The 144179-nt window shown below is 38.6% G+C and overlaps 11 protein-coding genes and 4 long non-coding RNA genes across 21 annotated transcripts in view; 8 read left to right on the top strand and 7 right to left on the bottom strand.

The window, feature by feature from the left end:
• The first annotated feature begins 5266 nt into the window (after positions 1-5266).
• Positions 5267-6607, top strand: LOC122756830 (protein krasavietz-like). The gene has a single exon (XM_044007430.1). It carries the CDS (start codon positions 5267-5269, stop codon positions 6605-6607), a length of 1341 nt encoding a protein of 446 aa, XP_043863365.1.
• Positions 6608-17875: 11268 nt separating this feature from the next.
• On the bottom strand, positions 17876-26919 carry LOC26527432. The gene is made up of 3 exons (XR_006358042.1): positions 23609-26919; positions 18277-23546; positions 17876-18215 (listed from the first exon to the last, which is right to left on the bottom strand). It is a non-coding gene; the product is annotated as an uncharacterized LOC26527432 (long non-coding RNA).
• A 6691-nt stretch (positions 26920-33610) lies between these two features.
• On the bottom strand, positions 33611-53029 carry LOC26527128. The gene is made up of 3 exons (XR_001448963.3): positions 52793-53029; positions 52188-52443; positions 33611-33662 (listed from the first exon to the last, which is right to left on the bottom strand). It is a non-coding gene; the product is annotated as an uncharacterized LOC26527128 (long non-coding RNA).
• Positions 53030-53888: 859 nt separating this feature from the next.
• On the bottom strand, positions 53889-58310 carry LOC6585318 (atypical kinase COQ8B, mitochondrial). Its single transcript, XM_015160859.3, has 4 exons — positions 58201-58310; positions 57258-58139; positions 55669-56488; positions 53889-54613 (listed from the first exon to the last, which is right to left on the bottom strand). Exons 2-4 carry the CDS (start codon positions 57961-57963, stop codon positions 54061-54063), a joined length of 2079 nt encoding a protein of 692 aa, XP_015016345.1. The 5' UTR covers positions 57964-58139; positions 58201-58310; the 3' UTR covers positions 53889-54060.
• Positions 58311-58731: 421 nt separating this feature from the next.
• Positions 58732-61735, top strand: LOC6585319 (asparagine synthetase domain-containing protein CG17486). Its single transcript, XM_002010916.4, has 2 exons — positions 58732-59170; positions 59231-61735. Exons 1-2 carry the CDS (start codon positions 58800-58802, stop codon positions 60585-60587), a joined length of 1728 nt encoding a protein of 575 aa, XP_002010952.2. The 5' UTR covers positions 58732-58799; the 3' UTR covers positions 60588-61735.
• Positions 61736-62018: 283 nt separating this feature from the next.
• Positions 62019-63601, bottom strand: LOC6585320 (FAD synthase). Its single transcript, XM_044011444.1, has 4 exons — positions 63466-63601; positions 63159-63211; positions 62478-63099; positions 62019-62393 (listed from the first exon to the last, which is right to left on the bottom strand). The coding sequence occupies exons 3-4, from the start codon at positions 63093-63095 to the stop codon at positions 62097-62099; spliced, it is 915 nt and encodes a 304-aa protein (XP_043867379.1). The 5' UTR covers positions 63096-63099; positions 63159-63211; positions 63466-63601; the 3' UTR covers positions 62019-62096.
• Positions 63602-64142: 541 nt separating this feature from the next.
• LOC6585321 (ras guanine nucleotide exchange factor P) lies at positions 64143-67314 on the bottom strand. The gene is made up of 2 exons (XM_002010918.4): positions 66814-67314; positions 64143-65244 (listed from the first exon to the last, which is right to left on the bottom strand). The coding sequence occupies exons 1-2, from the start codon at positions 66965-66967 to the stop codon at positions 64178-64180; spliced, it is 1221 nt and encodes a 406-aa protein (XP_002010954.1). The 5' UTR covers positions 66968-67314; the 3' UTR covers positions 64143-64177.
• A 588-nt stretch (positions 67315-67902) lies between these two features.
• Positions 67903-68646, top strand: LOC6585322 (probable 39S ribosomal protein L49, mitochondrial). The gene is made up of 2 exons (XM_002010919.4): positions 67903-68069; positions 68135-68646. Exons 1-2 carry the CDS (start codon positions 68013-68015, stop codon positions 68615-68617), a joined length of 540 nt encoding a protein of 179 aa, XP_002010955.1. The 5' UTR covers positions 67903-68012; the 3' UTR covers positions 68618-68646.
• Positions 68647-68741: 95 nt separating this feature from the next.
• On the bottom strand, positions 68742-70733 carry LOC6585323 (breast cancer metastasis-suppressor 1-like protein-A). Its single transcript, XM_002010920.4, has 3 exons — positions 70305-70733; positions 69981-70225; positions 68742-69911 (listed from the first exon to the last, which is right to left on the bottom strand). Exons 1-3 carry the CDS (start codon positions 70498-70500, stop codon positions 69570-69572), a joined length of 783 nt encoding a protein of 260 aa, XP_002010956.1. The 5' UTR covers positions 70501-70733; the 3' UTR covers positions 68742-69569.
• Positions 70734-70973: 240 nt separating this feature from the next.
• LOC6585325 (protein YIPF1) lies at positions 70974-72779 on the top strand. The gene is made up of 4 exons (XM_002010921.4): positions 70974-71625; positions 71701-71907; positions 72026-72118; positions 72178-72779. The coding sequence occupies exons 1-4, from the start codon at positions 71125-71127 to the stop codon at positions 72472-72474; spliced, it is 1098 nt and encodes a 365-aa protein (XP_002010957.1). The 5' UTR covers positions 70974-71124; the 3' UTR covers positions 72475-72779.
• An 8153-nt stretch (positions 72780-80932) lies between these two features.
• LOC116804579 lies at positions 80933-83010 on the top strand. Its single transcript, XR_004364576.2, has 2 exons — positions 80933-81218; positions 82043-83010. It is a non-coding gene; the product is annotated as an uncharacterized LOC116804579 (long non-coding RNA).
• A 478-nt stretch (positions 83011-83488) lies between these two features.
• On the top strand, positions 83489-107389 carry LOC122757866. 2 transcript variants are annotated; one of them, XR_006358039.1, is made up of 2 exons: positions 83489-83771; positions 107329-107389. It is a non-coding gene; the product is annotated as an uncharacterized LOC122757866 (long non-coding RNA). The 2 variants fall into 2 exon arrangements; XR_006358038.1 differs by lacking the exon at positions 83489-83771 and adding an exon at positions 103206-103774.
• Positions 107390-107876: 487 nt separating this feature from the next.
• On the top strand, positions 107877-112835 carry LOC6585326 (ELAV-like protein 2). Of its 4 annotated transcripts, none has more exons than XM_015160861.3 (6): positions 107877-108675; positions 108999-109043; positions 109124-109381; positions 109470-109713; positions 110192-110236; positions 112269-112835. In XM_015160861.3, exons 1-6 carry the CDS (start codon positions 108486-108488, stop codon positions 112591-112593), a joined length of 1107 nt encoding a protein of 368 aa, XP_015016347.2. In that variant the 5' UTR covers positions 107877-108485; the 3' UTR covers positions 112594-112835. The 4 variants fall into 4 exon arrangements, with proteins under 4 accessions (XP_015016347.2, XP_015016346.2, XP_002010958.1 ...); XM_015160860.3 differs by having other exon boundaries at positions 107877-108684; XM_002010922.4 differs by lacking the exon at positions 110192-110236 and having other exon boundaries at positions 107879-108675.
• Positions 112836-119039: 6204 nt separating this feature from the next.
• Positions 119040-144179, bottom strand: part of LOC6585327 (calcitonin gene-related peptide type 1 receptor) — a 26600-nt gene continuing 1460 nt past the window's right edge. For 2 of the 3 annotated variants that reach the window (XM_015160863.3, XM_032732839.2), the window contains 9 exons: positions 124871-125038; positions 123626-123953; positions 122748-122838; positions 122596-122687; positions 122403-122529; positions 122236-122337; positions 120362-120480; positions 120120-120193; positions 119040-120056 (listed from right to left, as the gene is read on the bottom strand). In XM_015160863.3, the coding sequence (XP_015016349.1) occupies positions 119677-120056; positions 120120-120193; positions 120362-120480; positions 122236-122337; positions 122403-122529; positions 122596-122687; positions 122748-122838; positions 123626-123953; positions 124871-125038 (1481 nt within the window). In that variant the 3' untranslated portion in view covers positions 119040-119676. Of the gene's footprint in view, positions 120057-120119; positions 120194-120361; positions 120481-122235; positions 122338-122402; positions 122530-122595; positions 122688-122747; positions 122839-123625; positions 123954-124870; positions 125039-133751; positions 133988-144179 lie in introns of those variants that run through there. The other variant, XM_015160864.3, reaches the window with a different exon arrangement.
• On the top strand, positions 136695-138237 carry LOC116804578 (alpha-amylase-like). Its single transcript, XM_044009712.1, has 2 exons — positions 136695-137667; positions 137954-138237. Exons 1-2 carry the CDS (start codon positions 136741-136743, stop codon positions 138107-138109), a joined length of 1083 nt encoding a protein of 360 aa, XP_043865647.1. The 5' UTR covers positions 136695-136740; the 3' UTR covers positions 138110-138237.

Below are 144179 nucleotides of genomic sequence, written 5' to 3'. Positions count from 1 at the left end.
GTTGAGCAAACAGGCAGAGCGACAAAATGCACACTTAAATTTTATGGACGAATTGCAGCAAATGGAGCATTGTGCCGCATGCCCCAAAAGCCGCTGTCCATGATGATGACGATGATGGCGCTGATGATGACGCTGATGATAATGATGAAACGGTACAAGCCAACGTCCTGACCCTCACCACTTGATGCTCATTACAGTCAATTGAAGTTAATGCAGCTGCCAGCTGTTTTGTCCCGTTTTCCTTTGTGGCCGCCTTCTGTTTTTCTCTTCTTCTTCTTTTTTTTTTTTTTTGCTTTTTTGGCTTTTTGTCTATCTGCCCGCTTATTCGCCTCTGCGTTTTCCACTTTACTTTTCAGCGTGCCAAAAAAAAAGGTAAGACACAACAAGTGACAAACATGAAAGTCGGCGACAGAATACTCGTTCAGCTAACTGAGATATTAATGGGTCTATCCAGAACCCATTTTCAATTTCGAAAACTATAAAATGTTTTCAAGCTAGAGTCAAAAATTGATGCTGAACTGCCTCTATTCATAGAGTCATAGAGGAACTCAATAGAATATGCATATGTAATGATATAGCTATAGAAATGCAACAGATGTGGCAGGAGTTTAGATATATGCCACATTTGAAGTGCTTAAAATTAAAAGAATTTATTATGCAATCCATATAGTAATTCTGGATTGACAAACCTTAGATTACTTTCAAGTACTTTCAAATGGGAATGATTAAAAAAAAAACAACATTTTTTTTTACTTTTTCTGATATATTTTTAGTATCATTTAATCAGCGTCTAGCCACTACTTTCATGAGATTTCAATAAACTTCTCATTGCCTCGCGGTTTCAGTTATTCACTTGAACGATTCCTTTCAAGCATTCGGTGAACATGCAATAATAAATGATCTTCCTATAAATGATTCAATATATACTATATGAATAGAACATCAATATAGATCGATTACAACATTCATACAACATTTCACTTGCAAAACCAATATACTCTTCATGCAACACCCTGAACGGGCATAAAAAGTATGGAGAGCGAAAAACGGAATGAACATTTTTGCGCAGCCTGTCATTATGGCAATTTAATCGAGCGGAATTAAAGTGCTTAAACATCATAAACAAGATTTAATGTGACAAAAAAGCAAATCACAGCGAGACAAAACCGGCAAAGCACTGAGGGGTCAAGGGTCGGAGGGTGCTGGTGTGTGGGGGTGGGGGCGTGGCTGACTGGTTGACGGGGCCAACATAAATGTCAAATGGCATTTGGCTAAAGATGACAGCAAAATCCTTTTTTGTCTCATAGCCCAGCACCCCCCACACAAAAAAAAAAAAAAAAAAAAAAACACCAAAAAACCCACGAAAAACAAAAACAGAAAAACAGAAGCAGAAAAAGAAATTCATGAAATAGAAGAGGAATATCATAAAAACAAAAATCTAACAACTGCGCTTGTCCACGGACGGCGGAACGGGGCGGCGGACGATGGGCGCTGGGTGGTGGGTGGTGGGTGGTGGGCGTGCTCGGTCTTGCGAGTGGGCGTGTCATGAAAAATCGCGCTCTAGTTACATCTTCAAGCGTTTCATTTGGATTATGGAAACGTTTACATGACAACGGCGGTTGCAACCGGATCCAGCCTAATTTTTAGCCCAAGCCAACGGACGTGAGTGTGTGTGCTATGTATGTGTGTGTGTGTGTGTGTGTGTACGGGTACATGTGTCAATGGTTTTGCGTGTCTGTGTGAGTATCTATATAGAATACTCCCAACTACCTGGCGTAATTGTTGTTGTTGACGTTTGGATACCCTGTAATGAGAATTGTTGACAGAACGGCATATGGACCTAAGCAAATGTCATATAACAAATGGATACTGTAATATCTAATGTATAAGTTAGCATGAAAACTATTGAGCTCATTTAGTGAATCGAAAATTCCATCACAGCTATATGAACCAGTGAACTGATTCCGTGAACAATTCAAGAAGAAGCCAAGAATTTTTAAAGTATTACGGCTTAGGGTATCTCATAGTCGAGCAGCCTCGACTAGAGCTTTCTTGCTTGTTTTTTATATGTTTCGGGAACGACACCTTACGGCTTATCTAAATATTTGAGCTGCTGCCGCCTCCAATGTCAATAAAACGGACACAAAACTGTAAGCCGAGCTAGAGTTTAGGGGGAGCGAAAAACGAAAAAAAAAAAAAAGAAAAAGAAAAGGATGCTACAGCATAGAGAGCTGGTCTATGGCTGCTGTACAGCAGCAACTGTTTCAAGTACTTCAAGTGGGCGCATTAACAAGTTCCATTTAAATTCTTATTTATAAACTGGTTTTTACAACGAAAAGGGTCAAGCGGGTCAAGAGAGAGAGGCGGAAAAATAAACGAAATATATATAATATAAAATATATATAATGAACATTTGGTTAAAATTAGGTTCATCTAGAATCGAATTAATTGATTGAACTAGTTTAAGGCAAAGATCAACATCTGACTCAACTATATATAAAAATCTAATTATCTATAAATCAATCAATCATTCACGCACACTTCGCATTCAATCAATCAATCGTTCATCGATCATCGCACAATGTGAATTTATTTATTGTTGTTTTTTTTTTTTCATAATTGGGGCAAAGCGCAACAAATCAAACACTTGAGCTTCTATCAAGGTGTTGCCCCATCAATAAGTGTCTCCGTCTACCAAACACTTCATCAAAGCTCTTATCATAGCATGTATATAATACAAAATTAAAGTCGAAAAACAAAGAAAATCAAAATACAGAAACTTCTGTAACTTCGTTCTGTAAATGAACGATTTATGAATACTCCTTAAATCGATAAATATTTATGACCTTATTTATGAACTTGAAAATTATATAGATTTTCATAAACTTCCATTTTACATTAAAATATAATACTAATATAGTTTAGTGCGACTTCGTGGAAATGGAGAGAGGTATGGATACACTTAAATATAGTCTTATGCATGCTTTGTAGAGGTCTATAGATCTTCTGAACAGACAGATAGACAAGACTAGATTGCCTCAGCTATAAGCCTGGATCCCGAAGATATATGCTTAATCTATTCAACTGCCCCTCATACGCTTGAAGGCAACCAATATTCCAAGCTTTTACAAATTTCCAATGGATTCTAGGGTATAAAAATGCACGTACATATGTCTTATCTCTAAGCGGAATTTGTTGGATCAATCAAAGCGTAACGATAAAAAAAAACATCAATTTAAATCGGAATATACTTTTGAAAAAGTTTCGTCCATACTAATTAAAGTTGAGTTGGGCAATGATAATATGAAAATCGAATAGCCAGTGTTGTATAATTCTATGTTGTTGAGTACCGTATGGTCAACAATAGTGCTGTACAATGCCAAGCAGTCTCAATTGGCCCCACTTGGCGTTGGAAATGACTCAGTGAACTGAGCTGCAATTTAGCAAATATCTCTGTCTACGTCAGTATTAAGCATAAGAGCCGTTAATTGCGAGCAGAGTGTTGGCAAATGCCAAAGGCATCGTAATTACTATTTCTGCAAATAAAAACAACATAAGCTGATAAATCATATTGAGAGCAAATCAATTTCAGATGCCACGTAATCGCATATAGCTCAATTAGTTGGTCAATTGGCTCGATGTTGATTTAACATAAATCGCTAGCTCAATATGCAAGAGGAATTTCCATTCAATGCACACACACACACACACACGCATACACACACACATGCTCTCTCTCTCTCGCTCTCTAACTCCAGCATTGTGTTTCTGTCTCTGTTGCTCAGCTATTTACATCTGATTGATATAAATGAATGTTGGGAAGTGCGTGGGGCAGGAAGCGAAATGCCTTGAGGGCATCCAGCAGCGCGCAGACTAAAGCTAGCTGGCATTAGATGCCAAGCCAAAGTAGAATAGCGAATAAAGACATCTACATGACAACAATGTTGTCACTCACACAGACACACACACACACACACACACACACACAGATATATAGGCAAGCTTGGTATGTGTGTTTGGTATTTGCCTTTGCGCTGCTGACAGCGTCTAAGCGGCCATTTCATCATGTCTACTTTACAACACCGACAGAGAGAGAGGCAGAGAGAGAGAGAGAGAGGACAGAGACACCCGCATACACTATGTTATGCATGATATGACAAATGAAATATGAGAGTAACTTCACCTAAACAAACAAAATGACGGCTAGCATATTTATCAATAGAAAGGGGCTTAACAATGAATAGAAAGAGGAAGAGGAAGTGGAAGAAAGAGATGCAAAAAGAGTGTGAGAATGAGGAAGAGCATAATTACTAGCATGAGAAACATACGCGGAAGCAGAAGGAGCAGCCAATAAAAGCTTTGTCTGTATTTACCCCCCTGCTAGATTGATTGATTGAGCTTTTGATTGACGATCAAATTTAAATATCCAGACTGATCGAACTATTATTGCCGATCAGATGAACACATCAATCAATTTCGAAACTTCATTTATCTAATTATAAAGCAATTGATTGACTGGGTAACTGATTGACAATTGATAAGTAGTGATAGGAAAAAAAAAATACATACAAAAAGGATAATCAATCGGAGTTCAACTAAGAGGAAACCGAGCTGCTGTAGGGAGCATGCAGCTATATTTGTATCGCCTGATTGATCGATTGACTGATTTACCTACTGTTTAATAACAGTTAACAATTAATCTTAAATTGTTTCTACATTAAATATACTCTATTGAACCAACATATTTTTAGATCCTCTCAATGTCCTTGCGCTCTCACTTCTTTCCTTCTCCCTTGGGTTCAGATTGTAGAAAAAAAATAAAAAATTTGTAAACAGCATCGATTTGTGAGCTTCGTAGCAGGCTGGGAAAAAGGTTCTATGCTAAATCATAATTTTTTTTAGTTTGTGCAAGATTTCAAATTAATGTAGAAAAAAAAAAAAAAAAAAACCAAAAAAAAATCAGTTTTCGCTGATTTCTCCAAATCCAAACCAAAACAGTAGAAACCAAACAACAGTACAGAAAATACAACTCGACCCCAACCCCAAGAAACCCGTGAAATTTCATTTGAGCCAAGATAGACACGACTTTCGGATGATTTCTTTGATATGACTATAGATAACAGACAGAACAAAAAGAATCATTTAAGCGGCACAAGCGACAGATCAAAGAAAAGGTACGCGGAGCGAAAGTAAGAGATAATTGTGCAAGCGAACGAGAGAAGAGTGAGAGAGAAAAGAGGACACTGAAAGAGACAGAAAGAGTGAGATGGCATCGAAATATATATTGCCCTGCTTTCGTCTGAAGACAGGCAATCGCGTGAAGAAGGAAAAGGATAACGAATGCTTGAGCTATCGCAACGAGCTGGTCGAGGCACTGGATCGAGCCAAAGGCAAACTGGAAGCCACTTGGAAGGCGCTCGACCCTATTGTGAGCAAGCCGGAATACCAAAACTACGGCGAGCAGCTGTTCGATGTGCTCTACACGGGCGGCCTGCTTGCAGCCGATGGGAAATTGTCAACACGCGGCGATCTGAAGCTGAGGACGAGCTACTGCGTGTTCAAGACCCACGACGAACTGAACGCGCTGCGCATCTATGAGCAGCTGGTGATGCGTTTGAGGCGACGCCACAAGCACCTGGACGCGGTCTTCGAGGAGCATGCCCAGCGATATATCCGCCAGCTGGCGAAGTTTGATATGGGCGCCCGGCGACGTCTCGCCCTGCTGATGGCATTGTACTTGATCGACGGCCAATTGAATCCACGTTCGCTGCTGGAGCTGGGCACGGACCAGGCGAACATCGACGACGGCCTGGCCATGGAGTTTATGCTGCTCATCTGCGGCGCACTGAAAAGTGAGCGGGGCTCCAGTTTCATGCTGCAAGTGCTCAAGAAGTCCGGGCTGGAGCACAAAATCATCAGCTTTATGCCGCCAATGCTGCGCAGCGATTTGTATTTCCGGCAGGTGTATCAGGAGAGCGATTTAAATGAGGTGATCGAGCTGCATGAGGAGCGCGCCGGCCTGGCGTTGCGGCAACAATTGAAGCAGCGTTTGCTCGATGATTTTCGCGAAAAGCTGCCCCAACTGGAGATTGTAATGAATGTGCGGCAATTTCAACGGGAACGGCATATGTCCGATTCGGAAATCATCGGCATTGTCTGGCAGACAATCAACGAAACGAACGCTAATATGAAAACCCATAGCAGTGCGTCGCCGGAGCAGGCGCTGCGTAAACTACAAATCTATGCACCACTGCTGAATGCCCTCTGCAGCACGGATAGCGCTCAGATAGCGTTGCTGATGCGCCTGCAGGAATGGTGCTACGAGCATCATTCGCTATTCAAGTCATTCGAACGGCTGGCCGTCCACCTGTATCGGGCCGGTGTCCTCAATGAGGATGCCATTGTGCGCTGGTATGAGGTCGATCATATCGATAAGGGCAAGGTGGCATTTCTTAAGCAAATGCATCGATTTGTCCGCTGGCTGCATAGCGATACCGATGCGAATGCCCGTGTCGATTACAATAGTTTTATGATACATCGCCAGCCTGTTGAGCCCATCTATAGCGATGCCGTATCGACCAAACTCAAATTCGCCAAGTATGCCTAGACAGATATACGTATTTCTATATATATATATACATATATATGTATATATATCTATACCTATATCTTTTCTATATCCATATTTCTGCACATATATATATATTTATATATATATATGCATATCTATAGATATATATATATATATGTATGCATATATGTGTATATGTATATATATATGCATATCCAACTTGCCCTGGATAGTTTTGCCGTGATTTCTCTCCTACCTTCGTCACTACTCTTACCAAATAAATTGCACTTTTACCCGCACTATGTATTCGCGTAAGGTCGTATCCACAGATTCTATTGTAGCATTTGGCAACAAGAAATATTAAAACAATAGCATTGCCAAAAAAAAAATATAAACAAATAATATTAACAACAACAACCCTGAATAACAACAACAAACCATTAAAGCCAGAATCACAAATTTCAATCAAAGCTCTTTTAATTCTCCATTGAAAAACTTGAAACCTGGACTAATATTTAACATCTCCTTCAGGCGCACTCACTCACCCACTCGCCCACTTAAGCGCTCTATTTTCTTTTTTCAAATTAAGCAAATAACCATTTCTAAGATTACAAACTGTTTTTGAAGATAAAGGCAGCACTAAACAAAGGAAGTTCGGATTACACAAGCTAATACACTATGCACCCCCATCGAAAGTAGAGGTAGACTCAATTGTTTGAAGAGTATGTAACAGGTGGACGACGACAGATGGCGATGCCATTAAGCAGACTTTAAGAGGTAGATTAGAGTGAGAAATAGAAGAAAGAGGGGGAAATAGAGAGAGAGAATGAGAGAAAGAGAGAAAAGGAGAGAAAGAGAGAGAGTAAGAATGAGAGTAGGAAAACTGAGATTTAGAGAAGAGTGGTGAGATATAAGGAAACGGGAAAGAGAAAAAAGAGAAAGTGAGAGGAAGAGATAAAACAGAAAGAAAGGGAAAGGGAAAGAGAAAGAGAAAGAAAAAGACAAAGATAACGAGATGGGGAGTGAGCTAGGGGGAGAAACAGAGAAACAGTGAAAGGAAAAGTAGAGACAAAAGAGGAGGAATGTAAGAGAGAGATAAAGAGAAAAAAAGATAGATAGAGTGAAAGAGAAAAGACTGAAAAAGGGGCAGAAAATAGAAAAAGAATAAGAGAAAGAGATGCAGAGGAGCAAGAAAAAAGTGTGATACGAGAGAGACAGAGAGAGATATACATACATACATCAGATGAAAAGAAGTAGCAATAGCAATAGTCTACTTAATATATGATCACAATACGATCTCAAATAGAACGAGAGAGAGAGAGAGAGAGAGAGAGAGATCTCAAATAGAAAGAGAGAGAGAGAGATATCTCAGATAGAGAGCGAAAGCGATATACATTGTATACAATACTTCGAGCTTCGTCTGCTTGTCTGCATGCATATACTGAGCTCTTAGTCACTACAAGAACTAGAGAAGAAAGAATCGATAAGAATCGATATTCAAATTAGCTTCGTTGAAGGGAACTTGAAGCTAACGATAAGAAAGGAAACACTTATCAGTCTTAATATTTGAGCCTGACATAAGGCCATATTTGCCTATATCTAATTGGAATTATGTGTTGTAGTGTATTCTCTAGTCGGCTATGTCTTACCCACGCTCAGTGCATTTGCAGCATCAAGCTGCAGGCTAGTTACTACCAGTTTCTGATATCCTTTTTCCATTTACACAATCGCTGCGTGGGCTTAAAACGTAATTTTTCTTAATATTAATTTCGGATTTTCTTTCGCGTCGACTGCAGTTGATGTCGAGTGACCTTTTGGTCTTGAGCACGAAACCAAAAGAAGATTCCTTTGAGTAAACGCTAAAGAGCTGCACGCGCTACAGGCGCTGCGCAGTGTAATACAGGATAAAATATTGCAAGTGCCACGCCTCAGGGGAATAATGGGAGGGAGGGGCTCGAGGCGCCTCGATTTACTGCCCAGCGCGCACTTTTTGATTGTCGCTGGAAAAGCTTCCAACTTAAATGGCGATTTAATTGAATCAGTTGGCGGAAATTATTGAATTTTACATGAGTGCATATGCGTTTTAATTGAAACCCGATGCCACAAACTAAAAGCGGCATGAAACAATACTGAAACGAAGAGTTATATGAGTTGGAAATACTCTGCAGATACACGTATATACATATCTGCAGACATATGTACAACTTGTAGGAGATCTATAGAAAAAGAATTGTTATTCAAATATGAAACGATTTTCCCCATAAAAAAGTTAGCAATCCAACAAGCTAGAAAGGAACTGATTACATCTATATTACTACATAAGCTCTACAGATATATATTACATAATTTACTAGCTTAAGTTGCTAAATTTGCTTTTCAGTTTAGCTACTGTATTTAGTTGTAATGCAGTGTTGCAAAATCAATCATCAATCATCAATCATGCCACAGATTGTCGATCATTTGGGTTGCCGCACGTGCCTAAGCCAGAAGCTGACCAATGGCAACACCATCTGTCCTTGCATCTCCACCGGGAGCTGCACCTGCCTCTGTGGCTGGCTTTGCCCCGCCCATAAAGTACAAGGCAAGTGAAATGAAAATGTTTCGTCGACGCAAGCTCAGCGATTAAATTGAAGCCGACAACACAAACAATTTTCAAGAGCGGTAAGAGTAGTCACGACTGTAGACATACCCTCTCTCGTATTCATTGTGTATCAATCTCTGTCCCTGCCACAATCCCTTCTGTCTATCTATATCTCTATGTATCGCCTCTTTCTCCCTTTCTGTCGTTTCTTATGTATCTATTGGTATATCCATCTGCCTCTCAATCCCTCTGAGTCTTCCTATTGAATCTCTTTCTCTCTCTTCTCTTCTAATCTCTCCAAGTTTGCATCTTTCTATCCTCTCTCTATCTCTCACTTATCTCTCTCTCTCTCTCTCTCTCGTCTCTCTCACTATCTCTTTTTCTCTCTTTCTATTGAATCTCTTTCTCTTTCTCTTTCTCTTTCTCTTTCTCTTTCTCTTTCTCTTTCTCTTTCTCTTTCTCTTTCTCTTTCTCTTTCTCTTTCTCTTTCTCTTTCTCTTTCTCTTTCTCTTTCTCTTTCTCTTTCTCTCTCTCTCTCTCTCTCGCATCTCTCTGTCTCTCGTCTCTCTCTTTCGTTCTCTCTCTCTCTCTCGTTCTCTCTCTCTATTTCTCTCTTTCGTTCTCTCTTGCATCCCATCGCAATTGCTTTCACCTAATTTCTTTACCCACATCTATTTCTGTATCATTTTCTTAAACGTTTACCTAGGCTCCGTTGGCCTTTTGCTCATTTCGCTATTAAGAAACGCTTACAAACAACATCTGAATAGACATGCTGCACTACAGCCCACTGCACCGCAGCCCACCGCACTCCCGCCCCCACCAGCATTTCGCTAGTAGCTCGGCAAATATTATAGGAAAAATGATTGCGCTCCTTGCACTAAGCCATTGCCAACATAAGCTGCAGCCAACAGCAGCAACAACAAACTTGGCTGAAAGGCAGCAAAGACAACAACCAGGACGACCTCCAATTAGAAATGGTTTTGCTATTTGGTCGCGTGCATATGCTTCCCTCGCTCTCTCACTCTCACTCCCTCTCTCTCGCCCCTCGTGCTCCCTTGCTCAGTGTGTGCGTGTGTGTGCTTATGCTTGTGTGAAATTTAGCGCGCAATACTGCCACACACACTCACACACACACACACACACACATATACACCAGCACACACCCAAGCACCGATTTATGCCCCACAGGCAGCAAGGAGCAGCAACAGTTTCACCTTTACGCCATATTTATGTTTGACACCGCAACACACACACTCACATATATATATACACAAACACATTCCCCTTCCCTTACTCTCTCTCTCTCCTCTCTTAGTCTTGCGATTCAGTCGCAACCTTTGCTCACGGTGACGTTGCTTTTGACCTAGTAAAATGCAACAGCTTTAAAGTCAAAGTGCGATGTTTGTTGCCTTTGGTGGCTGGTGTAATTGTTGCCATTATTACTATAACCATTACTATTACTATTATTATTACTATTATAATAGTAACCATTATTATTATTATTAGTTTTGAAGCTGGCGCTCTGGAATCATAAACAATTGACATACATTCATTCATAATTACTTATGCAGACACACAGGAAAAGAAAGTGTGTCAATTGCACTTGCAAATTGTATCCATAGCAAGGCAATGATCAGCTCAAAGATACCCTGTAAGCAGCCAAGATTATTCAGCATAAATATTGCACGGCTTAGCTTTTGTCTCTATTACCCAAACGTGATGGCAATTAAGGCATTAAATTTTATTTTTTAAGAGTGATCAACTAAAGATAAGCAAAGATCATCAGCTATAGCCTAATTACTACTGCTCATTCAATTTTATTTTCTGTAATCTGTTTTATAATCAAACGCTAATGAGATTAACGGCAATTGAGATACAGTTACCCACAAAGTGAGCAACTAGAACATACCCTATAAGCAATACTGACTCTTCTGCTATGTACTACACCGACCGACTTAAAGATACCCTATAAGCTGTATATCACTAACCGGCTATTCCAAGTGGAGTAACTTAACTGAGTACCTAGCAGAGACATTTAGCAAATGAGTAGTCAACTGAGAGATACCCTGTAAATATAATCTAACTTCCCCAAAGGCATACAGTCCCGACTATAATGTCTATATTATGTGCCTATATGCTTATCTTAATGACATTGTCTGAGGCTAAAGCATAAAATACTTGAGTGATTCAAAGTCGGAGAGTCTAGAGCTCTTATCGTCATATGATAATGGAATATTGAATTCCAGTAGCCATAAAAAAGCCCTGGTCTATGTGGTCGACCATATATGAATTTTAATCAATCAACAATAACCGAGGCGAGTAAACATTGTATATTTATAGTAACTTTATAGATCTTAAGCTTTGCTATAGGATTACAAACAATTTTCATTCAATTAATCGAAAGTTTTTACCATTTCCATGAAATTTATTGAAAACGTTAGCACGCTTCAGCTTTTAATATATCTCTTTCTTTAGTATGATAAATAGATTCTAAACAAATATAGATATCGAACTACTTATAATCGAACTCTTTGAATATTTCTCTTCGTTATCTTGGCATTAAAGATTTCGCAATTTGCTCTGCTTTGCGACTGTGAAACAATGCAGCTCTTAATGATAAAGTTAATTTGTTGTGCCTGGCTCTGACAGCAAACGCAGCGCCCAACTGGGTGGCACAACCACAACTTGGCAGCACGTGGGCACCGCCTGCGCACCACCTGGGCAGCACCTGGACAGCACCTGAGCACCACTAACTAACTATTTAAGCACCGACTGTTGCCAGAAGTACATGCAAATTTTAAAAATGCATTAAATTAGAGTGTTTGACGGCATACAAAGGATAGGTAGAGGTCTAGGGTTCTTAAGAGACAACACACACTCACCCACACACACACACACATATATACACATCTGTATATACATATGTATATTTGAAAGCGAAAGCATTTAGACATGGAAATGAAAGTGCTGGGCCACACGTTTTGGCTTTTATTGTTGCTGCCAGTGATTCAGTGAGGCTACTAAACAGAAGACCAGCAGAGTCTGCCAGTTGAATAATGCATGGATTAGTGACCCACCAACAGCTATGCATGTATGTATGTGTGGGTGTGTGTGTGTATCTTTATGTGTGTGTGTGGGTAACCAAATGCAATGAACTTTCAACCAAAAATAAAACTCCCTATACGAATAGAAAACAAACTCAAATAGCATTACATATCCAATCTATTTTATACATGTCTTTTATTCTACTCAATTGCGTTTTTAGGCTTAGATATATATAAGTATATGTACATATTTTTATATAAATATATTAACAAGAACTGGGCTAGGAGTATACATATATGAAGCTTATATATTTTTCGACAACAAAATTCAATTTCATATTCCATCTTCAATCTTCCATCCTCCATCATTCTTCTTCCTCTTCCATCTTCCATTTTTCATTTTCCATTTTCGGTCTTTAATTTTCCATTTTCCATCTTCCATTTTCAATCTTCGATCATCAATCTTTAATCTTATATCTTCCATCTTCAATCTTTAATCTGCCAACTTCCATCTTCAATCTTCGATCATCAATCTTTAATCTTATATCTTCCACCTTCCACATTCCATCCTCCATCCTCCATCTTCCATCTTCCATGTTCCATCATCCACCCTTCATCCTCCATCTGTCATCTTCCACCTTTTCACGTCTATCTTCATCTTCATCTTCATCATTCATCATCATCATCGTGTAGGTTAAGGTATCATCTAGTCGTGCACTACCAAACACAAGCAATATTTACTTGCTCAACACGCTGAGTACAAATGTTTGATATGCTGTTTACACTCTGCTTCAAAGGCCAAATAAATACTAAGCAGTTTCATTCTCAGATGCTTCAATGTCAAATTTAAGCTTTTGAAATAGATTACGATATGAAGTATAAATTTGACCAAGAGAAGTCAACAAAGAATTTACTTTGCTTTGTTTTGTTGACTTCTTCATACATAATATATAGCTTTATCTATTTCAAAATATTTAAATTCGGGATGATTTACTCTGCTGCCGCCCATCTAAAAGAGTCGAATTTTAGCAGTTGGTAAATAGAAATAAAATTGTCTGAATTATTATTATTATCATTATCATTATTATTATTAGCTGCTTTATGCTATTTATACGGCAAAAGTTGAAAGTTGGGCAAAGTTTTAATTAAGATTTTGTGTCTTCGTGTGCTTCAATTGATGAGTTCTGAAAATTCAAACGAAAACGAAATCAATTGAAGCCTCTGAGCCATGGCCAAAAAGGACAGGGCCAATTAAGTTGAACACAAAGGGAATGCAGGCAGCAACAACAAATGAACGAAATGTCCCGAAAAAGGATATTCAAGGAGCCATAAAATGGGGTCTCACAACACTGCAGAGGGGGCATGGCAAATGTGCATTAGATCTCAAACCTGAAAAGAGGAACGGAAACGGGAACGGGAACGAGTATGGGAACGGGAAGGAAAATGAGGGGCGTTGGGTCAGCGGGCGCTTCTAGAGCAATTGCATAGCGCTTTGGCATTGTCATATTTTGTGCACTGCACTGATTTGGTTTATCGGTGAAAATGAATTGAAATAGTAGGTGAGCCCAGCTGCCTACAAATCCAGCACACACACAGACGACCGAGAAAGAGAGAGAGAGAGAGAGAGAGGAGAGTGGGAGAGCTATAGGAACAGAAGCTAACCAAACAAAAGTCCAAGCAAATCGAGTCCAATATTTTTGGTATTTTTTCATTCTCTTTCCACATCTCTCTCTCTACCTCTCTCCTCTTCTCCGCTGATGCTGACTTATTGATTATAAGACAACAGATACCCATGCTTTACGTTCCCACACACACACACACTCCCTCTCTCTCTCTCTCTCTCTCTCTCTGTCTCTGTCTCTCTCGCTTTCCTTCTCTCTCTCTCTCACACATACACACACAAATGCAATTTTACAATGTTAACTCTTTTCTTGCAGTGCTGCCGTTGTCTCCCGACTGAGGCTTACCATTCACAATCAGAAGCATGCAAAAAACGGTAATTGAAATGTCGTGTGGCATGCGGCATGTGGTATGCGGCCTGTCGCCTTTAAGTACCCGCAACAAAGTATTTGTCAATCGAAGTTAACAAAAACAACAAATGCACTGCAGCCATTGCAATTCAAAACTCGAACAGTGCAAAGATAAAGGTCCACCTTTATATTGAGTGGAAAAAAGTGAGAGATGAGAGAGAAGGAGACTCATATATTAAATATTATATTGGTAGCTCAAATAAAATTGAAAAATGTCTAAATGCCCTGTAAGACAACTATTTTCGATAACGATAATTTATCGATAAAATGTCAAAATGACTCATTGGATTTGGCAATCCAATGCAGCCAGAACAAAGAAATAAATCTCACAAACGGCACAGCTAAGTTTACTCAGTTATTGCTTTTATATGGTCACCCTAAACTTAATTGTGCTAGGTTTTCAGCTGTCCACTCTAAAACTATTTTAAAAATCTGTACATTGATGCTTTTTATGTTTCATTTCCAACTATTCCTTTGCCATTTCATTTATATTAATATATATATATATATATATTTATTTTGTATATTCAACGAATTGAAGACCTCCTTTAATAACCTAAGAACTTCCATATAAAACTCTTTAAGCTCGAAGCTTTGTTTGCTCACAGCAAAACAATTTTACAGGGCATTAAGATAAACGTCAACAAAACGAAGGCGAACCAAATGCAAAACGTGACTTTGCCAACAGCCGTCGACTGAGCCGGACTTTAAAGCTGTTTCATCCACAGATTGACGGACTGGCAGACTGTCTGATTGAGTGCTTGATATTTGGTAAATTTGTAAATTTGTTTATACCGGAGCGCGACAAAAGTCAACAAGACAAAGTTCTTTAAACATCAATAAGCGCCGCGCCATCAGGAAGCGCAGTCAGGGGAACTGTAAATATTTTTTGATTTCATCAATATATGTACGAACATACATACATATATATTGAAAGAGCTCCATGGCTGAGGCCCTGTCAGCACCTTATTTGCATATTTGGTTAATTGAAATTGATTTTGGTGGCGTACGCAGAAAAAAAAAACGGAAATGTGCTGCTGGTCATGCGGAAGTGCGGCACAGCGGAATGAAACAGATAGCCAAAAATAGAGTTACCTGGCGCAGATTTGCATATTCTCTCCGAAGTCATCTGATGCAATATTAAAGGCAAGTGGAACAGTAGACGGCAACAAGCTGCAGCTGATACACTAGCCTTAAGGCTTGATATTCTTCTGTCACAATGGAATGAAACCGTCAAATGATTTTTGACTGCAGAGAGTACAATCAGTACAATCAGAATGAAACAGATAGCTCAGAGGACAGTCACCTTGCGGTGGCTAACCTATTCCATAGTAGGCAGGCATTTTGTATATTTGGCTAACTGGAGACAACGAAAAACCAATGTTGCCGAATGAATGACGGAATGAAACAGACAGCTGATTGTGATAGCAGAAAGTACAGTCACCTCAAATGCGGTTGCACTCATAAAAATCAATTTCAATTTGGAAAATAGCGAACATTATTGTGCAGCACATGGAATGGAGGCGGGGCGACTCTAGCCGAGGACGGAGGGACGGAACGTGGGTGCAAAGAGGGAGGCATGGCCTTTGAGGTTTCAAACTTGGAACGAAACGAAAAGAGACTGGCAAAACAACTTGCAACATTACCACAAAAGCCGACCCCGAATGATGTTGCTGTTGTCGCTACTTGTTGTGCATAGTCAACCGAGTCGCCTGGGCAGAGGGTTAGGGGCGTGGTCTGGGTGGTGGAGCCAAAGCCACCGCAAGAACCGCTCGCCAAGCGCACTCAGCGAACTGCGGCCTGACCTGCTTACTGCTTGGGAGAGCTCAACTCTAGAGTGCTAGATGAGGCAGGTTCCATGGAGTGAGGCCAGGCGAGGCGGGCGGGGGCTGGCTGCTGAAGTTAGAGGCAGTTGCACGGGACAATGTGGCAAAGAGTTAGTGTTTGAGTATTTTGTGTTTGCGTGCAACATGCACACACTCTGACGGGCTGCTTAGATGGTAGGGTTGGGAGTTGGGTTGGGGCTGGCGTTGTGTTGCCTGTGACGTCAATGCACGCACGCACGCAGCAAATGGTTGACAAGAATGCAGCAGACAGAGAGACAGACTGACCGACTGACACGCGGCATGAGGAGCTAAAGGGGGCGTGACAACAAACTATAGCACAACTTTACCGCAATGCAATGACAAATGATTAATCGCAAGCACTGAAACAAACAAGTAAGAAGGCTCTAGTCGAGACTGCTCGACTAGGAGATACCCTCCAAGCTGATATTCTTATCATTCTGCATTCATCATATGTATACACACAGTAAATCTGAAGTCTCCAGGTCAAATAGTATTCCAATGAGGCTCAAAAAGCAAAATCAATTTTTCGATTATTCTCGATAAAAAAGTTATCGGATGGTTTATCGAAACAAAAATAAGACAAACTCGTTCTGCGTATGGTATATACGAGTATGCATGCCAAATTTCAGCTCTCTAGCTGAATACAGACGGACGGACAGACGGACAGAGCTATATCGACTCAGCTCGTCGCCCTGATCAAGAATATATATACTTTTTGGGGTCTGCCACGCCTCCTTCTGCCCGGTACATACTTTTTCACAAAACCATTATACCCTGATTTCCCATTGAAAATGGGTTCAGGGTATGAAAAGGAAAAAGAAAACAAAAACAGAAGCATATCAATAGGAGCGCCACAGTAAGAGATGATCGACTAGAAAATGCCATAATTTCTTGAGCATTAATTCAAGATTTGGGCATTTTTTAACCAACAAACATATGTAGATACAATAGTCTTTTTAAATGCAGCTTAGTGTGTCCTCTGATAAAATCTTCTACCACCATCTGGCTACGCTTTCACTATACACTTAAAATGAGTCTAGGGTATCGAAACAAATGTGAAAGCAAATGCCTAAAGTCGATACATATCCGACCATTGGGAAAGTTGCAGGGTTAACTAACAGTATCACTTGAAAAATGCGTAAAGAATTACAAACAAACACATAGCTAGATCATAATATTTCAACAGAAAATCTTTATTCATACAAAGGAATGCAAAGTAAAAATTCCAATGCTTTCAAATCTGAATATGGCAAGGATGATGCTGAGCTCCAATGAGTCCAGACCAAAATTCAGAATCCAACTGAATCCAGAAATATACAGGCGAATCAAGATCAGTCCAGGTGAGTCCTAATTGGTCTAGATAACTTCCGCTAAACCCAGCTGAGGTTCGAAAAGTCCCATTGAGACTCAATGAATCCCAATGAGTCTGATGAGGAAGCACAGGCCAGTGACCACTGACGATACCAAAACATCGTCAAAAAGTTGCACCGAAATTCACTTCTCGATTTATTTGATTGTTCAAACATGAACATACATAATAATAAAAATAGAGACAGTACTCGAATAACCTGCGCGTTATCCGACACAAAGTAATAAATATGTCATCCCTTAGTTGCAGCGACCAATGCAGCGTCTAATATATGTAAATGTAACGTGAGCCTGGGCCCAAAGATTCAAAAAAAAGGGACACTTAAGTAAACATCTGGGCACTTGTTTGTGTGAGAAAATGCACCCTTCCAGTGACTGGAAGTAGTTTTAAGAGTCTCTGTTAGGTATATAAGAACTAGGATTTTAAGCAATAAAGAGTTCAGTTAAGATCTTGAATTCGGCAAATGTGGAGTGTTTTTCATTTTAACGCTCTAACATTGATCGAGAAAACTCCATCATAGTCATTATTGCAGCAATAGAATATTCATGATCTCTCGAGCCCAGTCCCATGCCTCGCCGCTCAACTTAATTGAAGAAACTCCATCATACTTGCAGAAACAGAATACCTTTGGTCTTTCGAGTCCAGTCTCATCATTTTGAACGCCAGTCTCATCATATCGAATGCCCCCGTGATCTAGTAGTGGTAGAAATTCCATTATACTTGCAGAAATACTTTTGATCTCTAGAGTCCAATGTCCTCTTTTTGAATACAAGCTATAAATTGAATCACATATAGTATCTTTAGTATCTTTATGGTCAATAATGTAAAACTTACTCCACTCTCCGAGCTACTTGAATGAAGAAACACCATCAAATTTGCAGAAACACAATTTTCTAAGTATTATCTTGATCTCTCTAGTCCAGTCTTATATTGAATGCCCCCGCGATATACTTGAGTGAAGAATCACCATCATACTGTCAGACACAGAATACTTTTGATCTTTCGAGTCCAGTCTTCTCGCCACATTAAATATGGATTTTGCAAAGTTGCCATTTTTATGATATCTTGAGTTCAGTTTCATAATACTAAATACCTCCACGATCTAATTGAATGAAGAAAGACCATAAAACAAGCAGACATAAAATACTTTTGATCTTCCGAGTCCAATCTTCTCATCATATTAAATATTGAATTTGCAGAGTTGCAATTTTGATGACATCTTGAGTCCAATCTTCTCATCATATTGCGGAGGTACCGCGATCTACTTGATTGAAGAAACACCACCAAATATGATCTATCGAGTCCAGTCCTCTCATCATATCTCATGTTGAATTTGCAGAAACACAATTTTCCTGATGCCTCGGGTTCAGTCTAATCATATTGAATGTCCGCGAACTACTTGACTGAAGAACCACCATCATACTGTCAGAAACAGAATACTTTTGATCTTTCGAGTCCAATCTTCTCTCATCATGTTGAATATTAAATTTGCAGAATTGCAATTTTGATGACATCTTAAGTCCAGTCCTCTCATCATATTGATATCTTAAGTCCAGTCTCGTAATATTGAATACCCCCGCGAACTACTTGATTGAAGAACCACCATCATACTGTCAGAAACAAAATACTTTCGATATATCGAGTCCAGTGTTCTCATCATATCTCATGTTAAATTTGCAGAAACACAATTTTCTTGATATCTCGAGTCCAGTCGCATCATATTATATACCTCCGCTATATACTTAAAGAAACTCCGTCATACTTGCAAATACACAATTTTCCTGATACCTCGAGTGCAGTCACATCATATCGAATACCTCCGCGAGCTACTTGATTGAAGAACGACCATCATACTGGCAGAAACAGAATACTTTTTATCTCTCGAGTCTAATCTCATCATAATGAATACCTCCTCTAATCTTCTCATCATATTGAATACCTCCGCTATATACTTAATCAAAGAAACTCCATCATACTTGCAAATACACAATTTTCCTGATACCTCGAGTGCAGTCTCATCATATCGAATACCTCCGCGATCTACTTGATTGAAGAAACACCATCATATTTGATCTATCGAGTTCAGTCCTCTCGCCACATTAAATATGGATTTTCCAGAGTTGCCATTTTCATGATATCTTGAGTTCAGTCTCATTATTAAATACCTCCGCGATTTTCTTGATTGAAGAACCACCATCATACTGTCAGAAACAGAATACTTTTGATCTTTCGAGCCCAATCTCATCATATTGAAAATCTCGGCGATCTACTTGATTGAAGAAACACCATCTGATTTGTAGAAAGACAATTTTCTTGATATCTTGAGTCCAGTCGCATCATAGTAAATGCCTCCGCGAGCTAATTGATTGAAGAACGATCATCAAACTGGCAGAAACAGAATACTTTTGATCTTTCGAGTCCAATCTTCTCATCATATTGAATATTTCCACTAATCTTCTCATAATATTGAATACCTCCGCGAACTACTTGATTGAAGAACTACCATCATACTGTCAGAAACAAAATACTTTTTATCTCTCGAGTCTAATCTCATCATAATGAATACCTCCTCTAATCTTCTCATCATATTGAATACCTATATACCGCTATATACTTAATCAAAGAAACTCCATCATACTTGCAAATACACAATTTTCCTGATACCTCGAGAGCAGTCTCATCATATCGAATACCTCCGCGATCTACTTGATTGAAGAAACACCATCATACTGTCAGAAACAAAATACTTTCGATCTATCGAGTCCAGTGTTCTCATCATATCTCATGTTGAATTTGCAGAAACACAATTTTCTTGATATCTCGAGTCCAGTCGCATCATATTATATACCTCCGCTATATACTTAATTAAAGAAACTCCGTCATACTTGCAAATACACAATTTTCCTGATACCTCGAGTGCAGTCACATCATATCGAATACCTCCGCGAGCTACTTGATTGAAGAACGACCATCATACTGGCAGAAACAGAATACTTTTTATCTCTCGAGTCTAATCTCATCATAATGAATACCTCCTCTAATCTTCTCATCATATTGAATACCTCCGCTATATACTTAATCAAAGAAACTCCATCATACTTGCAAATACACAATTTTCCTGATACCTCGAGTGCAGTCTCATCATATCGAATACCTCCGCGATCTACTTGATTGAAGAAACACCATCATATTTGATCTATCGAGTTCAGTCCTCTCGCCACATTAAATATGGATTTTCCAGAGTTGCCATTTTCATGATATCTTGAGTTCAGTCTCATTATTAAATACCTCCGCGATTTTCTTGATTGAAGAACCACCATCATACTGTCAGAAACAGAATACTTTTGATCTTTCGAGCCCAATCTCATCATATTGAAAATCTCGGCGATCTACTTGATTGAAGAAACACCATCTGATTTGTAGAAAGACAATTTTCTTGATATCTTGAGTCCAGTCGCATCATAGTAAATGCCTCCGCGAGCTAATTGATTGAAGAACGATCATCAAACTGGCAGAAACAGAATACTTTTGATCTTTCGAGTCCAATCTTCTCATCATATTGAATATTTCCACTAATCTTCTCATAATATTGAATACCTCCGCGAACTACTTGATTGAAGAACCACCATCATACTGTCAGAAACAAAATACTTTCGATCTATCGAGTCCAGTGTTCTCATCATATCTCATGTTGAATTTGCAGAAACACAATTTTCTTGATATCTCGAGTCCAGTCGCATCATATTATATACCTCCGCTATATACCTAAAGAAACTCCGTCATACTTGCAAATACACAATTTTCCTGATACCTCGAGTGCAGTCACATCATATCGAATACCTCCGCGAGCTACTTGATTGAAGAACGACCATCATACTGGCAGAAACAGAATACTTTTTATCTCTCGAGTCTAATCTCATCATAATGAATACCTCCTCTAATCTTCTCATCATATTGAATACCTCCGCTATATACTTAATCAAAGAAACTCCATCATACTTGCAAATACACAATTTTCCTGATACCTCGAGTGCAGTCTCATCATATCGAATACCTCCGCGATCTACTTGATTGAAGAAACACCATCATATTTGATCTATCGAGTTCAGTCCTCTCGCCACATTAAATATGGATTTTCCAGAGTTGCCATTTTCATGATATCTTGAGTTCAGTCTCATTATTAAATACCTCCGCGATTTTCTTGATTGAAGAACCACCATCATACTGTCAGAAACAGAATACTTTTGATCTTTCGAGCCCAATCTCATCATATTGAAAATCTCGGCGATCTACTTGATTGAAGAAACACCATCTGATTTGTAGAAAGACAATTTTCTTGATATCTTGAGTCCAGTCGCATCATATTAAACACCTCCGTTATATACTTAATTTAAAGAAACTCCATCATACTTGCAAATACACAATTTTCCTAATACCTCGAGTGCAGTCACATCATATCGAATACCTCCGCGATCTACTTGATTGAAGAAACACCATCATATTTGATCTATCGAGTCCAGTCTTCTCGACACATTAAATATGGATTTTGCAAGGTTGCCATTTTCATGATATCTTGAGTTCAGTCTCATAATATTAAATGCCTCCGCGATCTTCTTGATTGAAGAACCACCATCATATTGTCAGAAACAGAATACTTTTGATCTTTCGAGTCCAATCATATTGAATATCTCGGCGGTCTACTTGATTGAAGAAACACCATCTGATTTGTAGAAAGACAATTTTCTTGATATCTTGAGTCCAGTCGCATCATAGTAAATGCCTCCGCGAGCTACTTGATTGAAGAACCACCATCATACTGTCAGAAACAATACTTTTGATCTTTCGAATCCAGTTTTCTCATCATATTGAATATTGAATTTGCAGAATTGCACTTTTTATGATATCTTGAGTGCAGTCTTCTCATCATATATATATCTTTAGTCCAGTCTCATAATATTAAATATCTCCGCGATATACTTTTTTCAGAAACACAATTTTCCCGATACCTCGAGTGCAGTCTCATCATATCGAATACCTCCCTCATCTACTTGATTGAAGAACCACCATCATACGGGCAGAAACAGAATACTTTTTATCTCTCGAGTCTAATCTTCTCATCATATCGAATACCTCCGCAATCTACTTTATAGAAGCAGTACCATCATATTTGATCTATCGAGTCCAGTCTTCTCGCCACATTAAATATGGATTTTGCAGGGTTGCCATTTTCATGATATCTTGAGTTCAGTCTCATAATATTAAATACCTCCGCGATCTACTTGATTTAAGAACGACCATCTTATGTTCAGAAACACCATTTTTTCGATACCTCGAGTGCAGTCTCATCATATCGAATACTTCCATGATATACTTGATTGAAGAACCATCATCATACTGTCAGAAACAGAATACTTTTGATCTATCAAGTCCATTCTCATCATATTGAATATCTCGGCGATCTACTTGATTGAAGAAACATCGTCTGATTTGTAGAAAGATAATTTTCTTGATATCTTGAGCTCAGTCTAATAATACTAAATGCATCCGCGATCTACTTGATTAAAGAACGACCATCAAACTGGCAGAAACAGAATACTTTTGATCTTTCAAGTCTAATCTTCTCATCATATTGAATATTTCCACTAATCCTCTCATCATATCTAATACTTTCGCGAACTACTTGATTGAAGAACGTCCATCAAACTAGCGGGAACAAAATATTTTTTATATTTCGAGTCCAGTCTTCTCATCATATTGAACACCTCTGCGATCTACTTGATCTACATACTATTTGCAGAATCGCAATTTTCTTTATCTCTCACTCGACTCCATTCCCATCATATTGGATCTAACCGCGATCTACTTGATTGAAAAAACTTTTCATACTCTTAGAATCCAGTTTCACCAGTACTGATTGTGAATCGCATATTCTTCCAAAGAAAACTGAATTTTTTTTCCGTCAATTTTGTTAGAATATTACTCTCCAACGATCTCCAGTCCTTCTCGCAAGGGTATTGCAATACATATCGTTGATATATTCAGCAAAGTCAATCACTTTAAGTTCGTGTCATACAATTCCATCCACAGACACATTTTTTGCAGCCCTTGCCGATAAAAAGAACAAAACATCATCTTGAATTGCTTTTGAAGCTTAAAATACACTTACCTTCAACAATAATTCAAATTTCTTCATCGTCAATAATCCTCAGCTCAGTCCACTCCCTGATCGACTTAATTGAAGAAACTCCATCATAACCATACTTGCAGAAATAGAATACTTTTGATCTCTTTTCTTTGGTCAAAATTTTACCTTCCAAATAATGATATCCAATCCTACTTAGAATTTTCAAAAGATAATCGCAAAACATTTAGCATATATATATTAAAGGGGACATCACATCATCATGTCCCCGCAATTTCTTAGATCCTTTAGAAGAATGAGATCAATTTCATCAAAAATAGAAAACAATATACATTTAGCTTTGCTTTTAAGCGTGAAAGCTAATTGAGTTCTAATCAATAGGCTCGGAAATGAATGTCAGAATCAAAGAACAATAATAATTCGTTTGAGGTTTATAGAAAACGAATGCTCGTAATTAATTAAATTCAGTTGAGGCTTAGAGAAACACGAAATAGCGTTATCTCTATTCACATTGACATCTGGGCCAGGAGCTTTGTTCGACTAATGCGCCTTTATACGCCCATTGATCAATGCGTTATCATTGGCACCATAACTGTTTTGAATACAGCCCATTGGATGGCTTTTGCCAATATAGAATACGTACGTAAGAGACTAAAGCTGACAGTGACACCAATGAATAATGAGCAATGAATTATGTAAATAAGAAATATGTTTATTTAGCGCACTGTTCAATTCATCACTAAAAGTCAGACAAAGATATATCTCTCTTTCTAATTAGCCATGCCACACACTAGCGGCGTACACTTATTCTCTCATACTTATTTTTAGAAAATGTTCCAGTAATATCTAAATACAATTGAAAAGGCTACATAACCTGATTAACCATTTTCCATGGGTCAAGAGTACACAACGAAATAAGCCAACTTCAGGAGTCTCCACATTTCCTATATCCTAAACCCACAGACCTTCACTGATCAGTATCAGATTCCGTTGTCATTCTTGATGAAGAGAATGCACGCTGCTACGACTCTTTCAATACGATACAAAGACCTACGCAATTCTCGAATAAAATAGATATATGATGCAGGTAAGGAAAATGACCAGAGAAATATCTATATAGAGTAGGAAGCACCGTTCACCGCTGTTTCAACGAATCCTGAAACTGATACCAAACTTGCAGCAGGAAAATTCTACTAGCCCAAAATCTCCTTATCAGACGCTCATTGCCCGATTAATAATATATCACACTTAATTAGATTAAGGTAATATGTAAGAATTAGGAATAGAAGACATCGCTTTATCGGGCGACAATATCATAACTGACGAATCATACCAACATCGTTTGCAGGTGTTGTAAAATATGACAAAAACATGATAAGGAATCCCCACATAGGCTTCATAGCTATTATGTTAAAAGTAGGATAAAAAGATATCGCTTGAACCACACTTTACATCAAACCAAAAAAATATTCTCAGCAGTCCACGTGACTTGGAAATATACTAGAAATAGGAATAGGAATGGAAGACGTCGAAACTACGGACGACAACTACGGCATTACATTAGGGTTATATGTAAGAATTAGGAATAGAAGACATCGCTTTATCGGGCGACAACATCACGACTGACGAATCATACCAACATCGTTTGCAGGTGTTGTAAAATATGACAAAACATGATAAAGAATCCCCACTTAGGCTTCAAAAACACTTTACATCAAACCGAAAAAATATTCATTAAAAAAAAAAAACAGCTACAAAGCACGTTACTTGAAAAAAAAACACAGCTATTATGTTAAAAGTAGGATAAAAAGATATCGCTTGAACCACACTTTACATCAAACCAAAAAAATATTCTCAGCAGTCCACGTGACTTGGAAATATACTAGAAATAGGAATAGGAATGGAAGACGTCGAAACTACGGACGACAACTACGGCATTACATTAAGGTAATATGTAAGAATTAGGAATAGAAGACATCGCTTTATCGGGCGACAATATCATAACTGACGAATCATACCAACATCGTTTGCAGGTGTTGTAAAATATGACAAAACATGATAAGGAATCCCCACTTAGGCTTCATAGCTATTATGTTAAAAGTAGGATAAAAAGATATCGCTTGAACCACACTTTACATCAAACCAAAATAAATATTCTCAGCAGTCCACGTGACTTGGAAATATACTAGAAATAGGAATAGGAATGGAAGACGTCGAAACTACGGACGACAACCAAGGCATTACATTAAGGCATATGTAAGAATTAGGAATAGAAGACATCGCTTTATCGGGCGACAACATCACGACTGACGAATCATACCAACATCGTTTGCAGGTGTTGTAAAATATGACAAAACATGTTATCAAATCCCCACTTAGGCTTCACAGCTATTATGTTAAAAGTAGGATAAAAATATATCGCTTGAACCACACTTCTCAGCAGTCCACGTGACTTGGAAATATACTAGAAATAGGAATAGGAATGGAAGACGTCGAAACTACGGACGACAACTACGGCATTTCATTAAGGTAATATGTAAGAATTAGGAATAGAAGACATCGCTTTATCGGGCGACAATATCATAACTGACGAATCATACCAACATCGTTTGCAGGTGTTGTAAAATATGACAAAACATGATAAGGAATCCCCACTTAGGCTTCATAGCTATTATGTTAAAAGTAGGATAAAAAGATATCGCTTGAACCACACTTTACATCAAACCAAAAAAATATTCTCAGCAGTCCACGTGACTTGGAAATATACTAGAAATAGGAATAGGAATGGAAGACGTCGAAACTACGGACGACAACTACGGCATTACATTAGGGTTATATGTAAGAATTAGGAATAGAAGACATCGCTTTATCGGGCGACAACATCACGACTGACGAATCATACCAACATCATTTGCAGGTGTTGTAAAATATGACAAAACATGATAAGGAATCCCCACTTAGGCTTCAAAAACACTTTACATCAAACCGAAAAAATATTCATTAAAAAAAAAAACAGCTACAAAGCACGTTACTTGAAAAAAAAAAAACACAGCTATTATGTTAAAAGTAGGATAAAAAGATATCGGTTGAACCACACTTTACATCAAACCAAAAAAATATTCTCAGCAGTCCATGTGACTTGGAAATATACAAGAAATAGGAATAGGAATGGATGACGTCGAAACTACGGACGACAACCAAGGCATTACATTAAGGCATATGTAAGAATTAGGAATAGAAGACATCGCCTTATTGGGCGACAACATCATAACTGACGAATCATACCAACATCGTTTGCAGGTGTTGTAAAATATGACAAAACATGATATTAAATCCCCACTTAGGCGTTAAAACAGTTTACATCAAACGAAAAAAAAACACAGCTATTATGTTAAAAGTAGGATAAAAAGATATCGCTTGAACCACACTTTACATCAAACCAAAATAAATATTCTCAGCAGTCCACGTGACTTGGAAATATACTAGAAATAGGAATAGGAATGGAAGACGTCGAATTTACGGACGACAACCAAGGCATTACATTAGGGTAATATGTAAGAATTAGGAATAGAAGACATCGCTTTATCGGGCGACAACATCATAACTGACGAATCATACCAACATCGTTTGCAGGTGTTGTAAAATATGACAAAACATGATAAGGAATCCCCACTTAGGCTTCAAAAACACTTTACATCAAACCGAAAAAATATTCTTTAAAAAAAGCACGTTACTTGAAAAAAAAAAAAAAAAGCTATTATGTTAAAAGTAGGATAAAAGGATATCGCTTGAACCACACTTTACATCAAACCAAAAAAATATTCTCAGCAGTCCACGTGACTTGGAAATATACAAGAAATAGGATTAGGAATGGAAGACGTCGAATTTACGGACGACAACTAAGGCATTACATTAGGGTAATATGTAAGAATTAGGAATAGAAGACGTTGCTTTATCGGGCGACAATATCATAACGGACGAATCATACCAACATCGTTTGCAGGAGCAACACAGCGTCTCTAATCACTAGTACTCTAGTGTGGGAGCGCTTAGCTGGCGCCGAGCAGGGACCCATATTCTTCACAGTTTTAAAGTGAAAAGGTGACGTGTCAATAATTCAAAAAAATTAACCTATGTCATATTCACATCAACTATTAAAAAAAAATTTAATTTACAACTCTGTGAGAACATGACTAACGTTGTTATCTCCATAGGAAACGGGCACTCAATTTTAATTCAAGCTCAAGCCGTACCAATTTAAAATTATGGATCTCATCCTGTCAAGTTTGTAAAATGCAAAAACATGGTAGACATCCAAATAAGCCACTTCTATAACCTACACTGATACCAACATATCCATGCGAAGGAATACACGTGGATATCTTCACATTACAAGAAACACAACTCTTAAGTTGTATCGATAAAATTTTAAAATTTACAAACTTTCTCCCACACCATCTAGATCTGCGATACATTTACGCAGCAAGTTATCTGAAGTGCTTCATTAATTCACAGTCCCCAAAATTATAAATAGAGATAGAGAAGAAGGTCGTCTAATATCCCAGCTGTACTATAATATACTATACTCCAACACAAAAAAGTGAAGTTAATGGAAGCGATTCCATTCAACCTTTTTAGATAAATTTAGGTGCTTAAGACAGACATAAACTATCAAATAAGAAAAAATAAAAATACACTACACCTATACACTTCAATGAAGAAGACGAAGAATATACCAAAACTAGCGCACAGTAAGACTAAGACAAAAGAAGATTAGTAAAGAAAACCGCAACGAGACAATCAAAACACAAACCTGCAAAACTTTTCATAAATCACACGTAAGATAATAGCAAATTGTATCCAAAATGTAAAAAAAAAAACAAGAAGGAAGAAAAGAGAGAAAATGCTTATTAAAGCATTTTGTCTCAAGGTTGCAATTTCTCCACAATTATATCGTAATAAAAATAAAAATACCTATTTTAGCTTCCCCAAATAACAGCACACCCACAGCGTTTTTCACGTGGTATAACCTTCCTATAGTCTTCCGAACATTCATGGCAATGGGGATTTCCGAGATGCCAGAGTGAATGAAATAAATGCGCTTGCAACGTTGGATGAATCGTCACAATCACAAAGGAATACCCAATGCATGGAATGGAATGCCTTGAATTAACTTGAAGGTGGATTAATGTCTCTCTTTATGTTAATTTCTGGAATTATAGTCCTGGACACTGGAACTATCGAAGACCTTGAAAATTGGACTATCTTGAGGACAAATATCATTATAATGGACAAATGCATTGTGGCGCATTGAAGTTTGCTGGTGAAACGCCCGGTTTGTGCTGCCTTAGTGGTAAAGTGACATTGCCATAAGTGGTCCCGCCACCAGAGCCATTGCGTTCCCTGCTTTATGGCGAAACACTAGAATCACGACATTTTCTAGCGAACACTCAAAAATACAATGCCTGTTTCCAAATGACTTCATTTGGGGCGGAGACGGATATAATCCGACATTTAAGGTAATTTACGTTAAAAATTTTATTTTCTATGATTGTAAAAAAAAAATTTGGAATAATGTAGTTTGTTAGATTTCTGTAAAAAGTGTTTGTAAATCTAACTATAACTATGGCTTTGAATTTAAAGATTCAAGGCCAGATTTGCCATCGCATTGGATCATTGCAACCTATTGAAGATGCACAGCACAAATTCTTGCAAATATACTTCATGGGCAATATGGAAGAACAACTTGACCGGCGTCAAGAAATCAACACAGCTATGAAAAGAGCAATTCTCCAAGATTTGCAGCAAATGCTTCATGAACATCATGCATTGGTCAAGCTGTTCAAGACTGCTTTAGAGCGCATGCCAAGTGATGACTATAAAGTAGTAATCAGAGCAGATAAAAGACCAGCTGGAGCACATGAACGCACATTTAATGCTCCAACAATCGATGAAGTGGCAATCCTGATTGTTGGTGAAAGCTTGGAAGCACGCGATATTGTGCTTACACGACGCAGTACTGGGCAACTACAAAGAATATCTGAAACGCACCGTTCATATGACGCTTTACAATACCCGCTGATGTTTTGGCAAGGAGACGATGGATATCACGCAGGCAATCAGTTCAAACCAATGTACAACTGTTGAATCCTAAGCAGAGGGAAATCTATGATACACTGATTAATGCAATTGATGATGGAAATGGTGGCTTATTTTTTTTTTGGATGCCCCCGGTGGAACTGGGAAAACATTTCTCAAGTCATTGATTTTGGCAACTGTATGTGCGAGATCGGAAATTGCGGTAGCAATTGCTTCTTCTGGAATAGCGGCCACATTGTTAAACGGATGCCGTACGGCTCACTCAGCTTTAAAATTACCATTAAATCTTCAAGCTACTGAACAACCGACATGTAACATTTCAAAACACTCCGCAATGGCCAAAGTTTTAGTAGCATCAAAAATTATCATATGGGACGAATGCACAATGGCGCACAAACGCGCATTGGAAGCACTAGACCGAACATTAAAAGATCTGCGCAATGACTCGAGATGTTTTGGTGGTTCAATGATTTTATTATCTGGCGATTTCCGACAAACACTACCAGTAATTCCAAGATCTACTGCTGCCGACGAAATAAACGCTTGCCTCAAAGCAGCAAATCTGTGGCGATATGTAACCAAACTTCAACTGTCTGTAAATATGAGAGTTGCATTGTTGAACGATCTATCTGCTGATGATTTCTCGAAGCAATTGCTGAATATCGGTAATGGCCGTATTCCTGTTGACGAATCGAGTGGCTTGATTTCATTTCCTCAACATTTTTGCAATTTCGTCTCATCAAAAGATGAGCTTATCAACAAAGTATTTCCGAATATCATTGCCTTCCACAAAAATACTAAATGGTTAAGTGAGCGAGCAATTTTGGCGGCTAAAAATAAAGATGTGGATGACCTTAATTTTATAATTCAAAATAAAATCGTTGGTACTCTGTATTCATTCAAATCTATCGACTGTGTAACAAACGAAGATGAAGCCACTAATTATCCAACTGAATTTTTGAACTCCTTGGATGTGCCTGGTTTACCACCGCACAATTTACAACTGAAGGTTGGCTCGGTAGTTATCATGCTTAGAAATTTAAACCAACCAAAACTGTGCAATGGAACGCGTTTGGTGATAAGGAAACTGATGAGCAATGTGATTCACGCGTCGATACTCACAGGAAAATTTAAAGATGAGGACGTTCTTATTCCTAGGATTCCGATGATCCCAACAGATATGCCCTTTGAGTTTAAACGAATTCAATTCCCGATTCGTCTTGCTTTCGCCATGACGATCAACAAATTACAGGGCCAATCTTTGACTATTTGTGGCTTCAATCTAGAAAATGCGTGTTTTTCTCATGGTCAATTGTACGTGGCATGCTCACGTGTTGGCAAACCATCCGCATTATTTGTTCTTGCACCTGACTAAAAAACGAAGAATGTCGTTTACTACAAGGTGCTTGAATGAAAATCCGATTAATAAATTAATCAGAGTGTATCCCAACCTGAGCAACATAGCTTTCAACAATTTTTTACCTAGAAATAATGGATAGGGCAATGCAACGTTTGCCAGGCCAGCTAGTTTACTATATTATACAGTAGTATAGCAGTAAATAAATAAATATAGTCAGTCAGTCAGTCAGTCAGTTTACGGCACAGCCTCAAGCGGACCTGACTGTTCAGAAAAAGAAAACCAGTAGAACTGATATGGCTCAGTTTATATTCCGACGAGAGATTTTAGACCTATTGTTACTAAATTATATAAAATGTATTACTTCATTGAATACAAAGGTATTCACAAGAACCCAACACAGCGTCCCTTCATTAGTACTCTAGTGTGGGAGCGCTTAACTTATATCTTCAAAAATAGGATTCGAAGACATCACTTTTCGGGCGACAACCGTCGCAATGAGATAAGTGCAATACAAAACAATGCGTCTCAAATATCTTCTCCGCCAAACATCTCTAAATAGGAGTTTAGATACTCTCTGTTCACTATAAACCACATATTAATACACTTACCTCAAACAGTAGTGAACATTTCTTGATTGTCTATAATCGCCACTCACCGATCTACTTTATTGAAGAAACTTCAGCACAACCAATCTTGCATGAATAGAATACTTCTGATTTCTTGACTCCAATCTTACTTGACTTGGATCTTGACTTCTGATCTCACTCCAAACAATGGTCCACATCATAATTCGGGCGACAGCCATCCCAACACTCAGACCGCATACTCAGAGAGAGTATGTACGCTTTCGAGCCTCTGAGTATACTCTATACTCAGGAAAATGCAGCTAAATACGCTGCAGCTCACCAACAAAAAAATACAAAATCAAAAACAAAAAACTCAGTAGCTCAGTAGCCTTGACAACAGTGATAAATAAACAAATGTAGTCAGTCAGTCTACGGCACAGCCTCGAGCAGACCTGACTATTCAACAAAAAAAAAAAAAAAAAAGACTATTCAAAAAAAAAAAAATTTTTTTTCCAAATCAAAAAGAAAAATAATTCAAATCAAAAATCTGCAAAAATTCAAAAAAAACAAAAGATTAAAACCTGACTGTTCAAAAAATAAATAAAAAATTCAAAATTCGAAATTAAAAAAAAAAAGTTAATTATTAAAAAGTGTATTTTTGGCTTTTTATACTTTTAAACTTTATAAATATTTCAAATTTCAAATCAAAAATCTGCAAAAATTTAAAAAAAAAAATCTAAAGATTAAAACCTGACTAATCAAAAATAAATAAAAAATTCAAAATTCGAAATTTAAAAAAAAAAAAGTTAATTATTAAAAAGTGTATTTTTGGCTTTTTATATTTTTGGACTTTTAAACTTTATAAATAATAAAATTGTGCGCGTGCGTACAAAAGCTAAATATCTCGAATGTTCAGGTATTTGTTTGTCTCAAACATAAATTTGTGTAAATTATTTGTTTTATATATATAGAGACTGTTAGGCGGTACGAAGTTCGCCGGGACAACTAGTTTTTCAATAAAAAAAAAAAAAAAAATGAAAAAAGGAAGTCTGAGCTCAACGAGAGCCCGAAGGAAACTGAAAGCTTATGGCTTATGTTGGCTACCTCTAGTCGATTCTTACGGAACAGGGTCGCAATGACGATAGGAGATTTTAGAGATGTGCCCCACTATGATAATTTTTTATCGATAGATGTTACTCAGAGACAGTGCAGCATTCGTTGCATATTTACGCCTTCGAGCCTCTGAGTATACTCTATACTCAGGGAAATGCAGCTAAGTACGCTACAGCTCACCAAGTTAAAAAAAAAAAAAACAAAATACAACAAAAATTTTCCAAAACAGGCCATAAAAAAAAAAAAAATATATATATCCAAAAATATATAAAAAAAAAAAATATGAGAAAAAATTGTTCCAATGCAGGCCACACATATAAAAAAAATCAACCAAAAAAAATTTTCCAAAACAGGCCATAAAAAAAAAAAAAAAAAAAAAAAAAAAAAAATATATCCAAAAATATATACAAAAAAAAAAAAAAAAAAAAAAAAACAAAAGAATGTCTGAGCTCAACGAGAGCCCGAAGGAAACTGAATGCTTATGGCTTATGTTGGCCACCTAGTCGATTCTTACGGAACAGGGTCGCAATGACGATAGGAGATTTTAGAGATGTGCCCCCTATGATAATTTTTTATCGATAGATGTTAGCAGGAGTTAACAGAAAAAGGGTTAGCTGAAAGGTGGAATCGTTACACCGAGTTTTGATGACTAGGAATTAATTGTCATTAGATAATGCTGCTAAGCCGAATAATTCAGTGATATTAATATTTCAAAAAAATTGTAACAACAGTGAATTGAACAGCTAGACACCAGTCTTTGTCCGTAATATTTAAATCGAGTGGCAAGAATTGCATATGTGTTAACTTAAGCTAACAGCTCACATATTTTGCAAGAAAAAATCTGAGGAAATACTTTGAACTATTTATAAATATATAAATATGTTTACGGTACCTTTTTTCCAATTCAAAATCTAATTGTTTCTCCAGTTCATACTGCAAGCTGAAAAAAAAAGAGGAGAAATGAAAATCATTGTTAAAACACATTTGTATTATTGCATATCGTGAAATCACATCGATTTGCTTATGCTAATATCTTAATTATTACGCCCTAATTGCGACCAATCAATTTTTATACTCATTCACGAATCTGAAGCTTAATGCAATGACCGTCTTGCTATCCATCTGTCCGCTATGGAAGCTACAGATTTAAAATTTTAAACATACATACATACACCTTCAAATAATAAGGTGTTAAGATTTTTCCAGTATGAATTCAGTGCAAAGGACTGGCAATTTTGAATACCCGCGTTGACAACTCAAATTGAAAAATTTATGGTGAATCTATGCTCAGTGGAGCAAATAGGGCAGAGCTGTATCTTTTACAGTTTCGGAAGTAGAAATTTTCACGACTAAATTACTGTTCACATCCCCTATTGATAAGTGAATATTCTGCAGTCGGTAATGTCCAGTTGAAACATCCTTATTCATTTTCAATAAATATATATTGGTTTTCAAAATTTAATAGAACATAATTTAAATGCAGGCTCCCGCATTCACAAATAAAACAAACAAAAAAAAAAAAAAAAAAAAATTCAATGAAATATAAAAAGATACAGGAGCTGTCGAGCTTAATTGACTGCTTCATACCCGTTCAATACCGAATATGAGCTACATTTATTAAAGACCATATTCGCCTGACCCATCTGGCAGCCTTATATCTTCTGACAGAGATGCCAGATCGCTCATTGAAATGCCGCGTTGGAAGCTTCAGTACGAGCAGATTCTTACCATGTATCAGTAAGGCTGATGGCAGAGTGGCCGCGATAAGCGATGAGCGAGAAAGCTCTGCATGATACATGTCAGACATGCTTGATACATGTCAGAGTGCAAGCGAAGCGAGAAGAGAGCCAAAGCGAAATGTAAAGCGAGTTGCGAGAAAGCGATTCTGAATCGTATTGAGACGTCGCCAATGACATTCCAAAATCGGTCAACTTTGGAACAAATTCAGCATGTCCGATGAGGCTAATTTCTTATTGAATGGGTCGGTAAATAAGCAAAATTGCCGTATTTATGCAAATGAAAATCCTCACGTAATTCAAAAGGTTCCTCTTTACAATAACGAAATCACTATTTGGTGCGGCGTTAGCGCGAAAACTATTATTGGGTCGTTTTTCTTCGAAAATGAAGATGGCCAAGCTGCTGCCGTCAATCAGGAGCGTTATCGCGATATGATAGCAACTTTTGTTATGCCAGTTATTCGTCGAAAGCGTGTGAGGAGGTTCTGGTTTCGACAAGACGGCGCTCCACAGCACACAGCTCTCATCCCAATCGATTTTTTAAAGAAATTCTCTTCTCGTCAAAATAAAAAAGCTGTGTTTAATTTTGATATAAATAAATAAAAGACAGGAGTCAGTCGAATATGGACAACCCTGTATATATAACAATATTATTTTATAGGATTAGACAGGTATATGAATAGGAATTTTAGAGGAATTGTCAAAGTTTGAGATATAGATGTAGCCACGCCCCTCGTTTGCATATTCACTTGATCATCGATATATGTATTATTTTATTTATTTTATTTCATGTTTATATGTTATACATCTTATCTGATCTTAAAACACATATACTCTCTTGTTCACGTGTGCCGAACGAGTAAAAAAAACGTAGAGCCGGCAGCGTAATTAAAAATTGTTATCAATTTCAATGGCTAATTGTGGTGTATTTGTAACGGCCTTTGTATGCGTATGTGTAACTGTTTGTATAAAGTTGTGTGAGTTCAGCGACTGGTCAACTCTTTGTATACAGATGCATAGATTACAAAGCAAGCTGCCCAAATACCAAATGCGAGCACGGACTACAGACAACAGACTATAGAACAGATACAGGTATAGGTAAAAGTACTGGCACAGGCACAAAGGTACACTTATAGTGGACAGGTTATTAGATAGGAATTTAAATTAAATAAAAGCAAAGCAAGTGAAAAGAGAGCATCAAAAAACTTTACAATTGGATACCCTGTAAAATTGAGCTTTAAATTAGCGTAAACAAATTTGTGTTAAAAAGGATAACCTAATGCAAATGACCAAATTGTAACAGACAGAAGGGGCTGAGCCGCTGATGCCTTCAAATTTGACTTTCCCCTTGACTAACGCGAAAATATTTCAAAATATCAATACATTTATTTTGTTTCTGTATACAAAATATATAACCAAGCGAAAAGCACAAATTTTGAATTTGGTGAAAACGAATTATTCTGGCTTTAAAAATGGAACATCCAAATCTAAAACATCAAATATGGCATACGAATAAAAAGCACTATGATAGTTTTGAATACCGAATACTGGAGTTAAGCGGTCTTTATCAAATAAATAAAACATACTTATTCTTTTTATTTTTTCTTTTTTTTGGGACAAGTTATAAATTTACTGTAGGAAAAAAGTAAAAAAAAAAAAAATCGAAAAATATTGATATATCGATATTTTTAATGTTGCATATCAAATATGATATTGATATTTTTCAAAACTTAAAATATCATCGATACGATAATCTAAAAATATTCACAGACCCTATTAGATATACAAAACTGTATTTCTAGGCGAAAATGTCGCCAAATGTATACAAAAAACAATATACCCTTTAACTTACGTGAAAGAACTAATAAAATTTTGGTAAATATCAAAATTTGTGACGCATAAGCCATGTGAACACATGTTTGGCGAACAATAAAGCATAGTAGGCATATAGTTGGATGAGTGTGTGTTTGTCTGGGTGTATGTATGTGACTTCATATTCAATTGTTGTTGACTGTTGCAAACTGTTAGCATAGAGTGAAGATGCAGGCATATATACATACGGACAATAAACACATACATATATGAATATATATGTATATTCATATTCAATCTACTGTCGGGTTAATACCGCCCATTTCTACCCTTGAACACCTCTACCAGCCCAAACTAATATACCCAGGATAATGGTAGACATTACAACAACTTTCCGAGTTTTTTAGATAACGTTTTCTTTTTCAGTTAAAGTTTTTCGCCTGAATATATTGAAGAACTACAATTCCGAAAATCCCATTACTTCTTCACTTTCGAGCATTTATATTGTTTACTGTATTTATTTCAAATAAACTTTTTCTCCAGAAATCCAATTCTTGTTGATTGAAAGTTAGTTCAATTTCAATCAACGGGAATTGAATTTGAGTTTGGACCTTGTGTTATAAAATTAGACTTCAGTATTTTACGTAATAGTTGTGTAAGTGTATTTAGTTAGTTTAGTCTTAAGTTGGCTATGCATTTTCTGCTCGCAGCATAACTTTCATAATTAATTTATCGGACAAATTAAGTTGTCGCTTGTCCTAGCGGCTGACACATGAGCCTATTATAACGCAGACGCAAACTGCACCCACATGAAGCCCTATTAATATACGTAAGTGTATTAGGCTAGGGCGGGAAAAGTTAGAGAAAACTCCATTAGCTGATGTGCTTGGCTTTAGACAGCAAAATCCAAGTTTAAATTCAGTCATTCAGTTTATGCCGAGCTTCTTGGTTATTAAACAAGAAGGCTCTAGTTGAGACTGCTCGACTAGGAGATACCCTGGACCCTCCAAGCTTTCAAAACGTGTTCATAATGTTCAAGTGTATGTGAACAAGTATCTAGTACTAATTGGCGGCAAAGGGGGTATCCAAAATTTGTAAATTACAAAATCTCCACATCTAATAGTATTCAAATTGGGCTGAAAAAACTTAATAAATTTATCGATTATCCTCGATAAAAAGATATCGAATGAGAATTTCAGCTATATAGATCTTATAACTTCTAAGATCTAGGTGTTCATACGGACGGACGGACAGACGGACAAGACGATATCGACTCAGCTCGTCGCCCTGATCAAGAATAAATATACTTTAGGGATCTGCCACGCCTCCTTCTGCCTATTACATACTTTTAACAAAACATTTTCAATGGGTTCAGGGTATAACAATGCGTCTCAAATATTTTCTCCGCCAAACATCTTTAAATTGGAGTTTAGATACTCTCTATTCACTATAAACCACATATTAATACACTTACCTCAAACAGTAGTGAACATTTCTTGATTGTCTATAATCGCCATTCACCGATCTACTTTATTGAAGAAACTTCATTACAGCCAATCTTGCATAAATAGAATACTTCTGATTTCTTGACTGCAATCAAACTTGACTTTTTGATTTCTGATCTCACTCGAAACAATGGTCCATGTCATAATTCGGTTTTTTCGGGCGACAGCAATCCCAACACTCGGACCGCATACTCAGAGAGACTGATTCGTTGAATATGTACGCTTTCCTCTGAGTATACTCTATACTCAGGCAAATGCAGCTAAATACGCTGCAGCTCACCAACAAAAAAATACAAAATAAAAAAAAATATCCAAAATAGGCCATACAAAAAAAAAAAAAAAAAAAATTGTATATGTATATCCAAAAAACATATTCAAAAATAAAATTTTTGCATATAAAAAAAAAAAAAAGAGAAAAAATTCCAAAATAGGCCATACAAAAAAAAATGGGAACTTTTCAATTCAATAAGACTAAAAAAAAAAAAAAAAAAAAAAGAGGTCTGAGCTCAACGAGAGCCCGAAGGAAACTGAATGCTTATGTCTTATGTTGGCTACCTAGTCGATTCTTACGGAACAGGGTCGCAATGACGATAGGAGATTCTAGAGGTGTGCCCCACTATGATAATTTTTTATCGATAGATATTACTCAGAGACAGTGCAGCATTCGTTGCATATGCACGCCTTCGAGCCTCTGAGTATACTCTATACTCAGGGAAATGCAGCTAAATACGCCGCAGCTAAAAAAAAAAAAAAAAAAATAAATAAAAAACCAAAAAAAATTGTTTCAAAATAGGCCATACAAAATATAAAAAAATTTATGTATATGTATATCCAACAACGATATAAAAAAAAAAAAATTGTTGCAAAACAGGCCATATTAAAAAAAAAAAAAAAAAAAACTATATATATCCAAAACAAATATAAAAAAAAAAAAATCCAAAACAGGCCATACAAAAAAAAGTAACTAACACACTTCAACAAATTTTTCAATAAAAAAAAAAAAAAAAAAGAAAAAGGAAGTCTGAGCTCAACGAGAGCCCGAAGGAAACTGAATGCTTATGGCTTATGTTCGCTACCTAGTCGATTCTTACGGAACAGAGTCGCAATGACGATAGGAGATTTTAGAGATGTGCCCCACTTTGATCATTTTTTATCGGTAGATGTTGCTCAGAGACAGTGCAGCATTTGTTGCATATGTACGCCTTCGAGCCTCTAAGTATACTCTATACTCAGTAATATGCAGCTAAATACGCTGCAGCTCACCAACAAAAAAATACAAAATCAAAAAAAAAAAATTGTTCCAAAATAGGCCATACAAAAAAAAAAAAAAATATATATATATATATATATATATATATATATATATATATATATATATATATATATATGTGTATATGTGTATCCAAAAACATATACAAAAAAAAATTTCCAAAATAGACCATACAAAATAATAATAAAAAAAAAAAAAAAAACAATATATATATACAAAAAAATATAAGAAAAATTTTTCCAACGCATATGAAAAAAATCCAAAACAGGCCATCCAAAAAAAAAGGAACTTTAACACACTTCAACAAATTTTGCAATGAAAAAAAAAAGAAAAAAACGGAAGTCTGAGCTCAACGAGAGCCCGAATGAAACTGAATGCTTATGGCTTATGTTGGCTACCTAGTCGATTCTTACGGAACAGGGTCGCAATGACGGTAGGAGATTTTAGAGCTGTGTCCCACTATGATAATTTTTTATCGATAGATGTTAGGAGGAGTTAACAGAAAAATTAACACCTCAGCAAGTGTAAGCTGAAAGATTGGATTGTAACATCGAGTTTAGATGACTAGGAATTAATTGGCATTAGATAATGCTGCTGAGCCGAATAATTCAATGATATCAGTATTTCAATAAAAAATCGTAAAAAAATAGACAATGTGTAATTTATAAAGCTTTACAGTGAACTGAACAGCTGAACAACAGTTTTTGTCCGAAATATTTGAATCGAGTGGAAAGAATTGCATATCTGTTACTGTTAATGCCAGATCCCATTAAAAATAATTGCTCTTGCCACACCATACCATGTTATGCTATTAACAGCATTCTGTTAATAACACAACCCCAACACCAGTTCTCCTACTGGTTTGCGGTACTTAGCGCCCCCGCGCCTCCGCTCCACTTGTCGCTTTCCTCTCCTGGTAATGACACTTAAGTACACATCTATTACACATATTTCATATGGACGCACAGCTTTCATCCCACAAAGACGAGGAAACTACAACCTGGTCTTTTTATTACTCGGCGACGCCACCACTCCAACAGTTACCTTAAGCTAACAGCTCACATATTTTGTAGGTTTAAAAGTGTTCAAGTTAGGCTGAAAAAACAAAATCAATTTTTCGATAATTCTCGATAAAAAAGTTATCGGACAAGTTATCGAAAAAATATGATAAGCTTCGTATAGTATACAAGAGTCCACATGCAAAATTTCAGCTGTCTAGCTCTTATAACTATTGAGATCTAGGCATTCATACGGACGGACAGACGGACAAGGTTATATCGATTCAGCTCGTCACGCTGAAAAATATACCATATACTTTATGGGGTCTCCGATGATTCCTTCTGCCTGTTACATACTTTTCATTTTCAATGGGTTCAGGGTATGACAAGTAAGGGTGTTCGCGTTAGCACTAACCGACTAAGACATACCAGGTAACTCTTCTAACTTCCTATCTACATAATGTTGTTTTTAAGGGAATAATGATAAGGACAATGACAGACAATGATTGTTTATAAATGAAATTCCGTGACTTGAGCTTGAGTTCTCTGCAAATGCCCTTAAATAACTTGACGTGAATACGCATAATACCAAGGCAAAGAGAGCCTATGTAAGGCCTAGGTAGGTTCAGCTGCTTTGAGCACAAAATCGAATCGATTTGAACCCAATACCAAATATTTTAAAACCAAAAAGCAAATCTTGTCCCGTTCATTTGCGATTCATGTCGCGTCTGAATGTTTTTTGCTTGCTTGTCTTTGGCATTTTTGACTTGATCCAAAATAGTTCGATGTTAAAGGTGTTAAATGACGACCACAACAAAATCGCAAATGAATAATACAAATTTACAAATTGGTTCAGGTTTACGGTTACTCAATTTGTAGGCCAAACATTTCAAATAGGCGGGGGAACTGAAGGCAAGCAAATTTAGATGAACTGTCATCTTCTGGAATATTGAGTTGCATACATAAATTTATATTTTTATGGATAATATCTAGAAGTTGACCTGAGTCCCTGGGCCTGCCGCATTTTGTGATAAAAAGTTTCGTGCACAAATTGAAATTTTTCTTTTTACTTCTTTTTTTTTTTTTTTTTTTTTTTGGCAGTTCATCGAAGCGTTACTATAATCACTTTTTTGCATGCAGACACACCCACCAACACGCATACACATTGCCACACACTTGCGTGGAGCTTTACCAGTTTCGCAGTTGGAGTTGTACTTTGTACTCATGTCTGGAATTTCCAATTCTTAGTTAACAAATCAACCTACTTGTCCTCTCTTGCATTTTTGCTTCGAGCTCTTCTCCCCGTTCCCCCTAGTACACCACCCCCCCTTCTCTGCTTTTCACTCCTCTAGTCCTACTGCTCTTCTGCTTTCCTTCCATTCTCTCTTCCCCCTTCTTCTCTGCTTACGCTCCATCCTCTTTTTCCGCCTGTGTCATCACTCTCTTTCGCCCCTTTTCTACTTCTCGCTCTTCCCTCCCCCTTATCAACGACCTCTGCCTGCACTAGCTGTGTGTCTCCTTCCCTATCTCAACTGTCGCCTGTCGCCTGTCACCTATATCGTCTACATCCACCCACCCTTGTTCTCTCCTCTTCATCTTCATTTTACCTTTCTTCCCTCATCTACTTCCTCTTTCTTTTCTCCGTTTCCTCCACTCCCAAGTTCCCTTTCCACCGTTTTTCAATTTTATATTACTCTCTTTATCAATCTTTAAAACAATTTAACAAGTCACATTTTCTTTATCGCCTTTATAATTTCCCAACATTTTTCAATCCATTCTCATCTGACACATAGATCTATTATCAATAGCACTTCAGCATTATCATACCATTTTTTCTGTTTCAATGCATGAATCGTCTGTCTTATTTACTTAGCACAATGCCATATAGGTATTACAATAATTCTCTCTCTTTACACACATTCCAACCGAGAGACGATTCTCTATAGCTCTTATCAAGCTTGCATTACGTAGCTTTGATAGGGCACATATGCCCTATAAAATGAACCAACGATGCGGCCGTAATCAAAACTCAAAGTCACCAAAAGGCAAACTCCACCAACCCCTCTCCCTTAACTCAGCCACGCCCACAGTCTACCAGCCATCCCTCTGACTTCAGCAATTTCCAGTTCCGAATCTATGAAACGCCGCTGCAATTAAATTTTTTGCTCAATTTTTTCTATATATCGATATGTATATATATATAAATATATACTATATACCATATAAGTATTGGGGGTATACTCGTACTTTCGTTAATTACGTTGCCCAAGCACTTGACCATATAATCGATGTATAATGAAAATGCGTTGCTTGCATCTTATCATTTCTTTTGCGTTTTATTATTTTTCCTTATTTGTTGTTGATTTTTTGTAAATTTTTTGTTGGGGACACAAAAATAGCAACTCACAAGAGAACGAGAGAGAGACAGGGAGAGAGTGAGAGAACCGGTTGTAAAAACTTGGCTGTGGGCAAGGCAGGGAAAATATACATATATCGCCATCTACATATATATATATAAATATATAGATATATAAATATATATATTATGAACTATGCGACAACAGGTCCAACATTGTTGCGATTTTAACAACAAAAAGTGGTTTGCTCCAGTCCCCAACTTTGGCAATGTCCGCTCTTTGCCCCGCTTAAGGTCGTCTGTAGAACGGAACCCGGAGCCAACGAATGAGATGCGCAAGAATAATAATGAGAAAACCAGCCGAGCAACGTTCTCGATATATCGCAAATGATTATTACGCACCAGCATGATCATCATCATCATGATTGCCGGCAAACATCGATGACGCCGGCCCAGGAATGTGCCAAGCCACCCACCTTCTCCCCCTCACCCACTCCCTCTGTCTCTCTCTCTCTCTCTCTCACTCTCTCGCGGCAGAAACAGCAGGCGAAACAAGTTTCGCTCAGTGAGCTGCGATCTACGAGCCGCATCGCATATACTGTCAAGATCGTTCATAAACAGACCAAAGATCGAATCGGATGGTATGGTCTGGTCTGGTATTATAAACGGGGCTGCCGCGAGGGGCCGGGACAACAGGCGGAAGACAGGTGCAACGCATTGCACATGCAACAACTGCCAACTGGCAACAACTGCCAACTGGCTTACAGGTTGTTCGCTTGCTCAGTACATGCTGTGCCAAAAGGTACCGAAGATCAGGTTTCTGTTTAGGGATTATCATGGAATATCACGTGCAGAGTGTAACCAACTATTTAACACATAACGCGCATTCAACATGAAATTAAAAAACTAATTCCAAAATTTGATAACAAACTATCCAATAAGTGAGTGAGATGTACTAGGTGGAACAGAATAAGCTTAAAGATCTGTTAAAATAAGCAAAGCTAATAGCTATAGAGATCAGATCTTAATCCTCAGTTGATTCCATATATTTTAATAAAGAACAAACTTGACTTTCTGTCAAGATTAGCCATTGATTCCAGAACAAGTTTAAAGATGAGTTTAGATCAGTGAAACGACAAAAATTAGAAGATCAGAATTATAGTTTAAATAAAAAGGTGCGAATTCAAATTACGCTAAGTCAATGATCTTAAACTGATTTCAAACAGATAAACAGATAAACAAATCAAATTAAAAACAAAACAAAAAATCATATAATATCTGTTAAGATCAGCTCTTAATAAAGAACATATTAGGATCTAGACAGAAATTCAGCTGTATGTATATAGCCCAAGCATATGGGGCACTATCTAAACATACTATATTCATATACATACATATATACTCTAAATATACTATAGATTTATTTGTTTAAAAGATGGAATCAGCTGATTCAGATTATTTCCGAATAATATGCTGTAAAATCCCTTGGAGTCATTTAAATTAGTCTTGAATATATTTAGATCAGTTTGGTTACATATACAACTATATGAATGTTGATAAACAATTTCAATATGAATACGTAGAGTACATGGTATGCTAATACAATCCGATTCGTAGATACATATATGTACATATATGACTAGCGACGTGCGTAAATGAAAATCGAAATTAAAAATCTCTCGAGTCGATTTGCTGCTGCTAAGCAGAAAAAACGCCCGCACAATGCGCTTTCAGTGCTTAAGTGTTATATTGTTTAAACAATTTTTGTAGTTAAAAAAACATTAACCAACAGCAACAACAACAACAAAAACAGCTAAATACCAGACCTCCAATAATTTGAATAAAAAAAAAAAAAAAAAACCCGAAGAGCTAAATTCAATACAAAGTAAAAACATCAGAATATGAAGAAGAAGAATCAGCAGCAGCGCAGACGTTTACACAAACAATTTATCGTTCTTATTAGTATTGCTAAGTAAAATATCGACAATTTTCATGTTTGCCTAGCTGCCCATTAAAGCTGATCGATAGCTAGGGTATATTGACGATAGTTAGGCATATTGTCTGTAAACAATCTTAATCAGCTCTTTTTCTTTTCTGTTTTCTTTGCCGATCAGATCATATCCCTTGTATTCTATGGGGTATAACCGAACTATTTCACTGCTTAGTCGCTACCATTCTCCCCCGTGTTTTATTCTCTCTCGTTCTCTCTCACAATAAATATTCTGTGTCTCTCCCTCTCTTTTTGTGGAGTTTCTCAGATTCATTTAGATCAATTGATATTTATTTAGGAAATATACCCCATCGAAGCACCTTCTATAAACTTTCTCCCTCTCTATGTTTCTCTTTCTCCATCTCTGTGTACTCTTTCATTATCCCTTGACTTCCATTCTCATTACCTCATCCTCCTACTCCCCCTTTCCCCTTTAATTCCATCTCCCTTTCTGTCTCTCAACATCCCGCCTTTAGATCTGTTCTCATCTCTTTACAGGGTATACCCTAGCTGTTCACTCCCTCTCCCAATCTCTTTCACTCTCCCTGATGGCGCAACACAAATATGAAATGTGTATTTACTATTTCGTATAGCAATCGCCAAAACCAATTCTAATGCCAATTTCGACTGCACATTGCCCACATTTTTTGCGCTGATTCAGAGATTGGGGATTGTGTAACTTTGTGCGTGCTACCGCGGTTTTGTTAGACCCTTATTAAATTTGACTTGCGCTATCCATGCTACGCATATGAGTCAATTTCTCAATTACCTTATCGCTAATAGTACTTCTTATATCGCCGGCTTATATATGAGTACTACAATACCAATTATCATTTGATAAGCGAACAAAACCTTTGTTAGTTTCGATGACAACATTTTTTTTTCTTGCATTTTGTTTATATATATAATTATATACTTCTATATTATGAAATCAGACTAAATTCTTTTGGTGTTTCTTTTTAGTAAAGTCATTTCTTACATATATTTTTTTCTCTTTTTATCCTCTCTACTCTAAAAACCTTATTCAAAGCCGAAATGGGACAAGACTACATTATCTGTACAGATACGGAAAATTTTTAAGTAGGGCATATTTACAGGCGTGACTGAGCCGATAAAGTCTATATACTACATTCTTGATCAGCAGAGATTTATATCAAGCTGCTCGCTTGATTTTCTCTCTATAGGAGGTTGAGATTGACTCTATTAAGCAATCACGTAGCTCAAATACATTTTAGATAGATGCAAATTCATTTCAGATAAGATGTTATGGTATCGTGTCTAGCCTAGACAGAAGCTGCAATTTATCCAACACCAAGTAAGACTCAGGAAAAAGTTCGGGGTACCCGTAAAAGTCTTTACTTTTTAGGATACCAGCTTGTGCATAAATCATTATTCAATATGTATAGAATGAAGCTAAAATATATCCCACAAAAACTTAAACTGAAGAAGTCCGGGTAACTTCAATTCGTGTATTATTCAGCATGTAATCAACAGCTGTAAGCCTCAAGAAGTTCTAGTATCGTCTAGTCATTTACCGACGACAAGTTTTCATATTCTGGTTTTCTCTCTAGTAGAGGTCTAGAAACTTGTTGCTATATCATTGCATTTCTATACATATCAGTTCACTATATCATTATTTTTCGAGTACTACCTAATCTAGAACATAACTAATTCAATATAGTATCACAATTACAACTCTCCAACTATTTTCTGGTAGTTAATTTTGCTTAATATCTGGTGGGACTCGCGACAGCCGTTGTTTCGCTCTATAATTGTTTTTAATATCTCTCAGCTTAATGTCTAGTTAGCAATTTTCCAATGGAAGGAAGAAGAAGAAGAAAGAAACAAGAGTTGGCCATTGCTCGTGCCACTATAATTTATGATTGGAAAAACTATCCGGCATTTCCTTCGATGCATTCGTTGGCTATATATTTTTTTTTCTACTTTTTGCATATTCATGAGGCATGGCAATAGATTCCAAACTTGCTTATAAATGAGATACACACACACACGTATACACACACATGCGCGCACACACACATTGACTGTTGCTGTTGTTTGTAATTTTAATAACACTTAACAAACGCCTTGGACTTGGCATGAAAATTGTTGATAAATTATGTATTTAATAGTTGTTGCCCCTCCTCCTACTTCTGCTGCTTCTTCTTCGTCATCTACTCTTCATTGTTGTTGTTGTTGTTGTAGTTTGGCTGGCGCCAAAGACATAATTTTTAATTACTTTTGATCGTCGAGTTCTCAGCATAACTAGAAAAACTCGAATTTTCCGACCAACGTAAAAAGTTGCAATGGAAACTTTTCGTATTGATATTAACCGAAAAGGAAAATGCTAAGGAATATATTGAAATGCTGATGGAAAATTATGAGGAAAAGCAACAAGCATGTGATAGACTAAAAGCTACCCTGTATGAAATCAAAGGACAGAGAAATGCAAGGAAATTTTTAAAAACATATGAATACAAACAAGCAGCTGATAGACTAACAGATACCCTCTTTACAACTAACACAACACAATTAAACCAAAAGTTTGTAAAATTTCTGACAATAATTGGAGAAAAACAATTGTGTGACAGACTAATAGATACCCTATTTGAATGCATCAATAAAATACAGAAGTGCAAAGCTAACATGAAATAAATCGATGGAAATGTTGAAGAAAGCATCGATGGAAAAGTTCTAGCAGATAAAAAAGCTACCCAGCTAGACGATTGCTAGACATCCAGGGTATTAATATTCAAATTCTCAGTAATAAAAGTGGATTTTAGTTTTGTTGTTGTACTACTTTTTTCGCACAAGTAAAAAGTCAGGCGACGTATTTTAATTTTAATCATGATTCAAGGATTTGATTCAATTGCGTGCACAATCAAAATTTGGATAAACGACAAGTCAAGTCAAGTCAAGTCAAGTCGAGTTGAGTTGAGTCGAGTCGACCCGAGTCGAGCTCAGCCCTTAGCCAGCTGGGAGCGGTATTCGTATACGTTATTTTCTTCTTAGCAGTTCTGCGTGTGTGTGTGTGGGGGTGTGAGGTATGTGGGACCGGGGGGTATACTCTATTACTCTATCATTATCTAATAGCTGCGCAAAACGAATTCAACTGCGAGTTGTTGAACTGTGCCTTCAACTACGAGTGAAGGCCTCCCGGCTCGACACTTTATCGCGCGTATCGTGCATAAACTCGCCAAGTCGTCGATTTGTACATATGTATGCATACATACATATATATATCTACATGTGTATATCAAGTCAAGAGAGCTACAGCTACACACATATACTTAAATATGTGAATGTGTTTACGTTTGTCTGTGCTTAAATCAAGTAAACGTGTCAATCACAAAACGTCTTAGAAGTGTCAACAGCGCAACCAGCGAGAGAATCACACAAGAAACAATAAAACGATAATAATATGTTAGCTTGTAATAATAATAATAATAATACGAATCAGCGACAACAACGACAACAGCGGCAGCAATAACAACAACAACGATAATCAGTTAGATAAACATCTTGGATAGATAGTCACGAAGCGGGAATGCCCTTAGAATTGAGCAATGATAACATAAGTAAAGAAGACTGCGAGGGAAATGGGATGAGAGAAAAAGAGAGGACAGTAAAAAATGAAGGCAGGCAATAAATAAAGACAGAGAGAGCGAAAGAGAGAGAGACCTAAGGAGAGAGAAAGAAAAAGAGAGAGAAGGAGAGAGAGATGGATGAATAGATAGAGGGAATGGGGAAGAAAAAGTGAATGCCAGGGAGAAATGGAGAAAGGAGAGTAAAAAATGTAGAGAAAAGAGAGAGAGAGAGAGAGCGATAATGACAGATACAGCGAGAGAAAGATAAATCCAGAGTAGCAAGAATATATAGAAATATTCAAATATCAAAATGAGAAGCGACGAGACGAGAGATAGAGAGAGAAAGCTATAGCTTATAAAGAGAAACGGAAACGGAAAACAAAAATCAAGTTCTCTATAAGATAGCAATAGGCGGTAAAAGTGAGTGAGAATGAACAGATGGGATTAACTATACAAATTAATATACATATGAGTTTACCAATTATTTTTCGGATTTAAGCGTGAATTTAATATTTTCGTAAGTGTATCTTTCTTAAAATCTTAAAATTTTTATAACCACACGAAACGCATTTTTAGATCACATTAAGGACAATTAAAAATTTTCTGAAAATCTATAACTTCCACAACATTATGCAATTTCTTCTGAAATTGTAAGTTGAGATCCCAACTCAAGAATGAATGAATTCAAGTTTTATAATAAATCTTGTGCTTTCACTGAACTACCCAAATACAATTCAAGGGTGCTAGTATTCAGTATGCATTATCTACATATCTATATATATTCATATAATTATACTTTGTTTTTTCAATTATAAGAATAATAGTCACTAGTATGCTATTTACGCGCAAGCGAATCGTAATTGAAGAATTTAATCGTCATATTTGCCAATGACAGCTGCTGAGTTCATTTTAGATGGGACGCCACTCCATCTATATACATATATTTACATTGAAAATGGTTACTCAAAAGGTGTAGTATACCAGAGTTAACAAAGGCGGAAAAAACTGTATATTCCTACACGAAGAGATAATGTACTGAAACGATACAGATATATCCGTCCGTCCGTCCCTCTGTCCGCTCGTTCTGCTGTCTGTACTTTCGTCTGTTTATTCGATCCATCAGTCTATTAGTTAGCCTTTCTTACAGTCAGTCTGAGCATTTGGCAGATGAGTTGGGAGAATCTACATCCGATTGTCTGTCCGCCCGTCGATCTATATATCCGTTTGTCTTTACGTCTAGCTGTTCATCTGTTTGTTCGTCTGTTTATCCATCATTTCATTATGCCATCATTCGACATTCCATCCATTCGTTTAGTGCTCATTCAATATCATATTCCGTTTTCCTTTCAGGCTGGGTATTTGCTACTCGTGCACATCTAACTGGAGGCACTCTTAATTGATTTTTTTGCTGTCTGTTTCTTTTTGGAAATTTTTTTTTGCTCTGGGGGCCGATGCTGACAGAAACGAGTAAGAAGAACTACTATTTGGTGTCTGAGTGTACTCACGAATACTTTTTGAATACTTTTGGCGCTTGGCACGTGGGTGGCCGGCAAATGCGGAAGCGGCACTTGAGATGCTACACAAATGACAGACAGAAAGACAGACAGAGACAGAGGCAGAGGCAGTGGATCACCCTCTGCCCCTGTCTGCCTCTGGGTAAGCGTGAGAGATACTGTATATCTGTTAACTTATAGTTCTATATGTACATATCTTGTATCTCATAAGCATATTCGCAACGCTTTTAATGTTGATTATCATCATCAAGTGGGTGTTTCTACATGAATGAAAATATTTAAATGGCAGCGCAAAAGGCGCACTAAATCTCAGCATTCGCATCTGTATCTATGTATCTGTGAGATACACAGATGTCTATCTATATATGTATCTGTACATTTATATATCTGTATCTTTGTTGCTTTGTCGCTGTATGCGAGCAATCGAATCAAGAGACAAACTGGGTAATTGGTTCATTATATTGTAGAAGCCAACGACATCCGCTCGTTAATGTAAATTACACAATAATTTAATATTATTATTTTTGTCGATTTTATTGTTTTTTTTTTTTTTTTTTTTTTTTTTTCTTTTCTTTTTTTGGCTTCATTGCCAATTTGCTGTCTTTACATATGCAAATGATAAACATCGCACAACATTGGGCTCATTTTTCGCCATCCAAAAGAGAACAAAATTTGCCAACTTAGAGTTTGGTTAACTTTTTAAGTTTTTCTTTTGAGAATTGCACTTTCCAACACCGTTTCCAACGCCGTTTTATTTCATACTAGTTTAAGTTGTTACATGAACTCAACTTAATTACCTATTATTATTTCGAGCACAAAAAAAAAAAAAAAAAAAGGAAAACTCATTTAAGTTAAAGCACTTCGAATTCCACAAATAATACGTTGTTTTTTTTGTAGGATGAGTTACAACTAGGAATATATGATTAACTATATTAGTTATCACTTGCAGTTGTTTATTCACAATAGCGATGGCTCGATTTGCAACGCCCATAGTGGGCGGATCGGGAAAATCTTGACATGTTATAAATATATTTAAATATTTTATTGTTTGTATTAAGAGTTCCTACATTTATCTTAAATTTAGATTATAGGTAAGTTAAATTTACATCACTCCAAATTTTATGTACAATCACAAGAGTTAAAGATAATTATTATTTAGGAATTTCCATGATGAGCATGAGATTAGCCATGATCTGATCTCTACTCTATAGTTAAAATATCGAACTATGCGAGTATTTACTGTATTCTAAATTTAATATTAGAAATAAAAATAAAAACAAAAACAAAACAACAATTCGTAGCTTCTATGCAAAAAATAAAAATCCAATTTCGAGAAGAAAAAAAAATTAAGAATGAAATTGAAGAGAATAAATAAATTAAACGAATTCTTGTCGCATGCTCTTAAGAACACAGCGAGCAGATAAAGAGCGATGCAGAGCGAAAGAGAGAGAAAGAGCGAGAGAGGGAGCGGGAGAGTGAGAGAGCTGCTGATAATGCGAGCGGCAACAACAAAATGTGAAATACAATGGGAATTATCAGTGGACGGCGTGATATGATTATCAAAAGGTTTCTTCTCTTCGGATTGTTGTTGTTGCTGTAGCCGCTGGCAACGGCATTTCTCAATACACATGCTACATATGTAAAGCAGTTTATTTGCCTCACACACACATACACGAAGACACATACATACATACGTATAAATATATAACATATAATAAATATACTCTACATATGTATGTATGTATGTACAAATTATTTTCGACGTGCTTTGATAGTCCAGTAGAATAAATAAATGCAAAAAAAAAATAAAATAAACAAATATTATATAAAAATAAAAAAGAAAAACAAATATGAATACAAAATAAATAAACATTGTTCTAAATGTTGCTAAGGAAAATGTCACGTTTTAATACAGTTCACACTATGAAAAGCTTGAAGCACCACAACGTAGGTAGGTGACAAAGATGAACTAGCAAATACCCTGTAAAATGTTTAAAATGCAAATATAATCAGCTACAAAACTTGCAAAATTTAAGTGAACTTAGTTTTTAACAGGTAAATAACTCAATGAAACAGTATAAATAAAATAAATAATATTTAAAATATACATATAAGATAAATTATAAGTACATACACGCTTTACTAATATTTATTAATAATGTTCTTTTTCTACAGGGTATTTTTAAGTAAGAGTGAAACCAATGAACAGAAAAAAAAAGGACTATAACTGTAACTATTAAAATATTACTGTTGTAAATATTACAGTTGTAGGTATAAACGTATGTATGCGCATGTGTGCATATGCACATGCATGTGTGTGCTTTAGCACAGTCACAATATTAGCTAGCTTAAAACTAAGCTAAACTAATTGCTTGAAGAGCAACAAAACAAAAATATTAGTCAGGGCAATTGAGCTCGCTCGTTGGCTAACTGCATTCACAATTTGCAGATGCAACAAGCTGGCAGCAAACCAAATAGACGGAACAGTAATAAAACCATGAAGGAAAGAAGGAAAACAAAACAAAACAAAAACACTTTCATTGATAAAACAAAAAATAAAAATAAAAAAAAAACTAAACAGCAGCAGCGTATAAAGATCAACGGCTGCTGCTGCTGCTATTGCACTTTGTCTTGCGGCTTTCGTTTTACACTCTCCCTCTCGCACACACACACGCACACACTTGTGCATATACTTACATTTGTTTGTCCAAAGTAGCTGGCAACAACAACAACTCTGGCATCAATCAGCCGCAAAGCCTCGTCGTCGACAATTGAGACTAACCAACATTAAACTGTAACTTCCTCACACGCACGTACACACATACACACACATTGACAGAGACACATTCGCACACATGCAAACACTTTTTTTTATATATAAATATATATATATATATATTTTATTTTTTATTTTTACATGACGTGTTGTAAATTTTTGCACTAATTTAGTTGGCTTTTGGTGAACAGGTTCACACAACAAAAAAAAAAAAAAAAAAAAAAAAATAAACAAAAATCAAATTATTTACGAGAAAAGGATATTTGTAACTGTAAACACATTGGAATTGAGTTGCGCGCGCGCATTTTAAGTCGCATCAGCACCAACAGCAACAACAACAACAACAGGCGGCAACATATATTGAATTAAACAAAAACATATATGAATGTATATATACATATATTTTAAGTAAATAAAGAGCGCACAAATTAAATTTAATAAAATACACGTAGACACACAGACAGAGCCATGTATATGCATATGTACATAAGGCGCTGTCTTTTGTTGTTATTATTATTATTATTACTATAGTTGCTGTTGCTGTTGTTGTTGCTAGTGTCGCTACTGCGGCGACTACTACTTCGCCGATCGCACACCGCATGAGACGCACGAAGTGCACGACGAACGATCTGACACGCACGAAATGCAAAAACGCACTGAAAATGATATTTAAAAGAGAGTAGCGACATATTATTATTTACGAATGCTCCACGCAGATATGGTCAGATATGTCAGGCGAATTCCATTGGAAATGCTTAATGCGCCTTTTGCTGCAGTCATATAATGGCGTGTTTTCCATATTAAATCCAATTGTATAGTTGAATAACAAATTGTAAAGGCAAAAACCAAACCGTATGAAATCAATTCAAATTATAATCAAAATAACGCAAATACTCTAATTGGCACTGTTGTGCTCAATGGGAGCTGTTAAAAGTGTTGTACCAGCATGATACTTGATCGTTTCGTATGTTATCAAAGATCACAGTTCAAGTACAAGTGCTTTATACCGGCGTGATACTTCATGTTTTATTTATTGCGCCACTGTTAATAACAGCGAACGTGGATGCGTTGACATACCAGAATGTTAAACGCGTTGCCGTTAATTTCTATTAGCTTTGATCTTTATTTTTAATGCGAGTTAGCTAAGAAGCTTGAATTTAGAGGATCTAATACCTTTGGTTCCACTGTCTTATAGTAAAATGAACAGCCGCTTGCAAGTGTCGCTCAAAAAGCCCAACAGGCTGCAATTAATACCGTCGTTTTTTTAAGCTGACTCCTTTTAAACTTACCGCGCTGTTGGCAAAAATAGATTCAGTTCAATGGTTCAATCTGCTATCTGTAAAGTAGCTCAATTTGCAGTTATGTTAATATGAACAGCTGCACAAAACAATTTATTTTTACAACGATTTATGTAATAAAATTAAATATTATTGATTATTTTAGTATCAATTAATTTAATACTCAAAACATATATTTTCTAATGGGTATTAAACAGTATTAACCTTTTTTTTATTTATACATATATTACAGAAAAAACAGTTACTCGCTTATGGGTTTACTGATTCCGTTTTACAAATGAACTACAGAATATTTTGCCGTTAGATTAATAGGAAAAAGGAAAATTGAGCTTTTGTTATTTATTCCGCAACCTTTCTAAAACTATAAAGTTAACTGTTTGCTAATCAATTACATTTCGTTTTCCCTTTAGTGGCCAGTAACAGAGACTATGAGCATTTTGTTTACATGCCAAACACACGACAAAAAAAAAAATATTAAAAGAAAACAAGTCCTGGCTTAATCCTTAAACTTGCCCAGTATAATGTCCTTGTAGAAGGGCACACAGTTCATGCGGACATTGAGACGAGCGCAGAGCAAAAAGATGCCCGACAGCTTGCGATGGATCGAGTAGATCTCCTCCGGCGGCGGGCAGAGGCGATGCGCCACCATCGTTGGCACCAGAGCGGCCAATCTCTCCGTCGTGTTCTGCTTGCCGAAGTCAAAGTCGCCGTCGTAGCGAAAGATCTCGCCGAGGATCATCACCGCATCGACATGCGCCTGCTCCATTTGCTTCGTCTCGTAGCCGGTGAGAAAACCCATCTTGCGCGACATCTCGAGGACGCCGCTGCGATTGTTCTGCGCCGCACTGATGATCACCTGGCGATAGTTCCGGATGAACTCGTGTTTGTAGAAGCGCGTCGAACCAAAGTCGATCAGCATCAAGCGTCGACTGTTCACATCGTACAGGAAATTCGACCAGTTCGGATCCGTTTGCATGCATTCGATCTCGAAAAGCTCGCGCAGGCAGAGCTTTAGTACCGAGGCGGCGATGTGAGCGCGATGATCATAGCTGGATAGAGGATTAATAGAGAAAACGAGAGTTTAAATAGAGTTTTGAGAGAGAAAAGTGAACTTAAATTGGGTTGAAGGAGCAAAGAGTAAAGCTAAACCGGACTAAAAATGCAAATTATTAAGGTCAAATATGGGTTAGGAAGAAAAAGTGAGGTTAAATTAGAATGAGATATTAATAGACTCAAAAAATAGGCAGGGATTACGAAAATTAGGGCTAACGAACAATAAAGTGAGGTTAAACAGAATTAAGATTAAGAATGAATAATTAAAGTGGGTTTCGGGACAAACAGGTTGGTTAAATAGTCACGAGGGCGAAACCTTAAAAGTTGGCAAAAGACAAAAGTAAGCCCAAATGCATTTACAGGATAAGGTGAATACCAGTTCCGCGATAATAATTCTTTTATCTGGAACTAGTGGAAAATAACATATGAACCAGTTCAAAAAATTGTGTCGCATAGCGAATCATGTAGGTAACAAAAATATTGAACTGAGAACTAGATGCATAGCAGTTCGCGGAGAGCCGGTTGAAAACTGTAAATGTAAAATGAACCAGCTACATGTGCATCTGTCTTTGTCTAATCAATGACATCAGCTTAAAGGAATTGAATTGAACAGCGAATAATATTGACGTAATGGATATTGAGACTTTACTGGAGTCAGTGAGGTACATGAACTTTCAAATGAACCATTGCAATATTTAGACTCAAAAGTAAACCAGTGGAGAAGTAGAGCTTATCTTGTCTGATCAATTGCATTGCCTAAGGTATATGAATACAGTTGAAATACATTATTATTCACTCGGAACTAGCTAACAATAAGCCAGTCCGTGTCTAATCAATGGCAGGAATGGATAGACAGGAGATTTTCGTTCGGAACTAGTAAATAATGAACCAGTTGTTTGCCTACTTAATAGTATTATCTGAGAGAAATGCATAACTACGACTGTCTCTCCAAAATTACACTTTTGGAACTAGTGAACTACTGGTTCACGACTGCAACTCAAGAGAGATTAGTATTTACTAATAATAGATCCGCCTCTAATCCAGCACTCACCTGAGCTCAAAGCACTTGTCGAGTGGCACTCCCGGAACCAGTTCCGTGGTGAGCACACTGGCGGTGGTCAGTTCACGCACCACCTTGGGCACATAATACTCCTTGTAGGGCGATATCATCTGGCGGAACTTCTCCGTATATTCCGCCTCGCGTGCATAGTCCACCTCCCATTGGAGCTCGCGCTTGGCCACACGCACCACATTGTCGATGAAGAAGCCCTGGGGGAAGACGTCCCAGACCTTGAGCATGCCAACGAGATTGTCGATGTCGCTCTCGATGCTCTGGGCAACGCCGGGATATTGGATTTTGATGGCCACCTCCATGCCGTCCAGCAGCGTGGCCCGATGCACCTGCCCGATGGAAGCTGCCGCGAACGGCTTGTCGTCGAAGGTGCGCAAACGCTTCCGCCAGTCGGGCCCCAGTTGGGTGGTCATCACGCGCTCCACCTGCCAGTCGGGCATATAGTCGGCCGCCTGCCGGACACGCTCGAACGCCTTGGCCAGCTGCGGCGAGACCACGTTCGTGTCCTGTATGCTGAGGATTTGGCCGATCTTCAGTGCTGCACCGCGCACCTTGCACAGCGTGTCCACAATTCTCTCCGCGTTCGCCGGACTGAGCAGGGCGTCGCGCATGTTCGTCGATCCGCCCAGGCCGAGGGCGCCCTTGGTCAGCTCATTGATGGTGCCCAGGCCCAAGCCGGCGAACAGGCCGCCAAACGAGGCCATCCGTCCCAGGCGCGACGCCGGCACCCGCCTCTGCTTGGCCACCTTGCTCAGCTCCGGCAGCGTCGATTCCTTGGCCGGCGGAGCAGCTGCAGCAGCTAGAAATGTGCAACATGTCAGATGTAAAGCATGTCGCGAAAGAAATGGAAATTTCGCTCGAATCGATTTCATTTTGAGTGGAAAAACAAATGGAACTGACAGTCAAACTAGTCGAAAATCTGAAAGCTAGGCCAGGCTAGAGTTGTAAGTGTGCACAATTTCGTATCGAGTCGATAACATATGAAATTGAAATGCGAACTATGGGAATTGAGGTATGAAATTGGGGTGGAAATGAAAGTGAAACACGTGGAATGTGAAACATAATAACTGCAGTCCATAAGAATTGCAACTGAAGTGTGACACATTTGAAATTGAAACACGAAAAACAAACTTAGTCACAGAAACGATTGGAAAGTGATTGCATACAGCGAGTTTTAAGGGAAACATGTGGAATCGGAACACAAGCAATGCATATGAAGCAGTATAAATGAAATGTGAGCAGAGGCAATGCATATGAAGGCTAACTCAAAATAGAATTGGAATTAGGGCAGTGCTGATTCGCATTAAATTTAGATTCGCTCAGCATGCAACGAAATGGAATTGGAGAAATGAAATTTTCATAAAAATTAGTCTCTAGGAGTGAGAGTGAGATTTTAGGGGAACAAATGGAAATGGCACACCGGCTATGCATATGAGCATTCACTCCAAATGAGTTTCTCGCTTGTAAGTCAGATTTTAGGGAAGCAAATGAAATTGGAACGCCGGATGCAGATTCACTCAAAATGGAATTGAAACAAAGGAAATATGGAAACCGTTCCGCATGCCTACCCTTATTTCCAGGTGTTTCGGCCGCAGAAACCGTCGAGCTGCCGGCCACAAATCGCATCAGATTGTCCACATATTCGGTGTCCTTGGCCAAGATGCCGTCGCCGCCAACGGGCTCAGGTGGGATAGGTGTTGCCTTGTGCTGGGCTGCCTTCGGATCGGGTGTGGGCAGCTGCTTGGTCTGCGTGTTGGGCGTGCGCAGGCTGACGTTGCGGTTCATGTTGCGCTTGGAGAGGATCTCCTCGAATTCGAGCAGCGTTATGGACGAGATATCCACGGTGGATGCGTCGGCACCATCCAGGTGGCTGCGGCTCGACCGCTGGCCCTGACCGCCGGCCGTGCTGCCAGCTGTCGCCTCACCAGCTGCACCGCTGCCCGAGCCACTCGGCTGCCAATTGAGGCGCTGTAACGTGCTTAGGTCGCACGGCAATTTGGTCTCCAGCAGCTGGCACAGGCCGTGAGCGACAACGTAGCCTCGTTCGCCGGTCTCCTGGATCAGTTCTTGAGCCTTGCGCAGTCGGTCGCTCGGATGTTCGCTGGCCTCACGCAACGCGTCCACCGTCTGACTCACGTTCACTGAGATCAGTTCGCGCACACTCGAGTTGCTCCACAGATGCTTAGTCAGCGACAGATGCTCGCGTCCGCACGCCTCCGCAACTATTTGCAGACCGCGCAGTACGCCCAGCACGTCTTGCGCCGACCGTGTCATCTCGTTTGACCACTTCACAAACGAGTGGGCGATCGATTGTTGCTGTTGTTGTCGCTTTTGTTGTTTGTTTTGTTTATTCGCTCTTGTTGCCGGTCGTTGATGGCGCTGGCGTCGGGCTTCTGCAACTTGTGGTGCTCTACGGCATCTGTGTGCGTTGGCACGGACGAAAGTTGTGTCTAAAATGGAAAAACGTCGTATGTAATTCAGTTACGTAAACGTAAATAAATAAACTTGCACGATTGTTGCGAAATTCAAAATCAGCTGTTGGCCAAATATGTTTAACTCGTTCAATTGCACATGGGTCATGGCAGTGTTGGCAAAAGCGTAAAAGTTTTAACAGTTCTGTTAATGCATGTACAGTTTGATAAGCTTAATTTTAATTAGAAGGCTTTTTCATAATTTCTTATATAATTTATAGCAATAAAAAAAAAAACTCGAAAATTTAAATAAATAACATGCTTATTTTAGTTATGAAAATGTTTGTAAATTATGGTTGCCAAATTTTGAAATCAGCTGTTGCCCAAAAAAGTTCACAGAAGCTCACAAGAGAACTGTTTCATTGCAGTGCTGGCAAAAGCTAACAGAATTCTGTTCTGTAAACACTAACGGCTGATTAAATATTTTATTTTCTTTTATTCCGATTCTTATTGGCTATATGCGCTACTTCTAATATTTTTAATAATTTACAAAATTATATTCATGCAGGCTGTAAATTAAATGATTAACAAGACTTTTAAATTTATTTTGTACTCAAAATGGTGCTGTTAAGCACAAATCACTCAATTGAGCTGGTTCGCAAGCACATGCTAATTACAATGTTTACAATTTGAATTGAAATGTGCGGCATTTTTTGTGCAATTGGGCAAAATAATGACGTTAGTTGCCATTTACATAGCGCTTTGGAAGAGCTACTACACAATCGTGGGCCGGACGTCCAGGATAAACTCATAGTTGACAATGTGCTGCTGGCCGGCAACGTGCTATGGCAACAAGGCGCTGCGCCGCAAAAGCAGCCGCTAGTCGAGAACGATTTGGTGTTGCTTTTCAATGGCGATCTCTACAATTTGGATGAAAAGAAACTGGAGAGCGAGGCGGACAGCGCCTGGCTGATAAAAGAGCTGAACAAATGCAACATGAACGAGGATGAGCAGCTGCTGGCGCTGCTGCGGCAGCTGGAAGGACCATACTGCCTGATACTGTACAACAGGTGAGTATGACACTATAACATACCCTGTACAGGGCTATAATAATAAAGCTATACTGGCAGACGTGAGAAGGCGCTATACTTTTGCCGCGATGCCCTGGGCCGCAATTCGCTCATCATTGAACGCCACCCGAACAATTGCCTGAAACTGATGAGCACCTCGTGCCCCGTGCTGGAGCACATGGCCACAGCTGCACTGGAGCTGCCACCGCTCGGTCTGTACAAGCTGCGATTGGCGCAGCTCAACGAGTGTTGCCTGTATCCCTGGCAACCGCTGAACGAGCAGACGCAGCAACAGCTCTCCACCTTGGAGACGGCCATGGAGTGGAGCATGCGGCTGGGGCAGACCATTGCGCCGTCTTGGCTGCTGGACAAGTCGCTGCAGGTGAGCAGCTATGATCTGTATACGTTAGCAGCGGGTGACATCCCCTTGGAGCTGCTCCACGAGCGACTGCTGGGAAATGAAGCCGTGCAGCAGGCGTTGAGCAAACTGGACGAGCTGCTCCAACGGTCGGTGGCTGCGCGCGTGCTGCACACGGCACCCGTTTGCCGACTGTGTAGCGGCAGTGGCAGTGGCAGGTGCCTGCATGCCAAGATCTGCATCCTTTTCTCGGGCGGCATAGACTGCAGCATTCTAGCCGTACTCGCCGACAGATATGTGCCCCCCTCGGAGCCCATCGAGCTCATCAATGTGGCGTTCGAGCGCGTGGCCGGCGCTGCGGATCAGAGCTGGAGCGTGCCGGATCGCCAAACATCGCTGCAATCGCTGCTCGAGCTGCAGCGCCTCTGCCCGCAGCGCAGCTGGCAGCTGCTGCAGGTGAACGTCAGTCGAGAGCAGCTGCAGCAACAGCTCGCGGCGCACATCCGCCAGCTCATCTATCCGCTGCGAACGGTGCTGGACGAGTCCCTGGGCAGCGCCTTTTGGTTTGCTGCCGCCGCAGCCGACTCGACCGCGCGCGTAGCGCTCCTGGGCAGCGGCGCCGACGAGCTCTTTGGAGGCTACACGAGGCATCGCAATGCCTGGCGTCGCGCTGGGCCCAGCGCCGCGGCGCGAGAGCTGGCGCTGCGCCAGGAACTGGAGATGGACTGGCAGCGCATACCCGCACGCAATCTGGCGCGTGACGATCGTATCATCGCCGACTGCGGCAAGACGGCGCGAGCGCCCTTCATCGAGGAGCATCTGGCGCAGTTCGTGCGCTCGCTGGCGCCGCAGCAGCGCTGCTGTTACGCCCTGCCCGAGGGCGTCGGCGATAAGCTGCTGCTGCGCCTCTATGGCCACCGCCTGGGACTGCGCGATGCGACGCTGCTGAAGAAGCGCGCCATCCAGTTCGGATCCCGCATCGCCGACAAGAAGCAGCAAGCGACGCAGATTTCCGAATATCTACGATTCGACTCACTCCAGCCGAATGGAGTACAGTGAACTCTCGCTACAGCCGAAAAGATGACATTTTGTGAACACTGTATAACAGTTTGCACTCATCTAGTTATAGCTGAGATCTAACAAATTGTATAATTGATCTGGTCTACAAGTTGTATAACAGTTTGCACTCATCTAGTTATAGCTGAGATATAACAAATTGTATAATTGATCTGGCCTACAAGTTGTATAACAGTTTGCACTCATCTAGTTATAGCTGAGATCAAACAAATTGTATAATTGATCTGGTCTACAAGTTGTATAACAGTTTGTGCAAAATTTAAACTATGGAGTCTATATGAAATTGTATAACAAATTGAGAATAACTTCTGTACAATTAGCTGTGGTATACATGTATTTATAGACTGTGTATAAATATTGTATAACTGTAAGTTGGAAAAAACTGTTTTATAAGCTTGTATAGCACTAAGAAAAAAACTGGTATATAAACATTAAGTTAAATTATAGCTGTAACATAGTTGTAGTATGACAGTTATGACAGTTAAAGCTTCGAAACATCTAAGAAAAAAATTTTATGTAAGCTTGTGTAGCACTAGAAAACAAACTGTCATATAAACTTAAGTTAAACTACAGCTGAAACTTAGTTATAATATGACAGTTAATGTGTCAAAATATCTATCTATAAGTGAAGCTTGTTAGAGATTGTATAACAGATGGAACATGGCTATATATCATTGTATAACAGACTAGCCATAACTCTGAGAACAGTTGAAGCACATTCTTTCATTTTGTATAACAGTTAAAGTACTTCTGCTTGTAAAATATTGTATAACAGATTGACCATGATTTAGACTGTACTACAGGTGGGCCAGTTAATATATTCTTAGACTTTGTAGAACAGCTGTTATAAAATGTGTGCTACACATGATTCATATTTTATTTCCATTATTTTTTCAATTAAAAAACATAGAACTGTATTTGCTATTTACAAACGTTAAGAGCACTTAGCATAAAACTAGCTGTAAGCATTGGACATGCATGTTAACTTAAGCTGCCGTTAAATGTTAAGCGACTGTAAAGCTGAGACAGCAGACTTTACGGTGCAAGCAAAACCTATACTTTGAAATACAAACATAAATACATATAGATAACTAACTCGCATATGTATATGTATGTATGTATATATCTGACTCGACTTGCAATTTATAATTTTAGAGAAGAAAATCAACAGCTGCAACAAAAAAGTTACACGAACTGAAATGAATGCCAATTATAAAGCTTAAGGTAAAGCTGATATATGAATATATATATGCATACGTGATATATATCATACAAATGAGAACTGATATATATACATATGCACGTATATATATATATATATTGAGTACGTTCCGCTTTGTATACAAATTTATGTCTGTACATAATTCTTTCAACTAAAAAAAAAAAAATGTAAAAAAGGATAAGATATATATATATATAAATCAATATATATATATAGTAGTTATTTACAATACAATTGCACTATGATTAGCCAGTTTTAGCTTTTTGCGACTATTTGGAACTGTGTCGTCCCGCCCGTTCCATTGTGGGATCGGCCAGCTCCCAGGCGGGCCGATAGCAGGGCGTGGCAGCCTCTGCTCCGGCCGCCGCTGCAGCCGTCGCACACTCGGCGCAGAGCAAATGCGGATTGGGAAAGGTGTTGGACTTGTAGCCAATCGACGTGTAGCCCCGCGCATAGAGACTGCAGTAGGGCACCTTGTACATGTGGATGTAGTGCCAGATGTCGTGGTAGCTCCATTCCAGCAGCGGATTCAGTCGCATCATGTCCGGCCAGTCGCTGTCCGTTTTCTGCAACAAATCGAGTTGCAATTAGAATGACGAATGGAAAGGGAATGGAGATGGGACCACTCCTGGCGGCAGGCGGAGCTTTACCTGCATCGCTTTCAGCTTGTCGCAATAGGGATCCGTATTGCGGCTGCCCACAAAGACGGCCTTGATGAGCGGCATGTCGTGGGTCATCTGGGTGAGCGCCACCTTCAGCGAGTCCTTGTACTTGATGAGCTTCACCTTGTAGCGCCTCACGCAGTGCTGGACAAAGTCATCGATCTCCTCGAACGAATCGTCCGACTCAATATAGAGCATCGGTATCTGGCCGCTGTCGATGTTCCGCTGGGCGCAGTAGCCCATCAGCAGATCGAGCAGCACTGTGCAGTCCTTGCCGCCATTGAAGCAGAATATCAACTGAGCGATCTTGTACTGCATCAGCGTCTGGTCGAAGAAGTCGTACGCCGTGCGGACGCGACGCTTGATGTGGTCCCGGGTGGCGTCTGTGATGGCTACGGGGCAGGTGGCATCGGCATCAGTGTGATTGTCGTCTCCATCATTGCTATGGCAATTGGACATAATGCTCTTGCCACCGATACCGTTGCTGTTACCGTTACTGTTGCTGTTACCGTTACAATTGCTGCGAATCTTCTTCTTCTTGCTGAATGCTGTGGACTTTGTTAGCGTGGTCTGCTGTGTCTGTGTCTGAATGCAGCATTTATGCATTTTGCTGTCGTATTATCAAGAATTAATAAGTTGCGCCTGCAGCTGCTTCACTCCTTCTCTCACTCTCTCTCTCTTTCTCTCTCACGCTCGTGTGGCAAGCTGTGGGCTCTGGCAACCTGAATAGAATGCACCGTTACATTGACAATTTCATACAACAATTAACTTTCTCCAAAAATCAATGTGACTCCATGTGTGTGTGTGTGTGTGTGTGTGTACGGCGTTGCTTTTATATAAGAATTATCAACATTTAACAATAGCTTTTTGTAGACTTTGCGTTATCTGCACAGCAAATTACATCACATGAACACGTTACACGCACACACGTGAGCCACACAAACATACACACACAGCCGCGTGCTGAGCTACCTACGTTAATTCAAATGAGGAATGTTAGTTAGGTCTGCACGTTACTAATATGCCATTAATGTTAACATTGCGCTTTTTTGTTTTAATCTCAAATAATTGCTGGGACAGTGCTGCCACAGCGCCAAGGAACAACATAGCAGCTGTTGCGCGGTCCGAACAGTCTGGCAGCGCTGCTGCGGTGTAGTGCTGTAAAATAAGACAAATAATTTTATTTGAATTTGCTTAGTTTATTTTTGTGAAATTTAATTTTGCAAACATATATGTATATATTTTCCTATTCATATTTACTTTTTGTGTGTTTATTTTATTTTTCTAGCAGTCTGGCAACGTACAGATGTGCGCCAAAAATTTAAATTTGATTTTGCTGTTTACTTGTTGCTTCACTTTTTGTTTGTGCTGCTGACCGTCTGGCAGCACTCAGCACCGCAGCGTAGTGCTGCAAAATGCGACTAAAATTTAAATTTGAATTTGTTTTGATCTTTGTGAAAAGCGTTTTATTTTGCATTACATGACATTTTCTTCTTATATTCTGTTTTACATTTAACAAATATGTGTGTATGTGAGTGTTTTTGTGTATGTGTAACTTTAACAAAAAAAAAAAAAAAACAATACAAATTCATTTAATTGCTATTATATTTAACAAATGGGCACTGTCGGTTGTTATATTTATTTTCTGTTTTTGTTTGTTTGTCTATTCTTTTTTTTTTTTTTTTTTGCTATACATCCAAATTATCCAGCACATTGTCAATGAGCCCTACGACCTTTTGCCTAAATCGACGATTCTGTTTGCCGCTCATTTCTTTCAGATATGGATGCAGGCTGATTAAAAACGAATAATCGGCGTCGGGCTGAGCGAGCGTCAGGCCAGGTGTTGGCGCTGCCGACGCCGGCGCTGACGCAGCAGCGGGCGCAGGTGTGCTTGCACCTGGTGGCGTTGCTGTCAGATTATTGCAATTGCTGCTGCTGTTGTTGTTGTTGTTGTTGCTGTTGGTGTTGCCGGTGTTGCTGTTGTAGTGCAACTGGTTGGCGCTGCCTTTGAGCCACTCGGCCATCGTCCAGTCCATGTTGTTGCGCAGCGCCGCCGCCATCGAAACGGGCAACGTGACGAGCGAATGCTGTGCACCCACAGCAGCAGCGACAATCTTATCTGTGCTCTGCGGCTGGTGCTGCTGGTGCTCCACTTTGATGGCCTGCAGTCGCAGGGGCGAGAGAGCTGCTGCTGCCTCCTGCGGGTGGTGGTCGTCCTGCTCGTCGTGTGACTCTGCCGCCTCCTCCTCCTCATCCTCGTGGCTGCCATTGCTGTCTTTGGTGTCCTCCTCCTGCTGATGATGGCGTTGCTGCTCCCGTTCCCGTTCTCGCTCCAGCTCCTGCAGCTCTTGTTGATGCAATTGATGCTGCTGCTGCTGCTGCTGTTGCTGTTGTTGCTGCTGGTGATGATGCTGCTCCAGGAGTCGCATGTGGCCGATGCGCGTCAGATATGTGGCCGCCGCTGCCGCCGTTGTCGCCGAGGTGCTCGGCTTGCGCAGCACCATGCCGCCGCTCGGGCTCGAGCTCGAGTTCGAATTCGCATTGAGATTCGAGCTGGGATTGGGATTGGGATTGGGCGGCTGGCCGAGTGGCAGCTGCTTGTGACAGGCGCGCGACTTTGTGTAGGGTATCAGAAACTGCAGATACTTGGACAGGTAGTACTTGCGCTTGCCGCGACCCGTCTGGGTGCGCGCCAGCTTCAGGGATCGCAGGAAGCTACTCCGAATGGTGCGCCAACGCTCACGCGAATTCCGAACTGAAATTGAGATGATTCGAAGAGAAATATTAAATTTGGATATTAGAGATTCGGCAGGGGGACTTGAGTGGGTACTGAATTTTGGAATAAAAAGAAGTTTAGGAGTAATGATTTTATATTAATATAATAACTAATATTGGAAATTCAATGAGGAGAGGAATTCTTGGGTTTTCGGAGTGACGGAAGAGATTCGGAATAAGATGTCAAGGAGTAGAAATGTAGGAAGTATTCGGAGTCAGAGGAAAGTAGAATGGAATATAAAGTCCTTGAGCAGAGTTCACTGTATTTCGAGCATTCGGAACAAAAGGTATGATTATTCGGAGTGTTCGGAACGAAAGGAAGGAATATTCCGAATACTCTACTATCTATTCATTTGCAGCACATCCTTCCCAATAAGGAATAATAATAATAGCAAATGCGTAAGGCAATTCAGATTCGATATACTCTATATACGCAAAGGCAACAGGCGATAACATATCTATCTGAAATGTTTAAGCTATAGCAAATATAATCAATAAACATAGCACTAAATAATCTGTATGAAGTAATTTGGCTGTGAATATGCGCTTAAAAAAATTGTGCTTCAGACAAATAGCTTCGCCATTAAAATTTACTTAGAATTCAATTACAGCAAAAATTTAATGTCAGACTTAACGTCAAGCGCCTCCTCTCATGCCAGCCCTAACCTAATTTTGTTGTCAAATCCTTTAGCAGAACAGAATTAATGCCAGTGCTGCATAACGTATGCATGCGCATGTGTGTATGTTTGTGTGTGTGTGTGTGTTTGTGTGTGCATCAACCGCTGAGCGGAACTTTTAAGTGGAACCAAATTCAACTTATGAAAATGAACATTTAATTGGCCAATCAAAAAAGCTCATAACCCAGTTCAGTTCAGCTCGAAGCGGCTCGACTTGGCTCAGTGTGCTGCTGCCAAGGAGAATGTGCAGTGCTGCACAATGCAAGAGGCGGTCGGCGATCTGTGGTCGGCAACAAGTGTTGGCAAATGCCGACAAGTAACTGAGAAACATGCATACATACAAACATGCGTATGTATGTAAATTCATGCAGGGTATTTCCACTGCGCTGCAGTTGCTGAACTTTTTTAATTTCATGCCAAAAGCAGCTGCAGCAGCAGCAGCAGCAATAGCAATAGCAAAAACAACAACAACAAAGCTAATTGCATGCAAACGCCGCGCGCAGCTATTGCTGTGTGTGACACAGTGACACACCTACACACACACACACACACACACATACACACGCATGCATGCTAAGAGGCATTTAAAGCATTAAGTGCAAGCGAGTTGGCACGACTACAAATTGCGATTGCATTGAACACACACACACACACACGCAGGCAAAAAGCTTGCATCATAGGCGCGCGCGCCAGCACACACACACACACACACGCGCGTACAGCAAATGAGCACGCAATTGCAAAAAAAAAGCAGAAATAAACGAATATGGAAATGGAAATCTACAAGTGCAATAGAAGAAATGAAAAGTTTTGCCTGCTGCACACACACACACGCACGTTGTCTGTCTATGTGTGTGTGTAATTATATGCACCTGTGTCCTTTATTTCATTGGCCACATGTTGCCAGGCCTTTTGCACCTCCTCCTTTTTGCTGTAGCCCGGATGTGTGTAGTTCCAGAGGCAAGGCTGATTCTCGACCAGCTGCACGAATTTCACATTGAAGACGGGATCATCCTTGCGAGCCATGCTCCTAGCGCTTTGCAACACTGACACACTGCACCGTTACAATGGCAGCCAAACACATTACAGTCAAAGGAAATGGCAGCAGCAAGGAATGAGAAAAAAAAGAACGAAAAACAAAAACAAACACTCGAATTTGCGCGCGCTCGCTGACTGCCTCTGTTTCGCTCACGCTCTCTCTCTTTCTACCTTTCCCTCGGTCTTGCTCCCGCTTAATAAGCAGCTGCGAATGCAACAAACGGTATCAAACTAATCTGTGCGTCTGTCAAATTTAGTTTTGCTTTTTAGCTGTGTGTTGGGGCAAACACAGCAACAACTTGTCGCAACGAAAGCGCCGAGAAAACTGAAAACTGAAACTGAGCGCAAAAAAAAGCTAACAAATAAAAGCTGCAACGTAAACAATGCCAAAACGGTTTTGCGGCAGCGGCTGCGGCTGCTGCTGCTGCTGCTGCTGCTAGAATCAACATCAAATGCAGCAAAAAACTGCAACAACAACAACAAGTAAAGGCAAAGCAGCTGCAGCGCTAATGATTAAAATAAGCTTGTGTTTGTGTGTGTGTCTGTGTGTGTGTTTGCTTGCAAAAGCTTTAGCTCTAACGATGACGTCGCTGGCGGCATTTGTTGCACACAAACACATGCACACACACACACTAACGGATATCTCTAAGTGCATTTACATATTTACAAAAGGCGCCAACAGCTAGATGTTGCGCTTTACAACACTAAAAGTGGGCTAGCAAGTGTGCCGGCTGCAGTTCCGCAACTAGTTCCAGTCAGAGCATATGTAATGCCATTTGCTTTTATAATTTATTGATATTATGCACAATGGTTAGCTTAACTAATTAGAGAATATTTTAATATATAGCAAATTGAATTGACCGCTTGGCGCATTGGCAAAAACTGCCACTTTTCAGCACTCAGCGTGCGCAGTGGCAACGCTGCTGATCACTGGTTCCGCCAGCTAGTTCCGCACAGCGCATATGTAACACAATTTGTGGCTGTTGTTTTCATTTTGTTTTTCTTCACTAAAATCAGCTAGAAATAATAATAAATGGCAGCCAACGCCAAAGCCATCGTTAACACGCCGCTGCTGCAGGGACTGAAACAGGTGAGTGACTCGCCCACCTGCCTGCCACCGTTGCTAATTGACCAATGTCAAATGCTCTCTTGCAGCTGGTGCGCTCGCTGCACACGGACTGCGCTCGCCTGTCCAGCTTTCGCTCGTCCAGGGAGGTGCAGCCACTCGAACAGTACCCCGAGGTGGAGGTGCTGCACAATCCGCCCGAATGGAAGTACGTGGAGCGCCTGCTGCCGCCTCGCACCGTGCCCCAGCCCGTCGCAAAGCCAGCCTATCCGTCTGGCTGGAAGCCACAGACGGCGACTGGCCAGGAGAGCGGCTACTTTGTGGCGCGCACCAAGAACCACATGGTGCCCGTCTATCTGAATACGCGCTTTCGCGGCCAGCGCCGCCTCACCATCGTGCGACTCATCCAGGGCGATATCTGGGCCCTTGAGCGGGATCTGCGCCAGGTCGTGGAACAGTCTAGAAACGGCAAGCTCTGCGCCACCCGGGTCAACGAGCTGAGCGGCCAAATTCACATCCATGGCGACTATGTGGATCTGCTGCGGGAGCATCTCAAGAGCAAGGGATTCTAATTTTGTTGCAATAAACAGTTAAATGTTAAGATTTTCCGTGTTTGTTCTGAATGTAATCAATCTAAAGCAAGATCTATTCAAAGGAATCCTAGTCCGAACCCAAAGACCAATAAGTACACTTCGATTTTCACCCATTTTTCACAACTTCAAGCGAGTTCTTTATGGATTCTCTGCTTCCGATAAACATATTATATTATAAACTAGTTTTATATTTAGAGTTTCATGTAAATTTCCACAACATTCAGTGAATTTGATTTCACTCCAGTGGATTTCTTATAGATCTATGTACATGTATGTGGGGAAATTGTTGCACAGGATCTCACGGTGTTTCCTTAACTAGACACAATACAACAAATTTGGCGGATTCGAACTTGCAACATTTTTCTATGAAGTGTTTCGATTTCCACTCATTATCCGCTCAAGTGCGTGATTTCTTAACTACATTATATCAATATCTAGCTTAGGCAAAATGTTTGCTTTGCTTTTATGGTAATGAGAAAAAAAATTGACTTTATTTAATGTACAGATCTGAGATATACATATATATATGTAAATGTGGAGATGTGATATCAGCACAGGAGAAGGAGCGCAGGCAACTATATATAGCTATATATACAATATGATATATGTACATATATATATATCATGTGTAATGCAAGATTTATACTAGAATTTGGACAATAGACTAAAGTATAGGATTGCATTTGCTTGAGGGTTGACATTTGTTGCTGTTTTTCCTTTTCCTTAAAGTTATATACTAAAAAAAAAACAATAAAAAAAAGAGTAGTGTCAAGCATAGAGGCTCACACGTGCGTGCATGATTATTACAAACATAATCATCGTGTAACAGATGTAACTAGTGGACATTCCGGTTAGTAGCCGATGCTACCTTTCGCTGCCGTCAGGTGAGCTTCTTGCTGCGCGCCTGGCCGTAGGCAGCCGAACGCCACCGTTATCCATTCGCACCGGCCATCGCCGTCGGCGTCAGCGGCATGCCGACCAGATTGGGCGTCGACGCCGCCGTCACATTGCCAGCGGCTGTGGATGAGCGCTTCAGTGCTTTACGTATTATCGTCCAGTCCTCCATAATGTCCTCCTCGCGCAGCATGTAGACCACATACGGTCCGGTGACCGTGACGGCCTTCTTGCGTCCTGGTCCGCGCACCTTGCTCTGGCGCTTATCGTTGCCCCAATCGTCCCAGGAGATGTCCACATTGTGGCGATCCTCTTCGAGGCGGCGTATGCGCTCCATTAGATCCTCGCGCAGACTATCTATGGCCATTTGTTTCTCGCTCTGCACGCAAGGAAAGCCGAATCTCTGTTTAGCAAATCAATTCGTTACGAGAAATTTCAGTTCACTCACCTCGTAGTGTTGGGTGGCTGCCTGCTCCTCGGACAGATATTTGTGCTCGATATTCTGCAGGCGAAACTTGCGCAGCACGTCGGCCACTTCGATGCGTGTTTGATAGACTTTGTCCAGTTCCTTCTGGGGCTGGACAAATTCCTCGGATCGACCGGAGCGCACATCCGCCAGCTGCCGCTCGATGTGATTGATGCGTTCGCAGTAATACTGTTCGCGCAGCTGACTAAACTGTCGGTCTAAGCTGGCTGTAAGACATATGTATAATACATATATTATATATCAGTTAGTAAGAACTTTATTAAATTGGCGCCAAATTGTACATACCCAAATCTTCGATGTGTTCTGCGCGTCGCAGTTCGATTTCGGTAGCATCCATTTCGGAGGAATCATCGGAATCGCACTCATTGGCCTCCTCCTCCTCCTCGTCGGAGGTGTCGTGCGCCTGGCTGGAGTTCGAGCGCTCCGACTCAGCGCCAGAGACGTCGCCCTCCGCATCGGATTCGCCATTTTTTACAGGCATTTGGGGGGGAGGGGCAGAGATAACTGCTATCCGAGCGCGCTATACGTTTGTTTTGTGTTTCTTGTGTGTAGGTATGTGTGTGTATAATAAACAAGCACTGCACTCACTGAAGCAACTCAACTAAATTGTATATTCTTCAAGAAATTATTTCATTCAACGAATTTTATAGAAATTTTTGTAGCTAGCGAACATTGTTTTGTACTGCAGCTGCAAAAAGTGTTGGCTGACGACACAAGGCCTGACAGTGTTGCACAGCGCAAGGCAATCGATTGCTTTCGATATATCGTTGTATATTCAAACTATTTATGCGCACTTATTAAATGTGTATATAATATTAATAAATTCACTAAAAATATTTGAATTTATGTGAGCACAATGTGATATTTCAATTATTTAGTGTAGAAAACTCCACAAAATATATACAAACGTCAATTGCCAAGTATTTACAAAATACGGTCACACGCAGGCGCCAGATCAACAGCTGACGTATGAGTGTGAGGCGAGAGAAAAAAATAGACGAATAAACGAACGAGAAAAACAAATATAGGCGCTGTCGATAAATACGTGTAATTTTTAAATAAGAAGCGTGTTCAAATTATTCCACATATTTTATATTAGCGAGCCATGGAAACGCCGACTGCTGACGATTTGCTACAGTTTCGCGACTACAGCGCAACTAACAGCGGCACACCAGCGCAAATCAATGTCAATTCGCCAACGCATGCAGCTGGAGGTGGCGCAGGTGGAGCGGGTGGTGCCGGAGGCGGCGCTGCCAATTATAACAATGGACAGCGTCAGCGTGGTGATCCATTGTCCGACTTGATATACGATATGAGCAATTCAGCACAAAATATTATTGGAGGTGGCGGTGGTGGAGGCGGCGCCGGCGGTGCTGGCAACGATGGAGGCTCAGCCGATGGTGGCGTTGCTGGAGCCGGTGGAAGTGCTCGTCTCTCATTTCTAACCATCGAGTACTATCAGCAATTCTTCAATGTCGATACTTACATGGTGCTAGAGCGCATTGCCAACTCCATGATACCCAAGCGCGCCTCGGCCAACTATTTGCGCATGAACATTGGCGAAAATCCAGATCTGTATGGTCCCTTCTGGATAACCATAACGCTGGTAGATGCACTTCACTCTCTAAATATAAATATCTATGTGTCATATATCGTCTCTCTCTCTCTCTCTTTCATTCAGATCTTCTCGATTGCCATCAGTGGCAATATAGCCAGCTACTTGCAGCAGGCCAACGATAGCTATCATTGGCATTACAATTTCCATTTGGTATCATATGCAGCCACCTGCATCTTCCTCTATGCCAACATCTTGCCGGCCATACTCTGGGCCCTCTTCAAGTACAGCCTCAAGCCTGTCGATGCATCCGATGCCGTGGAAACGGAAAGCGTTAGTCTACACTCTTCTCTATGTATAGCCATCTCTTAATCATTCTCTCTCTCTCTCTCTCTCTCTCTCTCTCTCTCTCTCTCTCTCTCTCTCTCTCTGTCTCCCTCTGTTATCACAGGCTAGCTATACACCGAGTCTTTTGTCGCTGATGTGCATCTATGGCTATAGTCTGGCCATTTATATACCCGTCTCCATACTCTGGGTGATCAATGTGAGTTCGATCCGAATTTACCCATAATCATTGCTCATAAAGTACAATTTCCTTTGCAGATTTCACTGCTACAGTGGCTGCTCGTTATCACGGCTGCCCTGCTCTCGGGCACCGTGCTGATTTCCGTGCTGACGCCAGCACTCCGCAATTCACAATATTCGCTATTCCTTATCATTGGCATACTCGGCGCTCACATCATTTTGGCCGCTGGCTTTCTGCTCTACTTCTTCCACAGTCCGCCGGAGTACGCCGCGCTGATGGCCAAAACCACGGCAGCGCCGCTCCTTAAGGCCGCCTTGCCGAAGCTCTCCACCCAGGCCGTCGCTGGTGACTTGCCGGCCAATCTAACGGGCTAAAAGACATCATTCCAAATACTAATCCAAACACTGTTTCTGTACATTAAGTTCTACACATGATTACTACACGTTTCCCTCTCCCTCTCTCTCCCTCTCTCTCCCTCTCTCTCTCTCTCTCTCTGTGTCCAACGCGAATCAATTTTTGGTAGTCGAATCCATAGATGAAGAGACTTACACTTCGGCGATATCGGATAATATTTGTATAGGAATACTATATGCAATAATGTCTATAGAAACTTTATTTGCTAAAAATGATAAATTTGCTATGTAATATTTAAATTAATAGAAATGTTTTTAAATTTAAATTTAATAGATTTTATAATTCAAAAATATCTTCTTTTTTGTATTCCTTCATGAGTATGTCTTAAATATTTAAACATATATATATTTTGTTCAAGAGCCTCTGTACCATGGTTAGCATATATATCATTTATGTATATATATCTATATTATTGTACTGGTAATACGTGTAAATCATGTCCTAATTATTATTTTTTCTTTCTGTATGTGTGTGCGTGTTTTTGTAATATTCTAAGAACTTATAGTTAAATATAATACGAAAACAAAATCTATGAGATGATCTATCTATCTGTTTCTTTATCTCTCTATCTCTATCTCTATCTCTATCTCTATCTCTATCTCTATCTCTATCTCTATCTCTATCTCTATCTCTATCTCTATCTCTATCTCTATCTCTATCTCTATCTGTATCTATCTCTATCTCTCTATCTCTATCTCTATCTCTATCTCTATCTCTATCTCTATCTCTATCTCTATCTCTATCTCTATCTCTATCTCTATCTCTATCTCTATCTCTATCTCTATCTCTATCTCTATCTCTATCTCTATCTCTATCTCTATCTCTATCTCTACCTCTATCCCTATCTCTATCTCTATAGGGTATTTATTAGTCGAGTCATTGTCTCTCAACTTCATTATGTATTCAGGCTGTTATATGTACTACATATGTGTGGGTCCTCACATCATCAAGCACATATGTGCGTGTACACATAGTTCATCAACGAACCAACTCTCGCACACTCACACACTTACATGAACACCCACACAAACTCACACAGAAAACATTTCTCAATTTCGAATGCAAATATTCCAGCATCCAACGCATCGTTGGATTCGTCGTTTTCATATGCTGTACGATACGCTGTAATTTCTGATAACTGACTTTATTTAGCTCTTGTATGCAAAAGTTGTGAATTATCCAATTTATCATCAGCAAACCTTACATTACATTAGAATCTAGCAAAGCCTTTTCACATATTTTAATAATGTGATCTAAATCTATACTACCAAATCGTATAGCTGCTATTGAAGTTATAGATTAAAAATTTAGTTCATCTATGAATACCTTTTGGTTTCTTCATATATATTTTCAAAACCTTTGCACAGTTAAATCTTATAAGGTGCTTCATTCGTATTAATAATTTCAATAAAATCTCATTACACCATATCATTGATAGTTTAAAAATTTAGTTCTTGTATGAACAACTTTTAGATTCTTTTAAAGAAGTATACAAAAATTGGCAAACTTAAATTATATAAGATTTATTATACCTATATAAAATATCAGCCAAATCGGTTAGAAGTATAGTATAGTTTCCATAGAACTGCTGAGTTATTAATTTAGTTCTTGTATGGAGAAGTATTACTCTTTAGATCAAAGTACTGAAAATAAGGGTATTCCATATTCGTTGCGCTATTGCTTGAATGTGGTTTGTTTTTTTGTCCTTTTATATTTTGATTATTTATTTTCAGTTGCCTTAGCGTCGACAACCCTGGCAGAGCGCAATGTGTGTGATAGAGAGAGAAAGGCAAAGAGAGAGAGAGAGAGAAAGAGAGGCAGCATCAATAGGTTTGTTCTTCGCTCTGCATTGCATTTGTCTCTCTCTTTCCCCCGCATTCACTCGCGGCGCGTGAGTGTGAGTGTGGGAGGGTGGGTGGGTGGTAGTTGCACTTGCTCGATTATATTCATGCATGAAAACGCTGCCCACTTGGCGAGTGGGTCTGGCGTGTGGCTATGGATTATGTGGCGTATACATAATGTGGGCAAAATCATCAGCTGCAGTCGACGATTTGTTTGCCAGCAAAATAGCGAATTGCGAGCTGTGAGCGGCGAATGCGTAATTGAAACAGCAAATTGGAAATCAAATTCATTTTTATTTTATTTATTTTTCTCGCTTTTTATTGCATTCAAATTGAGATTAATTTATCGATGAATTGCAAAACATAAATATTTACCATTGAAGTCGGATTTAAATCTCATCTGTATGAATTTTTGCCAATCATTGCATTTTCTATAGATGTGGAAGTATATATAAAGATATCTTATATATAGATGTAGATATATGTACATAAGTATATGTATATGGAAAATAAGCTGAAAAGTTAAGGTAGTTTGACAATCAATCACTCATACAATAGACCTGTAGATCAATCAATCACTCAGTAGCTTGAAATAGATAAGCCAAAACTAATGTTTCGTTAGTTCACTCAGTCAATCAATCAGTCTGTCAATGCCAGTTAGTCAGTAAGTTAGTCAAACAGTCAATCAATTGATAGCTCTCCGTCAATCAGTCTGCTAATGAGTCAATCATTCAGTCAAGCAGTGCAATAGTCAATCAACTAGTCAATCAGTTTAGGTAGTAAGGTCTGCCAAATAGCCTTCAGTCAGTCAATTAGTTAATCCACCAATCAAATACTTTCTGAGTCAATCATTCATTCAATGAATTATTAATTTAGTCAATCAATTATGGGTTAATCAATAAGTCAGTCAATCAATCATCATTCGGTTCAGTTGTGATATCATTATCAATCAACCAATAAGTCAATCCTTAATAAGTCAAGTCAATTAATCAGTCAATAATTCAGTCCGTCAATCAGTCAATCAACTATTCAGTTATGCGATCAGTTAAGCGATCAGTTCAAGCAGTCAATCAATCAATTTATGAGTCAAGTATTCAGTCAGACCATCAATCAGTTAATCAATCAACCTGTAAGTCAATCATGCATTCCGTCAATCAAACAGTAAATCAATTATTCTGTGAGTCCATCATTCATTCAGTGAATCGATAATTGATTAGATAATTAGTTAGTCAATCAGTCTTCAGTGAATCAATCAGCCAAGTAAACAGCCTATTAATCAGTCAATCATTCAATCAAACATTCAGTGAGTTTGGTTAATTAAGTCTATCAGCATTGAGAGGGGCAATACGATTCACTAGAGTCGCTAAATTGTCAATCAGCTTGTCTGCCAGTCAATCAGTCAATCAGTTGGCTTTCTACATATGTATATTTATATAGCTTCAAGTTTACTTAATGTGACTGATTCGCATATGTGTTTTGGGGTAGAGGCACTACCCCTGTCGCACACGCTCACGCGTCGTACCCTTAATGGTACTCGGCTGTCGTCGTTGCGGAAACGGAAGTCACTCGACATTTTTTTTTTTTTTTCTTTACTTATTTTATTTTACTTTATTTTTCTTTTTGGGAAATTAGCTAATGTGCAGTCGCTCGAGAGACATTTTCTTCTGCTTCTTATTTAGTCTTTTTTTGGTATTTTTATTTTATCAAAATTCGTTCTAGCAGCTATTAGCAGTGTGTGTGTGTGTGTGTGTGCTGGGGTGTTGGTGTGGTGTGTTTCTGTTTGTGGTTGTGCGTATGTGTGTGTGTGTGTGCGGCCCACACTTTGAGCCGCCCTCGTTATGCATGTGAAGCGTTAAAATGCCACTTCAGTCGGGATATGCGCATGTGGTTGCGGTTGGGCGGGCAATGCGAACGCCTCCTGCTGCTGCCAGCACCACTCTGCACCACCTTGGACCACCTGCCTAGCTACTCAAACAGCCACAGGGCAGCGCCTGCAACTGGCAGCCCCACAGGCCGTGGGCGGGTCTCTACTGCAAATGCAAATGGGAAATGCAAAATGCAAAATGCGTTTAACAATTTCCATTTGACCTGTTGAAATGGCGCCGCGGGCAATCAAAAGGCTAATAAAAAAATCACAGTATATAAATACTATATATACTCTATATATATGTATATATATATATATATATATATTCATCATTAGAATTGAATCCTTCATAAATCAATCAACATTTGAATGCAGCCCCAGCACAGAGAAAACCAATTATAGTTGGGAAAATTGCTGATCAGATGGGAACTGAAGAAAAAGTATTTTCAATAGAAAAGCTTTTCATTTGTTTTTGATTACCTATTCAAATGCCATTTAAGTCCATTTATAATAAATAGAAAAATGATTTCAATTAATGCTTTAAGCTTAAGTCTAAATTTTGACTAGATTCTGCGTGGGTTCAATATGGGCGTTTTAACAACTCAGTGATTCGTTAACATTGTTCGAATATTTTCAATTGTTTAGTCAAAGATCTATCTTTCGTGTCCTAATCTTAACCTTCAGACATTATAAAATGGCAAATATATTATATATTTGTTTCGTGATCGAAATATATAGTGATACATTTAAGAGCTATTCAAATATTGCTATTTCTTTTGCTTGGTCACCCTAAAGATCGTGAGAGTCCGATTAGTTCCTATAGCTCACTTGAGTCTGGGATACAGTATTTAAAAATACTGAAGGAGCATTTAGTCACCCCGAACCCATTTTTCATTTAGTGTACCCTGTAGTGTACCCATTTGCAAGTAATACAGTATACATGTAACAACAATATTTGAGTCAATTTAGCCTTCTCAGTCTCATCGTCTGTCCTGTTTGTCCCTTCGTATGTCTAAACGCGTCGATCTCAGGATCTATAAGAGCTAGGGACTTGAAATTTCAGTTGTAGCTGCCTGTATGGTATGGGTATATCGAGTTTGTTTGAAAAAGTCGATAACTATTTTTGTTTTAATATTATCGATTAAAAGGCTTAACAAAAATTAGCTAAGCAATTATATTTTCCACATCTTTAGAGCTGGAGTACTCACTATAAATTTATGTGAATTTGATATAATTCTGAAAGAAGTGGCTCAGGGAAGGGCTCAGGGGACCTTTAAGCGCTACCATGGAAATTGGAATGTATTACAATCATTTATTAATGCTGCATCAATCTACAGAGAAACTGATTGGGGAAAGCTCATTCAGTCCAGAAAATATTTTCCAGTAGAATTCTTGGGATTTTGGAAGCTGCAAATTGGGAAACTAGTTTTGCACAGTCTCTCAGCTTTGACGCTTGATTCCCTCTGAGTAGGATAAAAAGGAAGGCAAATCAAAGGAGCCTACGTAAGGATTCGCCTTGATTCAATCAAGCATGCTGTGCAGTGAAAATAGGAACTGGAAATTGGATGGTTACCAGGGCTACCAATTGTCAAATGGATTTCCTTTCTTGGTCAGCTGCAAATATGATTTGCCTTTTACTTTTCATCGTTAGCTCGGAGCCACCCGGGAGGGTGGGCAGGAGGAGGGGCAGGGGGAGGGGACGGAAGGCACTTTAAGTTAGTCAAGTTGTAGTCAAAGGTAAACAGCTGGGATGCTGCTAGAGGCGTAGAGGCGGATGTCGGGGGCTACCCTCCTTTGGGAACGGGCGGGTGCGTGGGCAGCCGGCCGGTGCTCATTCGGGGCGTGTTCCTCGTTGCTTGACACAATTCCGAGTGCGCCAGCAAATTCTCCACGGCAGCTGTGTGTGTGTGTGTGTGTGCGTCCTGAGCTCAGGATATGCGTAGTGCATTCCCCAACCCTCTCCACCGCCCCACTCAGCCTCTCGCCCAACGCTCTGCTAGGAGCTGCTCCAATTTCCAGCTGAACGAAAAGGTCTCCAATGGTGCCGCGGCGAAAGTCTACACAGCACGTCCCCTACACAGCGAGAGCTTTGAGCTTTTGTGCCCGTGTGGAGTTGCATTGATTTTGCTGCACCACCCAACCGAGACCCAACCCAGCACCGCCTTGCCTGCGGGCTGATTATGTATGCAGCTCAGCTTTTGGCTTAGATAAGACGCACAGCAAAAACAAAACCAAAAAAAAAAAAAAAAGAAGAAGCTGACATGAAATGAACTCTACTGACCCACCCAATCACCTAGCGCCCCACAGTTGCCCAAACTGTTCGAGCGGTTGAGTGGCTGCGTGGCTCGGCTTTCTGCGGCACACGAGCCTCGCATAATTTCATTATTTATTTTAATTAATTGAAATTGTTCAAAAAGCATTCGACATCCCTTCGGCCACTCCCACCACAGCCCCTCCAGCTGACCCGAATGTTAGCCTTCGTTCCCTAATTGCAATTGAAGGCCCACCGACGGCATTTACCCGCCCCCTGATCCCCTTCGCCCAGGCCCAAGCGATAAACGGATTTCAAATTAACTTTTCTATCCAATTATAAAGTGAAAAGCTGGAAAATATCTTGTGTATATGACTATAAATATGTATATATATAATATCTGAATATTACAGTATATACTACATCAAGTGTGGCCTGTAGAAGGGGTCTTAAAGGGGGTAGGGGGGAAGGTAACAGGAGGTGGCATAAGTTTTGTTGGAAGCTCTTGAAATGAGGCCAATAGTACGAGTATGTCATACATTGTGTAAGGGATGTAAATTATGTGCATAGGTGATGTACATATGTGATGTATTTGATGTAAGTGATGTGATGTCAGTTTTGTCCTGATGTAGTCATGTGTGTAATGTATGAAAGTATATATGTATGTATGTATGAATGCATGAATGTGTGAATGTATGAATGAATGGATGTTTGAATGTTTGAATGTATGATTGTATGAATATATGAATGTATGAATGTATGAATGTATGAATGTATGAATGTATGAATTAATGAATGAATGAATTAATGAATGAATGAAAGAATGTATGAATGTATGAATACATGAATGTATGAATGCAGGAATAAATGAATCTATGAATGTATGTATAAATGAATGTATGAATAAATGAATTCGTATGCAAGTGATTTATTTATGTATGTGACATATCATTTTGTGCGTACATACATATGTATGTATGGATGTATGTATAATATAATTGAAACCTCACTATGAGATTTTCATCAGCAATCATCAAAAAATTGAAAAGAAAAGAAAAGAAATTTTGACTTCATCTCTTTCATCTCTTTCTCTTTCTCCCATCTCATTCTCTCTCTCTCTCACTCTCTACCACCCCCCATTCCCCACCCATTCTTTTTAACTCTTTGTTCTATCCCCGCCTCTCTGTGACTGTTTTCGCCTCTCTCTCTCTCTTTCTCTCTCACGCCTCTTCTTCGCATCTTTCATTTGTCTTCCTAGCATTTCCTACTCTTTCATTAATTCCACTCTCTCCTCCGATTACCTTTATCTGCCCTTTAATCTAGATTTTGCACCTGAATCGCTGTCTACTTGAATTGCAGCTGCAATCAGAAACGGGAAATTCTTTGCACAAAGAGAAGCGTAAAGAAAAAACTTTCGCTTGTATGGCAAAAGTGAGCTTTAACGATTCCACTGGGCTAACGCTAACGATCCCGTTATGCATGCAAATTGCACTGTTGCGGCTGCCACTTGCAGACTCCGGCCGTATTATCTGGTCGACCATTAATTAGTGCCAGCTACAGCACAGCACAAGGCAACAGCTGAAGCGCCATCTGATGAGCTGTGTGTGTGTGTGCGTGTGGTTGTGTGTGCGTGTGTGTGTACTTTCAATTATATTCAAGCGCTGATGCGGTCATACTGCAATTGAGATGGCGCCATATTAGAAGACTGTTCATGTGTGTGCGTGTGCGTGTCAGCAATTATACAGATTATATATATATGTATGCGTGGTCCAATGATAGCAGACTAAGTGCGTGTGTGGGTGGGAGTGAGATAGAGAGAGAGAGATCGCATGCTTATATATAAATGTGCATGTGTGTCTCTATCTCTCTCCCACTCTCGCTCGCTCGCTCTCTGTGTGCTTTTGGTACATTGTAAATTATCTAAATGCATTTGCAAACACACAAATGAAATCGAGTTGTGCTTTGGAGACTTGGCCCAGTTGCAGTCGGCAGCATTGCGGCGCAGCTTTGCCTTTGGCCTGTGTAGAGTTATAGCAGCTGAAAGCTGTGCGCAGAGCTTGGAGCTTTACGGGGCGCTGCCATGTAGGTGCTGCTGCTGCTGCTGCTGCTCGCATTGTTGTAGTTCTTTTACCGTTTGTTTGTGTTCTTGTTTTTGTTGTTTCTTCTTCTCCTTCTTCGTTTGGCTCGCGTTGAAGCGCAACTCTCAACACAGGATACATTGCGGCCGCAGCAGCTGCTGCTGCTGCTGACGTCGCTGCCAGTGTCGCTGCCGTTGTTTTGGTGGGCTCGCTGCGCTCTCTCTCTCAATCAGTACGAGTCAAGCAGTCTTCGGCGTATCCAGCAAACGCGGTTCTTTTTTAAGCGCGTTTTGTATTATTCTACTCATATAATTTATCATTTGCGTCGCTATTTGATTTCTCCTTGTTTCCGTAGTACACAAACAAACTAAAAAAAAAAAAAAAAACATCTAAATAAAAACGAAAAAAAAAGACAAGAAACTGCAACAACTACAGAGAAAGTAAACAAACAACAGCAGAGACTAAGCAAAGAACCGTCGAGCAAAACAAAACCGAAAACCGAAAGAACTGAAAGCAGCAAGAGGAAGCAACAACTTCTAACGGCAACTTCTCTAATTCAAGAGCTCAAGAGACGCGCGCTCGCTGTGGCCGCCATTGTCCCGTTGCCAACGCCAGCGTCAACGCCAGCGTCGCAGTCGCTGTCGCAGTCGCAGTCGCCGTTGTTTTAGTACGTTTCAAGCCGTTCTCAAGACAGGAAACTTGACAGATCATCGTTCATAAAAATATATGTGAAGAAAGTCTATTTAAAGTAACGTCTACTACTGTCAATTGTATGTGTGTGTGCGTGTGTGTGTGTGTGTGTGTGTGTGAGCGTGTTTGTGCCTTGACAGAGATCTTAAGTAGCCCAACTTTTGACCCACTGACAAAAAACATGTCTAAAGAGTTAAACCATATGTGCGTAAGGATATTTATAGATCGTACAAGTGATCTATATATATGTATATACATTAGAGTTGGGCATATACATAATATATTTGTTTTTTTTTTCAGGATCTAAATTCAAAATCAAAACAAGAATGTTGCAGTCGGACTTTACCGACTGCAGAATACTCATTCACAGCCCAGATATATTATGTTTGTACATATCAATAGAGGATGTCAACGGTAATTTAGTCGTTAATTTTCGAGTTTCTAGTTCTAAAACTGTGGCAGATACAGTTATACCCGATATGTCACGTCCCTAATGGTCGTAAACATATTCGCCAAATCTTTTTTACCAAATCCATATATACAATTGAATTGCCACGCCCCTAGAAGGCGCATCAGGAAAATCTACACTCTTTCATTCGAGTCATAAGTCTCTAACTTCTGGGGGACAAAGCCAATATTCCCATTTCAATTTAGTGAATGAGTATGAAAAGGTTTCATTGTAAGCAAAAACTTGTTCATAGCCACACTTATGTTTTGGAAATGGCCTATATTCATCAATTCTATTCTATTTAAATTTTATTTTAGAATATTGCTAAAATATTTACTCCTATATCATTTCAGATAATTGAAAGTCTTTAACCGAAAGTCTGCAATCAGCAATCAACAACAACAACAAAATTAAATAAATATCAAGAAAAAAAATATATAATATATATATAAACCATTTTATGAAATTTTGAACTTCAATACAAAAGAAAATAAAGCGTGAAATAAAAAAAAATAAAATAAAAGTAGGAAACGGCTCCAATACATTTCCCACGATTTATTTGTGTTACAATTTTTTTAATGTGAGCGAGAAAAAAAAAGAAGGGAAAATAGAGCAAAGGAAAAGCAATTGTAGAATCGAAATACATAAAAAAAAACTTTGTGAAAATATAAAAAAAAAAATAAAAACTTTTTTTTACTGTAATTTTTTTTTAAGTGTGCATATAGCTAGGTGTTAGCTATATAGATCGCATATAGATCGTATAATTGATTAGGAATTATACAAATAGTGTTGTGGGTTGTTACATCTGTGCTCAAGTGAGAAAAGGAGGCCGAAAAGGAAGCAAAAAAAAAAAAAAAAAAAGAGGAAGGAAACAGCAAGAAGAGAGCGAAGAAAGGTGAGAGGAAGTCTGAAAAGTAAGAGAGAAGGAAGTAAAAAGGAAACGAAAATAAGATAACAAAAGATCGAATAGAAGACGAAAAGCAGAGATAAAAGGAGACGATATAAAAACCAAAAGCAGAAGAAAGAGAAGAAGCAAAGAACCGACAAACAAGCGAAAGAAAGTCTAAAAAGAAGTACGAAAAGTAGTCGAAAGGAAGAGATACGAAATCAAGATAACGAAAGATCTCATAGTCTAAAAAGGAAAAAAAATTGAAAATATAAGGAATAGAACGAATAGAAAGTAAAAGACCAAAGCAGACTACGATAATTGATAAAAGAACGCGCAAGAAAAAGTTGAAAACCAAGCAAGAGGATAACGAAAAGAAGTAAAAAAAAAAAAAAAATTCGAAAACGAGACGATTTCGGGGCGATTTGGACACGATATACCACATGGTTTTTTTTAACAGAATTTACAGGACGCGCACTACGCAGACATAAGTCTAGATAAATCTAAAGATAAAGATAAACGTAAAAAAAATATATATATATACATATATTAATATTATATATGAAAGCATAATTTAAAGCAAACCAAAAACACCAAATAATATAAAATCTATAATACGAGTAAAATATATTTACATGTCAAATAAAAGAAAATAAAAAAGACTTGAAATTCTTAAAGAAATTAATATTTATACAAAAAAAAAAAAAACAAAAAATCAATGAACAAAATTTAGTAAAACAAAGACAGAAACGGTAAAAAAAAATTACAAAAAAAAAGAAGAAAAAAACCAACGGACTTCCAACGATTTCAAAATACGACGAATTATTTTTAGAACCCAATTAAAAATAATAAACATTTTCGGTTAACAGCAACAACACCAAAAACAATAGCAGCAACAAAAAACTTGCCAAAACTAAGAAGAAAAATATAAAATTTTAAATAAAAGAAAATTTTAAACAAAAAAAAAGTAAACAAATAAAAAACTTTTCATCCAACAAAGACAAAAGCGAGCTATAAGAATTTACACGGAAAGCAGAGAGATTGACTAAGGAGCGAAAGTGAGAGCTAACTAGAAAGAGACAACTAGCGAGTAAGCCGAGTGAGACAGCGAGACAGAGACAGAGAAAGAGCAAAGAAGCGAGCGATAAGTGATATTTTAAACCACAAAATATCAGTTAAGGACAACAATTTATAAGGTAAGTAAATGATGAAATGTATATTGCATATATAGGTATTTATTGTCTTATATTAATACATATAAATATTCTGAGAGTATGTGAGATTTTGCTTCCCATTAAACCTCGATTTTTTGTCAAAACTAAAAATTTTAACCGATTTTTTTCTTAGAAATATCTGGCATCAATTGGTTCAATATAGTTCCTTATTGTTAAACTGATTTGCATAAGAGTTAACTATAGCTCAATAGGTCTCATACTAACTTATACAACATAAACTCGTCTAAGAGCTATAGAGCTCTTATTCTATATAATGTCAGTTTGGCTTAAATTTCGAGAATTTCAAAAAATATATACAAATGAAAAAAAAAGTATATGAAAATCGTATAAATCGTACAATACTATCTATAGAATCTGAAGACTCTAGCGCCAAACACATCCGATATAACTGAATAACTGCTACACTCTTCAGATTTTAATAGTTATCAATCAAATCGTTATCGATTAGTCGATAACAAACTAGATCTGCTCAAGCTATAAAGGGAGAAATTTCATGACTCTAGCTTAACGAGACGGAAGGGAAGGGTTAGACGGGCAGGCGGACACACGGACAGATAAGCAGACGGACAGACAGAAAAACAGTTGGACAGACGGACGGACATACGAAAAGTTAGATATAAGCATGACGAACTGACAGACACGACTAGAACGACTTGGCTCGATGTGCTGATAATGAATATACCAAACCCCCTTCGGCAGTAATACACAGTAACCAATATAACCTAAAGCCAAGTTGACATATTTTCAATCTGTCCATCTTGATTGTCAGTATAGACTAGAGTAAATTCCATGGCGAACTCTATCTAGACTCTATGCGGATTTCAAATTCCCAAATTTCTAGACTGAAAGCTAGATTGCCAAACATTGACATGGATAAACACACACGCAAATAAAAGAGCCAATAAATTTTCATTTGGGGGATATACAATGATTAGAGATAGATTAAATATTTGGCACTCGGCTCGCACTCTGCAGCTGTGAAAAGCTTTGCAGTGATGGGCTGACAGGACAAAGGGTTCAATTGCATTTGCTCCTCTGTCAATCACTCTGTCTCTCTCTCTCTCTCTCTCACTGTATCTCACTTGCTCTCTCTGTTAGCTCTGTCTCTCTCATTGAATGCCATCTAGCCATCACAGTCGCACACACAGCACGCAGCATTCGGCTATTGTTGGCATATTTACACTTCAGCTCATTCAGGGAAGCAATTTATGCATTAATTGTAATCGTCGATTGCATTGTTCATCATGATGAATTTGCTGGAGCCTGGGGTAGGCCTTGGCACGGTACCTTCTCGGTCCCAAATGGGCCCAACCCACACGAATAGTGTAAATCAAATATTCCCTTCAATATTGTGCAATACAATGCAATTTGATCGATTTTCGAATGGCTGGCGAAATAATTGAGTGACATTTGCTAAAAATAATGCAATTATCGGTAATTTGTAATTTCGCTGCGGTGCCTAATGGACGTATTACCCATTCACTAAATCAATTATTAACGCAATTGCCAAGCTCCAATTCGATTTAATTGCAGACGAGAGCTATCTAGTTGTCGAGCTAATAATATAATCATTTTTTACCTCTAATGAACCGGTTCAATCGAACTTTCGGTGTGATTATCGTCCTTAAATCTAAATTTGTTATTTAAACACAAAGTTCTTTCATCGATAACTTATGTATGTAGACTGAACTAGTTCAATTGGGCAGTGCACTTGTCGGGCGTTCTAAAAATATATTTTATTTCTTGTTTAAAGAACCAAATACTCAAGATTTAAACCGGTTCAATGAGAATGGGTTCGCTAGGCTGTATTAAAACGGATCCGGTTTCTTTTGTAAGCAATTTTAATACTAAATTGACCAGAGAGTCTTGAGCTAGGACTAGACCAGTTGAAGTGGACAATGAACCAGATTGAGGTTGCGTTTGTGTGCCTTCTAAAAACATATTTTATTTCTTGTTTAATGAATCAATTAGTCAATCCTAAGTTTTGTAACTGAGCTAAATCGAATGAGCTTGGCTAATGAACTGGCTCGATGAGGAAGAGTTTAGTAGGTTATACTGAGCCAGATCTATTATCTTTTGTAAGCCAGATGATACTAGATTGATGACTCAATTGCCCAGATTGCTTCAGTAGATTTGGATTATATGCGAAAGTTGATAGAGTTCTGCTCCAATGTGATTCAACTGAAGTTTTTCTATGCCTCACAAGCAATCCTATCTATGTGTTACCTTGCTGAACCAGTTCGCTGAGATTCTAATCGTTCCTTTTTCAGTTACTCATGCGAACTAATGCGAAGAATGCCTATATCTAATATGAAGCTAGCTTACATACATTGTAATTCAGATAAGTCACTCAGCTGCGGTTCAGTTCAGTTCGGTTCCATTCGGTTTGCTTCGGCTGTATTACATAATAGGAAATTGAATTCGTCAGATCCTGAGACACTTACAATGAAACGGTTTAATAACACTAGCTATAGTAGCTTCAATTTGTATATATGACCTAACCGGTTCGCTTCATCCCGGTTCAGTTAGTAATGATTGTTGAGTGCAACAGAAAAGTGTTTTCCTTCTGGCCACAAAACGATTTAACGGGCAACGCCTAAAAGCAGGCAGCATACATATTTCATCAGAGGAACAAACCGAACCAAAAAGGCAGATAAAGAGTGAGAGCGTGTTAGAGGTAGAGAAGACAGGGCGGAAGTCACATACAAAGAGAGAAAGAGGGAGAGAGAGAGAGAGAGAGAGGGAGAGGGAGAGAGGGAGAGGGAGAGCCTGCAAGGCAAACAAAATCAATTATTTAAATGTAGCTTGGGTAAAGTTCAGAGTTCAATGCAATGCATTGCAGCCATTTCGACTTTGGTCAAGTTGAGCAACAAACAGAACAGTTCAACCCAGCCACGCCCCCAACACACACCGCCCCCATCCTCCCAGGCGCCCACAGCATTTGGGCGCGTGCTGGCATTAAATTAAAAATGAAATGAAATGCGATTTCTCAGCTCTTCAGGAACAGCAACGGCAACAGCAACAGAAATTTATATATATAGAGAGATATTATATATGTATTATGTACATATTATATATATTTATATGATATATGCAGCTGCCCCTATTTGTGGCACGCTATATACTGGCAGGCGCTTCGTTGCAGCATCCAAAAAACTGCACACAACGAAGTTGCCAGAGCAACGGCGCCTGCTCTTTTGTTACAAAACTTTATATAAATCTTGTCTTTGTGTGCGTGTGCAAGTGTGTGTAACTGTGTGCACACACACAGGGATACACAGCGTAAGTGGCTGAAAGCTCTAGCAGTTTCCTTGCGACTCTAGCGCTCTGCCTCCAATTGCACATAGTGTTAACTGCCTACAATAGACAGCTGCAATCAAGGCAGTCATCATCATCAGCAGCAGCAGCAATCTGCACCACCCTGCACCACTCTGCCCCACTCTGCACCACTTACTCATGCACTCACTTTGGGCTCCTTGAAAACTCTGCTCCAGCTTAACTTGAACCTGTTGGAAAATATAAATTTCACAGCAAATTAAAATGACTTCCCAAATTTGTATCTTAAAGATACAAATTCAGCTTAATTAAAAGTTTCCGACGTTTTCATCACTGCCAAATATCTATAGCTAAGCGAACTTTGAGTATGTGCCCAGCGGTAATTAGCCCAGGTAAAAGCGGATTACAGAAAAGTATCTTAAAGATACAAAGCGGACGCACATGTAGCGCAAAGATGCTTAAAGTATCTAGATGCATGTGTCCACCTAGCCGGGCGACTGCATGGCACGAAGCATAAGCAGCTTTGCCAGCTAAGGATATTAACTATCTGTGAGCTACTATTTGAATCACAAATAAGCAACAAATGTTTCATTGGCATAGCAAAGCGTAGCAAAAGTATCTCAATGTGCGCACACTGAATTCCAAGTATCTGCTGAGGCAACTTTTACTAGTTCAGCAACATTGAAATGTATCTCAAAGTAAGCAATAATCTACAGAGCATCTCAAAGATATTTAAGCTTGGAACAAGGAGATTTATGTAAATGTGTGTCAATGCTGTCCTAAGCTAGTTTATCTCAAAGATTCACAGTCAGTTATATCGATAATATAGTAACATTAGAAGCTGTCTTACATCTATCAGAAATATACGGACTATCGATAACTTGTCATGTCTATAATTGCTTAGTAGTTATAGCTGATTAATAACGTATCGAAAGTTTGATAAACTATAATCTTCTTTGCTCTATCGAATTATATCAATAGCTTACCGTAATACTCTTTTAAATTCATCGAATAGGTATCGACTTGATATCGATATTGATTGTACAAAGTCTGTCTATAGTTCTCTCAACTCTATCGAATAGGTATATCTAATCAATAGATTGTCGTATCACTAACTCCGTTGTATCTATCAAATAGATATAGTCTATCTATATCATATATGGTCTCATATATCTATAACTTTTGTAGCTCTATTGGTTAGTTGCAGCTGATCCAGAGTTTATCGTATTACTCATTTACATGTATCGAAATTTAATCGAAATATTTACGTTATATCGATATTGATTGCTCTAAAACTATCTGTAGTTCTCTCAACTCTGTCGAATAGCTATAGTTAACCCATCATAATTATCGAATAAGTACAGTCTATCGCATATCGATCGAGACATATCGATAGAGTAAGATGTCTATCAAGCTTAATGTATCTATAAGATAGTTAGCCCATCGATAGTTCATGGAATTTTTTACTCATATCTCGCTGAGCTATCGATAGTTGATTGTATCTCTAACCTATTTAGCTGCTATGTTTAAGCTCTATCTATCTATAAGTCAATTAAGTGTAATATAGCCTAGATACGTACATCTTATTGATAGTTTATCCTAACGATAACATTGTTAAGGCAGAGATATGTTGAATTGATGAATACTTCGATAATCGTTTCAATATGCCCATTGCCTCCATCAGTTCCATTAGCGTCTAAGTGAAGTGCTTAAACCAATAAATATGTCAACTAAATACTACTCCACAGAGTTTCTTCCTCTTTATCGCAGCAAATGGCCTTAAATTATTATCTGGGCAAAGACGTTCGCACAAATGGAAAATCGCATCTAGATTTGCTTTTCAGAAAGCATTTGCTTTGCAGCTGAGTGTTTGTTCGCTCTCTGTGTGGGTGTGCGTACGTGTGTGTGGTTGTGTGTGTGTATGTGAGTGTGTTTCCATATATGTGTGTGTGTGTTTTCCAGCAGCTTTTCATTCAGCATTTGTGTAAAGTTGGGAAATGCTTTAGATGAAGAAAGACAGAAATTGTTGCCTGCATCGTTTTCCGGGTGGTTGGGCGGTGGCTTGGGTGGTGGCTGCCGTGGGGTGGTTGTGCTGTAAATGTTATTATGAACTTTTCTTCCTTTGCCGCTACTGCTGCTGCTTTTTCTTCTCAGCGTTTTCTTGACAAGCGTCGAGCAAACAGAATTAAGCTCGTGCATAAGAAATTGAATTTGAAAAAGAGTTATTTAATTTTTTTCCCATTTAATTTTCTTTTTTTTCGGTTTTGTTCCTTTGTTTTCCCTCATTATTTGTCTCTTTTTGGGAGCTTATTTATATATATTTTTTGCCCGCCTCTTTCGTTACTTTTCCGGCCCTCTCATCGAAATAACTGCCATTGAAATTTAATGAGTTTCTGTCCGAGAGCCCAAATTGCATTTCCTCAAATGAAAATGCCTCATTTAAGTCGAGGCGAATTCATTTTCGAGTTTATTATTTTCATGTTCCTTTTGCTTTCATTTCCCTTTGTATTCTATTGACTTTTATTTCACATTTTTACTTGAGCGAGGCAAAAACTTTTCTGCCCGAAATTTGGTGCTTTAACAACTTGAGAATTCCAAATGGAACGTAAAAAACTTGAAAGAACTCGCAAAACTTGGTCTGATTGTTTGTCTTTCAATAATTTTGAATGTTTATATGTTGGACTCTGTCTTGAATGGCAGTATATAGCTACATATTGAGAGGGCCAGAGCGTAGCTAACTTTCTTGTGTATATTCGTCTGATGTTTGATATATATTTAATCTATAATTTAACAGAGTTTTCGACAAAGTTACTTGAATACTTATTATGCGCGTGCATGCAGAGCATATTAGTTTTTCTGTCATCTCTATATAGCCAATAATATGTCAGTCTAAAGGCACTTATTTAGCTTTATTTTATATCATATATCTTGATATATATTATCTTAGGATCAATGATCTAAGAATGCATCGATGATTTAGTTTGGAAATCGGAACGAGAATTATATGGACCTTAATTATACCCTGAACCCATTGAAAATGGGAAATCAGGGTATAAAGGTTTTGTGAAAAAGTATGTAACGGGCAGAAGGAGGCAGACCCCATAAAGTGTATATATTCTTGATCAGTTGAGTCGATATAGCCCTGTCCGTTTGCCCATCCGTCCGTCCGTATCAGTGCGTCGATCTCAGAACTTATAAGAGCTAGAAAGCTGTAATTTGGCATGCATACTCGTGTATACCATACGCAGTGTGAGTTTGCTTTATTTTTTCGATAAATCATCCGATAACTTTTTTATCGACAATAATCGAAAAATTGATTTTGTTTCTTCAGCCTAATTTTAACACTTTTACACCTAGAGACTTCAGATTTACTGTGTATATAAAGTTGATCGATACGAAGATTACCACGTCCCCTTCGCCCCCAATTTGTAAAAAACGCATTTCAAGTACTATCAGATAAGAGGGTTCAGGGTATCTTCTAGTCTCGACTGGAGCCTTCTTACTTGTTTTCAGTTAATATTTGTTAGCTTTAAAGCTGTATAGTTATATCGCTATATAGCAGCTTACGAAAGACTAACTTGAGTTCTTGAAACGTTCTTGATTATAGGACCGATTAGTAATGATAGTACGTTCGATAACACTATTCCAGTGCTCATTTAAACTATCGATAACAGGCAGTAATCGGAAAAATCATATCATATAGCATAGCTGATGCCATTGCCATTTGATATTAATAAAATTGATATGCGTTTCAAACATTTGCTAAATCAGGCTAAAAGTAATTACTTTAAATCACACAACGCTCACACACACACACAAACACACATAGTGAATAGCTATAATTGCAAATTTTTATTGGTTTTGCGATTGAAATTGAATTTCATTTTGATTATTTGCATTTGATTGCGTTTGGGATTTGGCCATTTCACTAATACTCGAAGAGACGCGCACATGTGGCCGGGGCATCCATCAAATGCACTCAAATCGAGCCACATCGAATGGGGCCACCACCACGCCCACTTCCGACCGCCTCGCCGGCTTCTGGCCGCAAACAAAACTTTCTCTCTCTCTCTTCCTCTCACTCTCCTCTTTTTCTTCTGCTTCTTTTTGTGAATCCACAGACAAAAATAATATTGGAAATTGGAAATTGGATATTGGGATATTGCATTTCACATTCCGCACTTGATTCGATGATATATATCTCTATATATGTTATAGTTATATAGATATATACATGTATATACATATATAAATTTGTTGGCAAATTGGGCTTTCCTTTTGAAGTTTTCTATTCATTTTGGCCGGCAAATGAAAATCAATATGACGCATGCGCTCGCAATGCTCCAACGTTTTCCCAATCCTCAATCAGATGGGTGTGCGTGTGTGTGCATGTGTGTGTTCCGGAGACACACAATTATATGATACAACGGATATGATTGGAATGCCAATGCAGACTTTTACACAAACTGCAATCACGATTGCGCCACTCAATTTCAACATATGTTTAATTGGTAGAGAATATGTTAAACTCATGCTGTAAAGCTTGAGAGATCGCATGTGCTTCAAGATATTACAAAATGTCAAATAGAAGACCCATCAGATTGTTCTAGACTATGTTAAACAACATCTGTTAAGTTAAGCCACTGTGCGTTAACAGACAATTTATAGAGAGTTCCTAGATTTCATGACGATGTTAACCAGATTGTGTTAAGTACATACTTTATGAGTAGACTATATGTTAAGTCAGAGATGTTAGCCTGAGGCTGTTGAACGATTCGAGCTCTGAATATGCTAAACCAGAAAACATAATCCGCTGTCTGACTTAGAAGAGATCCTTAAATTAGATATGCCACTCTCTCTCTCCCCCTATTTCTCACATTTTAAGTCCGCAGCCAAAGGATATGACTGGAATATATTTCTACATTGTTTTCCGTTTATTTCCCTCGTTGCTTTTAATTGTCAGCTCGTTTGCTTGGCAACCTGATTGAATTGCCTTTCACGTCCACTCGAGGCGGCTAATGCTCGCAATGAGTCAAGAAAGGCGAAACAAAACCAATTGCAAAAGCAAAAGAAAAATAAACTTTTTTAATTAATTATTTAGCACTTCATCTGCTCTGAAAACTTTGCAAAAAGTTTCCAAAAAGAGAAATTTTCAACGATTTTCCGACTTTGTAAAACACTTTAATGCTCGATGTTCTTTAATTTCGAGTGCATTTAGCAAGGTTTCGTCTTGTATTGGGTATTTATTCTATTGAGCATATATAAAGAAGAGTATAGTATATGAAAAGGAATATATATGTATATAGCTGACATTTTAGTTGGAGTAGAGGTAGTATAACTATACATGATAAAGGAATTAGCATTGTACACATCTATATATAGAATAGAATAGAGTTCGTATAGGAATATTATAAATGTATGTATATCGAGACATATCTATCGCACAATAGAGAAGTATAGTGGTATCTATAGGTACTGGCATCGGAATACTGGTTTTTGGAGATCTATAATAGTAGCTTATACAATAATACAGAACCATCAGTAAAATCTATATATAGAAACGTAGTTTAAATTGTAATATATATATATATATTCAATACATATTCAACATATCTATATATCATTCTCACATAGGAGATCTATGTATAGAGATATAAGTGAAACATGGATATATATTCAACATATGAAATTAATTCCTAGTTCTATATATAATTCTCACATAGCAGATCTATGTATAGAGATATAAGAGAAACACGGATCAAAGCAAGACCTTTACCATGCAGAACATATTTTGTTCAATCTCTTTGCTATCTATCGATACCATACCAGGTTGACCATATGCAGGCTCCATGGCACTGCTGCTGTTATATACATATTGCAAGGGGTCTACTTTCATGTCTACTTTCCCTATTTTTGTTTTGTTTTTTGTTCCCTTAGAGTCTATGTACCGTACCTAGGTACTTTTTTTTATACCGGACCAGTACATGACGTTGCCGACAGTTGGAGTTACATGGCATACGATATTCTAAGCCGAATTTGTGAATTGTGCCGCCTGGTGCTGCCCCTGTCAGCGCTCAGTCCCTGGGCCCTTTTCCCACACACCTCTGGCACGTGCCCCGCCCACTGACCGTGCACTTTTTGTTGGCCAAGGGGCTGTTGTGGCTGCAGTCCGGATGCTCTGTCCATTTCAATTAACGTGCGCTGCCCGCTCTCGAGTGCTGCTTGAATTTTGAATTTTTGCAGCCATTGTTGTTGGGCTCTCGTTGTTCACGATGTTGTTGTTTGTCAGTTTATACATTTTTGATGTTTATAAAAAACGAGCGAGAGCGAGAGAGGGGCAGAGGGGGAGAGAGGCTGAGCGAGAGCGGGCAGCAGAAGCAGAGCAAAGCAAAGCCAAAGCATTGACTCGGTCTTTCAGCTGACTGAATGCACTACCGTCGTCCTCAATCGAAGCGCGGCACAGAAAAACAAAACAATCCGTCCTAAGAGCTTAGAAAAAATCAGAAAGCAGAGCTTTAGTAACCATATAATACTCGCTCGAGGCAGCATAGCAAAAAAAGGAAATGATTTGGGTTCACTTTGAGCGAATTTCAAATGAAATTTGCCAGCCAAGCAAGAGTTATGCTACTTTCGATAGTTTCATTTAAGCGATAGTTGAAGCTAACGATAATATACAGTTGTCCAAAAATTTGGTAAAATATGCCATGAATCCATGAAATCTGTGAAGATAGTTGAAAAATGTTTAGTAAACTGCAGCTGAGCTATAAAGATGAAACCGAGTCAAGCTAGGCTAAAACTTATGCTTAATGAATGTCTTATATGATAGTGCAGAATGATCTTCTATATATAATGGCATAAGTGTTGGTTTACTATAAAATTAAAAAATATGGCCACATCTCAAACGTTTTTCTGGTTGCAATGAATTTTTTATACTATAGCACCTATACGGTTAGCTCTAGATTTAAATGCCTGGGTCTGTCGAATATGTAGGGCTGCCAGATGGGTTCGTCGAATATGGACCGCTCTGTAGATCTATCTAATCTAAAGATCCACTGAGTGATGCGGCTATATCTGACTATAAATGCACACATACGTATATTTGATATGAGAAAAACTATTTTGTAGGTCCTCTAATCACAAGTCTCTTAGGCCATTGCAGCAAACCAATATGCTCGTATTTCTCATTTGTGAGCGAGCATTGAAAAAAAAAAAAAAAAAAAAGTCTTTGGCTAATGCCACTGGCAGCAGCTTTAGCTGTGGATTTGCATGTTGCTGTTTGTACTCCGTCTCCTGCTCCTCCTTCAACCGCTGCTGCTGCTACTGCTGCTGCTGATGGTGGTTGTAAGGGCTGGTGGTTGGGCGGGTTGTTGGTGGTTATGTGGCTGCACTTTGGGTCCAGTGGTTGCTGTCGCGCAGGTAATGAAAGTTGCCAGTTTGGCTGGGCTTTCGGTGGTGCCACCGCCGCCGCCGCCGTCGTTGTCGCCGCCGCTGCGACTGCTGGATGCTGTTTTGGGTGGTTTGGGTAGTTTGGGTGGCTTGGCTGGCTGGCCTGGGTGGGTTGGCTGTTTGTTAAAAAACTTGTTTTCATTGCATCAAAAGTGCACTTCAATTGCATTTAATTAAATAAAAGCAAAAGCTGAAAAAACCCTTTCGCTACAACTCAAATAGAACACACACATTCCTGCTTCTTCTTCTTTCATTTAATTCATTTTTGTTTGTTTCGTTTTGCAACACTGAAACTTTTAGCTAATCAAAGAAGGCTATAGAACAACTTGTGCAAAGCAACAAATATTCTGAGTATACAAGTTTGAAATACAAAGTGCAAAGAAAGCAGGTAGAATGAGCTCGACTTGATTATACCCTATACGCAGTATAGAGTATATATTAGCTGAGCTGCTCATGTAAGGGACTGATGAGTGGGTGCACATTTTCAAAAATTAAACCCGACTCGAAAATATGCTTAGCATGCTGAAGATATCCTTAAATACTTCGAGCTCAATACAAGCAGAAAAACAAAACCAATATACTCATTTCACTTTGGTGAATAAGTATAAAAAGCAAATACAAGCTCGAAGTATTTTTAATGCTAAGCTAAGTTTTCATAGAGTTGGCTTACTTGGATTATATTTTCTTTATCCTTTAATACTTGACTTAAGGAATGCTTTCATTGAACGTTTAAAGCTCACAGTATTCATATAGGGTATGCTCATTGTCACGTATTCCTATGCAGTAAAGGTATTCCTCTACAATAAACTCCAGATGCTTATTTGGTATTGACATATAAATTACTCTGTACTAAATGAGGTACATAAGAAAGTGTAATACAACTTTTACTCAGTCTGTACCTATGTTCATATAGCTGAGCTATTTTAGAAGATACCCTGTACTGAAATGATTCCTAGGGTATCAAATTGATGTTCATACTCAAACTCTGCTTTCTTGACTCATTAGGCAAGAATTGCTCAGAGGGCGGTGTTCTAGTGGAAAATACCCTGTGGAAAATTATGATCAACCAAAGATGAATAACTTTTATCAAAGCATCTCAAAGGCACTAAATAATTCTAAAAAATTATTATGCTTTAGATACGTTTAGAGTCTTCTCGTTTGGGTTATACTCTGTAGACAGCTTTCAATGGTATCTTGAGAATATAAAAATCATTAACTTATATGACAATTTCATATTGAACTATGTTGAAGATAGTTTAGAACTCTATGCAGATCGGATAATCTGTCTGCCTTAAATCTATCGTGCATTGCCAAAAAATCCAACAATTTTAAATGTAACTTCATGTATATCTCTACCTAAATATGTTCTACTTGATTATTCGCTTTAAAGTTCACTTTAAGGGTGCAACAACCCTTTAGTCTTGTTTGTTTCTCGCTTCTTCTTCTTCTTCTTCACCTAGAACAACTTTGTCAAAATAACTTATCCAAAACTTTGTTCGAATAAGCTAAACTCTTGAGCGCTGTCTCCTGCCCCCCTCCCCCCCTCACTTGTGTCACTAAAAATAACCTTCTTTAAATAGTTGCCAACACCCGAAATTCCCAAAATGTTCTCGCCCAACCCTCGCGACGTTCAATAAATGTTAATGTGCAATTTTTGAAGTTATTTCTGCTGATGGCAGGTACATTCTATGGATCTCTGTGTGTGTGTGTGTGTACATACACATATTACTATCACTGATGTCGCCATCTACACACACACACGCACACATACACGTGCTGCAATTTATGAAAGCCGAAAAAGAAGCGCAAAAAAAACATGAAAAAGCATTTTATGAGCTAACGAAATAACAAAAGCCGGTTCCATGTACGAATGTGTGCATGTGTGTGTGTGCTTGTGCTGTGGAGCTTACACACACATACACACACACACACACAGGCGCACCCTGCCGGCTGCCACGTTGACAGCACATAAAAATGCAATGAGGCAACTTTTTTTTAGCTTTGCTCCATGTTGTTGTTCGCTCGTTGTTATTGTGGTTGTTGTTGTTATTATTGTTGTTACTGTTGTTGTTGTTGTTGTTGTTGTTGTTATTGTTGTTGCTCCTTTTTTGCTTTCTGCCGCAAATTCAATTTCCGCACATTGTGCGCAGCTCCCCAAAACGAAAAGCCAAGCAGAAAAACTTTCAACCCACCCGCAGCTTCAGTCCACCCAAACCACCCAGCCACACACAGTTGACTGCTCTCTCTCTCTCTCTCTCACTCACTCTCTCTGTCAGTGACATGCGCAGCTCTCTCGCACTCGCTCTCTCTCTCTCTCTCTATGAGCTTTGCTTCCTGGCCAGGATGCGAGCGAAATTGTGTGGCGCGTGGATTGCGCAATCTATGGAAATCAAAACAACGCCCCACAAATACACATACACACATGTACACACACACACACACACACACACATGGAGAGAACATGAATGAAACGAAGAGCGAGCAGCCATGGGCGTGGACAGGAGTGGGGAGGGGTGTGTGTGTGTGGGGCTGCCCGCATAGACAAGTTGGCCACCGGCCGGCAGACGCTTTGCCAACAGCCAAAGCAAAACAGCTCCCACTCCCCACACGCCACGCCTCCTCACCACCCACAAGCCGTTACTTTTTTTTTTTGCCTCAGCTTGGGTTGCTCTGCCAGGCTTTTATGCTGTACATAGGATTGTGTCAGAGTTCAATATCCTGCATGGACACAGTGCCTGCAGGTGGTGCACTGAACGTTTGGCCAGGTGAGCTGCATTGAATCTATGTATACATCATATGTGTGTATGTAATATGTGTATATGTAATAGATAGATGTGTTTGTGTACGTGTATGTATTTATGATCTCCAATAAAATAAAGATGTATAAAGAGAGAGAGAGAGAGAGAGAGAGATAGAGATGGAGATGGAGCTCATGAGAGTGTGACAAAGCAATAGAAACTGGAAATTCACTCTCTCTCGCCATCTCTCTCTCTCACACTTTCATTTTCTGCCTCGTCTTTTCTATCTCTCATATTAAAGATATTCATTATTTAGTGAGTATTTTTTTTATCACAATTATCAGTTATGATCAATAAGAGTAGAAAGAGAGAGAGAGAGAGAAAGCGCGAGCTTTGAAGCTTTTGCATACATACATATCAAAGTACGTGAATGTGAATTGACGATCATCACACAAGTGAAGAGATAAGCGAGCATTGAAACTACCATATCAATCTTTATTTTCCTCTTTTTCGCTCTCGTTCTCCACTCTCTCTCTCTGTCTCCCTGTTTTCATTCACTTTGTATCTTTCTTTCTCCATATCTCTATTTTTGCATATTTATCTATCAGCCCTCTTTCTACCTCTCCCCTCTCTTCCCTCTCTTCATCAATTCACTTTCATTTCTCTCCCCCCATTCTCCTCTCTCTCACCTAGATCGTTTCGATAATCAAGCTGAAGCTCAGCTTAAAGCTTTAAAGCTTTAAATATTGACATTTTTGAGCTCAGCTTTTCATATCAGCTGATAATCGTATGCCAGCAATACCTGATCTATCTTATACTTTAGTTTGATTCTCCCGTTGAGCTAAGAAATACTAGAATCTTTTTCTATCAGAGTATGATTTTTCCAGTTCGACTTTCATTTTGAATGTCTCAAATGAGTCACTAATTAGGCGCTTTCGATAGATCCAGTTAAGTGTTGGGTGTCTATAATTATGCAACGGCTCTGCCTCACCTTTTGTAACGTCTCATTTAGCACACGGACAACCCTTGGCCGGATCGAAGCAGATAGATACACGAGGCAAGACGCGGCTAGGCAAAGCGAGGGTTGTTTCCTAGCCCTATTGTTCAGCTGGCAGGCTTCACTGTACGCACATGTAACAGCTGAGCGGCTACCTCTAACTACTGGGCTACGGTCCTTTCGGACGTGGTCCATTGCTGATTGGCTGGATTGTTCATGTGGCTGGCATTTCGATTGATATCAATTCAATGCCTCTGCCTCTACCTGAACGCCCTATGCAATTTTTGAGTGCATTGAACTCTGGTCTAACGAGATGAAATGAGGGGGAGACATGCTCGGCGTCTGTCTGGGAGAGAGAGAGAGAGAGAGAGAGAGAGATTGAGGAAATGAGAGCGAGAGTGAGAGGGGGAGAGAGAGAGAGTAGCTAGGCAACATTCATAGCGAAATTCGCGAAAAATGGGGCGCAAACTAATTTGCCATCAAAGGCAACTGCGAACAATTGCCAGAGGCGTCAGGCCTTAGCATGGCATGGGGGAGGGCTTGTTTGTTTAGCCAGTCGAATTCTTTAAATAACAACGAATGCTTGGCTATGTACGTAGTATTACGCTGCTGATTACAAGCTAGAAATATGATAGAAAATATTAGTTATTCCATTTTCTATAACTAAATCTCAGCTGCTCTTGAAGTTATCGATAACATTTAAATGTACAAATATTGCATAATATTTGCCATATTAAAGCAAGCTGCATTTGATCTTGATCGTGAACTACATAATTCTCAAATTTGCCCTGACTTCAGTTTGGCCTTGGCTTCACAGCAGATTCAGCTCAACTCAACCCCTGCTCAAGTACGTCTCTGTTCTCAGCTAACATTTCATTACAATATATTGGCAAACCCTAGTGCAAAATGTCAATAAGTCGATGTTCAACTAGAGATTTGACAGCTGTCATCCACGCTAGCTAGCTATCGAACTGGAGGTGGTGCTGGTGGTTCAACGTACGGTGGTGAAAAGAAAAAAAAAGTGTTACATTTTCCTATTTTGTCTACTTTCAAATGCAAATTGATTTGTTCTGGTCGACGTTCTCCAACGGCAACAAAAAACGAGTTACGCTGACAAACGGGTTTTGCAACACTGTTTTCCACTTACGATCCTTTCTTGATACCTTGCAGTTGCTGGCTGTGCTGAAATGTGGTAGATAGGTGTGAGAGACGATCGTTGGCCTGATCTTCTAAATATCGTTCGTTAGGAAGTCGATAGATGTATCGATGTTTACTTGCCTCTGTTTGTCTGTCCGTCCGATCTTGACAGCTATTAGACCACAGAGTATATAGATTGTTCCATTGCCTTTTTCATTTATAGAACAAGTTTATTTCTTTATAATCGATAGCTCAAATCGATTCATTTTGATATCCCCTCTTGGAAAACTCAATCTTCATAAACTGTGAGTAAGGGTATTTCCTAGTCTGGCATATCCGAACCACAGCATGCCTACTTGTACGCTTTTGTTTTTGTCGCTGTCAAAACTTGAAAAACATTTTGGCATTTGACACACACACGCACACACACACACGCACATTCATGTGTGAAAGTCGGAGAAATGTTTGGAAAATGAAGACATATGGTCATATTTGTCGGGAACACAGCAAAACAAAGCAGAAAAAAAAGAAAGGAAAAAGCTGAAGGGGTTGCTGCCTGCCTCAAGGCAAGTTCCTGAACCTGTTTTGCCCATTGTTTTTCCCTGCTTCCAAAACATTTGACCATTTCCATAGGATTTCGGTCGTGTAATATGGGAAATTCGAGCATGTAAATAGTAGCTTAGACAGCATTTGCATTAGGGGTATTCCAGTGCAGCTAAGAATCTTATAAAACCTATCAGATAAATGTAAAGTTTTCCTATATAAGGCCAAAATTCGATAAATCACATATTAAGGAAAACTATTTGCTTGGATCAAAGACTCGACTTACTTTAGATAGAATCACAGACAAAACAACAACAGCTTCTATTAGAATGGAGCTCTGTGAATGCTTTTCACAGCTATGAAGTGCCCTTGATTGTGTCAACAAATGCTTGAGGCCCTATACTCAGGCCCGACTTGTTAAGGATACGCAAGTATTTCAATATCTTTTATCTTTGGAGTTCACACTTTATGAATGCTTATTTCGCACACGAGCTTTCAATGGCAAGCCCAGGCCAACTCCACCCAACCACTTGACACTCCCATGCTCAAAGCCCCCGTCGGAACCACCCCAAAAACAACAACAACAGCAACAAAAACAGAAGAAAAAAAAAATATCACAAAAATTAAACGAATTGGGTCAAAAGATAAGCGGAATTATCTTGAAGAGCCTATGCGAAAAATGAGAAACACTTTCGAAATGCAAGGAAGGGGGGCGGGGGGGTGCTGGGCAGTGGACATGGGCGTGGGAGTGTGGCAGTGACAAAGACAGAGACAGAGCAAGAAATGCTAAAAAAGAATCAAATGCAAACGGTTGCCACTCCAGATGTTGAGCAACCACCCAAACCACCCGACGTAGCCGAAACCACCAACTGATGTTTAGCTTGACTGCGTTCAGTTGACAGTTCCCCTTGTGTGTGCTGCCGCTGCTTCTTGCTGCTCTTTGCTCTCTTCTTCTTCTTCCAATGCTTCTTCTTCTACTGCTTCTACTTGTACATCTAGTACTCCCCCTCAGGCTACTTTCTGCTCCAGCAAAATTTTTTTGCTGCTCATCTTCTCTGTTGTCAACCCAAAACGTTGAAATTTCATTATTTATCATAAGGAAGCTGTGTGTGTCTGTGTGTGCATGTGTGTGTATGTGTGTGTGGCTCTCAGATTAATAGACTGCTGCTGCAAGGTGCCTGCTCTCAGTTTTCTCTCAGCATAAAGCACAGACAACCGGCTGCCGGCATAATAGACGCGTGCGCTCTCGCTCTCATTGCTGTGCTCTCCCTCTCTCTCTCTCTCTCTCTCTCTCTCTTTCTGTCTCTATCTATCACTCTCGCCTGCACAGTCTCTATACTGCTTGCTCCACGTATCCTTATTGCGTGTTATGCCCGCGCTTGGGAGGGGTTGTGTTTTGCGGCAATGCCTAAATTCTCTCATTTCTCTTTGTCCAAAAGCTTTTATCCAGAAATCATTTGGGTTTTTCATATAAATATATATATATATATACATATATACATATATATCTATATACATATTTATATAAATATATCTATTTATATATACTTATATATAAACTTGTCTGCGGAATTTCGTACTTAGCTTGAGTGCTAGCAATTATCCTTCAGTTTATTCCATGAAATTTTATTAAAAAATTTCAGTTTACTCTGCTCTCAGACTCTATTCAGATCTTAAAATTATGGATTATTCAACTTATGAAGTCCAGTTTGTTAATTATCATACTCTTGTTACTATACCCATAATCTATGTCCCTAAGCATTTATATATGATGCATGATATAGGGATGTATATGTAAAGATCTTATTGATAGTTATAAAATACAATTATAATGATATTAAATTTTTGTCCTTTTAATACACAAGTAAATATGTTTTTAAGCCATTCTAAGCAAGCTAATAGAGAAATGACGAAGGAAATATGGAAAATTTGAAGAGGTATAATTTTAATATTTCATAGACAGTCGAGTCTCGATAATTCGTACGCCGCTAAATCGCGATAAATAAAAAAAAATTCGATCCCCTTAAAAGAAATTCGTTTTTAATAATTCTCGATAATTTGAATTTTAGTGTAAATCGACATCAATCTGATCCCCGTGCCTTTTCGAATTATCGGGATTCTACTGTATATAGTATCGAAGTTATTATTATTACTAGATAATGAATCAAATGAAATACCATGAATTTTCTTTTTCAACTTAAGATCCTAGCAGTTCTTCTCAAATATCTTCTATTCAGCTATACATATATCAACAGCATACGATCTCTTAGGAATAAAAATGTATATGAGTAGATCAATTAAGTTGATAATATGCTAAATGCTGTTTACACATTCAGGTGGAGTGTGGCATTTAGAGAGTTTCTTCTACATGATGAACGCCAGATGGTACTTAATCTGCTTTGCATATCAAAGCACACACACATACACACACATAGGTGGATGTCACATTGCATATACATGTAAATATGCAAATACACATATACATGCATACACACACATAGATGTAAAGTATGTACATATGTATACACTTGCATAGCCTGCATATGACACAGTCGCCACCCCGTCCCACAACCACCCACTCTGACAAGCTCGCTCTCACCTCTCGCTCTCCCTCTCTCCCACTCGCTTCCTTCCTCTGTATCCCTGGAGAGCAGAAAAAGTCCGATACTCGTGTGTGAGCGTGCGAGCGAGGCCGCATGCCTTTCGCTATAGCCTGCTCGCTCGCGCAAAAGGGTGTGTGCCAGCCGGCCGGCGATTCATTGCGCGCCGGTGCAAGCGAGACGGCGCATGCAAAAGCAGCGCGACGGGTGGTTGCTCGCTCGCACTCGCACTCGTTTTGGCCTCTGGTCTCTGGCTCTCTCGCCGTGAGCGTGGTGTGGGGCGTCGTTAAAGGATACACTGGATACGGAGTCGCGACCGGCGGCGCCTGCTTTCTGTTCAGTCGTACGTGTTCGTTCGTTGCTTTCGTTCGGTTTTGATTCCATTCGGTTGTGTTTCTCATTCGAGAACATTCATTTATAATTTTTTGACTCCTCTGCACCAGTTTTTGTGTTGTATTCAGTTACAAATTTGTTGTGTTCTACGTTTTTTCCAACTAATAAAAAAAAAAAAAAAACAACAACAACAACAAACAGAAACACAACTGCAACTGCAACAACAACCACAGCAACAACAACAACAACTGTAACTGCAACGGCAATAACTCTGTGCAAGACTCTCTTCTGTGCAATATACCAGATGATATATATTTAGGTATATATATATATATATATATATATATCAATTTATATATATATACTAACTATCGCTACTATCGTTTCGTTACGTTTCGCTTTAAACACTCGTGTCGGGCAAACATAAATTGCAATACGTTCAACTCGATTGACGAAAGCCGAGCTAACTGTAAAGCAACAACAACAGCAGCAGCGGCAACAACAACAACAACAACAACGCATCGATTGTGTTCCTAGTCAAATTTGTTCCATTTTTTTTCGCTTTTTGTTACACTGTGCAAAAGCCAAGCCAAGCTAAGCAAAGCAAACGCAGCAACAATACCAATAACAACAACAACAACTACAGCTAAAACTCAAGCAACAACAACAGCAGCGTGCGACAGAGCGAGATAGCTGTTGCCAACGCAGCATTTGAGTGAGCGAGCGCGAGCAAGCATTTTGCAATCAATAGAGCCAAAAAAAAGAAGAAATTTTTTTTTCTTGCTGCTTCTTCGTTCATATATATATATCGAAGTATATATATATATGTTTTTGCTATCTATATATTTTTTTTTGCGACGTGTCTGTGTTGACTTTATCGTATTGCACAAATCTGTAAGTATATAACAGTTATAACAGTGCTTAATGTCTACTGTTTTTTTTTCTGTGCTTTTTTTTCATGTGCTTCGTCTACATTTTTTTGTCATGTGTAAATAAAAAATTGTATATCACTGCCATGTTGATATCATCATATGCGATCATATAATATGTGTTTATCACAATACTACTGCTGTTGACAGTGTTGGAAATGCATGGAATGATACGATCATCGTCAATGTGTGGACAAAAATTATAATCAGATTGTGAAAGGAAGAGTGCTAGAAATGGGGAGCGAGAGGGAGGGAGAGAGAGAGAGAGAGAGAGAGAGAGAGAGAGAGAGAGAGAGAGAGAGAGAGAGAGAGAGATAGAGAGAGAAGTGAGCAGACAGAGAGAGAGAGAGAGGGTGAGAGAGAGAGAGAGAGAGAATGAAAGATATAGCTAAGTGAAAAGAGACTGAGCATGAAGTTTGTCTCTTTTCCGGTCTTTGATTCTTCCTTATACTGTTGTCGTCCCTCTCTCTCTATCTCTTCTCAAATTAATCTCAACTTTTATCTTTACTTCTAATCCTACTTTTATTCTTCCCTTTCTGTTCAATTATTGCTGCGATTCTTGTTCCGAAGAATTGTCATTTTTAATCTGAGGACCGTCTATTACTCTCTCTTTTTCTCACTCCCTCTTTCTCTTTCTCTCTCTCCCTCTCTATTACTTTGTCGTCATGTTTGCTTAGCGGAGAGAAATGACGCTCCTTACTATTGTAAGGAATACAGAAAATTCTCTCTGTCTCTGACTGTGGCTTTCTTCCATTTTCTCTCTCTCTCTCTCTTTTAAATTGTTCACTATTTCCTACTCTTTCCCAGTTCCTTTCCTCTACTGCTCAACTTCTCTGTCCTTTCTATTTATATCTTTTTTCGTCTCTCACTTGCTCCTCTTGTATAATATTTTCTCTGTGTCTTTCTGTCTCTGTCTATCCCACACATTTTTATTTTACCCTTTCTCTCTCTCTTTTTACTCTACTCTGTTCTTGGTCTCAGAGGAGGACTCTGTCTCTTTCTTACGCTCTTACTTTTTCTCTCTCTCTTCCCTATCTCTCGCTTTCTCTTTCCCAATCTCTCCACTCTCTTTCTCTCTCTTATTCCCTCGCCCTTTGGCACTCTCTCTCTCTCTGTTACCCCTATCCCCATTTCTATTTCGATCCCTCACTCTTTTTGCTCTCTCTCCCTCTTTCTCTCTCTTTCTCTCTCCCTCTCTCTCACCGTCCGTACAGCTTCCTTCGTCAATATTTCAATCTTTATCCGTTTCTCCAACTCTTCTCCTCGTTTGTCCAGCTGTCTTTACCATGTCTTCCCTCATGCTCTCTCATGCCTCTCCATCTATCTCCATTCCTTTCTCCCCCTAATGCCATCTCTTGCCTGCTTGGCACCCTTGGCCTCGCGAAGACATGCCCTGACCCACCTCAAGGTGCTGAACGACACACATTTTAAATGAGGTCACAGATATCGGCGCAAAAGTGTCAATTACACATTTTTTTTCCTTCTTCCTTCTTTCTTTTCATATTCACAGCTCATTCACACACACACACACGCATACATACAGAGCGAGACACGTACGCAGTGTCGTTGTCTTTGGCAGGGTCGCTGGCCGTTGGGGGTTGCCAGCTGAAGGAGTTGGCGACTGGGCTTGGTGGCTGCTGAGATGCAGCTCGCTTTATGCAGCCATATTGCAGCGCACAGTTAAGCTATGTGTGCGTGTGTGTGTGTGTGTGTGTGCTTCCTCTTTGCTGCGTCCCTGTGACCACTTTGTGGATTTTCTTTGTTTTGAGCTTGTCTCCTGTTTTCGTGGCTTTGACTTTGATTTGGTTTTTTTGCTCTTGCTTCATTGTGCCTGCACTTCAAGTGTGTGCAAGTGTGTGTGCGTGTGAGTGTGGGTGTATGCGTGTGTGTATTTTTGTCTGTCTTTTGCGTTAGCCTTATCAAGTTTCTTGTTGTTGTTGTTATTGCTGTTGTCCTGTCGGCCTATTCAGGCCCTTGGCGTTGAGTTCATTGAACGCAACAGCTGTTTCTAGCGCGTGCCACATGCCACATGCAACAGCGGATAGCAACCACAAAACAGCAATTCAACGATCTGCTGCCTTCCAGAGCGAAACTAGACAAGCCCAACAACAACTACAACAACATGATTATGAGAAACAGCCCAAAAACACTGGCCGCAACGCGACGAGTTCATTGACCCAGCCACAGCCAGGCGAAAATCCGCTACGAGCTCTAAGCCGCACACAGCCTGTGTCCCATGTCCTCTGTCCTGCGTCCTGTGTCCTATGGCCTGTGTATCCTGTGTCCTGCGTCCTGTCGCCCTGTCGTCCGGGGTACGCGACGTGCCGCTTCGTTTGTTTGTTTGTTTTTCGCGTCAGGTTTTTACCCTATTTTCAATGCGGTCCCTTTCTATGCACATTTCTAAGCCTCACACGCAACCCAACAAGGATCTACACAGAAAAGGGAGTCCTTTTTCCTGCCACTGCCCTAGCGCGCGCTCTCTCTCTCTCTCTCTCTATCTAATGCGCCTGCTCTCTCTGTCTCTCTCTTTCTCGCTCTCCCTCTTGCTCTCTTTGCTTCGCTCTGTGCCTGTGTCTAGGTTTCCACCCCTCAATGTGCTTCCAATTGGACCAGCAACGCGAGGCGCACCATTCCAATTGGACTCGAATGCAGACCTTTTAGAGTAATACTTTGTCAGTTTCCATGAGGGCAAAGTTGATTTGATTTATGATTTCGTTTGCAAAATGTTTCCTATACAACCTATTTTACCACAAAGCTTCACGACTGTTCCGACTCCTGATATCCTCAATGTGTCTGGACTCCAAGCTGAGTTTGTCAAAACTTGAAATTTCCCATTTCAATTTATCATTGTTTTCGGCTTTTCCTTACCAATTTTGCTTCAGCTTGATACTAGATCTATATTTTAAACATATTATTTTTTAATAATGATATTGGAAGCATATTCTAAGCATTCCAAGTTTTTCGAGTTTTTGACTGAACTCCGCATGGGTTTCTAATCAGGAATGCTTGAAGCTGCCTTTTGGTTCTTCAAGTTCGTTCATTGTGGAGGAACACAAAAGCTGGCGCTAAAGTGCACGTGTGCTCGATGGCTGGAGTGCTTGCATGCTGTGGTGCGAGTCACCATAAGCCGCAGGGACACTCATACACACAGAGAGTGAGTGAGACAGAGAGAGAGAAAAACAATTTAATTAAATTCCAAGCCATTAGGCAAAGTTTTTTTTTGCTGACAAAAAACAAATGTGGAAAAAATAAGAGCAATAAGCAGAAACTTGATAAAGAGATTTAAGGCTTTTGGCAATTGACAAAGGCTAGGGCAAAGGGTTGCTATAGGCTCTACATATCCGAAAAAAAAAAATTTGAAAATACAAACTCAATGAGCATTAGCTAAATGCTTTTGCTTTGTGCTTTTGGGGGGTGACTTCAGTGGGCCGTGCAACGTGCTTAGCCAAGGGCGTTTTGTGCTGAACTTATCCTTTTCATTATTGCATTTCTCTAATTCACGATTCCTTTCGTTTGCAGATTGAGTACGAAACGAGCGAGCAATCGAACAGCTAATTATCATTTATCAGACACGTTCTGGGAACAGGAGAAGGAAGCGATTCGATAGGAAAGATTTTTTAAACTGCAACCGAAGCAAAGCGCAAAAACCAAACACCACCAAACAAAACCAACAAAACAAACTATTAACATAATAATAATAATAAAAAAACCAAGAAGAAAAATAAGAAGAAGAATATAACGAATAATCATATTTAATCGTATATACAACATTATTATAAATACATATACCATATTATATATGTATAAACACAACTAAGTTCCATACAAAAAACAAAAATACCAAAAGGAAGAAGCGCAAATTAGTAAAAGTAAATTTAATAATAAAAAAATAAATAAATAATTATTGCTATCTTTTTGCATTTTTGCAATTTTATATAAAAAATACAAATACTCAAGAGGCAAAGGAAAAAAATAAAAAAAAAAAACATTAGCAAAATTTACTCTTTTATCTAAAAATAAACTAAAAAAAACACAAAAAATTACTTCAAACTTAAATTAAATTTTAAACTTTAAGCAAAGCCAAAGAACGGTTTAAGATAAAAACAAAAAACAACTTAAGATAAAATACTATTTTTTTTTGCGATCGTAGTTGATCTAAAAACCCACAACAGAAGAGGAAAAGGAGAAGGATACGGATAGACACTTTAGAAAGAGTCAAAGAAAAGAACTGTGCGATCAGACAAACAACTTCACGGGACTTGTGCAAAGCGCAGTCAGAGCTGTCTCTTTATAAATAAAATTCTAAAAAAAAAAAATACTAAAAGAAGGAAAGAACAAAAATACCAAGAAATAAGTACATATATTCTATAAGTGTAACCAAACAAGCAGTGAGATTAAATTCTAAGCACAAACCAAACGAATACCGAGTGCAGCCACAAAGGAAACTTTAACAGTCACTGTTAACACTAACAGCAACAGTTAACAGAGCCGAATAACTGCTAACAGCAATACCGACTGTTAACAGAGAACCGAACCACTAACTGTAGAGACAACTGTTAACAGTTAACAGACAGCAACTGTTAACGGTTAACAGTACCAGCAGTAGAGACAGCATCATTAGCACCAACATCAACATTAACACTAACGGCAACAGCAACAGCAACAGTAACGAAAACATGACCAACGCCATGGATATTGTTAAAAACGGCAGCACCAACGGCTCCGTCGACGGCAGCAATGATGAGTCGCGTACCAATTTGATTGTCAACTATCTGCCACAAACCATGACGCAAGAGGAGATGCGTTCGCTCTTCTCAAGCATTGGTGAGTTGGAGAGTTGCAAACTGGTGCGTGATAAAGTCTCAGGTAATTTGGGTAAATATTAACCAAGTTTTTTAACAATTCTACTGCACTAGCTTTAAGTCGTTCAGTTTGTTTCATTTCATTTCTGTACTTAGGTTAATGCTTCCAGCATCTAGATCTCATATTTGTTATTGTTTCTCTCTCTCAGCTGCCGTTAAGCTATTGGTATGGCTGTCTTAACAGCTGTTACGGCTAATGTTAGGCAACTGCTCAGGTTTTCTTACTTTGTAGTCTTTATAAGTTGAGTTGTTCGCCTGCACAGAGAAACCTCTTTGATTCGAACTATATAACATTGCAAAAACATTTTCGATTCATGTCATTTACAGTCTTGCCAGCATCATTGACCGCACTCAATCCGGCTCTGCAGCAAGGTAAGCACACCCATTTGACCTCTTTATATATCATATATCTATACATATTTCTCTCTCTGTCTCTCTCTCTCTCTTATTAGGCCAGAGTTTGGGCTATGGATTTGTTAACTATGTGCGTGCCGAAGATGCTGAGAAGGCAGTGAACACCCTGAATGGGCTGCGATTGCAGAATAAGGTTATTAAAGTATCATACGCCCGTCCAAGTTCAGAATCAATAAAGGGTGCTAATTTATATGTATCGGGTCTTCCCAAAAATCTATCACAACCAGACTTGGAGGGGATGTTTGCGTCGTTTGGCAAAATAATTACATCTCGTATACTCTGTGATAATATTTCTGGTAATTTGGCAATATTTATACGAACGAATCGATCGATAGACGATCAAAGCGATAGACGATCAACTAATTGATGTTCGTCCAACTCTAGGTCTATCGAAGGGTGTCGGCTTTATACGCTTCGATCAACGCAACGAAGCCGAACGCGCCATACAGGAGCTTAACGGTAAAACCCCGAAGGGCTATGCCGAACCGATTACCGTTAAGTTCGCCAACAATCCAAGCAATAGCGCCAAGGCCCAAATAGCCCCGCCCCTAACCGCCTACTTGACACCGCAAGCGGCAGCGGCAACCCGTCGCCTAGCCGGTGCCCTACCATCAGCCGGACGTATCAGGTGCGTAGCATCCATTCAGAATTTAACTGAGACTGTCAAGTCGGGGCATATACCATGTATACATATATATATACATTATCATATATATACATACTTATATATGTATATATACCTATAGAGATATATATCTCTAGATAGCTAGACAGTTAGCTAGTCCGAGTTATCCGCATCTCACAGCTCAAACTAAAGCGAAAATCAATTTCTAGGTTTATATTATCTTTATATATATATACTTATTTGATTTTTGATTGATTGAGCAATATTTGTGCAATGGTTATATACATATATATACATATATAGTTCTTATTATTCTATTATTATTCGATCTATTTTCTTTTCTTATTATTATGGATTGAACATAACTTTTACATAATGTTTCTGTTTCGAATTTTTATACCTACCTCTTATGTCGCATATTTCGGTTTTCTTTTTTCTTTAATAAAAAAAAATACGAAAAAAAAATTCTCATCATTTTTAGCATTGGAAAAAGTCCCATGTTAGCGATTAACAAGGGTTTGCAAAGGTGAATTTTTTCGACTTATTCATTTTTCACACGCACACACAAACACAGAGAGACACCCACATACACACAATTACATATATATTGATTTTATGCTCGTTCAATAAGTGCCTAAGTTCTTTTTTGCTGTAATTGAAGTCTGTTGAAGTCTCTTGCTCTAACAAAACTCTATTCTCACGTCTCAACTCTCCAAACGAGATTAAATACTAAGCCAATTCCAACAAATATCGAGTGCAGGCAAAAAAGAAAGCTTAACAGTCGCTGTTAACACTCCCAGCAACAGTTAACAGAGCCGAGTAACTTTTAGCAGCGAGACCAATTGTTAAGAGATAGCAGAGAACTGTAGAAGTATGACAATTGAGTATAATAGAATTATTAGAATTGGTATAGATGCATCAACTTCTGTATATCGACAGATCATAAACTGTATATCAAAATCATCATAGTCAATCATATAATATATGATGATACAATATATCATCATACTAAAAATCTTCCATACTTTTAAAGCTAGAATGAACATTCATTTTAAGATTTTATTAGGGCATGCATTTCGAACGAGTATTGTGCAGTCGGATGCACCCGACTGCCAAGTTTTTACTTATTTGATTTACCATACATGCAAAAATTAAAAAAAAAAAAAAAAAAAAAAAAGAAAAGACATCACACAAAAAAACTCAAACAATTCCTATACTAAATGTTTAGCTTTAATGTTTGTGTGTAAATGTTCAACAAAATACCCCAAAAATACAAACAACAACCTTAGATATAAATATTTATCTATATTTCTGTTCTATCTTCTTTAAACCAGATTTGCATTTAAATGGAAGCTTTTTGTGTTCTTTGAAAGTTCGATTCGAGTTTCTGTTCGAGCGCATGCGTCCAGTTTTTTAATTTCTATTTGATTCCTTAAACAATATGTTAATATATATACATATATGATTTGAACACTCTGTAACATATTCGTTTACTCCAACCTTTAAATCGACAGTCTGCTATTATTTCACATATATATCAATTTATATGTGTATTTTTTTTACGTTGAATTCAATTCGCGACAATTACATTGTTGTGCTTTAAACTGAAAAATCAATTGGGCTAGAGCATTGCGAGCGAATATGCTATAAAAATGAATAACTTTGCAGCACAGTGTAATGGTGGCTAGCATATCTAATAATAATAATAATAATAATACCTCTATGAAAGCATGAAAACATGAAATTATTACCAAAACATAAAGCTGATCGATCCACAAATGTTCGGCTAGCCGATTTTGGAATACTCTTGCCGGTCAGATTGTCGATCACTAAATGATTGAAGCAAATAGATTGAGTGGATAAAACATGTCTCATTACTTTCTATTAGGTAAAGTTCTGGCCAGAGAGTTAGGCTTAGGTTTCACTGTAGAGTAAGAGAGAGGGATTACTTTTGTTCCTAACAGTTTTTCCTTCAATCAATCAGTTAGTCAATTATTCCATAAGCTGGTCAATCAATCATGCAGTTAGTCTATGAGTCTCTTAATCAATGCGTTAATCATTCTGTTACTCAAGTAGTCAGTCCACTGATCAATCAGTCCATCAATTCATTCAATTAGTCTATAAGTCCCTCAATTAACCACATAAACAGTCTACTTAGACAATTTATCAAACAATCAATCTGTGTAATATCTTTAATGCAGGAAGTCTTCCAATACAATTGGTATATGCATAGTTATTATTATAGATTCAATCCGCGGCAAGAGTATTAAGAAAAATACAACCAAAATTCAACAAAAATTGGAAATCTATAAAATATACCCAGCATAGTGTTGAATATAGTTTTCCTAAGTGTTATGCTCGAGGAGGGGCCGACACCATTCGTTACGACATATACTATGTGTACCATAAACAATAAACTGAACAATCAAGTACCCATTACTTGTCTCGAATACCTTAAAAGACCCACTAAATGCACGAGTGTAACTAATTGATATATTTTCTTTCTCTCTCCCTCTCTCTCTCTCTCTCACGCCCTCGCTCTTGACATCTATGGATAGATACTCGCCGCTGGCTGGGGATCTATTGGCCAATTCAATATTGCCGGGCAATGCAATGACCGGATCTGGTTGGTGTATATTCGTCTATAATCTGGCACCCGAAACCGAGGAGAACGTCCTGTGGCAGCTGTTTGGACCCTTCGGTGCCGTGCAGTCGGTGAAGGTCATACGCGACTTGCAGACTAGCAAGTGCAAGGGATTCGGCTTCGTTACCATGACCAACTACGATGAGGCTGTGGTGGCCATACAATCGCTAAACGGCTATACACTGGGCAATCGGGTGCTACAGGTTAGCTTTAAGACTAACAAAACCAAAACCACTTAAGGTCAACATCTAAGCGAGATCAACAAACTGAATGTAACTTTTCTTTATCATTTAACTATGATTTGAACTTCTCTCATTCCCTCTATGAAGAATCTTTTTGGATGTTTGAGCATCTGAAATAGTATTGTAAAATGTTTGGCAGTTATGTAACTATGGCGAGTTGTAGTCATAATTGAAATACACACACACACAAGCACACGAAAACACACACATATATACACACACACACACACACACACACACACACACACACATTGACTATATTATATATATTTTGTATGCTAAACGAAATTATTATGATTGATTGATTGATTGATTAATGAAGATACCTAATGAAATCTTAGCGAAAATTTAGAAATTTCTTTTGTTTTCTTTCGCACTACATAAATCAATTTTGTCATTTGATATGGAAAATACTAAAAATACCAACATGAAAAATACCAAAAAGGCAAAAAACAAAAACAAAGCTTAAAAGAGGCAAACACGACAAAGAACCCGAATAGACAAAAAGTGTCTAAGTGAAATACATAAAAAATAAATACAGACGATAAATTACTAAACTTAATTTAACTTTTTCCTGATTAAGTTTTCATTTTATTATTATTAAATTAAATTGAATTGAAAAAAAAGATATATATTAAAGTAAATATTGAAAACAAATACTAAACTTAATTGAATTCAACTTTTTTTTTATAATTATATCTTAAACTAAATTGAATATTAAAATTACGTAACTAAATTATTTAATGTTTATTAAAATACCAAAAAAAAAAAAAAACGAAAAAAAATAAATAAAATATAGAAAGAAAACAAAATAAACAAAAAATAATTAATGCAAAAATACTTTAATTAAAAACGAAATATACTAATTTGTAAAAGAACTTATTCAGAATACAAGCAAAAAAACAAAATATACTAGTCATATATGGTATATACCAAATATGTGCTGCTTTTAATTGCTATATATATATTGTATTTGTATATTGTGTTCGTTATGTAACAACTTAATTAACTCAATTAACTTAATTAAACTTAATTAAACAATTAATTAATTAATTATAATATTTATAACATATGCTTCTATTCCAAACAAATTTGTTTCAATTCGATTTTGCATTGATTTGGAACAACAAACATATATAAATCAGCCTATCAACCCGATTCGCAGTATCAATCATTAAATGCATCAAACTTACATCATACATCATACATACATCATACATATTTTCATAACTCATTCATCATTCATACATATAACTTATAACCATTATTATTATATATATGTAATCGTTTTAATCTGATTTTTTCGTCGTCGTCTAACTTAAAATGATAAAAAAAAAAGAAAAAACCAAAAAAATACAAATTACCAAAGTATATTCAATATTGTATGTGCAAAATGAAATGAAAGAAAACATTATTATATATTATATTACATTATATTATTATGCCTACTTATTATTCCATTTTTATATAATTATATCTTATGAATAAAACACAAAAACAAACGCAAAAAAAAAAACATCAACCAAACTGAACGAAGAAAAAAGAAACTTAGAAAGAACAACACAAAATAAAAACAAATGAAAGAATTTGTGTGAACTACTCAGAAACTATGCGAAAAGAGAAAAACAAAAGCAAAACAAAACAAAATATACCAAATTTGTTTTCTTTTTTTTGTACTACACACAGACACACACACATGTACACACAATCAGTACAACAGCTTAAAGTCTAATGCTGAAATTTGGCAACGCTGTTAAGTTCCATGTACATGCTGAGCTTGTCCGTTTAATCAGAGCGTGAATAATGAAATTTGGCAACGTCGATCAATTGGCTAACGGCACTGTCAGCCTCGAAAGGGAAATTTGACAACGCTGCATTGAGAATTGTCAACTGAAGTTTGGCAACGTTGCCTAAATTTGTTTGGCAGTTCAAGTCTGGCCACACCGACGACTTAAGCACATGTTGCTGCTGAAAATTGGAAACGCTGCATAGCAAAGTATTAAATGAGATTTGTCAACGTCGCAGGCAATGCAACCATTAGTTGAGGGGGTTAGCTGAATCTCAATGGAACAACACATTTGTTGCAGCTCAAATTTCGGGCAATTGATAGCTGAAAATTGGCAACGTTGCAGCGCATTTGCCATATTACCATTCCGCTATTCCCAATTTGATTTCAGTTTTATTCAATATTCGAATTTTTTATCCAATTGTTTTGCCATTATCTTTTGGACGTTTTCGATGACTCTTTGGGCTGCTACAAGTGGGTAACTGAAGTGCGGCAACAGCGCCAAATACATAAAAACAAATAAAAGATACAAAAACAACAGCAACAACAGCACTCGCATTTTTTTTTTTTTCTATATATGAAATGAAAGTAGATAAAAGTTGAATGCATAAAATAAAGGATGAAGAAGAAGAAAAAGATAAAGCACTAACCTACAAGATAGGTGCACACATACATATATAGCTATATGTATATGTGAGCCTACTTAAATAGATGTCCCGCCCCTAGAACAGCAATCGATTTAAAGGAATATTATAATAATACATTTTTTAATGAAAGAGACTCGTGTTTTTTTCTTCGATTTTGTGCTTAAAGTACGGCCACATCTACATGGCGAGCGGGCACACTGAGAAAAATGATAACGAAGAAGAAAAGAATACTTAAGTTAGTTAAACGAAGAACTTAAGCGCGGCGAACAAAAGTTGAAAACACCAAATTTTAAATATATATATACATATATATAAAACCATATATATGTATGAAGGATGTAAAATTTTTATAGTAAAATTTATAATTATATTGAATAATGAGTATATATATACATATATATATATGTATCTCACTCTCTTTATATATATACACAAGTTGAAGAAAACGAAAAAAGGAATGAAATAAAATGTGAAATACATTTAAAAAATACCACATGAAATTGGAAAAAACCTAAAGAGATAATGAAAAAGAAAAAGGTATTCGATAAACGATAATCGATAGCAGCTACCCACTTAAATGTATGTATGTGTGTGTGTGTCAAGAAGCCGACAAGAAAGTACATTAAATAAAACATTAACCTACTCCACTCGATGTGCATAGAACTTAATGGATTTAATCACATTTAATACCAAATAGATAATACATATATACACATATATACACACTATATGTATATATATATATATACATAATAATATCCAACTCATTAGCCAGCGGCCAGATCGGTTCTGCGCCATTTTATTCAAGAAAGCAATATTAAAATGTGACTCGAGTTGGCTCTGGAAACAATGAAGAAGAAGAGAAAAGGCGAGAATTAAATCCACTGATAGCACTGCGAACTTAGCCCAGACATTTTGAAAATTTAGTTGAATGTAGGAGATATCTCGATATCTTTGTAATGAAAAGGAGGAGAGTCCTCAATTTCTGTATTGATTTTTAAATATCTTCTCGTTTAGCTAGAGAATATATGATTTTCGAATCTTTCTTTTCGAATACGTTATCGGATAGAAAGCAAAGAACTTAAGATGAACTTCCAACATTTTACGTATTCTGAACGGCCTTTCGCTGGGTATGTGCGCAGCTGTACAAAGCAACTCGGTCACAGGAATTACAGTGTACACACATAAGTGTACGCTATACAATTACCTAAATATATAGCTAAAGGATAGTAGTACATTTTAAAGAGGATGATGAGGCCAAGCAGCGAACGATGATTGGATGGAAGGGAATACAGAGACACACACACGCGCACACGTAAAGCACAAATATACACTGAGGGAAAAAAGAGCGAGGTTGAAGACAACAATGAAAATCATAAACTAAGCATGAAATGCATTTACAACTAATTTCAACAAATATAAATATATACATATATGTTTACTCAAAAGTTCGGAAAAGCAACTAAAGAACTTCCAACATTTGAACATTTTGAAACACTGAAACGCACATACATACACACACACGCATACAAAGAAAACTTAAAGGAAAACTCAACTATGATAGATCGAATACCGTTGTGCAATATGATAATGATAATGATAACGCTAACAGTCGATTGACGATAGTCGCTTATCGATAGTTATGTACGATAACTGAATTTAGTTGATAAGCACTTAGGCAAAATACTAACAGAAGCCAAAAGCCGATGCCAAGGCATAGGGTCTTAACACGGTCTAGGCTAAAAGGCGAATGCTATGCCATGTCATTTCATGAGAATCGCATAGACAGGCGCACACTGGTGCCGCTAGCGAAAATGATCGACTCTAAATTTAAGCAGTGATTACAACTATATATGTACTTAGAATCGTTTAAAGAACAACATTCGATTTTTTTTTTAAGAAGAAGAAAACTTTAGTACAGAGAATATCCGATAAAAAAAAAACATGAGAAGATAAATCATATATACGTAGCCGCTTTGTCAACGGAACGCGCCCAAAAAACACAAAAACAAAAACCAAAGAACAACTCCAAGAAAATCAGAATAAAAAAATATATTAAATAAATATATTTATATTAAGAAAATATATTATATGAGACACAGATACAGACACACACACACACTCCTATCTATTTGATTATGTATGCTATTTATTGATTGTCTATGAAGATATGTATATGTATTACTTTGTACGCACTCAGACTTGTACTTAAATATTTATTGGATTGTATTAACACACTTAGTTTAAACACATCTTAATCCAAAACAAAAACCAAAAGCAAAAAAAAAAAAAAAAGAAAAAAACAAAAAAAAATTACCAAATATCTATATAAATTTATATTTATATTCTAGTTACATTTATATTCATATACCTCTCACACATATGATTCCATAATTTGTTTCCCTGCTTTTCAAATCCAAGCAAACCGAATCGAATATCAATCCAGTCTGAGCTCTATATATTGATGATATATGTAGATGTCTTGGAGAGTGTGTGGGAGTAATATCTTAGATCTCTTCTCATTTTTGTTTTTCCTTTTGGTGTATGAAGAGGCAGTGGATGAAAGTGTTGCAAATTTAGATGAAATTGGATATATCGATAAAAGTGCTATCGATATGTCGAATTAGCATATAAACTACATACACGTACACATTTAGATGCATATATGATTATGATATATAACAAAACAACAAGAAACAAACTTATTAACAGAATTTAATCTATAAATCGTACATACTTATAATTGATATGGATGTATGTATAATATTATATTTAATTGTAATTATAATTATAATTATATAATTATAATTATTATTGTATTTGTATTTTATTGTATTGCCATGTATTAGTTTTGTTCTACACTCTTTTGCTCTTTCATAAATAAAAGAAAAATCAACAACAAAAAAATCTAAAAAAAAAAACAAACATACAAATTTTTAACGAAATCGAACAGATAACGAAATTAAGAGAAAACCCAAACATAAAAACAAAAACAAACAAACACAAAAATAAAAACAACGTGAATTTAAATGAAAAAGAGATTTTGAAATTCTAGTTTTACTCAACTTGGAGCGATTTCATAGAGAACAAGCACCCCAAACTCTATGTCTCTTTTACTTTTGTTTTTGTTTGTCTGCCTCAGTCTCAATCGAAGTTTACTCTGTTCCTCTCTCTACATACACTTTATGCATCCATCTTATATGCGTTTCCTTGATGTTAATCAAGCTATCTGTACTTCTCTCTTCTTCCTTAATATCCCTCTCTTTTTGTCACTCTTTTTCGGTCTACATATCCTTCTTATTGAAGCTATTGTTTTCTATCCCTTTCATTCATTCTATCTCTTCAATCTTTTCGTGTTCGTGTCTTCTTATCTCTCTCTTTTGCTGCCTCTGTCCATATCCTTCCTATCCTTATTAAGTCCAATTCGTCTCTCGCGTACTTTCGTTTCTTTATTTCTCTCTCAATCTCTTTCCTTTTCGTTTCTTTCCCCTAGTTATTAGCTCTGATTATATGTACGTTTTTATGCCAAAGTAGCGTGTGAGTATTTTTTTTTTATCCTCTTCTATACATATCTCTACATTTTTTCTTATTTTATATATATTTCATCTCTCTCTCTCTATCTCTATATCTCTTTATGCATTCTTCGCTGTTATCTTTCTATTTCTGTGTATTTATTTCTCTCTTGCTTTTGAGCTACGTCTCTTACACACTCTTTTTCCCCCTCTCTCTCTCTCCCTCCCTCCCTCTTTCTCTCTCTTTCTATGTATACATCATATACTTGAAGTCGCTCTTCGATACAATGTTCTGTAATGCACAAGAAAAACTCTTTATATATGCCATTAACATGATTTATTTCCACTAAATACTGTTTAAAATTTGTTGCTTGATTGGTTACATAGGTGAGTACTACAATAATTATGTATATATGTATAGATATAGGTATCTATACATATGTATATATCTTTACATAGATAAATATATTGATGCATTTATAAATGTATATAGATATATATATTTGCATATTTCAAATATCGTTTCGATTTTCTTTTTCAATAGGATTACTTTGCTGATATTTTAATATGCTAGATACTACGTAATATTCGATTACATATATAGATATATATATAAATAGTTATTTTATATGAATATATTCATGTATGTCAATTCTGTTTCTTTATAGAAATATATATAGTTTCCACATTCTGTTGGCACAAACATGTTTTTCTTAGGTACATGGAGTACGTATGCTATTTCTTTCCCAGGTCCTAATGAAGTTTTCTTAAAAAAAAAAAAAAAAAAACTCTATAACTATGATTATAATATATCGATAATGAGAATAGACATGTGATAGACAACGGGAATACAAACAAACAACAACAAAATCGTTGACGTTTCTATATTGATATGGCTACAAAAATACCAGAGTTGTACCAGCTCTGTAAGGTGGTAATACTCTTCATATAAGGTAGCTAGGTATGCATAGATCTGCTGTAATTCCAGCTCTATAAGGTAGTTCTGTACGCATCAATCTACTCCGGTTCTGGATCCAGCTGGGCATGTGTTTATCTAAGCGGATTCGAGCTGGACTTTGTTTAGAAACGCAATTGGGCCATTTCGAGGGTTTGCATGGTGTAGAGCTGTCTTTGATTAGACGCCCAGTTCACGACTGGGCGTGGTGGTAGCCAATTGTCCAGTATTACTCCCAGCCGGTGGCGGTGCAATCAGGTTCGGCATCCACTTGTTCAACATTGTGCGTATGGCGAAGGTCACATCATGATTGGCGAAGCAGAAGAGAAACGAGACCACAAAGCCCTGCAGGCTGACCAGCACCACGGACAGCAGCTGATAGAAGCGATCCAGCTGGGTGCCAGCTTCCGGCCTATAGGGCAGCAGGAAGTGCTGCAGCCCGAAGAGTGGCACCAAAATAATCGTCGCTCGCACCGCCTTGCGTATGGCCAGTGGTGCTGGCTGTGCGGATTGTGGATGCAATTTGCGCACAATCACGCGCAACACATTGATCAGAAAGACTGCAAGATATGATCAGCTATAAGGTATGCCTATATACGATACGATACTCGCGCAATACTCACTGAAACTAGCCAGCAGCGAGAGGGTGATGGGCACCGAGAAGATCCACAGGTAGAGACTGTCATTAATCCAGCAACTGTGATGAGAATTTATATAGTCAGTATATTTATATAAAATGGCAAATTATATGTAATACTATCTAAAGATATTCCCAAAAAATAAGATAAGTCTTCGCAACACCCTCTCGTCAGGGTATGTGCTAGTCGACCACTACCGACAGCACCACCTCCCACTAGTTACTCACTGTTCATTATCGTTGACACTTAAATGTCTGGCAACGCCATAGGGTAGCACGAAGACCAACGGAGAGAGCCAGCTAAGCAGCTTGAACCAGCGCATGACAATCGTGTCCTTAACAAAGACCTGGAAGATGATGGGAATTAATATGAGCTGTGATTGGGCGAAGCCTGAATGCTCTTCCATTATTTATGTTAGTCTGTTGCAGAGTATCTTTAGCTCATGCATAGATGAACAGAAAATTCGATGTTCTTCAATATATATATATATATATATATATATATATATATATATATATATATATATATATATATATATATATTTATGTATATATATAATATTTATATTATCACTTTACTCTATGATTTATCCACTTTAATTTTACCCTTCAGTATATACCCTTGAATGCATAATTTTTATACCCTGAACCCATTGAAAATGGGAAATCAGGGTATAATGGTTTTGTGAAAAGTATGTAACAGGCAGAAGGAATCATCGCAGACCCCATAAAGTATATATATTCTTGATCAGGACGACGAGCTGAGTCGATATAGCCCTGTCCGTCTGTCCGTCCGTCCGTCCGTCCGTATGAGCAAAAGGATCTCAGAAGTTACAAGAGCTAGAGAGCTGAAATTTGGCATGCATATTCGTGTTTACCATAGGCAGTACGAGTTTGCTTTATTTTTTCGATAACTCATCCGATAACTTTTTTATCGAGAATAATCGAAAAATCGACTTGGTTTTTTCAGCCTAGTTTGAACACATTTAAACCTGGAGATTTCAAATTTGCGTTGTATATAGAGTTAATGGATACAAAGATTTTGTAATTTACAGATTTCGGATACCACGCCCCCTTTGCCCCCAATTTTAAAAAACGCATTTCAAGTACTAGAGACTTGTGCTTTGGAATGTACACACATTTTATCCATATGATTACCCTCTGAAAGTTTCATTAAGATCGTATGTCTACAAAAGAAATTATTCAACAAATAAATTCTCATTATATTGCCCACACTGCAGCGCAGCCCAAGCGCAGCCGCTGCTTACTGCGCAGCTAGCAGAGCGCGTGCTTATAAGTGCATGTGTATGTATGTGTGCATAAAAGAAGTCCAGAATGATTAGAATATCAGCTTGGAGGAGGGCTCAGGGTATCTCCTAGTCGAGCAGTCTCGACTGAAGCCTTCTTACTTGTTAATGAATCCATAGTATACACCCTATAATGTATTCACTTTTCTGTATACCCTTTAATGTGTATCATTTAATGTGTATCCAATACCCTATATCTTTAAAGTCTATACATTACAATGTATATACTCATATTTCTACTCATTAATGTACACATACCCTGTGAACTAAACTCCGTGAGATGTATGTGTCTACTTGAATGTAGATATTATAGTGTGTAATGTCCTGAATATACTATACTATATATAATATATATTCTATACCGTATTTCCAATCAAATATATCCTGTAATGTACATCCCTTGGTCTATACCCTATAATTACTAATTTTCTATGTTAACAAAGAATTTTCAAATTGGTTCGACAGCACCATAATGCCCTACACTAGCAGGGTACACACATATATACACATATATACAACGGCTGGATGGCCTTATGACATTTAGAATTTTCAATTTAATGAAGATGTTGCAACAGTTGCAGCGACAACGATGGCGTCGAAGAAGAAGAAGAAGATAGGAAGAAGTAGAGGAAGAAAATACTTAAAATGCTTTCACATAAATTAAGGCAGCTGGAAATCTCATCAAGAATTCTTGGAAAACCTATGCAAAGTCGTACAGCAATTAAAGCAATTTGCATTTGAATGGACGTCGCAAAGGCGAGGAAGCGTGCATCTTCCCGGGCCACGCACACATACCACAACGAGTACCAAGTGCAGATGCAAACCCTCGCAGAACATCCAGAAGTAGTTGACCAGCATGAAGTAGTGCACCACCAAGTGCAGAGCGATGCACCAGGGCTGCAATAGGCAAAGGAGAGTTCAATTCGTCTGTTCAACACGTGTGATCAGCCTATGGAGCTTACGGGATTCTCGGCTATTTGGTCGGTTTGCTCGACGACCAGTCGATACCAGAGTATCCAGGCGATGCAGGTGCAGGCGAGTGAGCCAAAGAGATGCACGTGTATCCTGATCCGGGTGCAGCGCAAGGATCTGTGAGATAGAGCATCAGCATCAGCATCGTACGCTAGCCTGGCTAATTGCCCAGCTCGTACGTACTTGAAGCCGAGAAATATAACAATCGATATTATCAGAGCCAATAGCGATAGTGCATAGCCCTTCACATATAGCTCATTCACGAATTGTCGGAACTGCAAACTCAAAGACTGTTAAAACTAGCCGAGTATGTACATATTCCTCAAGGAACTTACCTGGAAATCATCGTAGTCCACACAATTGGTATAGTTTGACCAGGTCTGATTGCTTACTGGATGCCGATACCAGGTGCCATTCTCCAAACAGCTAAACGCACATTCAGTTGGTCATATATGGTGAAGATATATTCATATATGTTTATATAGCTATTATTATTATTATGTCGACAAATATTCTAGTGCTCAAGCAAAAGAACTATTTCTTTCCATTTGAAACAGCTCAACGTGGACTATCATAAATCATAATTTTAACTCTTCCTATAAATATGCTCATAGAAGCTGGATTGATTGTGAACTTGCTCATTTGAATTAGTGAAACTGGAACTAGCTCTATGAACTCGCTCATTTGAACTAGTTCTTCTTCTATCTTCTGATATTACAACAGTGAATATATATTATTTCAGAAGCTTATATTTGGGACAATTGGAGATATGATGTATTAATATTTCCATAGTGAGCTAGTTCATTGGAATGGGTTCTTTTGAGTCAACACGAATCTTATAAATTTGTTTTCATATAAGAGCTAAAGCGAATGTCTTTGATTAAATATAAATATTCTTACAAAATTCCCGGTAAATTCGCAACTGTGACTTACGATTGAGAAAAAGGATCGAAAGTTCTGTATTTATTTTAGAGCCATCGTTCATAAATTGAATTCCGAATAATTTCAGCATCGCAATCCATAAAATTTGCAATATATTCATGTGTATGTAAACAACAAGTATGAGCTAATGGACATCCGTTGTTGCATTTGGAATGTATTATGATTCAAATTGAGATGTTTATGAGTGACGCTCAAGAGTATATATATGTATATATAAATATGTGCTGTTAGGTTTGATTTGCTGGCAAGGTTAATATCGCATTGAACTCACGTTTTGTGTGCCAGAAACTTGCTGCTGAAACCCTCGACAAAGTCCGGACAGTATTGACTCAATACGGTGCCAGCTGGCGTGCGCGGCCAGCAGAGATAGCCATCAAAATTCACGGGACAATAGAGAGTCTCCATTTCACTGGTTGCATTACGTGAATGTTGATTTGTTTCCATTGTCATCGAGTGAATCGTCGCATAGAGCTCGTTCTCGCTGGCCGCTTCCTCGTCCACATCCTGCATATCAATGGTGCCCTCGTTGAGCACCGCCTGCTCCAAGTACCGCGGCACCGTTGTGAACGTTGCCAGCATCAGCTCCTCATCGCCGGAGTCTATCATAGACATACATGTATATATGTATATATATGTGTATGCATGTGTTTGTATATCTATTTGCTTGAAATGGTCAAATGTGAATTGGGCTTGGGCAAATAGCTGAGAGTCTCCAGACCTAAGAGTGTCTGCTTGATTGTAGATTGAAGTCGGCATGAACTAGAGTACGAAACTGCGAAGTGTTGAATTGTACCTAAGTGAGAGTGTACCTAACTGAAAGGGTGCCCAAGTGAGAGTGTACCCAAGTGTAACTTTGCTTTAGTAGCTAAATGTGATTGAATTTATCCACACATATGTACATAAGTATATAGGTACGGTATATATAGGTATTTGAGAAGAACTGAACTAATACTGTATATGTGTAGGGTACAATCTCACATTGTTCAAAATCCATTTATGGTGCAAGTAGGCTTAATGTACCTACTTTTTTTTGGTACACTCACTCACATTTCTCAGTAAGAATTTTCCGTACATTGCGTAGCTGAGGAAAATTGTTACTGAGAGTTAAACTATAGTGTACCAAAAAGTAGGTACATTTAAGCCTACTTGTGCCATAGATGGATTTTTAACAATGTGAGACTGTACCTAAGTAAAACTCCATCAAAGTTCATACCTACTTCTATGTGTTATCGAATTAGATTGTACTTGAGTGTGAGATTGTATGTTTTAAGTAGTAAATGTATTATTTAATGTATCCTTTAAACTCTTGCTGATATCCTGCACAGTGTGACTATGCCTTAAATAAAACTAAAAGTCCTTGTGAAGGCCCATTCGACTGTCTCTCCTTTAGGTTTTACCCACATTCATGTAATGCTTTCTTTTTAATTTGTAGCAAATGCTTTCGGTGTGATCGTGTTGGGGGACAATGAATGTGGAATGTGAAATGCGCTGAGCTGCTACAGCAGCTGGGAATTACCTTTGGCATCGCCCTTCGCTGTATCATTCTGATAGCGATAAACGCACTCGACGTACAAATGGCGCAGGAATATGCGTAGATTATCCTGCGGCTGCGGCCGTGGCTGTGGCTTCGTCAACGAGGCCGTCATCGCTGTCTCAATGTACGCAGCCGTTGTCATAGCCAGCGCTGTGATAGAGACAAATATGAGATGGGCTCCGTAAATTGCCTCTTTGACAAATGTGTGTGCCTGGATGACTCTTATGCCTCGCAAGTCAAAGGCTTATACAATATACATATGTGGATGTGTTATATGTTTGCAGGAGTGTGTGTATATTTAATAGAATTGTGTTTTTATACCCTGAACCCATTTTCAATGGGAAATCAGGGTATAATGGTTTTGTTGAAATGTATGTAACAGGGAGAAGGAGGCGTGGCAGACCCCACAAAGTATATATATTCTTGATCAGGGTGACGAGCTGAGTTGATTTGGCCCTGTCCGTCTGTCTGTCCGTCTGTCCGTCTGTCCGTATGTATGAACGCGTCGATTTCAGAAGATATAAGAGCTAGAGACTTCAAATTTTTTTTAAAATGTCCGTAATTACAGCGCGCATATCAAGTTTATCATTAAAAATCGATAACTCCTCTCGATCTTTTTTTATCGATAAAAAACCTTATCGAAACCCAGTTATAAAATTATATCTTCTACACCTTTATTGCTAGAGTCTCCAAATTTTTAATGTATGCTTATATGCAATTTATACAATTTCGGTTTTTGTTAAAATTTACCCCCACCTCTAAATTCACCCCCTCACCCTCACTTTTGTAAAAAGCGTATTTCAAACACTAGAGACTTGTGCTTTGGCAATTACATGCATATTCATGTTATAATCATAATCTAAAAGTTTCATGAAGATCGTACGTCCATAAAAAAAGTTATTAAACAATTAAGTTCTCATAGTAAGCGCACACTGCAGCCCATGCGTGTTTATGCGTGGTTGCTTGTATGTGTATGTGTGTGTGTATGTGTGTGTGTGTTTGGGTTTGTGTCTGTTTGCGTGTGTGTGTGTATGTGTGTCTGTATGCGTGTGTGTGTATGTATACCTGTGTGTGCGTACGTGCGTGTGTGTGTGTGTGTGTGTGCGTGTTTTTTGTGTAAGCTGAAAGTCGCGAAAAAGTATTGAAATATCTATTGCTCCAAGGGTTCAGGGGATCTCGTAGTCGAGCAGTCTCGACTAGAGCTTTCTTACTTGTTTAATTAAGCTTTGTGTGAGATTTTAATCTTGAAATTAAAATCTTTGTAAAACTTTAAATGTGTGATGCAAGAGTATAGGCGGTAGAGTACTACAGGGAAGTCAAATAAGTATATGGTTACATATGCTCGAGGGCTTTTCAAAGTAAACTTCTTGGGCTCTGTACTCCCTGAGGTCAGCTAGAAATGAAGCAAAGATGTAGCTGGTGCTGCTGGCTGAGGGGGTCATTTGATTGCAGATGCTAGCTGAATGAAATGCCGGTATTTACAATGGGGCATTTACGGATCCGTACATAAGAAAGGTAGATTTGAGAGCCAGAATCACTATAACAAAGTCTAAAATGGTTTCATATGGTAGGAAGTATATACATATGTATATACAGTGGAGTCCGGCTATAACGAAACTCAAGGGGCCATCGTTTTACCCGGAAGGCGCTATAACCGTATAAATTTGCTAATAAAACTTTGCCTGGCGACCAGAATTTTCGTCGCAATAACCGTACGGGCGCTATAAGCGGAGTCGTTATAGCCGGATTCTACTGTATGTATATAGAGCATATAGTGACCAAACTAAAGTCATACTATATCCGATTTCCATTCCTTAACAGCTATAAAAGTTCTTGATAATCGAACAACTCTTGAATTGTTTAATAAGATGTGTCACTTGATTATGAAGAGACTTATATTTCTCACACGAAATTGAGTCTTAGATGTGAAGTCAACAATAAGTCATGCCTGAATATAAAACTGAGACATTCCGGACTAGATCTTAGACTTTGGTTACATATAGCAAAATTGAGAAGTTTCTTTGCATGATGTAATATGTCATATTGAATGGCTTTCAAATAAGACTAAAAGCCATGTAACATATCCCATGTGTGGTAGCCCTACTGCTGTTTCCCTACAATATGTTAAGTAATATGCGTATAAACTGTTTTTACGCTTTACCAACACTGCTTCATAAGAAAACTAAGCATGCAACCTGAAAATGTTATGCATGTTATGCTAATAGCATGTTAATCTATATGTAAATGCTTAAAATCATAATAACAAAACCTGGAACATGCATATGTACATATATATATATTGCTGTGTGTGTAGCTTAACGTTAGCCAACACTGTCAAAGCCGGTAGCTTGTTTGCTTACGTTAGAAGCTGCAATAAAATTAAAATGTCAACTCCTTTCAGGCGTAAAGAGCAGCCCACACACACTGAGAGAGAGAGAGAGAGAGAGAGAGAGAGAGTGGGCAGTGGGGAGTAAGAGAGAGAGAGGGAGTGAGAGATAGAGTGATAGGGGGAAGGAGACAGACAGTTTTGCTGTGGCACAAAGCGCTTTGTTTGCAATCTATGTGACTCTGCGGATGACCTGTCGACACATGTGTGTGTGCTGCTGCTGCTGCTGCGTGTGGTGTTCCTTGTAGCCTTTCCTGTGTGCTGTGTCTCTGTGCCTGCCTGTGGCCTGTTGCCCGAGTCCTGCTCATCTGCATATGGTGCGACTGCTGCGAACGCGCTTCAATAAATCACTTTATTGTCTAATTAATGAGCGTGCATTTCAGCGCTTCGCCATTGGGGCAGCATGTAATTAAATTTCTGCTCAGCAAAACCGATCGATGCAGAGCGTGAGCGAGCGCGAGAGGGACAGAGAGACAGTGAGAGAGTGAGTGAGCGAAGAGAGTGGCTGATGACACACATGCTTGAGCTTGAGTGAGCCCATTGCAAAGTTTCTTGAATAACTTTGTTATGTTTTTAATCAAAACTCATTCCACATGATTGAGTTTGCACACTAACAAATGTATACAGAGAGAGAGAGAGAGAGAGAGAGATAGAGAGGGAGCTGCACACTAGTTCACTCTTCAATTTGGTTAATGCATTGCAGCGGGCCAAAACCCCAACAACTAAAATCCTTAAAGTCACGGCCAACACGGCGTATGCTTCACATGCATACATATATATACATATGTATATTTCTGCTATTTTGCCAAGCACTTGAAATAATACCACAAAGAGCTAAACTTAAAAATAACAGCCAGAGGTGCTGGCAGCACCTACCCACGCTGACTGACTGCCAAATACCCTACACAAACCGTAGCTAAACGGAAGGCTAAAAAATTGAAATCTTTGTTTGCCAAAAATCATATCTCTCAGTTAGCCTAGAGTGTTAGTTATATTAAAGGCCCATATTCATCGGTCTCTCTATAGTCTATTTGGTAACTCTATACGAGTTTAGGGTATCTATGTGCTTGTTAAAGCTGCAGCTGACACCAGGCTATAAATACATTTATATATATCTATAAAGGCTAACAAGAATTATCAAATATAAAGCTCTAGTCCAAGTGAATATACAATTCTAACCCAAGGGAATCACCTCAATTGTCACTTAAGCTGCATGCGAAATGAATGAAGCTAAAATGAAGCTGTACCCAAGGCTAATGAAAGTAGTTGCTGATAATGCTGCACTTCATACAGTCATATTCAGTCCACTAGAGATTTACAAAGCTCTACAATCATTCAACCTCACTTTTGAATAATAGAAAATATGTCTTCTCTTTTTTCTTTAATTTTCGTTTGTTATTTTCCACTTCTTTTTTTTCTTTACTTCAGTTTTTCCTTTTTTTCCATATTACATCTTATTCTGCTCTTCTTTTTTTCCACTCGCATTTTCCCTTTATTTCATTTCTTTTGATTCCTTCTATTTTGTTGCCTACGTTTCTCCTTTCTTCATTTTTTCTTCTCTTTTCTATTTTCTTTCATATTTTTATATCTCTGAATTTTTCTTCTCTTTTCTTCTACTTCCTCCTCTTTTCCTCTCTTCTTCCCTCTTTTCATCTATTTTCTTTCTTTTCCTATATTCTTCTCTTTTTGATTACTAATTATTTTTTCATTATCTGCTGATCTTTCCTCTCTTATCTTCGATTATCCACTTCTTCTTATCTTTTCTTTATGCTCTATGCTTTCCTCATTTATCTAAGGGATCTTGACCATCAACAGAATTACATGACATTCGATTTAGCAACCTTTAAGATATGTCCGAGTCGCATAAGCTAAGCTAGAATATAATTTGCATGCGCATATCCTGCCATGGTTACTTTGCTTTGACTTCAAAGTAACTCTTTACACAATCCTCCCCCATGGTCACTGAGAACTCATGCAAGGCATAAAATGTCATCTGCATTGGTCCGCCATAGCTGTGCATAGTCACTTTGTCTGAAAGCCAACTGGTTCTAGCCGTATAATTGAGTTATGAGACTTTTTGTTGCTTTTGTGTTATTTCCTTTGTTGCAGACGTTGATGATGTTGTAGTAGTAGTTGTTGTTTTTGTAGTTGTAGATGTTGCTGTTGCTGTTGCTATAGCAATTAGCTGTACCATCAGTTGGAATGCCAGTTTAGCTAGCTGTCAGGGCGCGGCTGCCTGCTTCACTTCATCTTCTTTCATTATATCCTTGTGCAATTAAGGCTGTATTGCGCATACGCCACGTGCAACAGGCAGCCATAAAGCCAGCATACACAGACAGAGGAAGAGATAGAGCGAGTGCGAGAGAGATGGCGTCTGATACCCAGCTACATGCACGTATAGAAATCTCGATTTATAATTACGTACTCTCCTGCCCAGGAGCTTACACAAAGTCTCGACACGATACAAGTGAATGGGATTAGATGCGAAATAGATTTCATAAATTTTATCATTTAGAAAGGAACGAAGGAATGAACGTGGAGGTGGAAGAAGAAGTTGAATCGGTTCCTTGAAAAGCTGGCAGCGATACAAGCAATTTTCTTCTGACTAGGAAATAACAATAATTTTATATAATTATGTAATATCCGAATAGAAGGCGTAAGTAGTAGCGTAAACAGAGTGGGTATTTTGAATCCGAACAGTACAACGACTGGGTAGTAATTATTCAATCCGAAATTTCTAGCACTCTCAGTATTAAAATCAAATAAAAACCCAAATCAAATTAACGGTGGTAATCGATAATAATGAGTTATCGAAAAAAATATTAAGTAATACTGCCTATGATATATCCGATTATAAATTTAAAATTTCTCTAGCTTTTGGGGATTATGAGATCGCTGCGTTGAAGCGCTATAGAAAATTTAGAGGACTGTTTAAGCTTCTATCAATGGTTTGAATGATACAAAACTCATGAATATAAAGGCGCGACTTCAGTGTTGATTCTGCCCATTACTAAATGAGATTTTGATAAATGCCAGACATAAGTTTGGCCTACTTATATAGATTGCTAACAAAAAGTAATAACAGAAGAATAGAGATATCAATCAAAATGTAGAACGTTCAGAACAAAAGGAAATCTAAAAAACAAAAAAAAAAAAAAAAAAAAAAAAAAAAATGCTGGTACAAAAAATTTATTATATATGTACATGGAGGAACAAAAGTCGAACATTGTGAAATTGAACTGAAAACGAAATCCATAAATTTTCATAAATATCGAAAATTAATGGAATAATTTCGAGTCGAAAAAGAAATTTGTGACGCTGCATAAATTAAGCTGATATTGAAAATTATGTTTGCCAACAGAATAATACAAGATAGAGAAAGAAAGAGAGAGATAGATATAGAGAGAGATGGAGAGAGATAGGGAGTATGTGTGTGATAGAGAGAGAAGATAAATGGTCTTTAGCTAAATATGCTTAGATAATGTTTCGCTTGCAAATAGGCGCAATCGATATTTGGATGAAAATAATTATATGTACATATGGATTGGATACGCCAATGTAGCCTCTTGATGAATTGTTGACTGAACGTGGAATGGGGCCGGAAGGGGGCAGGAGGTCTGCTGATAGGCGTGGTAATCGGCGTCAGCTGTATGTCGTCTAGTTAATGTTTATGTTTATGTGGTAAAAGATGCTGGCAGCATGGTCGGAGTACCGCAGCGGAAATTGAAACAAATACACACACACATACACACACAGACACGAACACAGTCACATTTGGCAACACGATTCGTTCATGCAACCATTTTTGGCCATGTTGGAGCTTATTGCTCTTGTTCTTCTGTTTCTTTTTTAAGCAATTATAATAATAAATGAGTTTAGCTTTAGCGAATGCTGTCCAGACAATTGCTATATACACGTGGGTGTGTGGTCTCTCTCTCTGTGTGTGTGTGTGTGTAGGTCATTTAATGCAATTATGCTGTTGTCTGTATGTGTGTGTGTGTGGGATTATGTGTTTGTGTGTGGGTTTGCACATTTCCTGGCTCATTGCTTTCCTCACAGCCCCCATGGAAGAGATTGGACCAGCTTATCTTGGTTTAAATCTGCTTTTTTATGTTTATTTGTGAGAGCAATGGGAAAGTTGTAAATATATAAATACTTATATATTTTCATGTGCTACATTCATTAGACAGTATCTGCATATATTTGTATTTACATTTTACACAAGTGTTGGTGCTCTACGTATAACATTTCGATGCCTTTGACCTTTTAACTTCTGGGACAGAGCGTTTACATAAAAAGGAAATCTCTTCAGCTGTGGCGGCCAATGACGATGCTAAACGGCGTTTCGGGAGAGTTAAGTAGGGTTGTCGAAAATATATCAAAGTATCAATATATCGATATTCATATTGGAATATTGTTTTTGCTTAAATATCTTTTAAGAGAAATTATAAAATGTATTTATTTACAGTTTAGCGCACCGCTACCTAATTGGTAACTTAATCTAAACAGATTTGCTTAAATATCGAATATTTTTTTAAAGATATTTTTTGATATATTTAAGTAATAACTGAACCAAGCGAAAAGTACAAAAGTTGAATATGGTGAAAATGAAATGATCTTTAAAAATGGAACATCCAAAAGTAATTTGTGCCTTAAAGTATTAAAAACAAGTGCATAAAGCATCAGATATTGCGTCGCATATGAAAAAAAGGCACTATTATAATTTTGAGTTCCGAATACTGGAATTAAGCGGTCTTTATCATATAAATAAAAAATACTTATTCTTATTATTCTTGTTTTTTGGGTCGGCCTATAAATTTATTGTGGGAAAAATGTAAAAAAATCGAAAAATATTGATATATATATATATATATTGATATTTTTTCAAAACTTTATCATCGATACGATATATAAAAAATATCCGACAACCCTAGTGTTAAGGCAGTGAGTATATATAAATATTTTAGAGTTGCATATCAAATATCATATTGATATTTTTTCAAAACTTCATCATCGATACGATATATAAAAAATATCCGACAACCCTAGTGTTAAGGCAGTGAGAATGAAATCATTTGCAAGAGTGACATTTGGATTTTGTAGCTGCAAGAGTGGAATTGTGGGTATGCTCAAACTATTTCATGCTCTCTCACTTTACAGCACTAAAACCACTGTACAATTGATAGGGACACCAATTGACTATAGGAACCAGAAGGCACTACAAACGGCTAATAAACACTTCGACTCGGACATAGGACAGATGGGAGTACGCGCCTTTCCACATCAGCATCTCGCTTTGCTCTCTCTTTCTCTCCTTCTATCCCTGCCCCTCCCTTGACGAGTTTGTCTATATTATGCTAGTGTTTGTCAGTTCTCCTGTTGCATCAGTTTAAGCTTTCTCTTTTGCAAGCCGTATTTACCTCATGGCTCATCTCAGTCTTCTTTCTAATCCATTCAGCAGCTTCTCTTGTCTTTTAGCTAGAACAATAGAATCCACGCTTTGTGCTGAACCAAAGCACAGTCTAAGTCCAAACAAAGCTGATATACATTTTATATAGACTTCTAATGCTCATTCATGAAAGTGAAAAGAGCATATTGGCTCTTATTCATTGTACGTCTTGCTGGCTATACGTGCCTCTGTCTGCTTTCTGTACGTCCGTACATTTGAAATTTGGAATATATAGATGGGTGTAGCCTTGTTTAATAAAGTGTTAGGATTATTTCGATGGCTCATCGGGATATGGTAGTATTTCAGTTAGTCCTTTAAGGGTGTCTACCTTTGATAACCAAAGATCAAGATATATATATATTTATGTCGATTGACGTGGCAAATCGACAAGTCTAAAGCTCAAAAATGGAGCAGTTATAGTCTCTTCTCCTGACTCCTATGCCACAAGAGATTCAACTCCGTCAGTGATGCCCGTGTGCAAGATTTTTACTTGTTTCGTTTTTATGGCTAAAACTAAAATTCTTTTAGCTGCACATAAATGTCTACTATGAACGCTTCATGGCCATATTAATGCCACGAAACATCAAATTCTGTCCTGCGCTGGCTGTGTAGCAAACTTTTGCACTTAGCCAACGGTTATTTCTGTTTATTTAGCTGATTAGCTGTTGCTTCTGCTTCTGCTTCTGCTGCTGCTGCTGCTGCTGTTGCTTTTATTATCGCTCTTTGATTCAGCTGAAATTGAGGAACTCGCCCACAATTTGCAGCTAATCAAAGTTAGTTAAGTGCTCTGCTGCTGCCACTTGTTCAACCCAAAGCCCAAACATAATCATAAAACGCAAGCAAATTGATTTCTTCTATATACAAATACTTTCACTTCTTCATTTCACATCTTTCGCTTTGCCGAATCATTTTAGATTTACTCAGCTCGCGATTATGAAAATATTTCTCATGCATATTTATATCGTTTTTCGCACATCTCGAAGGCAAAGAGCATAAATTTCGTTTGACTTGAGGAAATCTTCACTTACATTTGCCGTGGAAAATCTTCTCGATGTTTGTTTGTTGTTTTTGCTGCTGTTGCTGTCGTTGTTGCTGTTTCTGTTGGCGCTTTTGTTTAATTAACGCGCAGCGCCCGCTGTTTGGTTATTTATTTATACAAATGATTCGAAATTTATCTGGCGCCAAAAACATATCACAAAACCCGACAACAACTACAAAATGAGAAAGAAAGTAAGAAGGAAACAGAAACGCGACTGCTCCACATCAGCGCAGCCAGGCAAATGAGACGAGCGCGAATGGTTCTCCACTGGCCCAGCACCGCCCAACCCCGCCCAGTCCAGCCCAGTCCAGCCCAGCAATCGCCTGGCCATCGCGTAGCTGTCCATCATATTCATATGCAAGCAGACTGAAAGCAACCCCCAACCCAACACTCGTAGAACTGTGCGAAAGCCGCCTGAGCAACTGCTTTGCCGACACACGAGCAGCAGAAGCAGCCACAGCAGCTCGAGCAAGCAGTGCACTACGCGCAAAACGTTGAAAGGAGGGGAGGGGGCACTGAGTGAAGTGTGTAAATGGCAGCGAGCAACAAGTTGCAACCAAATTGATGGGAGTGTGGGTAGTTGGGTGTGTGCGTATGTATGTGCGTGTGTCTGTGTGTGCGTGTTCGTTTATGTGTGCATACTCTGTGCCCTTGAAATATGTCTTAAGGTCTATGTAGATGGCGTGGAAGAGTATGGTTGAACAACAAAACGTGCGTCAGTTTGTAATGCACGACTAAGAGATGCCTTGGAAAACATCCAAACTTACATTTTATTGCATAGGGAAATAGTCAATGTCAAAGCTGAATATGAATATGAATACAAATATAAATATATATATAGCAAAGTATAGCTCATCTATTTCACTGTCTCTCTCACTCTCAATCTCTGACTCTGCCTTGTTCTCCCTCTCTTTCTCACTTTCATTACATATTCTCAACTATATTTACAGGGTATTATTCAAGCAAACCATAGCCATGTCAGCCGCTGCACTTTGTATATGACAATTAATGAAAAGCAGGCGAGTGCTCAGAGCTCTGACTGATTTCCCAGCCTGACCGAGCGTTGAGTTTCGAGTCAAATGAATTGTTAGCCACAAATAAATGTTGAATATTTCTCTTCAGCTGGTTGTAAGGAGCCCAATCACCCAATCACCCATCCCCATCCCGCGCCAGTTCATGCAATATGCAATGCCAAGTGCTTGCAGCTGTTGTGGTTTACATATTCTTGACTAAACACGCAGAGGGAGACAGAGAGAGATAGAGAGAGAGAGGGAGACAGTATATGCATTTGAGCTTCTTACTTGACTGGCTGTTGTATAGATTCCACAAACTGATATGAATAATATAGTACAATATATTAGAGAGAGCTTCTTATGTCTGCTAAGAGATGAGTTTATCAAAACTTGCTGAGAGCTTCGAGAATAGTTATTGTCAGTTTTAAATGATAGAAATGATGGAAATGTATAGAAAGTTTCTTATTTGAACAGCTTCATTTGGTATTTAGTTATTTATGATTAAATATCGTGTCGATTTCATAGAACCAAACCAAGTTTTCTCTTCTTCTAGCTTCATTTTTTACAAAGCTGCATATGGATCAGACTAGTTTTCTATGTTTACAGAATGAGGTTTATTTTCTATGGGAATGTATTTATAATGTATGGGAATGTATTTATAAATAGTATCTGTTGGCATAGTATTTATAGTATTATAGCATCTTTTGTTCAGTATATATCCATAAGGGTCTAAGGAAGTATCTATGAATTCAAGCATGTATATATAGTATAAGGAAGTATTTAAACATAAAAAATCTAATGTCTATATATGTACATATATAAGTCCATAGTGTTTAGAAAGTATATGTACATGAATATTGAAGCATTTATCTATACATTCATAATGTATCTGTGGCATAGGGAGTTATCTAGCAGAATTATGAAATATCTCTAGATCCTTGGATGTTTAAGAAAGTATCTCTAGATCCTTGGATGTCTAAGGAAGTATCTATGTAAACGTAGGTGCCTAGGGGAATGTCTATTCATCTGTAGATGTCTAAAGAAGTATCTATAAATATTTAGGAAATTATCTATGCATTCTAATATATACATATAGAGAAGTATTTATAAATATATGTAGTCAGAGGGGCAAGGACGAAAGCAAAGTTACCTATGCATGGATTGTTGAGCGAATTCCAGAGCACATATACTTCAAGATGTTGACCTGATACTCTCTATGAGCTATATACCCTATTTAGTCAAAGAGTTAAGGGTACCACAAGAAGCAAGCCAGCAAGGAAAGAGCTGAAGGTATGGCAGCTCAGATAACTTTCTCAAACCGAAAAGTTTGTAATCCATTTATATATTTTATATTTGACAACAATAATCGCATTAAAATCGAATGTCAAAAGTGAATATTCAAAAGCTGTCTCGGACCTAAGCTAACACGCAGAGCTGCCCAGTTGGTGAGCTAAAAAAGTAAATGTGATTAACAAAGTTTTCATTGCGCAGCTCCAAGCCCGATTATTACTTGAGGGAGCTAGAAAAACTAGAGCGGGTGTGCGAGTCTATGTGTATGTGTGTGTGTGTGTTGCACTCCACAATTATGTTTTTGTTATGTCATAGTCAAAGCGCGAGCAGAATGCACGTAGAGCTGCGATAAGCGCGCTTGCAGAAAAAAAAGCGAAAGAAAAAATGAAGCAGTTGATGATGAAAGTGGGCTAGTTAGCCGGGGTCGAAAGCGCAGCGAGTTGCCCGGCTAGTGGCAGACAGTGAGTCACGTGCGCCGATAGAACGATTATACGACGGCGACCGTCAATCCATTTGTGTGTCTTATGTGAGTGCATATGGACAAAGGCGATTGAATAGCGTCATCCGCTTCCCATGCGCTGCAGACGGTGCCATCTGCTCATATAAGGCGACGGTGCGGACCAACTAGCCATCAGTCCCAGCACCGAACCAGCACCACCACCACACCACTCCGACATGTCTGCGTTCAGCTTCTGCCTGCTCATCAGCCTGGCCATTGCCGCCGTTGCCCAATACTACGGCGACTCCTACTACGACGACTACAGCTACAGCCAGTACGGCGCGGCCTCTGGAGGCGCTGCGCAGCTGGACTACCTGTATAGCGAGGTGGCGCCCTCGTATGGCACCGCACAGTACAGCGTGGCACATGGCTCGGCCGGCCGATCGTACGCCTATGCCGCGGCCAGTGGACCCAACGGCGCTAGAGCCGTGGCCGAGGCGCCTGGCTCCTATGGCAAGCAAATTAGCGGCAGCTATCCGATCTATCCGTCTGTCTACGTGACGGCTGCACCCCCGGCGGCGACTACACCTGCTCCTGTAACCGATCCTACAACGGCGACTACACCTGCTCCTACATATGCTCCAGCAGCGCCTGGAGCTGCTCCTACATACGCCCCGCCATATGGATATCCTACAGCAGCACCAACTGCTGCCCCTACCGCAGCCCCTACCGCAGCGCCCACTGCAGCTCCTACCGCTGCCCCTACCGAAGCGCCTACTGCAGCGCCTACTGTAGCTCCTACGGTTGCCCCTACAGTGGCTCCTACGGTTGCTCCTACAGTGGCTCCTACAGTGGCTCCCACAGTTGCTCCGACAGTTGCTCCAACAGTGGCTCCTACAGTTGCTCCTACAGTGGCTCCCACAGTGGCTCCTACAGTGGCTCCAACAGTGGCTCCTACAGTTGCTCCAACAGTGGCTCCTACAGTTGCTCCTACAGTGGCTCCTACAGTGGCTCCCACAGTTGCTCCGACAGTTGCTCCAACAGTTGCCCCTACAGTGGCTCCTACGGTTGCCCCTACAGTGGCTCCTACAGTGGCTCCCACAGTTGCTCCAACAGTTGCGCCTACGGATGCTCCTACGACAGTGGCACCTACCACACCAGCCGTAAGTACTCTCTCTCTCTCTCTCTCTCTCTCTCTCTCTCTCTCCCTTTTCAATAATCAATATATTCACCTTGCACTCTTCTTACTCCTCACTAGTTCCTTGTCCTTCAGGCTATCTCTCAATCATTCTGTCTCTTTATCCATATATCTTGTTTTCATTATCGTTCATAAGACTCCTCTCTCTAGCTTCTCTCATCATTATATCCCATTTTTTTTTCTAACACTTAGTATTTCATCTAGCATTCCTTCATTCCACTTATTCGTAAACGTTTCTCTCTTCCTTCCAGGGCACAAGTCCCTTCAGACTCGTCGTAACCGCCGGCGGCGTTCAAATATTCAGCGTTGCAATCGACTTGAACTGTGCTACGGGAAATATTTATGAGATTAGCCTGACCCAGGGCACTGCACCGTTCTTCGAAGTGAGCGGCTGTCTGGCGCCCTAGGAGGCAACTAACGACAAATAACTTTAGCAATACGAATAAAAATACTAATAACATAATAGAGATATAGGAATACATATATGTATAAGTGTAACCCTTAATCAGCATAATAAAACTGACTAGAGAACGAATTTGTTGTTACTTTGAATATTGTGTGAATAGTACATGAATATCAGAATATATCATTTGTCTATTAGTTAGTAAATCCTTTAGCTAATCCCTTGTCGAGTGGAATATTTCGCAGCCAGCATAGCGCTCTACGCCTTTTCCGTTCACACTTTTCATGCAAACAGGTGTTTTGCCTTTGATATGCCACTCGATTGCTTTTCCTTTTCCCTCACACTCTCTGCCCCTCTCTCTATCTGTCGCTCTTTCACTTGGTCTCGCTTTTGCGCTCTGTTTTCATTGTTTTCTATTTGCATTTGCCTTCGGCCTAGGCTCTGTTCGTGCTTATCTGTCCGGCAATAAATGACATTAAAAGCTTTAAAACAAAAATAATAGAAACAGCAATTGACAATGGAGAGACCCAACATCGCCCTCTCGCCTCTCTCTCTCTATCTCTGTCTATCATAGCGGAAATTAAGGATAGACAACATTCCACACACACACACACACACCTAAATGATATTTACATTGGAATTGGTTTTGTGCTGGTTTTTCTGTTTTGATATCATTTCAGAAATCTTGAGTTGAAATTTTGTGTTTTGTTTTCATTTGAGTGTAAAGAGTTTGCAAACTTTGCCATTTACATATAATTTGGTTGTCGCCTTTTTTTCATGGATTTCACATTTTCGCCCACGTCAATTGGCCTCCATTGTCACTTTAATTGGTTTCTGCTGCCCGTTAGAAGTCACTTGATTCCTGAACATTTCTCTCCACTTGACGCTGTTAATTAAATTGTTGCTGCTTCTTTCTGACTTCTAGAGCTATGCCTACTCCACTCTCGCTTTTGATGATTATTTCATGACTTTTCCATCACAGAAACTTCTAATGTATCGCCTCAGCGAGTTGATTAAATATTTAGTATTAGCCATAATTTTTAATCAAAGCTGTTGTACTCACTGAATCCCATGCTGCCTTTCATCGACCCACGGGCAACTCTTTGGCATTTGCTTAAAGTCGTTCCGGTTTGTGTGTGAAATGATATTTTTAATTCAATTTTAGTTTCAATTTGTTGTGATTTTTCATTATGTTATACTCATTAAAAGTTGCCTAACTGGGGAAAGTTAATTAGGAATGCGCTAAAAATGTCCAAGGCGAAGCTATGAATACCCTAACCTAGTGCTATGAATAAATGTGGGTGGGTGTGTGGGTGGGTGTGGAATACAGCAAAAGATAAATCTAGTTAGCTTTATCTTTTCAATAGACTCAAAAGACAATATGTGAGAAGCAAAGATATTTCGTTATCGCTCTTCTACGTGATTCTCATAAATTTCACTTTTTATTGATTTCCAATTGAATCAATTGTTTTTCAGCAAATACTCTATTACTTAATCTCTCTCTATCTCCTTCTCTCTCTCTCTCTTTCCCTCTTTTCGTACTCTCTGGCTCGCAATATTCACGTCAAGTAAATCAATTGAAACATTTTTATTTCCCAGCCCATGAAAATGTATATGTATTATACGCTGTACGGCGTAAAAATTGCAATTAAATAGAATATGAGAAAAAGTCATGAAAAGTGTTTTTAGTTTTTCTCACACCTGCGAGTGCGCAATAAACACGAGAATACAAATGGAAACGTAAAGCTATTAAAAACCAGTGCTACAGACTGTAGAATGCACGTTCAGAGCTAAACTAGAGAAACTTTGACTACATTTATTTAGATTTTCCGCTTACACGACAGCCACACAGACCCAACATACTCTCATTTCAGTCTATGGACGAGCGTGGGGGAAAAACTCGAAGGGCAAAGCGGATTGGGAAACGCTGATATTTACAAGACAGCTGGGCGCTGGGTTTAGTATCGCTAGCTGGCTATCAATTGGGCCAATTGTTGGCCAATGTTGTTGTCATTATCATTGTCATTGTTGTTGGCATTGTCATTGTCATTGTCATCTTTGTTGTATTTGGCTTAAGCATGCTAAGCCGGTTATCGAAAAAGCTGGCAACTCACATAAATCAACATATTCTTGGCATACCCTAACTGAATCTCGACTGGGGTATATTAGTATGGAAAGATAAGAATCTTCACAATTGGAATTCTCTTCTTTTTCTCTGGCATCGAATTGTATAGGGTATGCATACGTCGACTACATGCCATTGCTGCTGCTGCTTGGATTATTTTTTAATAAATTTGCTTAGCTGGGCAAACAAAAAAAAAAAAAAAAAAAAAAAAAAAATCTTTATTTAAATTTCATCGAGCATAAATCAGAGTCCGGGTGGTGGCTGTCGGGCTAAAAGAATTTGATTTTAATTTTGACTTTGATTTCATTGCTTTCACTTTTGCATTGATATTTATGGCCGTGAAATTGGCTTATAACATTACGCATTTGCCCCCCGTTGCTGTTTACAATTAATCCAAATCAAAGCGGATGGGGATCAAAATGTTTTTGTTATTTTATATTGGCTTTGATTACTTGAACTTGGCCGCAAGTGGTTTGCTCTTGACTCCATATGCGCTGCACTCGGTCTCTGTGTGAGTGTGTGGCGATGTGTGTGTACGTGTGTGTGGCTGTGTGTACGTGTAGTCGGAAATCAAATGAATCGATTAAAGTGGCACAAAATGTAGCACAATTTACAACACCTGACTGCCGCACTTTGGGGCATTGCATTATGAGGCTAGACTTTTAGAGAACTCTCTCTCTCTCTCTCTCTCTCTCTCTTTGTGTGTCAATGTCCTTCTTTCTTTCTTCCTTTCTCTTTTCTCTGTTGACGGGCTAAAATTCGCACAGGAAGCAAGCCATGAATTCGTAATCGGCTTTGTACTGCCTCAACATAAGGCAGCTATAAATTAGCTTAGCATCCGATTGATTCCTTATTTCTATGTTATCGCGAGGGACTAGGCGATGCAGGGGTAAGGACAATGGTCGGGAGAGCGAGATAGATAGAGGGAGAGAGTGTGTGAGAGAGAGAGAGATGATCGAGCGAGAGTGGGGAAAAAGGGAGAGAGAGAGAGACACAGTACAAGACAGAGAGAGCAAACAGTATGAGAGAGAGAGAGTGTGTGCGAGAGAGAGAGAGATGAGACATTCAGAGAAGAAGACAGGTTGATCGTTAAAGGGGTAGAGACAGTGAGAGCAATATATAATGTGAGTGAGAGATAGGCAGAGCTAGAAAGTAAATCCGGGAGACCAGAGAAATTCGAAAGATAAAAAACGGGAGAGGGAGAGCGATAGACATAAATGTAGATTAGGAAATCTAGTATCACTATATATTAACATATCTAGTGATACTGAGACAATTGGAGAGAGAGGGAGAGAGAAAGTTAGAGAGACATAGATGCAAAAGGAGAGAGAGAGAGATAAAGAGAGAGAGAGAGAGAGAGAGAGAGAGAGGGAAAGGTAGACCGACATAGGGGTAAAAGGAAAGAGATGAAGTGATAGAGACAAAGAGAGAGAGAGAGAGAGACAGAGGGAGATAGAGAGCGATCTAGAGACAAAGAGAAAAGAATTAATCAATTGTCTTTAAGACAAATCAAAGTCTTTGCAAGACTCAGTCAGGTTACTCTGGCACTCGACAGCTATCGATGTGAAAGAAGTGGAGTTATACACAATCAAAGTTAAATGGCAAGCATAAGGTAATTGTAATAAGAGCTGCAACTAAAGCCCTGGAGTTTCACTTGAAACTTCCCGAAATAGTATATTCAGAATTCAAATTGAATAAGCTACAAAAATGGAGCACAGGCAAATGCGGCGTGTTGGCAGCAGCTGAGGGACAAGTAACATAATTGGGAGTTGCGAGTCCGCAAAGAAGAAAGACGAAAGAAAGAAAAAAAAAAAATGAAAACACAAATTAAATATACATGAAGGGCACAATTACCAAATTTGTATACTTAATGTGGGGCTATCTCTCTTTGTATGTGTGTGTAATGGAAAATTGAGGTGAAGTCGGCGTCGACTGCGACTGAGAGGACGAGAGGAGAGGGCGACGGCAACGGCGACGGCAACGGCAACGGCGACGGCGTCTGTGGCACATGAAATTCAATCCCGTGTCCATCTCTGGTAACGTTTTTTGTTTGTGCACGTATAAAAATTTAATAAGCGCCCAAAAGTCGGCAACAATAAAAAGCCGTGAGTCGTAGTTGCAGGCAACGCAATGCGATGAGTCGCTGCTAAATTCATAAGCCCTCCCGCCCACAGGGGCGCCCACACGCCCCCACACGCCCCCAAATTATGCTATTAAAGGCCGGCCACGGCTCGGCCAATGAAATGAGCAACACTTTGGATGGATGGGGCTGGAGGTGCGGCCGCACTTGAACCGAAATTGACATAGGACACAGGTCGGACAGGGCTCTTGCAGCTCTTGTAGCCGGCTCTGCCGGCTCCTTCGAGTGTCCATAGCCAAAGGCCAGCGCGGCCGTGGCAAACGGTGCCTGTTGCCTCATTACTGACGCGTTTTGCGGCGGCCTAGGGCCTAGGGCCTAGGGCCTAAGCGCCCAGCAGTGCAACAAGCAAACTGCCTATGCGAATTAGATATCTGTCCAGGCAAAGCCTGGCCTTTGAGATACTTTTATTCCTTTTGGCTGGGAAGTGTTAAGAGAATGAAGCTAGCCCCACTCAAGCTTAATCTAATTTGAGTTATGTTTACATGACCTTTAAATTCTTGTTCTAAACTTCGAGCTGAACTTTGAGCCCCTCACGTTCTATGCAGAAGCACTTAGTGTTTATGGTCGTTTACGCTTGGCCCTTTCAATCCTTCCAAAGCCACAATATCTGTCTTGACCAACACATAGAACTCTGTTTTGTTTTCTTTGTTTGTTTGTTGGTTTTTTTTTTCTGCCACTTTTCATTTGTTATTTTTCGTCATATATGCAAATGTTTGCACTGTTCAGCGGGGCTATTTATTCCAGCGCGTGTGCGTGAGCATCGGGTGTGGGTAGATTGTACACATGGCATTCTAATGAGCATTGCCAAAGCGGCGCTGCCTCCATTATGACGCGTGGCAAGTTCATAAAAGCAAATAGAATGGGGGAACTAAGAAAACAGTTCGTTTCGAGTTGTAGCCAATGGAACATCCTATAGTAGATAGCTGAACGTATCCGACTATGCTATACTGCATCATTTATGATTGCGGATGTATTACGATAATGATATTAACAAATACAATGATTAAATGATAATGATAATGATGAAACAAATACAATAATAGTAATAATGATAATAATAATGCTAATACTAATTAGTTAAGTAGTTCAAATACTAATGCTAACGGTAATGCTGATTGTAATAGTAATGATAATGAATGAAATATTACTAAAGGCAATGGTAATGCTAATGCTAATACTGATGCTAATGCTAATGCTAATGCTAATGCTAATGCTAATGCTAATGCTAATGCTAATGCAAATACTAATGCTAATGCTAATGTTAATGCTAATGCTAATGCTAATGCTAATGCTAATGCTAATGCTAATGCTAATGCTAATGCCAATGCTAATGCTAATGCTGATTGTAATAATAATCATAATAAAAGAAATAATACTAAAGGCAATGTTAATGCTAATGCTAATGTTAAAGCTCATTGTAATTCTAATAACAATGAATGAAATAATACTAATAGAAATGCTAAATATAATTACAATTTAATAAACAATCTAATTTTGATGCAAATTCTAATGTTAATGTTAATGTTAATTATAATTATCGTATTAATTATTTTATTGCATATACTGGTTATAATGAAGGAGCCAATGTATATGCCAATGCTAATGCTAATATAAATGATGATAATATTGATGGCAACACTAATGTTAATCTTAATGTTAGTGTCAATGCTAAATACTTACGCTAATGCTAATACTTAGGTTAGGTTAGGTTGTCAATAATCATGACCATGGCAAATGTTGATAATAAAAGTTGCTGTTCAATTCATCTCAGCCTCACAGCATGAAAACTTTCTTCAACGGGACGAAAAG

This window comes from Drosophila mojavensis, unplaced genomic scaffold (assembly GCF_018153725.1).
Source record: "Drosophila mojavensis isolate 15081-1352.22 unplaced genomic scaffold, ASM1815372v1 contig_136, whole genome shotgun sequence".
Taxonomy (NCBI): Eukaryota; Metazoa; Arthropoda; class Insecta; order Diptera; family Drosophilidae; genus Drosophila; species Drosophila mojavensis.
The sequence above is the reverse complement of the archived record's forward strand: the minus strand, read 5'-3'. Positions and strand labels throughout refer to the sequence as shown.

Bases quoted from the DNA above. Each gene is read 5' to 3' on its own strand.
- LOC116804578 (XM_044009712.1), top strand. From the start codon at position 136,741: ATGTCTGCGTTCAGCTTCTGCCTGCTCATCAGCCTGGCCATTGCCGCC. The intron at 137,668-137,953 runs GTAAGTACTCTC...TCTTCCTTCCAG, and splicing joins TGGCACCTACCACACCAGCC to GGCACAAGTCCCTTCAGACT.
- LOC6585326 (XM_015160860.3), top strand. From the start codon at position 108,486: ATGACCAACGCCATGGATATTGTTAAAAACGGCAGCACCAACGGCTCC. The intron at 108,685-108,998 runs GTAAATATTAAC...TGTCATTTACAG, and splicing joins TAAAGTCTCAGGTAATTTGG to TCTTGCCAGCATCATTGACC. The intron at 109,382-109,469 runs GTAATTTGGCAA...GTCCAACTCTAG, and splicing joins ACTCTGTGATAATATTTCTG to GTCTATCGAAGGGTGTCGGC.
- LOC6585318 (XM_015160859.3), bottom strand. From the start codon at position 57,963: ATGACACGGTCGGCGCAAGACGTGCTGGGCGTACTGCGCGGTCTGCAA. The intron at 56,489-57,257 runs GTAGGCATGCGG...GCACATTTCTAG, and splicing joins CGAAACACCTGGAAATAAGG to CTGCTGCAGCTGCTCCGCCG. The intron at 54,614-55,668 runs GTGAGTGCTGGA...TCCTCTATCCAG, and splicing joins GACAAGTGCTTTGAGCTCAG to CTATGATCATCGCGCTCACA.
- LOC6585322 (XM_002010919.4), top strand. From the start codon at position 68,013: ATGGCAGCCAACGCCAAAGCCATCGTTAACACGCCGCTGCTGCAGGGA. The intron at 68,070-68,134 runs GTGAGTGACTCG...GCTCTCTTGCAG, and splicing joins TGCTGCAGGGACTGAAACAG to CTGGTGCGCTCGCTGCACAC.
- LOC6585319 (XM_002010916.4), top strand. From the start codon at position 58,800: ATGTGCGGCATTTTTTGTGCAATTGGGCAAAATAATGACGTTAGTTGC. The intron at 59,171-59,230 runs GTGAGTATGACA...CTATACTGGCAG, and splicing joins TGCCTGATACTGTACAACAG to ACGTGAGAAGGCGCTATACT.
- LOC122756830 (XM_044007430.1), top strand. From the start codon at position 5,267: ATGGCATCGAAATATATATTGCCCTGCTTTCGTCTGAAGACAGGCAAT.
- LOC6585323 (XM_002010920.4), bottom strand. From the start codon at position 70,500: ATGCCTGTAAAAAATGGCGAATCCGATGCGGAGGGCGACGTCTCTGGC. The intron at 70,226-70,304 runs GTATGTACAATT...TATGTCTTACAG, and splicing joins AGAACACATCGAAGATTTGG to CCAGCTTAGACCGACAGTTT. The intron at 69,912-69,980 runs GTGAGTGAACTG...CCTTGCGTGCAG, and splicing joins CAGCCACCCAACACTACGAG to AGCGAGAAACAAATGGCCAT.
- LOC6585321 (XM_002010918.4), bottom strand. From the start codon at position 66,967: ATGGCTCGCAAGGATGATCCCGTCTTCAATGTGAAATTCGTGCAGCTG. The intron at 65,245-66,813 runs GTGCATATAATT...TCTCAATTTCAG, and splicing joins CAATGAAATAAAGGACACAG to TTCGGAATTCGCGTGAGCGT.
- LOC6585320 (XM_044011444.1), bottom strand. From the start codon at position 63,095: ATGCATAAATGCTGCATTCAGACACAGACACAGCAGACCACGCTAACA. The intron at 62,394-62,477 runs GTAAAGCTCCGC...GATTTGTTGCAG, and splicing joins ACAAGCTGAAAGCGATGCAG to AAAACGGACAGCGACTGGCC.
- LOC6585325 (XM_002010921.4), top strand. From the start codon at position 71,125: ATGGAAACGCCGACTGCTGACGATTTGCTACAGTTTCGCGACTACAGC. The intron at 71,908-72,025 runs GTTAGTCTACAC...CTGTTATCACAG, and splicing joins ATGCCGTGGAAACGGAAAGC to GCTAGCTATACACCGAGTCT. The intron at 72,119-72,177 runs GTGAGTTCGATC...TTTCCTTTGCAG, and splicing joins CCATACTCTGGGTGATCAAT to ATTTCACTGCTACAGTGGCT.